Source organism: Rhinoraja longicauda, chromosome 1 (assembly GCF_053455715.1).
Source record: "Rhinoraja longicauda isolate Sanriku21f chromosome 1, sRhiLon1.1, whole genome shotgun sequence".
Lineage (NCBI taxonomy): Eukaryota > Metazoa > Chordata > Chondrichthyes > Rajiformes > Arhynchobatidae > Rhinoraja > Rhinoraja longicauda.
Genome location: NC_135953.1, coordinates 34,760,402 through 34,904,580, shown reverse-complemented (window position 1 = coordinate 34,904,580; position 144,179 = coordinate 34,760,402).

Below are 144,179 nucleotides of genomic sequence, written 5' to 3'. Positions count from 1 at the left end.
CCTACCTTTGTCATTCTAGATACTCCCAATGGGAATGGGTGTGAATGAAACCAGAGTTCAACAGTTAATTGATTAATCCCTTTGAAAGGCAAGATTGAAAAAAATATCAGTCAATAAGCTAGCTAAATGAGGGTATCCTTATGAAATAGTTTGCAGTTGAGGGATTGATGTGACAATATATTAACCAAGAATGTGTGGAAAAAATCAATAACAAACATATTCAATATGGTTTAAAATCAGAAGTTGTTGAAAATAGTTATCTGGCCCAGAAACAGTTGTCGATGGAAAAAGATGGAATAAATATTTTGGGTCAAAGATCTTTCAATGTGGTAAAAGCTGTAACATTTGTCAATAATGCTCTTCGCTTTAAGACAAGAACAGCAAGTTTTCTACAGGTGTAGGAAGGAACTGCAGATGCTGGTTAACTCAGCGGGACATGCAGCTTCTCTGTAGAGAAGGAATGGGTGACGTTTCGGGTCAAAACCCTTCTTCAGTGCTGTGAAGAAGGGTCTCGACCCGAAACGTCATTCATTTCTTCTCTGGAGAGAAGTTGCCTGTCCCGCTGAGTTACTCCAGCATTTTGAGTCAGTCTTCTACAGGAATTGTCTGAAACTGAATTTTCCTGTAGCATCTGGGGGTGAAGCCGAGTCTTATATATGTTAGCAGTATTATCAGGTTGAGAAAATAGGAAAAGTGAGGATACTGCGATTAAGAGATCTATGTGGATTTCAGATGCCTTTAATGAATTAGACCTGCTATTTACAGCATTGTTCATTCTTCCAGATTTATCAGCCACATCTTTGAAACAAAATTAATTCTTTGAGGAGAAACATCATTACAAAAGGCAAGTCAAATAAAGATTCATGAAAAAAGTCCAGTGGTCTATACAAATTAGTACTTAGAGAGTCATAGAGTCATATAGTAAAGAAACAGGCCCTTTGGCCCTAATTGTCCATGCCAAGTTCTGGAGTTCTTTGCACCTCACATCCTTCACAATCCAACCTACATACTAAAACGTCAACAGAATACTTCCTATAGTTTTGTGAAGCAAGATTCTTTTCTTTCTATGTAATTATTCTGCTCATTTATTTTATGATTGCCTCCTTGGTCATCACAATTATTGGAGCTGCTGCCTCACATCTTGAGTTATACAGATTCAATCCTGACTTTAAATGCTGTCTGCATGGAGTCATCTTGTGCTTGCACAGGTTTCCATCAGTCCCTCTGCTTTCATAAGGTCATAAGGTCATAGGTGATAGGAGCAGAATTAGGCCATTTGGCCCATCAGGTTTATCGGGCCCTGTGACTAGTGGTGTGCCTCAGGGATCGGTGCAGGGCCCGTTACTGTTTGTCATCTACATCAATGATTTGCATGACAACATACTGTACATGGCAAGATTAGCAAGTTTGCTGATGATATAAAAGTGGGTGGTTTTGCAGATAGTGAAGATAGCTGTGAAAAATTGCAGCAGGATCTTGATCGATTGGCCAGGTGGGTGGAGAAATGGTTGATGGAATTTAACACAGGAAAATGTGAGATGTTGCATTTTGGGAAGTCTAACATGGGCAAGACCTACACAGTGAATGGTAGGGCTCTGGGTCATGTTGTGGAGCAGAGGGATCTAGCAATACAGGCGCATGGTTTCTTAAAGGTCGAGTCACAGGTAGAAAAGGTGGTCAAAAAGGCTTTTGGCACATTGGCCTTCATCAATCAGAGCATTGAGTATAGAAGCTGGGAAGTCATGTTGCAGTCGTATAGGACGTTGGTGAGGCTGCATTTAGAGTATTTCGATTTTTTTTTAGATTTAGATTTAGAGATACAGCGCGGAAACAGGCCCTTTGGCTCACCGGGTCCGCGCCGCCCAGCGATCCCCACACACTAACACTATCCTACACACCCTAGGGACAATTTTTACATTTGCCCAGCCAATTAACCTACATACCTGTACATCTTTGGAGTGTGGGAGGAAACCGAAGATCTGGGAGAAAACCCACGCAGGTCACGGGGAGAACATACAAACTCCGTACAGACGGCACCCGTCAGGATCGATTCTGAGTCTCCGGCGCTGCATTTGCTGTAAGGCAGCAACTCTACCGCTGCGCCACCGTGCTGCCCTTTGCGCCACCATGCCGCCTATTGTGTTCAGTTCTACGCTATAGGAAAGATGTTGTCAAGCTGGAAGGGTGTACAGAGAAGATTTACGAGGATGTTGCCAGGACTAGAGGATCTGAGCAGTAGGGAGAGGTTGAGTAGGCTGGTACTCTATTCCTTGGAGCGCAAGAGGATGAGGGGTGATCTTATAGAGATGTATAAAATCATGAGAGGAATAGATCGGGTAGATGCACAGTGTCTCTTGCCCAGAATAGTTGAATCGAGAACTAGAGGTTACATCAGTAGATTTAAAGTGAAGGGAAAAAGATTTAATAGAAATCCGAGGGGTTACATTTTTCACACAAAGGATGGTGTGTGTATGGAACAAGCTGCCAGAGGAGGTAGTTGAGTCTGGGACTATCCCAATGTTTAAACATAGAAACATAGAAAAAAGGTGCAGGAGTAGGCCATTTGGCCCTTCGAGCCAGCCCCGCCATTCAATATGATTATGGCTGGTCATCAAAAATCAGTACCCCGTTCCTGCTTTTTCCCCATACCCTTTGATTCCATTAGCCCAAAGAGCTAAATCTAACTCTCTCTTGAAAACATCCAGTGAATTGGCTGCCACTGCCTTCTGTGGCAGAGAATTCCACAAATTCACAACTCTCTGGGTGAAAATGTTTTTACCTCATCTCAGTCCTAAATGGCCTACTCCTTATTCTTAAACTGCATTATGTGCTTTAGGTGCTTTACGTACCTAGATCACGTGTACCTTGACATTTCCACCCTTGGGAAAAGGTTCTGCCTGTTTATCCGATCAATGCCTCTCATTATTTTATATCTATCAGGTCTCCCCTCAGCTCCAGAGAAATGTATCCAAATTTGTCTAACCTCTCCTGGTAGCTAATACCGCCTAATCCAGGCATCGATCTGCTAAAGATAGACACAAAGTGCTGTAGTAACTCAGTGTGTCGGCAGCATCTGTGGAGAAAACGGATGGATCTTCAGACTGAAAGTAGGGAGCGGGGTGGGGTGAGGGGGTGGGGGGGGGGGGTAAAGAGTTGGACAGGTACATGGACAGGTTTGGAGGGATATGGACCAAACGCAGGCAGGTGGGACTAGTGTAGCTGTGACATGTTACAGGTCAGTGTGGGCAAATTGGGCCAATGGGCTTGTTTCCACACTGTATCACTCCATGACTCTAAGACTCTACTCTGCCATTCAATCATGGTTGATCTACCTCCCCCTCCTAACCCACCGCATGCGGACACCGACGTGGCACTGTCGACCCTACACGATGTGTTGTGTCAACACCAAAACAAGAACCCTGATGCGGCTGTGCTGGTGGCTGGAGACTTCAATAGGGGAAATCTCAAAAAGGTCATGCCCAACTTCTACCAACACATCATGTGTGTCACCAGGGGGAAATAACTTTGGACCACTGCTACACGCCGTTCAGGAAAGGCTACAAGGCCGTTTCTCTCCCTCCTTTTGGAAAATCTGACCACGCTGCCATTTTCCTGCTGCCGGAGTACAAACAACGGATAGTACGGGAAGCGACAGTGACGAGGGATGTAAAGCGGTGGGCTGACCATTCAGAGGCCATGCTGCAAGATGCACTGAGCGAAGTCGACTGGAATATGTTCCAAGCAAGTTCCAGAGACGTAAATGAGTTTGCGGAAGCGGTTACGGACTTCATTGCCACAATAGCCGATACCATCATCCCCACGGTAAGGGTCAGTATCTTCCCTAACCAAAAACCCTGGGTGGACAGGTCTATTCGCGTGGCCTTGAATGCTCGCACCGCTGCTTACAACTCCGGCCTGGCATCCGGCAACATGGACCACTACAAGGGAGAGTCCTACCGACTGCGAAGGGCAGTGAAGGATGCAAAAAGGAGGTACCGGGACAAGATGGAGTCACAGATGGAGCAGCAGGACACCAGGCGCCTTTGGCAGGGGCTACGGACTATAACTAGCTACAGGTCCAGCACCCCCTCAACCGGAAGTGCCGGCTCCTCCTTAGCTGATGACCTGAACTCTTTTTATGCACGGTTTGAGACGGGTAACACCACCAGCTCGCCGTCTAAAAACAGCACCGAAGGGGCGCTGGCTAGCGAGGCTGGAGGGGGATCCACCCCCGGGGATGTGCACACATTCTCGGTGTCCGAGCATGAGGTGAGGTGGGCTTTGACGCGTGTGAACACGAGGAAAGCTGGAGGCCCAGATGGTATATCTGGGCGAGTACTAAAGTCTTGTGCTACTCAGCTTGCTCCAGTTCTCACCACAATATTCAACCTCTCCTTGGCAAAGTCCGTGGTCCCTGCATGCTACAAAAGATCCATCATTGTACCGGTGCCAAAGAATGCCTCTCCAGCGTGTTTAAATGACTACCGACTGGTTGCCCTCACCTCGGTTGTCATGAAATGCTTTGAGAGGCTAGTCAAGAAGCACATCTGCGCCCTCCTTCCTCGCAACATGGACCCACTACAGTTCGCATACCGTCCGAACAGGTCCACGGATGATGCGGTCTCCCAGGTTCTACACACCGCTCTCTCTCATCTGGACAGCCAGGGGGGCTATGTGAGGATGCTGTTCATTGACTTTAGTTCAGCATTCAACACAATAGTCCCCAGCAGACTGGTTGAGAAGCTGCTGGAACTGGGGCTTAGCACCCCTCTATGTGCCTGGGTCCTGGACTTTCTCACTGCCAGGCCCCAAGTGGTCAGGATGGGGGAACACACATCTAGCTCCCTCACCCTGAACATAGGATCCCCCCAGGGCTGCGTCCTTAGCCCCCTACTGTACTCCCTGTACACACATGACTGTGGGGCCAGGTTCAGCTCAAACTCCATCATCAAGTTTGCTGATGACACTGTGGTGGTGAGCCGGATCTCCAACAACGATGAGAAGCCCTACCGGGAGGAGGTGGCTGATCTGGCACTCTGGTGTCAGGACAATAGCCTCCTCTTGAATGTCACTAAAACAAAGGAGCAGATTGTGGACTTCAGAAGGGCTAAACATCCAGGGACGTACACGCCACTGGAGATAAATGGGTCTACTGTGGACAGGGTGAGCAGTTTTAAATACTTGGGAGTCCGCATCACAGAGGATCTGACGTGGGCAACGCACATTGCCGCACTGGTGGGTAAGGCTAAGCAGCGCCTTTACCACCTTAGACAATTGAGGAAATTCAGAGTGTCTCTGAGGATCCTTCATTGCTTCTACTCTGGGGCTGTAGAGAGCATCCTGTCCGGCAACATTACAGTCTGGTTTGGGAACAGCTCTACCCAGGACAGGATGGCCCTGCAGAGAGTAGTGCGTTCGGCAGAACGCACCATGGGAACTACACTCATTCCCCTGCAGGACCTATACATCAGGAGGTGCAGATCCAGAGCAAGCAAGATCATGAGGGACCCCTGCCACCCCAGTAACGGACTGTTCCAGATGCTACGATCAGGCAAACGCCTCCGCTGTCACGCAGCGAAAACGGAGAGGATGAGACGGAGCTTCTTCCCACAGGCCATCAGGACTGTCAACTTTTATAACCCCAGAGACTAAATTTTTGTCGACACTAATAGTAACTTATTAACTTTATTTATATGCTGTAACTGTAATTCTTTTTTGTGCACAACCCGCAGGCATTGCCACTTTCATTTCACGGCACAGTATGTGTATGTGATAAATAAATTTGACTTGACTTGACTTGACTTCTCCCCATAACCCCATACCCAAACTAATCAAGAATCCATCTATCTCGGCCTTAAAAGTACCCATTGACTTGACCTCCACTGCCTTCTGTGGCAATGGATTCCACAGATTCACCACCCCCTGACTAAAGTAACATCCTTTAATTCCGAGACTATGACCTCTGGTCCTAGACACTCCCACTAGTGGAAACATCCTCTCCACATCCACTCTATCCAAGCCTTTCATTATTTGGTAAGTTTCAACGAGGTCCCCCCTCATCCTTCTAAACTCCAGCGAGTTTAGGCCCAGTGCTGTCAAATGCTTATCATGTTAAGCCACTCATTCCTGGGATCATTCTGGGATCATTTTGAGGATCACTACCTCAAACCGTCAGAGACTCCTCCACACTCACCACATTCAAAACATCACTGAAGTCTCACCTATTCAGTACTGCCTTCAACCACTGAAGGTCACCCCACCTTCTGTCTCCTATCTCTGTTCGTTTACTTATTTATCTATTTATTAACTTCCCTATGTTCTCTAAATCCCTGTAAAGCGTCTTTGAGTATATGAAAAGCGCTATATAAATATAATGTATTATTATTATTATTATTATTAAACCTCTTCTGGACCCTCCCCAGAGCCAGCACATCCTTCCTCAGATATGGGCCCAAAATTACTAATTGACCATTGTAAATTGTGTAGTCAAATGATGGAATCTGGGGTGAGGGGGATGGGGGTGGTTGGGAAGGGGGTAGATGTTGATAGGAATATGAGAGGAATTGAAAAGAAATGTGATTAGTGTAGGACTAGTGCAAAGGGGTACAGACATATAATGAAAGAATGGGTTGACTGGGCTTCTATTCGTTCACTGGAATTTAGATGGATGAGAGGGGATCTTATAGAAACATATTAAAATCTTAAGGAATTGGACAGGCTAGATGCAAGAAAAATGTTCCCAAATTTGGAGGAGTCCAGAATCAGGGGTCACAGTTTAAGAATAAGAGGTAAGCCACTTAGGACTGAGATGAGGAAAATCTTTTTCACCCAGAGAGTTGTGAATCTGTGGAATTCTCCGCCATAGAAGGCATTGGAGGCCAATTCACTGAATGTTTTCAAGCGAGAGGTAGATATAGCTCTTAGGACTAACGGAATCAAGGGATATGGGGGAAAAAGCAGGAACGGGTACTGATTTTGGATGATAAGCCATGATCATATTGAATGGCGGTGCTGGCTCGAAGGGCCGAAGGACCTACTCCTGCACCTATTTTCTATGTTTCTATGGGTTCTTGACTATCGACCCTGACTCTGGGCCAAAGAACCTACTTCAATGGTCTCCATATATAATAGCTCTGAATAATTGAACTTCAAAATACCGATTCAATTTATTTTAACCAGAATTGTAGGCTTTTCTTCAAAAACCATTTGGGATAATTTCCATCGTGTAATTTGTTTTTATAAGAATAATCTTTCCCTTTATTCTAATAATAATAATAATCCTGACTCAACGTCAATCTATAATCCTTTTCTAAACCTTGCTATTTCACTACGATACATTAATGTCCATAACTCAATTTTTACACGTTGGAGAGCCACCCAGGACAACATTTAGTACTTTCGGCTGTGCAATGTAAGTCCCCTTAGCAGGAAATATCAAACAGGTATCTTTAATATATGATTACTCTCATGATACATTGCACTCTTCACACTTTTCATGATCCCTCTGGCTTGAAATTTTATTCCATAGTGCAATTTTAAGTGTAATATAATCAATAAAAATGTTATGTGGAAGCTGATTACTAACTCTGTCTGGCACCTCCATGAATATATGCATGGCTCTCTTCAGGAAATAACATGACAGGCCTCCATGTGTATGGTAACCTTTTGCATCAAGGTCACTACCAAGTCACAATGACATAATTCTATGTGTATTGCATGACTGATATCACTATTGGACTACTTCAAGTTCCTAGGTGTGCATATCTCTGAGGAGCTGTCCTGGACCCAGCACATTGATGCAATCATGACGAAACCCCAACAACAACTCTACTTCCTCAGAAAATCTAGGAGAATTGATGTGTTGATGAATATTTCTTGTACTTCCATGGCTGTACCGTAGAGCGCATATTGAATGGTTGCATCACGGCCTACTTCGGCAACTCAAATGCCCAGGAACGAAGGAGGCTCCAAAAAGTGGTGAACCATGCGTATTGACCTCCCCACAATAGAAGGGATCTATAGGAGTCGCTGTCTCAAAAAGGCAGCCGGCATCATCAAGGACTCACACCACCCAGGCCACACTCTCATTTCAATCTTGCCATCAGGAAGAAGGTATAAGAGTTTGAAAACTGTGACATCGGGATCAGAAACAGCTTCATCCCAATGACTATCGGGCTATTGAACACTACAGATTCTAACTAAACTCCAAACTATGAACTATTTAGTTGCACTAGGGACTCGGGGCTTTGTTTTGTTTTTGCATAATATTGTTTATTTATTTAAGTAACTTTTCTTGTTTGTTCATTATATTATCTATTGAGTACTGTGTTTACAAATCTGTTGTGCTGCTGTAAGTAAGAATTTCATTGTTCTGTTTCAGTACATATGACAATAAAACACCCTTGACTCTTGACACAACAGCAAGAGAGGATATTCATATGATGAAATGATTGTTCATGTCAATCTGTTCTTGGGACTCTGGCAGCAAAGTTTTCACCGAATACTCTATTAAACCTCTATAGCATACAGTGGAGAGCATATAACAGGTTAAATCATTGTTACGGTAACTCAAACGCCCAAGAATGAAGGAGACTGCACAAAATAGTGGACATCGCCAGGTCTATCGTGTACATTGAACGGATCTATAGGAAGTGCTGCCACCCTCTGAAAGATACAAGATCCTAGGAAACGTTAAATCCAGGTCCAAGAACAGCTTATTTGCATCAACCATCAGGCTCTTGAATTGCACTACACAGCCGTAACTACATTCCTACCTCAACATTGAACTACTCTGGACTTTGTGTAGATTGCACTACAAACTTTCAGCTTGCACTATTACGCCGTTGTTACCGAGTATAACTGGTAACTTGTTCTATTATCTTTTTATTATATATTTATTTGGTGTGAATTGCATTAATAGATCTGCAAAGCTGCAGCAAGTAAGAATTTCATTCCTGGTGTGCATGGATTCCTGATGTGCATGGATTCCTGATGTGCATGTATTTCTGGTGTGCATGACAATTAAACACTCTTGACTCACTTGGTTCTAAAACTAACTAGCTGCTGTGGACCAGTTGGGTCTAAACCTCTCCTGCATTGGTGTAGCACCTGCCCCTCCCCTACTCCCCCCTCCCCCCTTTCCCCCCCCCCCACTCACCCACTCACCCACTCCATCCCCCCTCAACCCCCCCTTATCGCCCCCTCCTCCCCTCCCTCCCCCTCACCCACTCACTCACCCACTCCCACTCCATCCCCCCTCAACGCCCCTTATCCCCCCCCCCTCCCTTCACCCCCCCCTCCACTCTTAGGGGCTCTCCGGCAGCGACAGCATTCCCGCCCTGTGGTTCCTCTGTTCATTGGGGGGTGGGAACCTCCCCCTCCGCCTCCTTCTGGTCCCGCCTCTTCCACTCCCCCCCCACCCCTCATTGACCGCTGCTCCTGTAACTCGTGCAGGTCCCGTCCCCTCCCCCTCCTTCTGGTCCCGCCTCTTCTGCTCTCCTCACCACCCCCCCTCATTGTCCGCCACTCCCGTCAATCGGGCGGGTCCCGCCCTTCTCTGAGCTCCCATTGATCAGATCCCATCCTGCCCTCTACCAACATTGGCCGGGCAGCTGTTGTGCTCCCATTGTGATGTCAAAAACTGAGGTATTACTGAGGTACAGGTGTGGCTGACGGGCAGAGAAAGTGGAAAAGTGATCAAGTGATTTATTAAAGTTGTAAAAGCCAATAACTTTTAAAATATAACAACAATTTGAATGAAACGTCCTCCAGACACCACAGGCCAATGGTGAGTAAGGTGGGCCTAAAATTGTTGCGCTATCGTGTACTGTTTTGGCTGTATTTCGGGATCAAATATATTTACAAACAAACAAACAAACATACAAGATGAGTGTTTTAGTAATATATAGATTAACTGATTCCCTTCCATAGGGCAAGCTTTTTGTTCTTTATTGTTGAGAACTCTCAAACAAAATAAACCCTGGCCTGGGTTACCAATGACTACACTTAAATAGGAAAAGTCAATTCAGAAATTGTTGTAAATTTCTGCTGTGGCTTGTGGTTAAGGTTGTGAGAATGTTGGTGAAGGTGGTTGCCATTAATGTGGGAAGTGGAAATCAAAAGCACTCCTGATTCATTATTCTCTTAATTAGCAATAATACTGGCAAATAAGCATTATACCAATGCTCAATTCCAGCCCCTACTACCAATTGTAGGAAGTCTTACTTTAATCTATGAATTATGTTTCTTCACTTTAAAGGTACATAAAATGGCTGAGAATTAGAATGAACAGGAGAGCAGTAAGCTAAATTCAGCACAAACTGGTGCAACAATTTTGAATTTTCTGTTGATTAATGGCATCAGTTTTTCTCCTTTGATCGTCAGATTCAGTATCATCCAAGAAAGCTACAAAGTGCTGGAGTAACTCTGCAGGTCAGGGAGCATCTCTGGAAAAAAAGGACTAGGGGACACTTTGCGTTGAGACGTTTCTTCAGACAGAGAGTCAAGGGAGAGGGAAACTAGAGGTATGAAAAGGTGCAGAACAATCAGAGCTGCACCTATGACTCAGGAAAGGGGGAGCCCACAATAGTCCATTGTTGGCTGTGGACAAGGTTTATAACGATCCTTCCTACACACTCAGTAATCATCCGCTGTGGGGGAAAGAGCAGAAACACTGGAATTTAAAAATGTAAGCCTATTTGTAAGGGTTGCAAGGCATTACGTCAGTCTGGTTAACTTTGCAGCTCAGCAATGTTCCAATATTCTTCAAAATAATATTTTGTTCTTTTAAAGTTGAAGAGAAGATGGTGGTAAAACTCAGTGTAGGACAGCAACTCATCACTCCAGTCATCAATGAGGCTAGCTCTTCATCTAAATGTCATAACGCAACGTATCATGCACATGAGTAACTAGAAGCAGCGGAGAAAATTGAAGATCACTGGGATGAGTAATCCTTTCCACTCCAATGAAACAGATAACTTGTATGCACAGTCATGCTCTTCTCTTCATTAAATAATGCCTCATCGTGTCTTCAGCACATCCCAATACATTTTATTCAAAAGTGAACATTTTCCAAGTAGAGTCAGTGCTGTTGCATTAATTAGTATAGGTGTAAATTTGTGAGCTGCATGCTCTCACAAACTGGAAATTAATGAATGACTAGTTAATTTGCTTTGGTGGTGCTGGTCAAAAGTTTTTTTTCCCCCCTGGTACTTAAAAAATGGTGTGGTTTCAGAAACAGAAACTAAGAGCCAACAAGACACTTAAGTCTGGTTCAGTTCAGAAAAAAATGTTCCCAAAGTTGGGCGAGTCCTGAACCAGGGGCCACAGTCTTAGTGGCGGAAGTGGCGGCGCCTAACGGCAGCGGCACGCTAGCAGTCTGTTCGTCTTTTTTCCTTTTTTTTTGTTGTGTGTCGGTGTTGGGATGGTTTTTTTGTTGTTTTTTTTGTGTATGTGTGGAGGGTGGTGGTGGTGTGGGTGGGGGTGGGGGGGTGGGGGGGGGGGTGGGGGAAACCTTTCTCTTTTAGGTCTCTTCCTCACGGCGCGGGGTGCGGCTCGGCCGCGGGGCCTTCCATCGCCCGGTGCGGCTCGGCCGCTGGACTTAACATCGCCCGGCGTGGCTCGGCCGCTGGACTTAACAGTGCCCGGTGAGGCTTGGCCGCGGGGCCTTCCATCGCCCAGTGCGGCTCGGCTGCGGGGCCTAACATCGCTGGTGCGGCTCAGCCGCTGGACTTAACAGTGCCCGGTGCGGCTCGGCCGCGGGGCCTAACATCGCTGGTGCGGCTCGGCCGCTGGACTTAACAGTTCCCGGGCCGCGGGGCCTAACATCGCCCGGCGCGGCTCGGCCGCGGGAATTTTCATCGCTGGTGCGGCTCGGCCGCTGGACTTAACATCGCCCGGTGCGGCTTGGCCGCGGGGCCTTCCATCGCCCGGTGCGGCTCGGCCGCGGGGCCTAACATCGCCCGGTGCGGCTCGGCCGCGGGGCCTAACATCGCCCGGTGCGGCTCGGCCGCGGGACTTAGCTGCGCACGGCTCGGTCGCGGGGCCTTCCACCGCCCGGTTCGGCCGCGAGACGTCTCAGCGCCCGGTGCGACTCGGCCGCGGGGACTTCCATCCCCTTGCGGGAACTGTGCGGGTCGGTCGGGGACGAGCTGTTTGTCCGTGGGCGTGGGGAAGAGAGTGGAAGTTTTGTTGCCTCCATCACAGTGAGGGGTGTTTGGAGTCACTGTGGTGGATGTTTGTGTTGGGGTTATGTGTCTTCTGTTCTTTTTTGTGTGTGACTGCTATGTAGTTTCGTTCGGTACCTTGGTAAAGCTCTGTTGAACTGTTGAATTGTTGAATAAAGGGGAGGCCATTTAAAACTGAGGTGAGAAGGAACTTTTTCACCCAGAGAGTTGTGAATTTGTGGAATTCTCTGCCACAGAGGGCAGTGGAAGCCAAATCACTGGATGGAATTAAGAGAGAGCTAGATAGAGCTCTAGGGGCTAGTGGAATCAAGGGATATGGGGAGAAGGCAGGCACGGGTTATTGATTGTGGATGATCAGCCATGATCACAATGAATGTCGGTGCTGGCTTGAAGGATCGAATGGCCTCTTCCTGCACCTATTTTCTATGTTTCTAGTTTCTCTTCCAATCTTGTAACCCTTAATTTTTCCAATGCTTAAAATCTATCATCTTAGGTTTGAACACAATCTGACTTGAGCACTCACAATCTCTGACAATGAGTGATAATGCTCTTCAGCTCATTTTGGACATATGTGAAAGACATTTCTTCTGTTCATGAGCTTTCTCTTCAATTTGGTCCAAAATGACAAACCTCTTGTCCTGAGACTATAGAAACATAGAAACATAGAAAATAGGTGCAGGAGGAGGCCATTTGGTCCTTCGAGCCAGCACTGCCATTCATTATGATCATGGCTGATCATCCGCAATCGGTAACCCGTGCCTGCCTTCTCCCCATATCCCTTGATTCCTTCCTCATTCGGCACAAAAACCTAGAAAAACCTGGAGCAACACGGTGGCGCAGTATTAGAGTTGCTGCCTTACAGTGCTTTCAACGCCGGAGACCCAGGTTCGATCCCGACTACGGGTGCTGTCTGTATGGAGTTTGAACATTCTCCCGGTGACCGCGAGGGTTTTCTCCGAGATCTTCGGTTTCCTCCCTCACTCCAACGATGTACAGGTTTGTAGGTTCATTGGCTTGGTGTATGTATAAATTGTCCCTAGTGTATGTAGGATAGTAGTAGTGTGCGGGGATTACTGGTCGGCGTGGATTCGGTGGGCCGAAGGGCCTGTTTTCGCGCTGTATCTCTAAACTAAAAATAAACTAAACTTAAATCAGCAGGTCAGATTGCATCTCTGGAGAACAGGATAGGTGACATTTCAGGTCGAGACTCTTCTTCTGACTGAGAGTCAGGGCCTATCTTCGGTTTAAACCAGCATCGGCAGTTCCTTCTTACTCATTCTAGGTTAGTTTAGTTTATAGTCACGTGTACTGAGGTTCTAGATGCTCAAGCTAAAGAAATAGTATCTGAAATTGTCCTGTCAAACCTCTAGAGAGTATAGGCTAACTTTACTAAGCGGCTGCTTGTAGAAACTATTCCCATCCTCAGAATGAATCATGGAGTCATAGAGAAATATAGCATGGAAACAAACCCTTTAGCCCATTGAGTCCAAAATAAGCTCCCTTTTATATCAATTCCACGTTTTTTATTCTCCCCACATTTTCACTTCTTATCATGAGTGGCATTTTACAGGAGCCAATTAACCTCCAAACCTGCACGTCTTTGGGATATAGGAGGAAACCTGTGCATTGGGAGGAAACCCACACGGTCACAGAAATAACATGCAAATTCCACATGATCCTGTGAATCTTTGTTATACCCCTTCAAGTTCATTCTTCATAAGCAAAATATCACAAATACAATTTAGCAGAAAATTTAAGTTTGGCAGCAACAGCCGAGCGAAAAACAGTTTTCTCTTTTCACTCCATAGATGCAACCTATCACTACGAGTAGGTCTAAGCATCTTTTGATTATTTAATTTTTTGTGCCCTTGTTTACTTTATTGTCATGTGTACCGAGGTACAGTGACAAGCTTTCCTCATCTAAGGAAACCAAAATTATGCAAAGTTCTCGCAGTGTGGTGCCGCCAAAGTCTTATATAATTTTGTAAATACAGCTAAATTGTTTTCAATGCCCAACTGAAGAAAATAAGTAAAACTCGGTTAAATCAGAGATAATTTACATTGCAGAGCAGCTTCACAATACTTCAGATTTTATATTTCTGATTGGAAACAACACCTGAAAAATAAATGATTTATTTCACACCTTTACTCTTTTCTTAACATTTTCTGCACATGGACATGCATTGCACCAAAGCAATCTCTCAGGCAATTTTACACTTGGATTTACTGTAATAGTTTTTCAAGCTTAAGCCGCCACTTGATGATTTGCATTCCTATTGTTTTGAATGGAGCGTTATGCTTTGGTTGGTCTGTCTCCTGAAACTATTTTTCAGTCTGCAGTCACAATCAAAAGCAGGTTATTGAATCTTTGTAATAATAGACTTTTTTTTATTTTTAGAAATCTGCAACACAGTAATGAGGTATGATGTTAACATCATTTAAATTTTGACACTTATTGAACTACATCTTCAATAGACCAAGGGATCCTGCCTTATTAAAATCAGGAAGGGAAAGAAGAAAGCATTAAAATGAAAGATGAGAGAACTTGATTTATAGCCCGCTTGAAACTTCGAAACTTGGCACCCTGATGTGTTCATTTAATCTCATACAGATTTCTATTTTGTCTCTCCTTCTAATTTATTTCTATCTCTAGTGGCATACAAAATAACATCTTTTAAAAGTCATGGTTTAGTTGGTCTAAAACAAAGCTTTTTTTAATTGTTTAATGTATTTTAGGACCTTAAGGACAACATTGTTTCTTCCTTCTGGAGAAAGTGCATTTGTTCACTGGATAAAATGGAGAAACAATAGAGCTGGCCTATTCCTCTACATGTTCAGAGTAAAGTTGATCTTCTGCTGATTGTAAGTGTTGCTATGAACCACTACACAATGTTATAAAGGGCATGTGAACTGGCTTTGTGGTTTAGGAATTTTGCCCAACAAGTTTTTATTTGTGTCCTATTTGCTTTATCTGATTGAATATAATGTATTGAATATTATTTGCTTGTTTCCATTGGATGTAAATTACTCTACCATCTTGAGAACTGGATGTGCTTTCGGTTGGCTTGAGCCTTAACGTTCTTTCTTTACTCAAACTGCATCTTTCTTTCAATATTTTGTTCATTCAATCCATTCAAAGCTAACTTTTTGTTTGCTCTTTTGATCACTGTGGCTGTGACAAACATGAATACCTAATATTGGTTCTGCTCTTGCTCCACCCCTGCACTAAGCTGATTTTTTATTGTAACTCCATCCAATTGTAGGCGAACTAGAGCCATGCTGTACAACTTAAAAAAGGCACAAGAAAATAATGGGTAACAGCAAATTAGCAGACAAGTTATACTTTACCAGATTTTTCGGCCTACAGTTATATCCCAGTGTGTTTGGCTCACACCTCACATTTGGCATTTTCATCTCTGGGCTTTCACCAACAATCAGCCTTCCCTCGTGCCCACATTCACCTACAGTGAACATGGGCTCCTCACGCAAAAATTTCTAAACACCTGTTTTCGCTTTTTTATTATGGGGTACTGTGTAAAGATTGATGATTAAAAAAATGAATTTAATCCATTTTAAAATAAGGCTGTGGTGTAACTAAATGTGGAAAAAGTGAAGGGGTCTGAATACTTTCTGAATGCACTGTATTACTGACCATGATTTGTCCTGCCCCTCCTTCTTCCACCTTTCTTTCCCACCCCCTATCCCCTGCAAACAGCCTGAAGAAGGGTCCCAATCTGAAACGCCACCTATCCATGTTCTCCAAGATGCTGCTTGACCTTTTGAGTTAATCCAACATTTGAGTCTTTCTTTGAGGTTAATCAGAGCCCGATTATCCAATGAAAAGGGGCCTAGCTTCTGAAACAGTTAGTAACTATATTTTGCTGATGGTTTCTTTTTTTTAAACATATTTTTAACAATTGGTTGCAATTTCTGTTTTCATAAACAGGACATCTTAAGCACAAAACACATCTTTTTAGTGAGCCTTCAGAAAGCTTCAGCAACACAATAGATTACATTTTGCTCTTGCATGTTGCTGGCACAGACTCAATGGGCTGAATGATCTCCTTCTGTGTTGCAACCTGTGATTCCATCATTAATCATAATGGGATGAGCAGCACGGGGGATGGACCCTGATCATGGATTGATTGTGAATTGGTGGTACTTTTGATGTTTGCCTTTCTTTAATTAATTAATGGAAATGCTTCCAAGTGAAGACTGTACTCTGAAAGGGAAAGTAATTATTCAGGACAGACAATTTTGTTTTGACACGATTTTTCTCGTCAAAATCTCTGTCATGTTTTGATCGTTTTTTCTAGTCGGTGCAAAGGGACTGAAAGAGAGTCATAGAGTCATACAGCATGGAAACAGGCCCTTCAGCAGTACTTGTCCATGCCATCAAAGGTGTCCCTTTTACTTTAGTCCCACCTTCCTGCGTTTGGCCCATATCCCTTTAAACCTTTCCTATTCATGCACTTGTCCAAATGTCTTTTATAGTGTACAAGTTGGGAGGTCATGTTGCAGTTGTATAAGACGTTGGTGAGACCGCATTTAGAATATTGCTTTCAAGATGCTTTCAAGAGAGAGCTAAATAGAGCTCTTAAAGATAGCGGAGTCAGGGGGTATGGGGAGAAGGCAGGAACGGGGTACTGATTGTGAATGATCAGCCATGATCACAATGAATGGTGGTGCTGGCTTGAATGGCAGAGAATTCTGAAGAAGGGTCTCGACCCGAAACGTCACCCATTCCTTCTCTCCTGAGATGTTGCCTGATCCGCTGAGTTACTCCAGCATTTTGTGATACCTTCTACAAGATTACCCCTCATCGTCCTATGCTCCAAGGAATAAACAAGGAATAAACCCCTAGCCAGTCCAACCTCTACCTATAGCCGAGTCTCTTAAGTCCTGGCAACATCTTCTATTTCTTCTCTGCCTTCTTCATGGCTTAATAACACCATTCTTGTAGCAGAGGGGCCAAAACTGAGGGAAAAAAAACTCCAAATGCAATCTCATCAGTGTCTTGCACAAATGTAACATACCCAAAACTCAGACTGATGAAGGCCTATGTACCAAAACCTTCTTGACCACTCTATCTGCCGGTGATGCCATTGAGATAGCCACTGAACTCAAAGTTTACTAAAATTATTGGCCTCTATGGCATGATGTTCCCATTTCCAACATGAGTTACCGCTGGGTGTCTTCTATTGGGGATCCATGACATACTATCGACCAAACCAACTGTCTGAAGAATTGACAGAATTGACAGAATTGACAGATTAAAAATTTGAAGAAAACATATTTCTTTTTCAATGTCAAGAGACCAAGTTAACAGTTGGCAAATACACAAGAATTTTTAGAGTGTAAGATAGGAAATTATAAGGCCATACACTTCAACCTGAAACAATAATGTGATGCAATACATACAGATAATAAATAATAATTTAAAAAATACATTAATTACCCTAATATAAGGAACCTTAATGCAAGGAACAAAGTCTGTAGTGCAATCAGACATAGTCCATGAAAGATCATGTTTGTTGAGGTTAGTGTTGTTTTGTGTTCAAGAGCTTGATGGTAGTTGGAAAGAAGCTATTCTTGACCCTGGTGAGAATAAACAATAGACAATAGACAATAGGTGCAGGAGGAGGCCATTCGGCCCTTCAAGCCAGCACCGCCATTCAATGTGATCATGGCTGATCATTCTCAATCAGTACCCCGTTCCTGCCTTCTCCCCATACCCCCTGACTCCGCTATCCTTAAGAGCTCTATCTAGCTCTCTCTTGAATGCATTCAGAGAATTGACCTCAACTGCCTTCTGAGGCAGAGAATTCCACAGATTTACCACTCTCTGACTGAAAAAGTTTTTCCTCATCTCAGTTCTAAATGGCCTACCCTTTATTCTTAAACTGTGGCCCCTTGTTCTGGACTCCCCAACATTGGGAACATGTTTCCTGCCTCTAACGTGTCCAACCCCTTAATAATCTTATACGTTTGATAAGATCTCCTCTCATCCTTCTAAATTCCAGTGTATACAAGCCTAGTCGCTCCAGTCTTTCAACATATGACAGTCCCGCCATTCCGGGAATTAACCTAGTAAACCTACGCTGCACGCCCTCAATAGCAAGAACATCCTTCTTCAAATTTGGAGACCAAAACTGCACACAGTGGTCTGGTGGTCACAGTTTTCAGGCTCCCATTTGTTCTTCCCGATGGTAGTGGCAAAATGAGAGCGTGGCTAGGGTGGGGTGTGTCTTTGATGATAATGGCTGCCTTTTTGAAACGTGTAAGATCCTATTGGCGATACGAGAGAATAAATGTTTCCAATGGTAGGAGAGACTTGATGGAGCACACATGGCTACAACATAAGTGGGGTGGGCACATTTTTAATTGAGTTCCATAGGAATTTTTGGCCTCAATAGGAGATTAATTTCTAGAAATCTCTTCCCCAAAAGACTGGGTAGAGATCACTGGGGGTTTTTGAAGAGGAAATAGATCATTTTTGATAGGTCAAGTAATTGGGGGGTGGAAAATATGGAGAACTAGCAAAGAGGAGAGTCAGAGACCTAGGACATGCCAATTATGAAAACATTGAAGGGCGGGTTAGGCTTGAGGGACTATTCTTGCTCCAATTTTCTTACTCTCAGCGTAAAAGGTGAAAAACCAGTTGACCAATTTAAAAGAAAATCAATTGATATTTTATTAGATTAATCTAATTCCGAAACATTTATTCTGAAAGTGTGAGACTCCACAGGTACAAAATTAGATTTCTCAGGGCCAAAGCTTAGTATATTGTTGAATATACACACACAGCTATCATCCAGGAAATCACACCACCTTCTGTTGTTCAGAGAAGTTTGAAGGTCATATCAAATCTATAATGCATTCTGGTTACCCCAGTCCAGACAGCCACAGGGGAGCCCCCCAAAAGGTGGGGCGAGGGATTACTGACAGCAACTTGCACTTTTTCACATTTACTAGGATATGTGTGGGTGCCAGTCATTTACAAAGGATTATATTGGTAGGAAAATAACTGAAGATGCTGGTTCAACTCGAAGGTAGACACAAAATGCTAGAGTAACTCAGCGGGTCGGGCAGTATCTCAGGAGAGAAGGAATGGGTGACATTTCGGGTCGAGACCCTTCTTCAGACTGATGTCAGGGGAGGGGGCAGGACAAAGAAAGGATATAGTAGGAGACAGGAAGACAGTGGGAGAACTGAGAAGGGGGAGAGGAAAGAGGGGGACAGAGGAACTATCTGATGTTAGAGAAGTCAATGTTCATACCGCTGGGGTGTAAACTGCCCAAGCGAAATATGAGATGCTGTTCCTCCAACTTGCGCTGGGCCTCACTATGACAATGAAGGAGGCCCATGACAGAAAGGTCAGACTGGGAGTGGGAGGGGGAGTTGAAGTGCTGAGCCACCATGAGATCAGGTTGGTTAAGGCGGATTGAGCAAAGGTGTTGAGCGAAACGATCGCCGAGCCTGCGTTTGGTCTCGCCGATGTAGAGAAGTTGACATCTGGAACAGCGGATACAATAGATGAGGTTGGAGGAGGTGCAGGTGAACCTCTGCTTCACCTGGAAAGACTGTTTGGGTCCTTGGATGGAGTCGAGGGGGGAGGTAAAGGGGCAGGATTATATTGGAATAATTTCAACAAGGAATTATATAACACCATTTTTGCCTTATATTTTCATCTTAAATTTATAACCAAGATTATAAACAATAATTTACTTTGGCACAAGGAACTGCTGGTTAACAAAAAAATACACAAAGTGCTGGAGCAATTCAACAGGTATGGAAATGCGAAGGGGAATTGAAATGGTTCGCAACTGGGAGGTTTAGGTGGGCAGAGCACAAGTGTTCGGCAAAATGGTCGCCTAGTCTCACCGTTGTAAAGGAGGCCACATAGGTTAGCGGAGGTTACTGTGAGTCCTGTTCTCATTTAGAATGGCTGTTGGGGTCCCTGGATAGATGAGAAAGCATCTCAAAAGCAACACAAAAATGGCAGATATACTTGTGTCCAAAGTGATGTTGTACAGATTGATTAAATTGATTCCTGGGCAAAGTGGATTAAGTTCATAAATCATTGGAGCAGAATTAGGCCATTCGGCCCATCAAGTCTACTCCGCCATTCAACTATGGCTGATCTATCTTTCCCTCTTAACCTCATTCTCCTGCCTTCTCCTCACATCCTTGGACACCCTTATTAATCCAGAACTTGTCAATCTCCGCTTTAAAAATACCCAATGACTTAGCCTCCACATGCCTCCAGCATTCTGTGGCAATGAATTCCATAGGTTCACCACCATCTGACTAAATAAATCCTCCTCATCTCCTTTCTAAAGGTACGTCCCTTTATTCTGAGGCTGTGCTCTTGAGCCCTATGCTCTCCCACTAGTGGAAACATGCTCTCCACATCTACTCCATCCAGGCCTTACACTTTTCAGTAAGTTTTAATAAGGTCCTCTTCATCCTTCTAAACTCCAGTGAGACAGTTCCAATGCCATCAAGCGCTTATCATATGTTAACCCAGTCACCTCCAGGATCATTCTCGTATACCTCCTCTGGATCGCCAGCACATCCTTCCGAAGATATGGGGCCCAAAACTGCTGACTCCAAATGTGGTTGAACCAGTATCTTGCTGACAATACTCCAAATGTGATCTGACCAGTATCTTGCTGACAATACTCCAAATCTGATCTGACCAGTATCTTGCTGACAATACTCCAAATGTGGTCTGACCAGTATCTTGCTGACAATACTCCAAATGTGGCCTGACTGGTATCAAAGCCTCAGCATTGCAATCCTGTTTTTTATATTCTATTCTTCTCAAAATAAATGGTAACATTGCATTTAATCTCCTTACCACCGCTTCAACTTGCAAATTAACCTTTTGGGAATCGTGCACCAGCATTCCCAAGTCCCTTTGCACCTCCTATTTCTGAATTCTTTCCCCATTTGGAAAATAGTCCACACCTTTATTCCTACTACCAAAATACATGACTGCACACTTTGTTGTGCTGGATTCCATCTGCCACTTCTTTGCCCACTCTCCCAACCTGTTAATTACTACTGTCCGCATGCACGGGTGTTTTGAATAATGACAAATAATCTCATTGATACATAACAACATTGAAACGGATTAACAGATTAGATGCCAATAAAATGTTTGACCTAACTGGAGAATCCAGGACAAGGGAATGTGTCTTCTGGATAGTGGATTGCTCATGAAGGACTGAGGGGCAATTTCTTCACTAAGGCTTGTGAACCATTGGAATTTAGCCAGAGGACTGTGGATGCTCAAACATTGAGTATATTCAAGGTTGAGATCTGTGGAATTTAGGAGTATCAAAGAAAATGAGCATCAAAGGTGTCTGAAATATAGGACTGCTTAAATTTTCAAAATCATGGTATCTCAAGTTTCAAAGTTCTGTATTTCACTGATATTGGAAGGCTTGGGATGGCTTATTCTTAATATTAATGTGCTAAAACTGCATTGTACATTGTAACTTAATACTGCTACTAACAACAGTATACTAGAGCTTCAACCAAACATCATATAGTCGAATGCAACTGCATCCTTGGTAAATGAGTTAGGCAAAAGTAAATCTTTAAAAATTGTCTTTTTCCAAACACCTTGAATTTACCAAAATGTCACCTACTCCTTTTCTCCAGGGATGCTGCCTGACCCGCTGAGTTACTCAAGCATTTTGTGTCTACCTTGAATTAAAAATTCTCTTAATTGATTTCAAGCATTCCATGCTCACAGCATTGTTACTATCTCTTCCAGCTTCGTTGCCCTTTGAAATATTTGTATTCATTAATTTTGCATTCATGTTGACCTAGAAATTGAATCGTTCCAGTATTCCATTATTGCCATCTACACCATCAGAACCTATATTCTGGAATCTACTCCTTAAACATCTTCATGCCCGTATTTTTCCTATGTCTTTTAAGTTGCTCTCTAGTTGACTAATTGCTGCTATGTTCAAGCTTTAGGTCATCTGTAATTTATGCTTCATTATGAGCGTGAAATATTTTGGGATGATTTGATAATGAAACGTCCATGAATAGACATTTTCATAGGGGTTACAGCAGAGATGAGGCCATTGGTCCCATTTCGTTCTGCAATGGATCTCTATAAGGACAATTGACTTGGGCTGCACAGTGGCGCAGCGGTAGAGCTGCTGCCTGACAGCGCCAGAGACCCGAGTTTTGAATTCCCTCATATTCTTCCCACGACGTGATACCAGAATTGAACACCATACTGCAGTTGAGGATGGAATGGTGTTTTAAAAATAGTTCAACTAAATCTTCCTGCTTTTCGCTTCCTGCTTCCGCTATGCCGCTATTGATAGAGTCCGAAACTGTGTATGCCTTATCAACCGCTTTCTCAATCCTCACTGCTACTTTCAATGATTTACATAAAGTCCCAGATCTCTCTGCTTAAATATCACTTTTAGAACAGTATATTTAATTCTACATTGTATCTCTTTTTCTCATCCAAATGCATCATCTCATATATCTTCACATCAAACTTCATCTGCCAGGCATCTGCCCATTACTGTTATCTTGGTAACTGGCAAGAAATGTTTTGGCATTTATCTTTAAGTCATTCCCACTTCTGTTGTATAACTTATGTTGCATCATATTCCGAAGATGTATAGGTTTGTAGGTTAATTGGCTTGGAGGGCGTTACATAATTTCTGCTGCCTCTAATGCAAGAAGAAGAAGGCTTTGGTAAAGATTATAAATTGTCCCTAGTGTGTAGGACAGTGTTAGTGTTCGGGGATCGCTGGTCGGCGCGGACTTGGTGGGCCAAAGGGCCTGTTTCTGTGCTGTATCTCTAAACTAAACCAAACTAAACTTCATATTTCTTCATTGCTCCTACCTATTCTAGAAGTATGGTAGCACCAAAAGCCCCTTTGATATGATGTCAATTATTTTTTTGGAAACTAAGCAATCGACGAAGGAAACACAAATACAAAATCTTTCCAAATTCTAGTGGTCATCGATCAGGGTTATAATGGAATACTATAGTGGAACTGCAGCAATACTAAGGTTTAGTTTAGTTTATTGTCACATGTACTGAGTGAGGTACAGTGAAAAGGTTTTGTTGCTTGATAACCAGTCACGTTCCAAACCAGTCACATTCCAATTTTTGATTGCTACCCATCCAGCTAAACATTAATTTCCTTTACCACCAACACAAATGTAGATGCAATGTATATCATCTATAAAGTGCATTGCACATACTTACCGAGGCACTCCATCAGGACCTAAACCTGTTACCTTCCTCAACAAGAAGGGCAAGTACATCAGGTATATGGGAATCTGCAGGTTCGCCTACAAATCATGGGATATCATGGAAATATATATTGCCATTGCATCATAGTTATTAGATCCAATTCCTATAAATGTCATGGTTCTTTGGGTGTACCTTCACAAGAAAATAAATCATTACCTTCTTCTCAAAGGAAATTAGTGATGGTTAATGAGTGCTGGTTTTCCAAGTGAACACCAAAAATTGAATGGAGAAACCAAATGGGTACTGAGGCAGATAGAACACACGATTAAAGTGGTCTGCTTTGGGATGTACTAATAAACAAAGTCTTTCATCTTCCCTCTCAACTGGATATAACCTTTGCAACGTCATGAGTCAAAGAGTCATACAGCACAGAAACAGACCCTTCGGCCCAACTTGCCCATGCCAACCAAGATTCCCCATCTACTCTAGTCCCACCTGCCTGTATTTGGCCCATATCCCTCTAAACCTTTCCTATTCATGTACCTGTCCAAGAATCCTGAGGGGTGGCACAGCAGCGCGGTGGCAGAGTTGCAGCCTTACAGCATCAGAGACTCAGGTTCTATCCTGCCTATGGATGCTGTCTGTACAACTTTGTATGTTCTCCCTGTGACCACGTGGGTTTTCTCTGGGTGCTCCAGTTCTCTCCCACACTTAAAGACGTACAGGTTTGTTAGTTAATTGGCCTCGATAAAATTGTAAATTGCCCGTAGTGTGTAGGATAGTGCTAGTGTATGGGGATCGCTGGTCAGTGCAGACTCGGTAGGCCGAAGGGTCTGTTTCCACGCTGTATCTCTAAAGACCAAAAAACAAGAGCCAAATGTCATAGGTACTGAGAATGGTACAATTACATTCTTAGTTCCTGTAGCTTTACAAATCCATTAATACAATCACACACAAATAAATATACAATAATCACAAATACAATAAATTAATAATTAGTGACATTAGGTAACCAGACTATAATAGTGCAAAACCAAAGTACGAAATCCATAGTAGATCATTGTTGCTGAGGTACAGTTGTGGTTGAAGTCACAGTGTTCAAGAACTTAATGATTTCCAGGAAGAAGCTATTTTTGAAGCTGGAGGTCATGGTTCTCAGGCTTATGTACCATTTATTTGACAGTAGTAGCGAGATGTGAGCATGGTCATAGTGTGGTGTGTCTTTGATGATAATACCTGGCTTTCTGAGGTAGCGCCTCCTGTAGATCCCTTCAATGGGGAAAGGTCAATCAATGCCCATGATGGACTGGGCAATGTCTACCATTTTCTACATCCTCCTTTGTTCCAACGCGTTCAAGTTACTAATACATCTTTCCTGAGTATTAATGCTCAAAATCATTTGCAGTTTTGCCAAGGCATTGTACATCTTTTGCAAAATTTTAAGTTCCTGTTTTCAGCATTCCAAAAGTTTTTTAAACAATGACTCTTTGCTCCTCTGCACCTTAATGTAAAGAAGTTGGTAAATGACCATTTGTGTATCTTTGTTCCTTCAAAGTCATAGTTTCACTTCATTAAGAAAAATCCCATTTTATTATTCCCAGATTTTACAAGAATCTCGACCTGTCTGAGTTTGGCCAATTCCCGATATACTCTTTTGATTCCGATTTTCACCTGCTGCGTATGAGTTAAATAAAAACAAACGCAGTAAGATTACCCACATTATCATCTTAAAAATTAAATGGTTTTCATCAACCTGAATTGTGGAATGGATGTAGCAGAAATCAAAAAAATAAGTTCAGCTATATTATTTGTCAACATAAAAATAAAATCTCTTCACATTGATCTCTGCTGTTCAAAAGATATTCAGTTGATTAATTCTCTGTTTTACAATAATGAGATAGGGATCTGTAATTAATAATAAAAAGAGAGATTTCACCATATTTTGAGAGTCAAGCTGGTCATCCTTTACAGATATATAATAATAATAATAATAATAATATTCATTTATTGTCATTGCAACGAGTACAACGAAATTAAAAAATAGCCAATCCTGACGGTGCGTACAAACATATATGCAATAAATGCAAAACAAATAAATACAATTATATTAAGTACAAAGATTTATATCTTTTATACACCAATTTATTTCAATTTATGTCTTCAACATCAAGCTATCCATAATGTTCAAAACAATTAAGCAAAGCCACAAATGCTTCCTCTGCCTCCTGCGGTGGGATTGGCAGGAAGATGGGATTTATCATAATCCTGCAAGCTGTCATCTTTTTTCATTGGCAAAATCTGCTGGTGTTTTACTGACAGTCCTGAGATTTCTATATGCATTTGATTATCTGAAGCCATCTCCTCAGTCCCTCGGTTTTCAAATATCTCAGAGCTGCGAGCAGCAGTATTTGGAACCTGGAGGTTCATTTGGCTTTTTGGTTTATGCAGTTCTATTGTCCCTGTTTGATTCCACGCAATAGGGGGAGACGATTCTGACATATTGTTAATGGTTGTGTATAGTTGTGTTTGTTACAGCATTCCAGGCAGCCAGTACAAAATAAATTGCTTTCTTCGGAATGATACACTCCAAATCTTTACTCTTGCCAATCATCTCAAGGCATTGTTGAACAAGCTGGCTGAGCTGTTTCAATGTGGTTCTTAGAGGGCATTGCTTGCATTAAAAATGTCCCTATTTTAGTTCCAATTTAAAGTTTTTCTCAGGCACATTTCACAATAAATTTTATCCAAAGAATATCCTTGTGTGAGACCATGAAAAACTGTCATGCCAGAATCTACACATATATTAATGACAAATTATTTTGATCTCTTCGATGACTCTCATTTGCTTGTCTTGGAAACATTGTTTCATAGGTCTAAATTTCCTCCAGTCAGATTTTAGGAAGACCAACACCACAGTCTTAAATCTGACTACGACAAACTACATTTTTTTGTCGTTAATTTTAATTTATCTCTAGCCAATAACTGAGGATGAACTGCCTTTAACATTATGTTAAGTGCAGAGTTTGGCTTCTGACCCTGTTTTCTCTCCATCGCCATTTAGTTCCAGCTCCATCACATCACAGCTTGGTTTGAGAACAGTCCAACCCAAGACTGCAAGAAATTGCAGCGAATTGTGGACGCAGCCCAGACCATCACACAAACCAACCTCCCTTCCATTGACTCCATCTATACCTCACGCTGCCTCGACAAGGCTAGCAGCATCATCAAGAACGTGTCACACCCTGGCCGCTCCCTCTTCTCCCCTCTCCCATCGGGTAAAAGGCTTTGGGGAAGAGCAGGGGCCAGGCTTGGCAGCTTCCCTCTCGAGGACGAGCTTCCCGGTTCCGCGGCGGGTGAGCCAAGCTTGCTGCCGGCGGTGCAGCTCCTGAAGGGACGTGTGGTGGAGTTGGAGAGGCAGTTGGATGACCTCAGGGCCATCCGGGAATGCGAGAGTTTCCTCGACAGGACCTATTGTGAGGCTGTCACGCCAAGGGTCCAGGTCGAGCGAAGGTGGGAGACTGTTTCCGGGGGGAGTGGACGTGGACTACAGGACACCCCAGTGGCTGTGCCTATTGCAAATAGGTATACCCTCTTGGGAACTGTCGGGGCAGAAGACGTTTCCAGTCCGAGTGGCGGACCTGTTGGCAAGGATACACGACAGGGGAGACCGAAGTCTGGAAGAGCCGTAGTGGTCGGTGACTCCATAGTCCGAGGGACGGACAGAAGATTCTGTGGCAGCAGGAGGGACTTGAGGATGGTCTGTTGCCTCCCTGGTGCCAGGGTTCAACACATCACAGACCGGCTTCAGAAAATCCTAGTGAGGGAAGGCGATCAACCTGAAGTCGTTGTGCACGTGGGCACGAATGACGTCGGGCGGAAGAGGAAGGAGGTGCTACAGCGGGAGTTTAGAGAGTTGGGAAAAGCGCTGAGAAGTAGGACGTCGAAGGTGGTTATCTCTGGACTGCTACCGGTACCTCGTGCTGGTGAGGCCAGGAACAGAGAGATAGAGGGTATGAATTTATGGCTGAGGGGCTGGTGCAGAGAGCAGGGATTTAGATTTCTGGACCACTGGGATCTCTTCTGGGCTAGGGGTGACTTGTACAAAAGGGACGGGTTGCATCTTAACAGCAGGGGGACAAACATTCTGGCAGGCAGGTTTGCTAGTGTGACACCTGTGGCTTTAAACTAAGTAGTGGGGGGGAGGGGTTAACAAATTGTGAATATGAAGATGAGGTCAAAGGGAATACAGGAGATATTGCAAAAGACTCTCGGAAGAATGGGAACAGAAGTTCTAGAGCGGAAAAGAAATTAAGGGCAGGGCCAATTGTGAACGATGTGAGAGAGGAGGTAAATACAGAAGTTAAAGTGTTGTACTTAAATGCGCGTAGTATAAAAAATAAAGTGGATGAGCTTGAGGCTCAGTTAGTCATGGGCAAGTATGATGTTGTAGGGATCACTGAGACATGGTTACAAGAGGACCAGGGCTGGGAACTGAATATTCAGGGGTACACAACGTATAGAAAAGACAGACAGGTGGGCAGAGGGGGTGGGGTTGCTCTGATGGTAAGGAATGATATTCATTCCCTTGCAAGGAGTGACATAGAATCAGGAGATGTTGAATCAGTATGGATAGAAATGAGAAATTGTAAGGGTAAAAAGACCCTAATGGGAGTTATCTATAGGCCCCCAAACAGTAGCCTCGACATAGGGTGCAAGTTGAATCAGGAGATAAAATTGGCGTGTCAAAAATGTAATGCTACGGTGGTTATGGGAGATTTCAACATGCAGGTAGACTGGGAAAATCAGGTTGGAAATGGACCCCAGGAAAGAGAGTTTGTAGAGTGCCTTCGAGATGGATTCTTAGAACAGCTTGTACTGGAGCCTACCAGGGAGAAGGCAATTCTGGATTTAGTGTTGTGTAATGATCCTGATCTGATAAGGGGACTAGAGGTAAAAGAGCCATTAGGAGGCAGTGATCACAACATGATAAGTTTTACTCTGCAAATGGAAAGACAGAAGGGAAAATCGGAAGTGTCGGTATTACAGTATAGCAAAGGGGATTACAGAGGCATGAGGCAGGAGCTGGCCAAAATTGATTGGAAGGAGGCCCTAGCAGGGAAGACGGTAGAACAGCAATGGCAGGTATTCCTGGGAATAATGCAGAGGTTGCAGGATCAATTTATTCCAAAGAGGTGGAAAGACTCTAAGGGGAGTAAGAGACACCTGTGGCTGACGAGGGAAGTCAGGGACAGCATAAAAATTAAGGAGAGGAAGTATAACATAGCAAAGAAGAGTGGGAAGACAGAGGATTGGGACTCTTTTAAAGAGCAACAAAAGTTAACTAAAAAGGCAATACGGGGAGAAAAGATGAGGTACGAGGGTAAACTAGCCAATAATATAAAGGAGGATAGCAAAAGTTTTTTTAGGTACGTGAAGAGGAAAAAAATAGTCAAGGCAAATGTGGGTCCCTTGAAGACAGAAGCAGGGGAATTTATTATGGGGAACAAAGAAATGGCAGACGAGTTAAACCGTTACTTTGGATCTGTCTTCACTGAGGAAGATACACACAATCTCCCAAATGTTCTAGGGGCCGGAGAACCTAGGGTGATGGAGGAACTGAAGGAAATCCACATTAGGCAGGAAATGGTTTTGGGTAGACTGATGGGACTGAAGGCTGATAAATCCCCAGGGCCTGATGGTCTGCATCCCAGAGTACTTAAGGAGGTGGCTCTAGAAATAGTGGAAGCATTGGAGATCATTTTTCAATGTTCTATAGATTCAGGATCAGTTCCTGTGGATTGGAGGATAGCAAATGTTATCCCACTTTTTAAGAAAGGAGGGAGAGAGAAAACGGGTAATTATAGACCAGTTAGTCTGACATCAGTGGTGGGGAAGATGCTGGAGTCAATTATAAAAGACGAAATTGCTGAGCATTTGGATAGCAGTAACGGGATCATTCCGAGTCAGCATGGATTTACGAAGGGGAAATCATGCTTGACAAATCTACTGGAATTTTTTGAGGATGTAACTAGGAAAATTGACAAGGGAGAGTCAGTGGATGTGGTGTACCTCGACTTTCAGAAAGCCTTCGACAAGGTCCCACATAGGAGATTAGTGGGCAAAATTAGGGCACATGGTATTGGGGGTAGGGTACTGACATGGATAGAAAATTGGTTGACAGACAGAAAGCAAAGAGTGGGGATAAATGGGTCCCTTTCGGAATGGCAGGCAGTGACCAGTGGGGTACCGCAAGGTTCGGTGCTGGGACCCCAGCTATTTACGATATACATTAATGACTTAGACGAAGGGATTAAAAGTACCATTAGCAAATTTGCAGATGATACTAAGTTGGGGGGTAGTGTGAATTGTGAGGAAGATGCAATAACGCTGCAGGGTGACTTGGACAGGTTGTGTGAGTGGGCGGATACATGGCAGATGCAGTTTAATGTAGGTAAGTGTGAGGTTATTCACTTTGGAAGTAAGAATAGAAAGGCAGATTATTATCTGAATGGTGTCAAGTTAGGAGGAGGGGGAGTTCAACGAGATCTGGGTGTCCTAGTGCATCAGTCAATGAAAGGAAGCATGCAGGTTCAGCAGGCAGTGAAGAAAGCCAATGGAATGTTGGCCTTCGTAACAAGAGGAGTTGAGTATAGGAGCAAAGAGGTCCTTCTACAGTTGTACCGGGCCCTGGTGAGACCGCACCTGGAGTACTGTGTGCAGTTTTGGTCTCCAAATTTGAGGAAGGATATTCTTGCTATGGAGGGCGTGCAGCGTAGGTTCACTAGGTTAATTCCCGGAATGGCGGGACTGTCGTATGTTGAAAGGCTGGAGCGATTGGGCTTGTATACACTGGAATTTAGAAGGATGAGGGGGGATCTTATTGAAACATATAAGATAATTAGGGGATTGGACACATTAGAGGCAGATAACATGTTCCCAATGTTGGGGGAGTCCAGAACAAGGGGCCACAGTTTGAGAATAAGGGGTAGGCCATTTAGAACGGAGATGAGGAAGAACTTTTTCAGTCAGAGGGTGGTGAAGGTGTGGAATTCTCTGCCTCAGAAGGCAGTGGAGGCCAGTTCGTTGGATGCTTTCAAGAGAGAGCTGGATAGAGCTCTTAAGGATAGCGGAGTGAGGGGGTATGGGGAGAAGGCAGGAACGGGGTACTGATTGAGAGTGATCAGCCATGATCGCATTGAATGGCGGTGCTGGCTCGAAGGGCTGAATGGCCTACTCCTGCACCTATTGTCTATTGTCTATTGTCTATAGGCACAGCACCTCGGTGGGCAAGGTGTTCCTGAACCTGAAGGTACTGGTTCTCAGGTCCAACATAGGCTGGAGAAACACCACCTCATCTTTCATCTGGGTATATACTAGCCTGTCAAACATAATATAGAATCTTAGGTAGTTTATTCTTGCTTCCTGACTAGCTTGGATAGCACATAAAGCAAAGCTTTTCAATGTACCTTTTGGTACACTGACAATAATAAACCTAAATGTAAAATTAGACTTAAAGCCTAACCTTGAATATCTCCACCTTTAAACATTCCAAAGATGATGCATCTGACCAACTAAGTCCCAAATCAATGATGTTCCCTTCGTACACCCTCCTGCCCATCTGTCACACTTTCCTATTTAATGATATTTCCTAGACCAAATGTTAATCTCTAATGGGCTGACACATGCTGATGACTAGCTGGATGATCACAAAAAATGATATCCCCAACTGCAGCTGTCAGAAAGGGTGTTCTTGAATACCACACCAGCACATAAACAGTGTAGAAGTTGGGAATGCCCCTGGTGCTAGATGTGTCTGTACTAACCTCCTGCCTGCCTCTCTAGATTAATTCTGCTTTCATTTCTAGATTCATTCTTTCATCTCTAGATTCATACTGCCTGCATGTCCCTCTAAACCTATCCGATCCATGCACCTGTCCAAATGTTTCTTAAACATTGTGACAATACCTGCCACAACTACCTCCTCCGGCAGCTTGTTTCATATACCTACCAACCGTTGTGTAAAAAAAGTTGCCCCTCAGTTTCCCATTAAATTATTCCCCCCCTCACCTTAAACCTATAAAGAAATGTCTTTTCTCAGACCATCTTTATAATAATTATTATTGTTTCAACGGTTTCTGAAAAGTGATACCTGGAAACATGGATAAGGCCTTTCGACGGCATTAACTGGGCATGTAGCTAATTGTTGTGGTGTGGTCTCTGCTTATTGACTGCATGTTCCACACTGTATTCAGCAGGTGAGGCTCGGTATTAATCCAGGGTATGAAACTTAAAACATCACGGTGTTTATTTGTTGTAAATTGACTTGGCTTCAGATTCCTTGAAGAAGCCAGAAAGATTGTTAGAAGGGGATCTTCCCTGTTTAAATGCATGGCAATTGCTGCCATCTGATTGCTGCTGCAGAGATAATCCTGATTAGAAATTGCATTACTTAAATGGAATCAAAGTGATGGCTGGAGTTACCAGTGTTTATTCCATTATTCTTTTTCAATGAATATCTGGTGTGCTGCAGATAATGTTGCTGCCTCACATCACTGGTGACTGCTGTAGAAAGGAACTGCAGATGCTGGTATATACTGAAAATATACACAAAGAGCTGGAGTAATTTCAGGGAGGTCAGGGAGCACCTCTGGAGAAACATAGAAACATAGAAAATAGGTGTAGGAGTAGGCCATTCGGCCCTTCGAGCCTGCACCGCCATTCAATATGATCATGGCTGATCATCCAGCTCAGTAACCTGTACCTGCCTTCTCTCCATACCCCCTGATCCCTTTAGCCACAAGGGCCACATCTAACTCTCTCTTAAATATAGGCAATGAACTGGCCTCAACTACCTTCTGTGGCAGAGAATTCCACAGACTCACCACTCTCTGTGTGAAGAAATGTTTTCTCATCTCGTTCCTAAAAGACTTCCCCCTTATCCTTAAGCTGTGACCCCTGGTTCTGGACTTCCCCAACATCGGGAACAATCTTCCCACATCTAGCCTCTCCAACCCCTTATGAATTTTATATGTTTCTATAAGATCCCCCCTCAGTCTTCTAAATTCCAGCGAGTATAAGCCTAGTCTATCCAGTCTTTCTTCATATGAAAGTCCTGCCATCCCAGGGATCAGTCTGAAGAAGGGTCCCAACCCTAAATGTCACCCATCCTTTTTCTCCAGAGGTGCTGCCTGACTGATCTGCTGAGTTACTCCAGCACTTTGTGTCTATCTCTGATGACTGATGTTTGATTCTAACCCCTGGTGCCAATTGTATGTATATGCACGCTCTCCCAAGGGCCACTGTTGAGTTTCCCCCAGGTGTTCTGTTTTCCTTCCACAACTGGAAAATATTCCTAATTTGAGGAAGGACATCCTTGCTATTGAGGGAGTGCAGCATAGGTTCACGAGGTTAATTCCCGGGAAGGCGGAACTCTCATATGAGGAAAGATTGGAAAGACTGGGCTTGTATTCACTGGAATTTAGAAGGATGAGGGGGGGGGGGGGGGTCTTATAGAAACATATAAAATTATAAAAGGACTGGACAAGCTAGATGTAGGAAAAATGTTTCCAATGTTGGGAGTCCAGAATCAGGGGCCGTAGTCTAAGAATAAAGGGGAGGCCATTTAAAACTGAGGTGAGAAAAAAACTTTTTCACCCAGAGTTGTGAATTTGTGGAATTCTCTGCCACAGAAGGTAGTGGAGACCAATTAACTGAATGAATTTAAAAGAGAGTTAGATAGAGCTCTAGGGGCTAGTGGAATCAAGGGGTATGTATGGGGAGAAGGCAGGCACGGGTTACTGATTGTGGATGATCAGCCATGATGCGGTGCTGGCTCAAAAGGCCAAATGGCCTCCTCCTGCACAGGGCCGTCTTAACGCATGGGCCTGATGGGCACTTGCCCGGGGGCCCACTAGCATAGGGGCCCCATGCTGATCTGTGTATGTTAAGTGACTTGCAATAAATAAATACTACTTTAAAAATGTAGGTTCAATAAGTGCTTTTTTCGCAACATTTTCGGTCACTAAGTGCTTCTCACAGCGATCTGTGTGTTTTTCGCAACAATGTAGCACCCTAAGTCCATCGCTAAGTGCTTTTCGGTAAGTGCTTATCGCCGGCACGACAGGGGGGGGGGCTGGTAGGGAAAGGGGGGTGGGGGAGAGTAACGATAGGGGCCCCAGTACACTGCTTTGCCCGGGGGCCCATAATGCTGTAAAAACGGCCCTGCTCCTGCACCAATTGTCTATGTTTCTATAATGGTGAATTAGCTGCTGTAAAGCATTCCTAGTGTTGGTGAAGTGTGGGAGAATTGATTGAGGGAGTCATGAGAAATATACATTTCATGGACCTGCGAGAGTGGATAAATGACAGGAAAAATAAATTGGTAATGGAATTGATAGGTTTGCTTCGAGAGTTGGCTGAGAGAATGGAAACATACGAAACAATGTGAGCATTTCTCTCAGGGCTTTTTCTAGTGCTTTGACTCCATCATGGTGATCTTTCATGAGCCACAGTTTAAGAATAAGGGGTAGGCCATTTATCAAATATATCGCTTTTTATTGTAAGATCTGAAAGACTTTTTGTTTTATATTTAGTCTTGAAGCTTACATTTTGCCAGATCTCCGCTGACTTCTCTGATCAGCTTGTTTTTTTTTGGTTATTTTTATTTTCATTTTCATCTTTCATTCATCATTGTTATTTTCATCCTGGCGATCCACTTCCCCTTTCTCCCCCTGGGATGTGGAGGTTGTGTTCCTCTCTTTGTTAATCCACTTAGGTTTGTGCTGGTGCAGGCTGAGTTTGTTGATTTTCTGTACGTGCTCTTCCTGCCTGCTCAGCATTATGCCTCCGAGAATCTGTAGAAAGGCAGCCGGCAACTTGCAGGTAGATCAATTTAATGAATTCTTCAGTGCAACAAGCCTTCTCTACATGAGGAATGCCAATTTACCTGCTGTTTCTGACATCAGCCACAAGCATAAAATGAAACTTCCACATTGTGTTTCCTCTGGCCTTTAAGGAGTCTTGGAATAAAAGAGTTTTGCATTTCTTATTCAAACAATGAGTCCATGAGTCCATTAAATCAGAAAAACTCAGGAAAAAAACACGCACAGTTGGATAACAAATTGAGCATCTAATCTCCCCCTCCTCTACTGGCTCCATCCATCCACCTGTTCCCCCTCATCTGGCTCTATTAGAGTCATAGAGTCACAGAGTGATACAGTGTGGAAACAGGCCCATCGGCCCAACTTCCCCACACCGGCCAACAATGTCCCAGCTACACTCGTCCCACTTGCCTGCGGTGGGTCCATATCCCTCCAAACCTGTCCTATCCGTGTACCTGTCTAACTGTTTCTTAAATGTTGGGATAGTCCCAGCCTCAACTACCTCCTCCGGCAGCTTGTTCCATACACCCACCACCCTTTGTGTAAAAAAAGTTACCCCTCGGATTCCTATTAAGTCTTTTCCCCTTCACCTTGAACCTATGTCCTCTGGTCCTCGATTCCCCTACTCTGGGCAAGAGGCTCTGTGCATCTACCTGACCTATTCCTCTCATGATTTTGTTCACCTCTATAAGATCTACCCTCATCCTCCAGCGCTCCATGGAAAAGAGACCCAGCCTACTCAACCTCTCCCTGTAGCCCTCACCCTCTAGTCCTGGCAACATCCTCGTAAATCGTTTCTGAACCCTTTCAAGCTTGACAATATCTTTCCTATAACATGGTGCCCAGAACTGAACACAACATTCTAAATATGGTCTCACCAACGTCTTATGCAACTGCAACATGACCTCCCAACTTCTATACTCAATACTTTGATTGATGAAGGCCAAAGTGCCAAAAACCTTTTTGACCACCTTATCTACCTGCGACTTGACTTTCAAGGAACCATGCACCTGTACTCCTAGATCCCTCTATTCTACAATACTACCCAGAGGACTACAATTTACTGTGTAGGTCCTGCCCTTGTTCGACATCCCAAAATGCAACACCTCACACTTCTCCTTATTAAATTCCATCAATCATTCCTCCACCCACTTGGCCAATTGATCCAGATCCTGCTGCAATCTTTCGCAACCATCTTCACTATCTGCAAAACCACTCACTTTTGTATCAACAAACTTGCTAATCTTGCCCTGTATGTTCTCATCCAAATCATTGATGTAGATGACAAACAGTAACGGGCCCAGCACCAAACCCTGAGTCGCAGGCCTCCAGTCCGAGAAGCAGCCTACCACCATCACCCTCTGCTTCCTTCCACGGAGCCAATTTACTAACCATTCAGCTATCTCTCCTTGGATCCCATGCGATTAATCAAATTTGTTCATCATAATCATGATCATACTTTATTAGCCAAGTATGTTTTGCAACATATGGGGAATTTTATTTAACATACAGCCATAACAATAAAAAAGCAACTGAACACACAAAATACATTCTAACATCCAACACAGTGACTCCTCCGCATTCCTCACTGTGATGGAAGGCGAAAAAAAGTTAAATCTCTTCCCTTCTTTGTCCTCCAGCAGTCGGGGGTCTCTAACTAGGGTTGCCAATTTTCTAACTCCCAAATACGGGACAGGTTGAAGTCACTGCCCCGTGCCCCACGTGGCCGCACCCAGCCAGCGGCCAAATGCTCCCACTCCACCAATGGCGGTGCCCTGGGCGGAAGGTGGGTTACTATGCAACCTCCGTTAGGCGAACACACTCGGCCCCGCTTCCCGAACACACTCTGCTAGCTTACACAGTCCGGGCCTACAGCGGCCCCTGGGCTTACACTGACGGGGCTTACAGCATCCCCCGGACCAAATACGAGACAAGGGCGGTCCTGTATGGGACAAACAAATTTAGCTAAAATAAGGGATGTCCCAGCTAATACGGGACAGTTGGCAACCCTACCTCTAACCTTCCGTTGACGGGACGATCTTACTCCCTTAGCGATCGGGCCTTCCTCATTGTGGTGATCAAGCTACTGCATCGGGGGGGACTCAGCTCCCCCGCTCCGTGCAATCAGACCCCAGATCGGGGCTTGTCGAACTTCGTGCGGCTTTGGAGGTTCCCGACATCGGTTTCAACCCGAGACTGCGAGCTCCTTGATGTTAATGTCCACAGGCCGTGGTTGGAGGGCCAATTCCAAGCAAGGAATCGCACGTTCTGATTGTACGTCCATACCCCGCGGGGGCTCAAAGTCAGCCCGGGCAAGGCCTCCAGCTCCACGATGTTAGGCCTCAGAACGACCGGAGATACGATGCGGGAACAATCGCATCTCCGGCAAAGTAAGAGATTGAAAAAAGCTTCCCCCGACACCCCTGCCCCTGCCCCCCCCCCCCCCCCCCCGCCCCCCCCGCCCCCCCACCCACATAAAACAAACCAGGGAACGTTAACACATACTTTTAAAACTCTTTAAAAATAACAAAAAAAAACGAAAAGGACAGACAGACTGTAGGCGAGGTTGCCATCGAAGTGCCACACGGTGGAATATATGTTATTAATCAAATACCAGCCTTTGTCTCACTCCTCCATCTCACTAGATACTGGCTATTTTCCCTCTACACTCCGAATCCTGATGCAGAATCGGAACTGAAAAATCGGCCAAAACTTTACCTTTGTGGAATCTGCTTAAAGTGCTGAATTCTTCGAGTGGTTTTCTTTTTGCTCCGTGTTTAAGCATCTGCAGACCATCTTGTATCTAATGGCCATCTAATTACATTTGGGGCCAACAGAGAAGGAAGATGGACACAAAGTGCTGGAGTAACTCAGCGGGTCAGGCAGCATTACTGGAGAACATGGATAGGAAAGGATTTGGGTCTGTACTCTTCTTCAGACTGGGTCCCGACCCAAAGGAAGGAAGAAATATTGATCCTGTTAGACTAGACATCGCAACTCATAGTGATGTACCTGCACACGGCGATCATAATCAGGATAAAGATTTATTGCAAGATTTTCCTCTCTCATTTTTCTGCATGCTTATTTAAACAGAATGAAGATTCCTTTCTGCATGGGGTAGCGACATAACGTGAATGCTACTGTCACACTAACAGCATTTAGACATACATGCAATTTCTCAGTATGCATTTATGCTAAATGCTAAATAATTTATCTGCTTGTATAAAATAGACACGGAAATTGGCCAGGGATAAAATTGTACACAGACATTTAATAATTCCAGCAAAAATACAGATGTATTTCCTAATTTTACAGCAATTTAAAATCAAACAGCAGGGAAAACAGTCAACGCATCCACACTGACTAAAGTGACTATCTAAGCTTGTCTCATTTGCTTGCATTTATCCCGTATCCCTCTAAACTTAAAATATCATTTTAACATAGTAACAATATCCACCTCTAACACCTCTTCCAGTAGCTTGTTCTATATACCCACCACTCTGTGTGAAAAAGTTGTTCCTCAGATCCCCTTTAAATCGACCCCTCTTACTTTGAACCATTGCCCTCTAGTTTTAGACTAGCCTGTCCTGGCAAAAGGAGTGTGGCCATTCATCTTATCTATGGCCCTCATGAAGTTATAAACCTATATAAGGTTACCCTTCTTCACTTCAGGGAAGGAGGAGCTCTCCAGAGAACAGCCCAAGCCGATCTATTCTTCCCTTATAACTCAAGCCTTTCAATCCCAGCACAATCCTTGTGATTATTTTTTGCACCCCATCTAGTTTACTCACATTCTTCCGAAAGCCTAGTGTGCAGAACTGCACACAACAGTCCAAGTGCGGTCTCATGTGTGCAGCTGCATTAGTAGTCTTGTTTATTTTCTTTTCTCTTGTGTTACATAGATTTTAGGGAAATTTAATAATTATTTCCCTATGTCCTTCTTAACCGTTGCAGTGGTAATGTCACAACAAATCTCACTCACTCTGGCCATTCCCTCTTCCGTGATCCTAGGAGCGAGTGTTGCTGTGATCCGATGAATTCAATGTTTTGAAATCTGTGACCCCAGACAACTCTCAAGAGCCATTCCTCAAAAGAAATGACAAATGCTGGAATCATTCAAATGCAGTAAAATGTTTCAACAAGAAATACGGAGCAGATTATTGCAACACCAAAAGTAATCTCTGCTCATTCAACAATGAACCATTAGGCAGGGGGTACGCATAACTCCTTTTGTTAAAAGGAATTGCACTGTCAGAAGTTTTACTGACAGGAGCTCTACCATATTCTCCGCACTGAGCTTTAGCCAAATTCCTCTGCAGGCATAGCTTAGCCAGCAATTGTCATGATCATAAGTGTCCTTTTAAGTTTTGTTATCGCCCAAGACCGGCAATCTCAGCAAAATAAAATCTGTCGCAAATATATTTTGCTCCACCAGCAAAAAAGTAATTCCACCACTTACTCATAAACTATTAACAGGTTTTCTCTGTTCCAAAATGATAGGATTTCTGAAGGCTTATTTGTGGCATTTCAATGTCTGACAAGCTCACTATAGAACACTGCATCTATGTAAATGGAAAGGTATTCCATGACTTTTTTTTAATAACCACATACACCGGTTTATCCAGACTAAAGCACACTTTCCAAGCAGTGGGCATTGTGCTCTAATTTTAAGTCAGTCCTGTTCTCCCATCAATATTTAACTTTGAAAGATAAACGCCAACCTGTCAAGGTTGTTTACTATAGTCATGGTTCATGATACCTCTTGGTAGTACAGGGCACCGGTTGAACGTACAGTTAGTGTAATGAGGTACACGAGTCTACTTAAGTATTTATTATGAGCATCCTTTCAATGCAGATGAACATTATAAATAACTGGATCAAACTGCATGATGTCTACAGTACAGCAATATTAACGCTTCAAGTTGCTGTCAGATGGTCTCCTTTAAAGCAGGCATTATCAGAGACTTTTCACATGCCATGAATATGTAAAAAGGGTAGTAAAAGGGTCTTCAGTCTGAAGAAGGGTCTCGACCCAAAACGTCACCCATTCCTTCTCTCCCGAGATGCTGCCTGACCTGCTGAGTTACTCCAGCATTTTGTGAATAAATACCTTCGATTTGAACCAGCATCTGCAGTTATTTTCTTATACATAAGTAAAAAGGGTACCTGGTGGTATTGAGGGACAAGTACCAACACGAGCCATAAGAGGGGTTTTCTTAACTGATAAGTGTGTGTGCCTGTTGCATTGTGACCAATCTAAATATATCCACATTCTCCACAAATGCAATTTCACTTGCAATATATGAAACCTTCCAGGCAAGTCATGATTCCTGATGGAATGTGATGTTAAGCCTTAGCAAAAATATTCTGTATGCATTTTCTTTCAATTTTAAACCACCACAGAGAAAGTTTCATATTTTTGCTTTCAGTATTTGATGAATAAGCTGCAAATAATATTTTATTCAGGCACTTCATCAATGGCAGAATAAAATAGTGGGGTACCTGGCTTTTGTGATTGCACAGGGGTGTCTCGTGAGTGACGTAGATACTTCTGCCCAGCAGCAGAGACTTGAGATTAGCTGTAATTTTAATCAACCTGATCTGAAATTATATACACTGGGAGTCAAGGCTCAAGTCAAGAGTGTTTCCATGTTATATGCATCAAATATGAACCAGAAAAATGAAATTCTTACTTGCTGCAGTTTTGTAGGCTGCAGTTTTATATTTAGATGCAACAACAATAAATATACAATAATTATAATTTTTTCCAAATAAACTTGAGCATGATTGTGCAAATAAATGCACAGAAAACTGCAAAAATACATATAGTACTGCAAAGTTTGTATTGGTCCAGCACTATGGTTGGGAGTTGTGATGGGTAGTTCAAGAATGATCATTGATGTGAAGAAACTGTTCTTGAACCTGACGGTAATGGTTCTCACGCTTCCCACATTGGTAGCAATGTGAAGAGAGTATGGCAAGGATGAAGTGGGTCTTTTGGAGGCAGCGCTTCCCACAGACCCTGTTGATGATGTTGCCAGTTACACGTCATTTGCCTAATGAGGGTGGTATCATCAGCATCACTATCTGACCAACATGCTAAATTGTGCCCATACCTTACTTAGTCATTCCCTTTTTTCTTCGTTCATTCACAGACTGTAAGCATCATTGCTGAGGCCAGCATCAGTTGCCCATCCCTCAGAATACAGTCCCTCTCTCAATACTTCCCAAGCAAAATGTACAACTGCAAATTGAATAATAATGATAATCAAAACAAAACTAAAGTTAAGAGAAATGAAACTGTATAGCTCCTGAAAATGGACACAAGGATGAGAATGAATGATAAGCTTGTGTTTATTGACTGGTATCAGGGCAACATGCCAATGTCAGCCTGCTTGCTCATTTACATGATTCCAGCATGTGCTGTTCAACAGCTGGGTACAAACAGTAGGGGGCTATTTTTTGTGAATAGTTGATAGCCATTAGCAACAGCCAGCTCTACTTAAAGCTGGCCTGTAGCTTTTAAAGGGGAGATATATTGTATGGAAAGCACATTCTGACAAGTGAGTCAGCCATGAGAGAGACAGAGTAAGGGATTGGCTATTGTAGGTGGAAAAGTGAAGAGTAGCGTAACATAGAAGCAAGAGTGATTCATCGATTTCAAAAGATAAATTGGATGGCTTGGTGGAGGTGGAGGAAAGCAAAAGAAGCATTCTAAAGTTTACTTTAGTTTAGTTTGAGATACAGCATGGACACAGGGCCTTCAGCCCACTGAGTCCACACCGACCGTTAATAACCCATACACTACATCTATGTTATCTCACTTTCGCATCCTACACACTCGGGGCAATTTACAGAAGCCAATTAACCTTCAAACCTGCACGTCCTTGGAATGTGGAAGGAAACCGGAACACCTGGAAGAGACCCATGTGTGCACAGGGAGAATGTACAAACTCTGCACTGACAGAGTCGAACCCGAGACTGTGGCATTGTAAGGCAGCAACTTTACCACTGCGCCACTATGCTGCCCGGTTGTGGTCCAGTGGATGCTGTGATGAACAGTCACAAAGGAAAGGCAAATTGCAGGTTGTTAGTGCTTTGGTTATGATTACTAGAATTGAACTCAATAAACATTTTCACTGACCACCCAGGGTTTTATAAGAGCCTCTTTTATTCAAGTAGAACATGGCTATCGCAGTTATGAAATCATAATCGTAGGTGACCCACAGATTGAACTAAAGCTTGTATTCTCTTTATTACTGAAATCATACACAAACAGGTGGCATGCTTATTGGATCAGGTGATCTTAACCAATGCAATATTCTCATTTGAAATAATCAAGCCTAGAATTTCTACCAAACTTCGCCTCACCGAAAACAAAAATCCATTTTCAGCGAGATTGAAGGAGAATTTATAAGAGTTCTTGAAAAGCAGATCGCAAGGGAATTTCATTATTGCCCACCTCGTTTCAATTACTACACAATAAATTTAGGGCAGTAGGATTCGACTTCTACGAAAAGTAATTGCTTTTACTGCTGAAGGGAACAATTAACAATATTGAGCCCAGAAGAAAGCTATAATTGTAGCAGACATGTACCAAAACATTATGACCCGATGAGCCAGAACATTATGACCACCTGCCTAATATGCTGTTGGTCCTTCGTGTGCAGCCCCATACGCAGCAGGGTGCGATGCACTGCGACACATTCCTCCCGTGACCATCATTCAAATTTTCTGTGACTTGTTCCACAGTAGACCTTCTGTTGGTTTGGACCAGACGGGAGAGCCTTCGTTGCCCTCGCGCATAGATGAGCCTTGGGCGCCCAACACCCTGCATCCTCCTCCATCGGAAGGTACTCACCACTGCTGACCGGGAGCATCCTACAAGCCTTGCTGTTTCAGAGATGCTCTGACCCAGTCGTCTTGCCATAACAATTTGGGCCTTGTCAAAGTCGCTCAGGTCTTTACTCCTGCCCATTTCTCCTGCAACCAACACATCATCGTCAAGAACTGACTGTTCACTTGCTGCCTAATATATCTCACCCCTTGACAGGTGCCATTGTAACAAGATAATCAATGTTATTCACTTCGCCTATCAGTGGTCATAATGTTTTGGCTGATCGGTGTATAAATTCCACAGTTAAAATCCAACAACTGCATATGCAACCAAAGTTATCAGTGTAGAAATCCATAAAGAATATTTTCTGTCTATGTTGAAGATTTGTCCATTGTTGATGGACAAATATCTGGCCTTGATATTCATGAACTTTATGAATCATTGTTTCCATTTTTTTCTATTACATGTTGTGCTTGAAATTTCTATACATTGTGCACCTAAACATCAATTTGCCACTAATCTTTGATCTTAGAATAATTGCACCATGCATTCCACCATTTTCTTGTGGAATACATTTTTCTGTTGCCTGAGGGCACTCAGTATCGTTGCACCAGGTGTCCTGACTCAGGTGCTGACAAATGATTCCTCACCAATTAGCCATTTCAAAAGCCATTTCCAAATTGTCTGAAACTGTTAAGTGATGAACTCAATTCCTTCCCTTCCAATGCAACCATATCTGACAACCCAAAACATGAATCCATAAACTTTGCAGTTTTGCATTCCCCTTCACTCCTTACTTCATGTAGTAATGTGTATCGACAAAATGATTTATATTCTCTTCCTGCAGTTGACAATTTATGTTGTTCTTGAGAAATGTACTTGTCATTCAGATGCTAAGGACAGACTTCATTTTAAAACTGATTCCGCACTGTTGTTACTTCTCCCAAGACAAAAGCCAGCACTAATGTGTTCTGAGGTAAGGCAGAAGCTAGTCATAAAATGCATTCCAAGCTGAAAAAAAATTCATCTGAACTTTAAGAGTTTTCTTTTGCCACACCTGATATGTTTGTTTTTTCATGTGATTTTATGTCCAGCGTTTAGTTTAGTAAGGGTCACAGAATTCCTGGAGACATTTTGAGTTTATTTAATCCTGAATGACATTATGAAGCATTTGATCTGTGCAGATTTGCTCAGAGGGCGGTGGGTATATGGAACATGTTGACAGAGGAAGTAGTTACAGCTGCTAATACAAGAGTATTTAAAAGATATTTAGACAGATACATGAATAGGTAAGGTTTTGAGGGATGCATCTGTAGAAATTGCGGAGAGTTGTAGGGGATATGACAAACTTCCTAAACCTTCTAAGGAAGTTGGTGTGTCTTCTTGGCCATTGCTTCAATATGGGTGGTCCAGGAGAAGTTGTTGGTGACATTGATTCTGAGGAATTTGAAGTTTTCGACCATCTCTACTTTGGCACCATCAATGCAAACTGGGGTGTGTGGACCGCATTGCTTCCTGAAGTCAATCACTATCTCCTTTGTCTTGCTGACATTGAGAAAAAGGTTGTTGTCTCGACACCAGGACATGAGGTTCTCAATCTCCTTCCTGTACTCCGTCTCATCATTATTTGATGTCCGGCCCACGATGGTGGTGTCATCTGCGGTTTTGAAAATGGAATTAGATTTGTATATGGCTACACACTGGTGGGTGTACAAGGAGTAAAGAAGGGAGCTGAGAACACATTCTTGCAGAACACCAGATTGAGGATTATGTATTTGATCAAGCTGAAACTTTAGACAACTTTATGTCTATCATACTACCTATTTTTTGTCATCAATTTACTTCTTACATTCTCATCCAGATCGTTGATATAAATAACAACTATGGGCCCATTCTGATCACTGTGGCACAGCACTGGTCACAGGCCATTAGTTTCCACCATCACCCTCTATTTCCAATCATCAAGCCAATTATATATCCAATTAGACACAAAATGCTGGAGTAACTCAGCGGGACAGGCATCATCTCTGGAGCGAAGGAATGGGTGATGTTCCGGGTGGAGACACTTCTTCAGACTGATGTCAGGGGAGTGGACGGGATAAAGGTAGAATGCAGTTGGAGACTACACTTTAACTCCCCCTCCCATTCTCAATCTGAGGCCTGGGCCTCCATTGCCAGAGTGAGGCCCAGCGCAAATTGAAGGAACAGCACCTCATATTTGGCTTGTGCAGTTTACACCCAAGCGGTATGAACATTGACTTCTCTAACTTCAAATAACCCTTGCTTTCCCTCTCTCTCCATCCCCTCCCCCTTCCCAGTTCTCCCACCAATCTTACCATCTCTGACCACATTCTATCTCTGTCCCACCCACTCCCCTGACATCAGTCTGTTGAAGGGTCTCGACCCAAAACATCGCCCATTCCTTCTCTCCAGAGCTGCTGCTTGTCCCGCTGAGTTACTCCAGAATTTTGTGTCCATCTTTGATTTAAACCAGCATCTGCAGTTCTTTCCTACACTCTCTATCCAATTAGGTAGCTATCCCTGAATCCTACATAATTTAATATTCCAGACCAGCCTACAATGCAGTACTTTTCAGAGGCCTTATTAAAGTCTACATAGACAACATACACCACTCTGCCTTCATCAGTCTTCTTGGTTACCTCTTCAAAGAGCTCTAACAGATTTGTGAGACACAATTTACCACACGCAACACTGTGCTGACTATACCTCATCATCCTTGTGTATCCGAATGCTAGTAGATTCTGTTCCTCAGAATCCCCTCCAATAATGTACCCACCACTGATGTTAAGCTCTCCATCCTGTAGTTCCTTGGCTTGTCCTTGCTGCTCTTCTTAAATAATGGTATAACATTAGACGTTCTCTGGTATTCCATATCGTCTCCGATGGCTGAAGGAATCTGCATCTAAATCCTGCAACTCCCTGCACAATTAGCAGCATTCAAAGGCACTGCAGCAGGTCAAAGTAGCAGTTCACCATTTCCAAGGCAATAAGGATGTGGAATGGAATGGAATACTTTATTGTCACGTGTGACAAGGCACAGTGAAATTCTTTGCTGCAGACCCAATGTATACAAATAGCGGCCACGTCCGGCGCTGACAAAGTTACAAAGCACACCGGTTCCTCCTTTGCTCTCGTCCCCCCCCCCCCCCCCCCCCCAACCACCATAGCGGTTTCCCCCACGCCAGGTCCTGCATTGTCTATTGTTCTTCCCCCTCCCTCACGGCAGTCACATGTGTACTGAATACTGGCCTTGCCACCAATGTCAAAAAAAGAATAACATTTTAAAAATGAGCTTCAAGTGCTGCATTTGTCCTCAAAACATTTGTCTGCAATGAGCTACATTAATCTACAGTTTTAACCAAGACCACGGGAAGAATGACCAAAATAAAATCATTGAAATGATTGAAAGCATTAAACTCTCTTGAGATAATAGTTTTCTTTAAATATTTTTCATGGTCATTGGCACAGTTGTGCAGCCACCTAAACTGTCTTATAATCTTACACGATTTTTTGGGATAAAGATTTTTTTTTTCCCCTCCAAAGCTTCACGTTTCATAAGTGTTTTTAACTGGTTTCTTCTGCTGGAAATTGTTTTTGTCAAATTTCTGATGATGGTAAACTTGATCACAATAAAACATCAGCCAAATTGTTTTGAACTATCTGTCTCTCCTGTCCACTTGAAACATTCTTATTCTGATGGCCTCTGTGTTTCACTCCATGATTACTCCTCTGTGCCTGGAAGACTCTGCTGAAGTACTAGACCTGAACAACCTGGCCTGAGAACAGATATAAAAATTGCATAGTGTAACAGATTGTCCTCATAAAAAATAGCACCTGCTTACCATTTCCCCCTAAAAAAACACTAAGAAAATACATTTTCAACATTCCATTTGTTTCCGACCTAAATGTTGATGGAGAACTCTCTGTTGTCCTTCAAAGTAATGTCATGTTTTATATCCACCTGTGAAGCCAGATGTTTGACCTATGATGTTCTAATGAAATGTTGTTTAATATCCTTGCAAGTGTAATGATCCTATGACCCCCGAGGACTGAATGCCATTACTTACTGTAACTTGGGCCGACCCGATCAACAACGCCAACTCTGACTGGCAAAGCCTATGTCCTAATCGTGTCTCCTGAAGCCTTGGCGTCGTGTAGCTGCTGACCCGACCAGACTGAGCCCTGATGCGGAGGAACTGCTGACGCCGACTGAGTGCAGGTCCCAACATTGAGGAGCTGCAGAAACGACCAGATCACCGGTTCTGACCGAGAGCGTGCCCTGTCGTCGTGGAGGACCCGAGGCTGTTTCCCGACATCGAGGCCTGACCTACCAGAGGCCTGATGATACTACCTGGCGTCTGGACGGGCTGAGTGCATCCACTGACCTATTGGTACAGCCGGCTCACAATATGGTTCACCCCTCACTCACCTGACTGCGACATTCAACCTGATGGCATCTCGTTACACCGCATGGACGACAGGGTGACCTTGGACAAGGTTACTGTAAGTAAGGAGGGATCTGTTTTTAAATGAACTCCGCATGGTGCTCAGACTATCGGTGTCGAAAAAAAAGCAAGTTAGTGTGCTTTAATGACAACCGTCCAGTGGCTCTGACATCCACCTTCGTGAAGTGCTTTGAGAGACTGGTGATGGTACACGTTAACTCCAGCCTCCCAGCCAGCATCAATCACTGCAGTTTGCAACAACTCCATAGCAGACACCATCGCCCTAAGCTCAACTCCGGAACACCGAGATATCAAGGACTCCTACGTTACACTCCTACATATTGACTATCGCTGGAGGTGAAGTTGTCCCCAACTTGAAAAAGCTGGCTTGATAGATTCTACTTGTACCATATATCTTTCTATTCGAGATTTCAATAATTGAAGGCAGGATCATTAAGGTACTATAGAACATAGGATAATGCAGCACCTGAACCCACAATGTCTGTGCCAAATATGATGCCATGTTAAACTAATTTCATTTGCCTGCATGTAATCTATATCCCTCCATTCTCTGCATATTCACGTACCTATCTAAAAACCTCTTGAAAACCACTATCGTATCTGCCTCAATGACCACCTCTGGCAACTTGTTCCAGGCACCACCATGTTCTGTGTAAAAAAAAAATGCCCTGCAAATTTTGCCTCTCTCACCTTAAAGCTATACCTTTCATGTTTTAGTTTTTTTTGTTTTAGAGATACACGCGGAAACAGGCCCTTCGGCCCACCGAGTCTGCACCAACCAGCGATCCCTGCACAATAAAACTATTCTACACCCACTAAGGACAATTTCCATTTATATCAAACCAATTAACCTACAAACTTGTACATCTTTCGAGTGTGGGAGGAAACCGAAGATCTCGGAGAAAACCCATGCAGGTCATGGGGAGAACGTACAAACTCTGTACAGACAGCATCCGTAGTCAGGATCGAACCCGGGTCTCCGGCGCTGCATTCACTGTAAGGCAGCAACTCTATTGCTGTGCGGCCGTGCCGCCCTTAACTCAAAGACACCAAGAGAAAAGTTCTGAGCCTCTACCCCATCTATGCCTCTTATAATTTTATATACTTAATCAGGTCACTCCTCAGTTGCCGATGCTCTAGAGAAAACCTCACAAGTTTGTCCAACCTCTCTTTAGTTAATGTCTTCTAATCCAGGCAGGATTCTGGTGTAATTCCACATCCTTCCTGTAATGGACTGGCCAGAACTACCTGGAATACAGAAATACAGCCTGACCAAAGTCCTATAAAACTGCAAGATGACTTTCTAACTCGGATACTCAATGCCCCAACTCATGATAGCAAAGCATACCATAAGCCTTCTTTACCACTCAAGCTACTTTGTTACCACTATCAGGGAGCTGTGGTTTTGAATCCCAGGATTCCTCTGTACAACAATGATGTGAAGGGTGTCTCCATTAACTGTATACTTTCCCTGAACATTCAAATATTTCCTCTTTACATTTAAATACTTTCCCATTACATTCAATTTCATGTATTAGATTTTAAGTGGTTATTGCTTTACTCCAAACAGCAACAATTAAAAAAATGCTGCACAATAACTATCAGAGGGGCAGTGCTTTACTGGTCTAATATAACGATGCATAAGTAGCCATTCCTCTCAAATTAAAGTGGCGGCACGGTGGCGCAGCGGTAGAGTTGCTGCCTTACAGCGAATGCAGCGCCGGAGACTCAGGTTCGATCCTGACAACGGGTGCCGTCTGTATGGAGTTTGTACGTTCTCCCCGTGACCAGCATGGGTTTTCTCTGAGATCTTCGGTTTCCTCCCACACTCCAAGGACGCACAGGTATGTAGGTTAATTGGCTGGGCAAATGTAAAAATTGTCCCATGGGTGTGTAGGATAGTGTTAATGTGCGGGGATCGCTGGGCGGCGCGGACCCGGTGGGCCGAAGGGCCTGTTTGCGCGCTGTAACTATAAAAATCTGAAAAAAATGCATATTGATACTCCTAATAGTTCATGAATGCACTGAAATTTGGAAAGGACCACATCCCATACATTGTGATGCTGCCAATGATCCTCAGGCATGGAGAAATCTGGGATTGGCACCAACCTACATCCATATTCTTGCTTTCCATAAGAAATGTGATGACAAATAAGACATCACTCCTTCATTTAATAGAACCTTGTAATATAGACTGGCAGACGTTCCTGCTGATCCCTGTTGCAGCCTGGAAGGAGCCTAAGGCAAAGCAAAGTGATTTTGCCTGCGACAATCTGTGGTCTTCTAAATATAACAGGTCCTCTTACAGACTGTGACACAACCTGGTCACTGCCTCCCTGGGAAAGTAGTTTCCTTATACATTGTAGCTCAGATGATTCCAGGAATGTTCCTCTGATCCTCTAAACATTGTTGGGAAGAAGAAATGGCACACTATCCTTCTCTTTGCTCCCTGACTGGCTGTAACTCATTGTAAGAAAAATATACAACATTTTGGAGTAACTCAGCGGATCAGGCAGCATCCCTGGAGAACCTCGTCAGGTGGCGTTTTGGGACCCTTCTTCAGACTTAGTAAGTTGCCTTTTACTATGTGGTCATGAAAAAAGCTAGAAAGAAATGCAATATCAAAAGTTTCAAAATCAAATAATTCAAGTCAAATCAAATGGAGTTTATGGTCAAATGCACAAATACGAAGAGGTACAAGTGCAATGAAGTTATTGCGTGAAGCAGCTTAACAGGCACATAGACTACACAGAAGAATATAAATTAGAGTCATAGAGTGATACAGTGTGGAAACAGGCCCTTCGGCCCAACTCGCCCACACCGGCCAACAATGTCCCAGCTACACTAGTCCCACTTGTCTGCACTTCGTACAAATTCCTCCAAACCTATCCTATCCATGTAGCTGCCTAACTGTTTCTTAAACGATGGGATTGTCCCAGCCTCAACCACCTCCTCTGGCAACTTATTCCATATGCCCACCGCCCTTTGTGCGAAAAAGTAACCCCTGGGATTCCTATTAAATCTTTCCCCTTCACCTTGAACCTATGTCCTCTGGTGCATAAATTCTGCATAAGAGGACATAAATTCCACATATATTTACCCCTACCCCCACACAAGATATTAAGAAGGTGCCAATTATAGTAAAGATTGTAATATCAAGTCCTATAAGCTCAGCTCAACTCAAGACAGTGAAAAAAAAGTGCAAAACACAATTAGAAAACAAGTCAGTGGTAGTGCAATCAGTGGTCCATGGTGCTTCATTGCCAGGCATGAAAATGGGGTTGTGAGGGAAAAATAGATCAGTTATGATTGAATGGCAGAGTGAATTTGATGGGTCAAATGGCCTAATTGTGCTCCTATGTCTAATAGTCTTATAGGATTATAATAGGATTAGGGATGTGCAGGTTGGTACAAGAACTTGAAGGATGTAGGAAGGTAGCTGTTTCTGAACAGAAAGGTGTGTTGCTTTCGGCTTTTGTACCTCCTGCCGAACAGTAACAGAGGTAAGAGGACTTGGCCCGGTGGGTGGGGACCCTTTATGACAGATGTCCTCTTGAGGTGTATTTGAGTGCTCTGGACAACTTTGCATGGCAATCGCAAGAGCTCTTAGAAACTCTATTTGCAGACGCCACCCAAAAACATTTTCATATAGGTGGGAGTAAGGAGTGGCATTCATCAAACTATAGCAGGAATTTTTATCTTGTAACAAATTTTGGCAGCACTGTGGCTGAAAGTGGTCTGATACTCAGATACTCATATGTTAGCAAGATTTTAACCCTTTGGGCCTAATTTAAATGGTCTGCTTCCCAATTGGTCTGCGCTGGAAAAAAGACACAGTGAAACAGGTTGCACAGAAAATGCTGTGATCCTTGCGTGCCCCTATGTTGTGGCAGAGATAATATTTTTTCATCCAACACCCTCCAGAGAAAAGAAGACACATTAAACTATAGTGATACAATTGGAGATAGACATAAATCGACCACTAAATCCACCTACCACATCTCAAATGATCTCTCACTCCCTTTGCTGATTTCCATTAAATTTATTTCTCTCAGTGTTAGACCCACCAAATCATCTAACCACAAAATGTATGCATTCAGTGGACCTCCCTACCTTTCTCGTGGAAGCACCACTGTTGAAATTCCACTGTTAGAGCAAAATCTGGTGGGTTTTGCACCTCAAATAAAATAGCATAAAATGGCATTCCATTTTTCACCATTATTTTCTCATTTCCAAGTGTAAATTCACTCCAAGTTCACTCACTCCAAAAATGCATCCACTTGAAATAAGATTTCAAGTGGATGCATTTTCCAATATTTTCCAAAGCCAGTTTTTCCACTTTAAGAATGTATCCCTTGATTTTTGAACCAGATGCTGGTGTGCGCTCAGCATTGGCAATTGACTTTGTAATTTTGAAAAAAGCAAAAGTGAACAATTGTATTGTTTCTTTTCTAATGAAGGTAAGCAGTTTTCTTAACACTGCAAAAAGTAGTCCCCATACTTAACAAATAATAAAAAAAGACAAATACATTTACAAAATTTGACCTTCAGGATATTTGCATATACGGCGTATGCTGGATTTTCATGCAATTAAATTTATTGATTTATTTGATGACTGTGAATTATCGGTCATGACAAACATGAAGTGTCTGAGTTTGAGAATCATCTGCTTCATTTTCCTCTGTGTTGTCTCAAGGGTATTGATCTCCTTGATGTCTGTATTAGTTCGCACTGCCAGGTTAAGATGATGCTTAGGATAGGCCCAGTATATCATTATCCTAATCATCAGTGTGTTGTGCTGAACATGTCCCCATGATGTAAATATGGAGGTGTTACTGCTCATGTGTCTGGCCAACTGATCAGACATTCAACCCACAGACATAATGGCAAAATTCAGAAATCAAGATTGGGACTTCATTTTTAGTTGTTTTCTTTCCAAATACACCATGTATTGCATTGTGTAAATCTGCTCGCACTGGCAGTTTTCCATCTTTGATCATGTGTATGAATTGGGATTGCCAGATCTGACTTCAAGGTCAAATCAAAAATGTTCCACAACATAGCCTGTTCAAATTCAAATCTGTGCATCGGTTTTAAAGAGGAAAGTGCACAGACGGCCAACACGCTCAGATGACTTTGTACGACAGCGTGCAATGCCATTTTGTAATTTACAGCATGACTGCTATTAAGAAGTGGAAAATCTCCAATGTTATATTATGTCATTGATTGTTTTGACTGGGGTGAGGGACTCATAAACCTGAGCCTCGGTGCTTATTTTCCAGAGTAGCCTTGATGCCTTCGTTAGTAAGGATTATAATGTCACATATTTTTTATGTTTCTTACACCAAATATAGTTGCCTCCTGATGTTTTGAAGGACATCACTTATTAGATCTGTGGCAATGTATATACCTGTCTTGCCTGACTGAGCCCAGACTCATGTTTACGTATGATCACTTAACTGGGACTAAGTGTTCAAAGAACAAAGACTGCAGAATTTACTAATATTGCCTAATAGCAGAATCTATTGATGTAGCATAAGTTTAATTCATCATTCCTTTCTCTATGTGCATATTTTATTCTCCAGCAGATCAATAGATTTACCAAGCAATGTTGCGCTTGCATCAATTATGCTTAAAGTAGCATTTATTTGCATTACAGTTCAAAAAAGAACTCACTGTGTGCATAGATGAGTTGTGTCCATTTTACAGTTCTAACTCTAATTCAAAAATATTGTGCTCATGATATTCAACCCAGACCAAGATCCTTTAAAGAAATTCTGCCTGCCAATAAAGATTTGGTATTTTTTACTAATTATATTCATGTTCAGGTTCTTGCACTGACCTCTGGGCAGATGTGAAAGTTACAGGACCAAGTAAAGAATAAATTACTTTCAAGTAACAGTAATGCTTCCTTCACCACCCTCCCCCACCGCCTGTCCCTCCCCCACCAACCAGCGCCTTGTGTGCAGATAACCTTGCATCTTATTTCAATTCAGACATCAGAACACATTTCCATTATTCTAATGCGCACATTAAACCTTGGATGTGTCTATAGTTGTGGAAAATCCTGTGAAGTCAAGACTAAATGAGATGGCTTTATGAAAAAGGAATAAAGTTCCTTTGGAAATGCTTCAAAGGGTGCGAGTGCCAGCAATCAGATTAATGGCACTCCGCTTGCCCAGCCAGATGTCACTTCAAAAATCATTTAATGAGGCATAAAGCGTAATGGTGGGCAAATTGGTAGGGTGAGCAACTGAGGGGGAGATAAAAAAGGAAGTACGTGTCTTTTGTTCACAATAAATTGCTTACATTAAATTAAGTGACATAGCATTTAAGACACTTTTTTTAGTTGCTGTGGGGAAGAACAACTTTGATTCAAAAGGCAGTGATTACCATCAGTTAAATCAAGTATATCATACGATACCAAGACTTATCTTCAAAAATAATAATTATATAAATAGTGTATTGCACTGGGATTTCAAATACAATGCTGTTGTTTCCAATAGCTCAGATTAACTGAAAGACTTCAACAAAGTGCTGTGAATGCATATTCGAGACCATGCTGTTAATGTGTCCTAGTAATACTCTTTTATCTGTTTCACATTCCACAGTCAATGCTGTAGGACAACCTAAAGACTGAAATTGTAAGTGGTTGAGTGGCAGTGAGCATGATTTTAAGGAGCATGTTATTAGAAAAAGGAATTAAAATGTGATAATGTCTAATACATCTAAATAAATATGCTGTCCATCTTTATTTGCCATGAGAAGGTGGTAAATGGCGATCATACCGAATTGCAGCATTTATTATGTTGATAACATTCCAATGATGATGTTAGGGGAAAATTTCCAGGATTTTGATGCACGTGCAAAAAAAAAGGTGATACATGTCCAAGATGAATAGTTCGCTAATCCTTTACACAAGGTGCTAATTACAGAATAAATTTCCACTTTTGTAGCAACAAAGTATGTTCTATTAATGCTATTTATTGCAAGCTAAATGAAAGGCTATAGCACTCCCAGTTCTCGACTGACTACTCCTGGACTTCACTGGACTTAATGATATCCAGGAACTGGATTCCTCGACTTAATGATACTTCTTGAAGCTGACTGAAAGGCTTCATCACTCTAGCTCTTGACCTACAATTCCTGGACTTCCATCTTTCTCTAGAGAATCAACTTTGAAATATGTGATTGTGATTATTCTTAATAGTGCACAGGAATGCCGAGAGAAACTCCCATGGTGCTATGCAGAGTGGCAAGTTTCATCAGGGTTGTTTTCAAAGTCACAAAATCAGTAGAAATATTCCAATGAAAATAATGTCCAATTGAGCAAAGCCTCCTGATGACTTGCCAGTTACAGATCATAGTTCAATTAGGTTTAAAATAGTTATGGACGGGGAGAGGACCGGTCCACAAGCTGATGTTCTAAGTTGGAGCATGGTGAACTTTGACAGTATTAAACAAGAGCTTGTGAAAGTTGCTTGGAGTTGGGGTTTTCTAGGCAAAGGTACATCCGGCAAGTGGGAGGCTTTTAAAAGTGAGATCATGAGACTTCACGGTCTGAATGTTGCTGTTATAGTGAAGACTGGCAGGAGTAGGGAAGCCTGGGTGGAGAGATTTTGTGGCTCTGGTCAGAACAAAAGTAGGCACAGTTCAGGTACAGATAGATGGAACAGTATAGGGAATGTAGGAGTATGCTTAGGAAGGAACTAAGAAGGGAAAAAAGGGGGGCATGAGATAATTTTAGCAGAGAAGATTAAATGGAACCCAAAGAGATTTAATGAATATTAAAAATATAAGATTACCAATGGAGAGAATAGGGCCCCTTAAAAATCAAAGTGTATATCTGTATATGGAGCCGCAGGAGGTGGCCAAAGTTATCAATGAATAATTCTTCACGGTTCTTACCATGGAGAAAGACATGAAGACCAGGGATATTGGGAAAATTAATGGGGGTGTCTTGCGCATAGTCCACATTGCATTAAAGGTGATGCTGGACGTCTTAAAACGTATGAAGGCAGTTGAATCTCCAAGTATTCCTCGAACACTGTGGGAAGTTAGGAAGGATATTATGGGAGCCCTAGCTGAAATATGTACTGTGCATCATTACGAGCCACAAGTGATGTGCTGGAGGACTGGGACTTTTGTTCTGCCTTTATTTAAGAACGGCTGCAAAGAAAAGCCTGGGAATTATAGATCAGTAAGCCTAACATCTGTGCTCGGATGTATTACTGGAGAGGATTCTGAGGGATAAGATATACATGTATTTAGAAAACACGGGTTGATTCAGGATAGTAAGCATGGCTTTATGCATGGGATATCATGTCTCGTGAAAGTAATTGAGCTTATTGAAGAAGTAACCAAGATGGGCGATGAGGGAGGACAGGAGGTGTGGTCGAATGGACTTCATCTAGGCCTTTGACAAGGTTCTGCATTGTAGGCTACTCTGGAAGATAAGATCACATGAGATCTAGGGAGAGCTAACTTAATGAATAAATAATGGATTCAATGGTAGGAAGCATAATGTGGTGACAGGAGGTTGTTTATCAGAGTGGAAGCCCTTTACTATTGCTGTCAGTGCTATGCCCATTGCTGTTTGCCATCTACATCAACGATTTGGATGAAAATGTACAAGGCAGGGTTACTAAGTTTGCAGATGACACTAAAATCAGTGGTATTATAGAAAATGCAGATGGTTATCAAGAATTGTAATGGAATCTTAAGCAGCTGGGCAAGTTGGCTAAGCAATGGCAAATGGAGTTTAATTTAGATAAGTGAGAGGTGTTGCATCTTGGGGCAAGACCTTTACAGTGAGTGGCAGGGCCCTGGGGGATGCTTTAGAGTAGTACAGCTACAAAGTTCCCTGGAAATGGTGTCATAGGTAGATGTGGCGACAAAGAAGGCATTTGGTATATTGGTCTTTATCAGTCAGCGTACTGAGTATTGATGTTGGGATGTTGGGATGTTATGTTACAGCATACAAGTCATCGGTGAAATCGCTCTTGAAGTATGAGTTCTGTTATGGGTGTCCTGTTATAGAAAATATGCCATTTACCTGTAAAAAAATGCTGAAAAGATTTACAACAATGTTGCCAGGACTTGAAGGACTGGGTTATCGGGAGAGTTTGAGCCAGTTGGGACTTTATTTCTTGGAATGTCGTAGTCTGAGAAGTGATCTTATAGAGGCATGTGAAATCATAAAGGGTATAGATAGGATGAATGCGCCATCCTTTCCCCAGGGGTTTCAAATGAATTAGAGGGCAAAGGTCAAAGTTGAGAGGGAAAAGATTTAAAAGAGATGCAAGATGGGTATATAGTACAAGCTCTCGGAGAAAGTGACATAAAGTTCCAAAGTAACTCAGGCCAGGTCAACCAGCATCTCTCGAGAACATTGAAAGATAATGTTTTGGGTTGGGACCCTTCTTCAGACTGATTATTAGTTTAAGGTTGGGGGGAGGGGGGGAGGGGGCGAGGAGAAAGGTGGAAGAGAGGGGGGGCAGGACAATGCCTGGTGAGTGATAGGTAGACACTGGTGAGGGGTGTTTTTAATAGGCGGATGGTTGGAAAAAGGCCAGAGATGAAAAGACAAAAGGTGTTAGATAGGGACAGAAAAAGTGTGAATTGTAAAGCCAAAGTGAGAATATACTGGTAGGTGAAAGGGGAGCGGGGAGGGGCGAAATGGGTACGAGGTCAGGTAGGGCACAGGGAAGAAAGGGTGAGGGGAGAAAAGGAGGAAGAAGGGGGTGTTATTTGTAAGTTAGTTACCTACAATTGGAGAATTCAATGTTCATACCATTAGATTGTAAGCTACTCAAGCGGAATGTGACATGCTGTTTCTCCAGTTTGTGTGTGGCCTCACTCTGGCAATGGAACTAGGGCGAGGGGGGGGACCTCCGACAGATTCCTATAGAGTAACTCTCTGCATGAGCAATTGTCAAGATCAGGTGTATCCTTGGAGGCTTGCAAGCCTCCTAGTGTGTAGGAACATCATAAACAGAAGCAGGATAAGATCAAGAGTGTTTAATTGTCATATGCACGAAATTGAAAAATGAAATTCTCACTTGCCGGAGCACAACAGATTTATAAACACAGTACTCTAAGATAACATAAAAAGCATTTTTTTTAAATGTCCACTAAATTATTAAAAGAAACAATATACTGCAAATCAAAACATGAGGCCAAAGTCCCTAATGCAACTTAGATAGTTCGTAGTTAGAAGTTCAGTTGGAGTATTGTGTTCAATAGCCTAATGATTGTTGGGAACAACCTGTTCCTAAACCTGGTCATCATGGTTTTCAACTCCCATACCTTCTCCCCGATGGCAGGAGTACAATGGAAGTGTGGCCAGGGTCATTTGGGTCCTTAATGATGGTGGGTGCCTTTTTGAGTCAGTGCTTCGATGGCAGGAGAGCGAAGTACCCATTTTGGGCTGGGCAGTATCCATCACGTTTAGTAATCTCCATTGTTCCTAGGTGTTCAAATTACCGAACCAGGCTGTGATGCAACCAGTCAATAAGCTCTTTACCATACACCTGTAGAAGTTCAAGATAGTATTCGTCAACATACTAAATTTACTTAATCTTCTAAAGAAGTAGAGGTGTTGATGGGCTTTCTTTATGATTGTATCAATGTGCCGGGTCCAGGACAGATCTTCAGAGATCTGCACGCCCAAGAACTTGAAGTTGTTTTCTATCTCTACCACTGACCTGCAATGAATACAGATTTGTGGATTCTCGGCCTTCCTCTTCAGCAGACAATCCCTTGATTTTAATAAGATCATGATAGATCTTTCAACTTATCTACCTTCCTAGCCTATTCCCTACTGAGTGAGTTATAATCCTAGATGGGCATAAATGAACTCTCCTGTGCTGCAAGGAAATCATTAACATCAAATATACCAGTCAGCATAGAAAAGAAAGAAGACCAACAGAATCCTTCCAGCTCTCCAGAGGACAGGTTCAAGGTGAAGGGGAAAAGATTTAATAGGAATCTGAAGGGTAACCTATTCACACTAAGGTTGGTGGATGTATGGAACAAGCTGCCAGAGGAGGTAGTTGAGGCAGAGACTATCCCAACATTTAAGAAGCAGCTAGACAGGTACATGGATAGGACAGGTTTGGAGGAATCTGGACCATACGCAGGCAGGTGGGACTAGTGTAGCTGGGACATGTTGGCCGGTGTGGGAAAGTTGTGCCGAAAGGCCTGTTTCCACACTATATCACTCTATGACTCCCCTATCCACTAGGTATAACAAAAGCTGGAGTAACTCAGCGGGTCAGGCAGCATCTCAGGAGAGAAGGAATGGGTGACGTTTCGGGTCGAGACCCTTCTTTAGGCTGATTTCAGGGGAGGGGGCAGGACAAAGAAAGGATGTAGTTGGAGACAGGAAGACAGTGGGAGAACTGGGAAGGGGAGGGGAAGAGAGGGACAGAGGAGCTATCTAAAGTTAGATAAGTCAATGTTCATACCGCTGGGGTGTAAGGTGCCCAAGCAAAATATGAGGTGCTGTTCCTCCAATTTGCGGTGGGCCTCACTCTGACAATGGAGGAGGCCCATGACAGAAAGGTCAGACTGGGAGTGGGAGGGGGAGTTGAAGTGCTGAGCCACCAGGAGATCAGGTTGGTTAAGGCGGACTGAGCGAAGGTGATGAGCGAAATGATCGCCGAGCCTGCGTTTGGTCTCGCCGATGTAGAGAAGTTGACGTCTGGAACAGCGGATACAATAGATGAGGTTGGAGGAGGTGCAGGTGAACCTCTGCCTCACCTGGAAAGACTGTTTGGGTCCTATAGGTTACTGTGCTAAAAATACCATTAAAATCCCACTTAAATATCCAAAATAAAATGTCTATCGATTCATCTTTAAAATCTTTAAAGTAATTGCAATATGCATAAGATAACAATGTGTTTAATCGATAGTGAGATGCTTTTCGCATTGCGATTATGGATATGGGCGCAATAACATGACAGCTACTGGTTGGAGATAGTTGCTGGTAGGAGATAGTTCGACATCAGGTACATCTCATTTACTTTGCTTGGCTGTTGCTGGGTCTGTAAAAATACTTGCTCAAGGGAGAACAGTCTGCATGGTTGGTTGAACATAATGGGCCAAATTGAGTTGGCCGAGGCTGGTGGTTCTAATGGGAACTGCCAATGTACTGCCGTTAAGTATCTGGCTCCACTGTAAGTCTGCGATGAATTGGGTAACAGATCCTGTTGCTAAAGGGTATGTGGGAACCTAATGTACAATCAGAATTTCCCATTCACTGGAATTCTAGACATTTGGATTTGGAAGAAGCAATATGTTTATTACTTTAGTTTTCTTTTTACTTACATTACTCATTATAATGTTTTAATTCTGTAATAATGCTTGAACATATTTTGATAAATAGTATTTTTCTAACAGTTTGAATAATGTACTTATTTACTTATGTAAAGCACTTTTAAACATTGTTTAAATAACTCTGGGGCACTTATAAAATGCTGATAATACGTTGAGAACTAGGTCTGAAGATGAGGATTTGGTAGGAAGGAACTGCAGAGGCTGGTTTACACTGAAGAAAGTGACAAAATGTTGGTGTAACTCAGCGGGTCTCAACGTCTCGAACCGAAATGTCACCTATTCCTTTTCTCCAGAGATAGACAATAGACAATAGACAATAGGTGCAGGAGTAGGCCATTCAGCCCTTCGAGCCAGCACCGCCATTCAATGCGATCATGGCTGATCACTCTCAATCAGTACCCCGTTCCTGCCTTCTCCCCATACCCCCTCACTCCGCTATCCTTAAGAGCTCTATCCAGCTCTCTCTTGAAAGCATCCAACGAACTGGCCTCCACTGCCTTCTGAGGCAGAGAATTCCACACCTTCACCACCCTCTGACTGAAAAAGTTCTTCCTCATCTCCGTTCTAAATGGCCTACCCCTTATTCTCAAACTGTGGCCCCTTGTTCTGGACTCCCCCAACATTGGGAACATGTTATCTGCCTCTAATGTGTCCAATCCCCTAATTATCTTATATGTTTCAATAAGATCCCCCCTCATCCTTCTAAATTCCAGTGTATACAAGCCCAATCGCTCCAGCCTTTCAACATACGACAGTCCCGCCATTCCGGGAATTAACCTAGTGAACCTACGCTGCACGCCCTCCATAGCAAGAACATCCTTCCTCAAATTTGGAGACCAAAACTGCACACAGTACTCCAGGTGCGGTCTCACCAGGGCCCGGTACAACTGTAGAAGGACCTCTTTGCTCCTATACTCAACTCCTCTTGTTACGAAGGCCAACATTCCATTGGCTTTCTTCACTGCCTGCTGTACCTGCATGCTTCCTTTCATTGACTGATGCACTAGGACACCCAGATCTCGTTGAACTCCCCCTCCTCCTAACTTGACACCATTCAGATAATAATCTGCCTTTCTATTCTTACTTCCAAAGTGAATAACCTCACACTTATCTACATTAAACTGCATCTGCCATGTATCCGCCCACTCACACAACCTGTCCAAGTCACCCTGCAGCCTTATTGCATCTTCCTCACAATTCACACTACCCCCCAGCTTAGTATCATCTGCAAATTTGCTAATGGTACTTTTAATCCCTTCGTCTAAGTCATTATGCTGCCTGACACACTGAGTTAATCCAGCATTTTGTGTCTATCTTCGATGAGATGCCTTCAGTAGACATAGCCTGGGGGCCTAGTCGCACCTGAGGTCTTGCAATTGTTTGTCGTAATACTTTGTTGCATGATCCTGAGGGGTGGAGAGTCAGCATCCTACATCCTCCATGGTCAGTAGCATGGACAGGATTGTAAAGTATAAACTGGAGCAACTCAATGGGTTAAGCTGCATCTGTCGAGGGAAATGGATGGTGGATGGGTTGGGTCAATTCCATTCCGCTGAACTGAAAGATTAGAGGGGAGATAGCTGATGTAAGGAGGTGAGGGTTGGTTAAGAGGTGCATCCCAGTGTGGAAGGGCAGGTTTGTGGATGGAGCCAGGTGGGGAGAGAAGGGTAGAGATAACAACAGAGGCTGGGATGTGATTTGTGATTGTAATCATGGGGGCAGACATGGATTCTGATGGGGAAGGAAGGTGGAGTACAGGACTAAATAGGTAAATAAGTAACAGCACCTCTTATTCCACCTAAGCAGTTTACTAATCAACGGCATGAACATTGAAGAAGGAGGAATTTTATTGAAACCGACTGGATAATGAAGGGCCAGGATAGAGTGGACATGGAAAGGATGTTTCCAGTAATGGGGAGGGTCCAGAACCAGAGGGCACAGCTTCAGAATAAAAGGATGTACCTTCAGATTGGAGATGAGGATTTTTTTTAGCCAGACAGTGATGAGTTTATGGAATTCATTGCCAGAGACAGCTGTGGAGGCCAAGACATTGGATATTTTTAAAGCCGAGATTGATAGATTCCTCATTTTGTCAAAGGTTACGGGGAGAGTGCAGAAGTATGGGGTTGAGAGGGAAAAATAGATCAGTGTCGATTGAATGGTGGAGTCAAGTTGATGGGCCAAATGGCCTAATTCTGCTCCTAAGTCTTATGGTCTGTAGACAGTAGACTTTTACTTTAGACTTTAGAGAAACAGCGTGTAAACAGGCTCTTCGGCCCACCGTCCATGCCGACCAGCGATCACCCCATACACTAGCACAATCCTGCATACAAGGGATAATATACAACTTTACCAAAGCTACAAACCTGTACGTCTTTGGAGTGTGGGAGGAAACCGGAGTACCCAGAGAAAACCCATGCAGTCGCATGGAGAATGTACAAACTCCGTACAGACAGTATCCATAGTCAGGATTGAACCCGGGTCTCTGGCGCTGCAACTCTACTGCTGTGCCACTGCTCCGCCCCTGATGGTCTTATGGAATTTTCTAATTTCAGGTAACCTGCTCTCCCTTGGTCCCACTATCTATCCAAATCACACCTTACCACCCATTCACACCTTACTTTCCCATAACAACACACCCCTCTCAGCCAGCTTTTTCCACTGCCACTCCAACTGCCCATCACCCACGCACTACTACTGTCAGTCCCCTCCCCCAGTGTGGCCATTTTCCCACCTAACCTCCTCTATTGAGTGCCATATTTCACTTTCCTTTCCCTATCAGATTCCATCATCGGCAACCCCTGGTTACTTCCACCAATTGCGTGAATCTGGATTCAAAGTTAGCGACACAGTGTTGGAAAGGGTGAGGGGTGTTGCTGAAACATTTTTTATTCGAGTGAATAGCATTGGTGAAGCACCTCTCATGGATGCTCTTAAGAATCTGACTCAATGTTGAGTAATGAACACAAGAGTTCTTCCGCCCTGTCAAGTCCTCTCCTCTCTCCTCTCTCCTCTCTCCGCTACTTCACTAACATTGAAGGTACTATTGTACCTTTGTAGTAAAAAACAGTCATTTGATCTGTCACAGAGGTTTTTAAGGAGTTAACTTCATTGGGGAAATCATCCTTTGTCCCCCAATGTCTTTAGCAGAAGTCACAACAGGAGAATTTTCACAGATTTTTTTTTTCCGATATTCCCACTATTAGCAATCCATACAATTTTAACAATAGCCCTTATGAAGAGATGTAAACATTATCAATGTCAAACCAGGGAACCTAATTCCATTATCCTGGAGTTGGGAATTCAGAGGCACTTAATAAAAAATATATGGAAATAAACTTCCACTGACTAGAGGCAAACAACTTCAGGGATGTAATATTTATTGTGAAACAATGAAATTTCAGTGGCTGCAGAATGAAAATAACATATGTCTTATTCTGAGAGACCATAATAATTCCTCAGCTGGGTTTTAAAATGAATTTTGAATTAATTTAATCTGCATAAAAATGGAACCATTTGCAATGTAAGGTGAAGAGGTGATTTAATTGATTGATGGGCAGAGGAGGTGGAGAGCATTTGCAACTGTATTTTGCTCTCCCATTTGAAACAGGTTGAGCATGACTGAACGTGTGAAAGTCATTTTGACTTAGACCAGATGCATTTTTACTGCTCTCTCAAACCTTGCGGTCCATGTGCATCTACACATCTACAGTTCATAAGTTGTAGGAGCAGAATTAGGCTATTTGACCCATCCAGTCTCCTTTGCCATTCATTCATTGTGGATCTATCTTTCCCTCTTAACCCCATTCACCTGACTTCTCCTCATAACCCCTGACACCTGTACTAATCAAGAATTTATCTATCTCTGCCTTAAAAATATCCATTGACTTGGCCTCCACAGCCTTCTGTAGCAATGAATTCCACAGATTCACCACCCTCAGACTTCATCGCCGTCGCCTTCCTAAAGGAACGTCCCTTTTACTCTGAGGCTATGTAAGATTTGAGAAGTTTTCCCTCATTTGGAAAGCAACACAATACCAAAAAGCTGCAGTTTGGACATTTTAAACGGGAGACTGGGGCTGATAGCGGAGAAAGGCTGCGGTCAGATTAACAAAGGATGTCACAATCCGTGGGTCCTAAAATGGCCGCAGGACCTCGTGACCAGCCACAAAAAGTAAAAACCTTACAACCCAGTCTCTAGGTTTCTGCAAAGCTACGGCCAGAACAAAGGATGGGTATTGGCCATGCAGAAACCTACGAAACCAGGTCGGAGTCCAGACACTGGGGCGCTGACATCAGCATACTCACAATGCCCCAAGCCGACCTAAACAGTTCATCTCAGTGAGGGGGCACAATAGCCCATAGAAAACTACCTGGTAGGTGATGGGAAACCAGTTAACACCCATCACCTCACAATGAAATCCCAATTTACACCGTCTGGCCATCCCCGGTATCCCCGAACATAAGGCAGATCAGAAGAAAACCTCATACATATCTTTTTGAACAAAGAGATTCCAAGATCTGGCGGGAGATAGGACGGGTCAGAAACAGTATAACTGGCCACTACTTTTGGGTTTTGAACTCAAGAAGAAATAAGTCAAGTTAAGTCAACTCGAGAAGAAAACCTGCAAGGAACGCAAGCAGGCAAGTCAGAAGGAAGTCAAACGAATGCAGGAGGAAGAAACGACAGGCAAGAAGAACGGATGCAAGAGAGGGGAACAGGCACGCAACTCGAGAAGAAATACTGCAAAACGAACAGCCAGTAACCCCAGTAATAGCCCCATGGTGAGCATGCACTCCAAATTCTACATATCCTGGACATAGTTTAGTGTAGAGGGGAGGGTGGTTGTGAATAAACGTTGGGTGTGTACTAAAATATGTGTTGGTCAAGGTTGCGATGCGTCGTACGTTCCCCATCTTACAGTCGTGTATGTGTCTTGCAGAACTGTGTTTAAGAATTCATAAGTAAAAGGGTATTCGTGTATCTGTCCTGTGGAACTGTGTGTGTTTAATGATTCATAGTTATAAGTATTCGTGTGATTCGGTATGTGTTTCATAGACGTGTATTATAGAACTGTATAAGTATTCATGGACAATAGTCCCAAGTGCTGAATAAAAGCCTTTTCATTTAAACCCTGGTTTTGAAATCTGGTCTGGTTGAATTTTTTCTGCACTATAAGAGCTCCTGCATCTAAGCCCAGTGTCTAGAACCGTAAGGGGTGAGTGGGTCGAACCACTCACGGGGAACCAGTGTGCACGGCCTGGTCAAGGGATCAGAGCAAGGCACGGGGACCTTAGGTCGGGCGAAAGCTCGGCGCAGAAACCCCTTACAGCTATGACCTCTGGTTCCTAGACTCTCCCACTAATGGAAACTTCCTCGCCACATCCACTCTATACAGTGGTTATGACTTTAGTTCACTTAATGGAAATATTGCTATTCACCAGAAATAGTTAGACTCAGGGGGGATGGAGTGGGTGAGTGTGTGGAGGGGGGGGAGAGGAGGAGGGAGGTTCAGGGGAGATGGAGTGTGTGAGTTAGCAGCAGCTCGTCGGCCCACAGCCCCCCCCCCTCATTGGCCGCCACTCCCGTCACTCTGGCCGGTCCCACCCCCGACGGTCATTGTGCCCCCCTCCCTCTTTGGCCGCCACTCCCGTCCCATTGTGACGTCATATGCTGAACATGGCCATCATCAGTTTAATAAGGTAATTTTTAAACTTTAAAATCTCTAACTTTAAAAATATAAGAGCAATTTGAATGAAACTTGGATTAAGGTGTCCCCAGGACAAAGGTGAGTAAGGTGGTCCAAAAATTGTCATGCTATCATGTGAGGGGGGCTCAAAAATAAGCCACCATCACAGGCATGATCAAATAAACAAATAATCAAACAAACAGAGAGTTTTAGTAATATTTAGATTAGTCAGCATTGATAGAATATTCAATATGGCATAAATATTGTAACTATGCTCTGATTATTTCCTGTAATTAGCTACTTTCACTAATTCATGGATACCATGAAGAAACTGACGGAATGACTCAAAGTTGAGTAATGAACACAACATCCTTCACTCCAAGGATAAAAGCCCAGCTTATCCATGCTCTGCTTGTAACTCATACTCTCTAGTCCTTGGAGTATCAGAAATGTGGCAACTCTTTGTGCACTGCCTCAGAAAAAAACTACTTTATTTATACTACAATCGTCACACTCTTTCACCTGTGTATGTATGATTGTGCTTCTGTGCAGTCTGATTTTACTGGATGGTGTGTAAAACAAAGCATTTTTCTGTATTTAACAACATGTGACAATAAAGTAGCTATTGAATTGTTGGACTATTGTCTGTGCGAACAAGGACTAAACTGGTCCTTGTGGACAAAATCATGCACTGGGAAAGCTCACATGATGTTTCCATGCTGGATGACTCCCTGGCGCTATGTCTTTATGACAATGAGTTTCCCTGAAGTATTCTCCCGAGAGGATCTTTCCCATATTTCTCATGTTTTCTTATGACAAAGAATGGGACCAGTCAGTCAGCCCATTGAGAGTATCCCAGCTATCAAAGCATTCCCAATAGTCCCATTCCCCACTTATTTCCCTGTGATTTTTTTTCTCTCTCCCACGCCCATCAACTTCCATTGATTCTTTTTCCACCCACCTATATTAGTAAGAATCTTCCAGTATACTACCGACTTTAGGATACGAGATGATACCTCAGCACCCAAGGAGAACTCTCAAGGGGGCAAGATACAAATGGCACACACAGCACCTGAGATCAAAATTAAATCTGGATCAACGGAGTTGTGCAGCAGAAGCAGTAACTGCAACACGATCTGGCAATCATTCGGGCAAAGCCCTTTGTAAAAGATTAATAAAATCCATCTGGCTCAGGAAAGGATATCTGACAATCTCAGCTGGCCATTCCTATGTGTAACTCTTGATGCATTTGAAATGGAATTGAATAAAGATTTGAAGGCTTTTGAAGTTGTGGGGAATGAGTAGAGGAGTGAGATTAATTGGAAAGCTCTACCTAAGAGCTGACCCATGCACAATCAGCTGATCACCCTCCTTCTGTGCTTATTGCTAATGATTTTCCTCAGCATGGATCAGGGATTGAAACAGGTTGTTTCTTGATTTGTACCTGGTGGAGCTTTATTGCACTTCATCGACTGAGTACTTACCTCCTGCAGTGGGAAGCTACCGACTGTGCCAAGTTATCACCTGAATGAATAATTATTATTGCTAACTGTTGGAGGGATTTGCTATCTACATCTTTTGAGATCCATCCAATGCAAAATGCTTTACACAGTTCAGAAACTTTAATATAATTTAACAATTATTGACAAATTTGATAAGTATCCTTGAGTCTTTTTCCAGATATATTATTGTTCTCAAAATAGTATGTTTTAAAATAGTTTTTCATTGTTAGAACGGCACTTAATACTTACCTGTCAAAATCTATATTGTTCACTGGCAAATTCCTGATGTACTTTCCTCCTTGTAAAATATGATAAAAACATTTAAAAGAATTGTTACTGAACTGACAGTAAATTAGAAGTTGATTCTTTTCATGAGATTTACTTTCATTGTCTGTGTCTTGCAAATAATTAATATATTGTGTGATCTTTGTTTTGAAGTATGGAATTGTTTGCAAAATAAATGTTCCCCTTATTTATTCATGAATTGGGAATTTGGGATATTGCTCTCTAACCAATCTAACCCAAGATCAGACATTTATTTTCGCATATAAACAGAAAACAGAATATATAAACAGAAATACTCAGCAGGTTAGGCAGTAACTGTGGAAAAAGAAACAGCGCTCACATTTCAGGGGTTAAACACCCTTCTTTATTCTGACCATTTTGTGTACTTGTTTTCATTTAAAATTTTTAGTAGCTGCAGTTTAAAAAAAATTCTTTCTTGACAAAAGAGTAGAATAATTCAGTGCATTCAAAAGAAGAAGATAACAGTGTGGTGTTTCATGGGTGTAGTTTGACTTATCATTGCAAAGGGAGACCCATGTGAATTAAAATGATTTCTCATATACTCACGGAAATTTTCTACTTTACTTTACTTTTCAGTGTAGTACTGAGACTATTCTTCTTGATTTCTTGGTCACTTTCTGCAGACTTCTTTTTACTAAATAAGCCATGATTTTGTCAGCCAGTAATTCCACGGAAACACAACCTAATTGGAAATTTTGAAATCTCGTGAATACCTTTGAAGAGTCTAAGACATGAAACCCTTACAACGTTTCTCCTCCCACAGAGGCTGCCTAACCTGTTGATTGTTTCCAGCATCTTCAGTTTTTATTCCTAATTGAAACTTTGCAGATCAGAATCACATGAGGTTGTTTGTACCACAATGTTATTATGTTGCAGGAAAGGATGGTGTCTCTTGAGTGCAAGACAAGTTTAGTTTAGTTTAGTTTAGTTTAGTTTAGTTTAGTTTAGTGTCATGTGCACTGAGGAACAAGTGAAAAACTTTTTGTTGCATGCTAACCAGTCATCCGAAAGACGATATATGATTACACACAATCTCCCAAATGTTCTAGGGGCCGGAGAACCTAGGGTGATGGAGGAACTGAAGGAAATCCACATTAGGCAGGAAATGGTTTTGGGTAGACTGATGGGACTGAAGGCTGATAAATCCCCAGGGCCTGATGGTCTGCATCCCAGGGTACTTAAGGAGGTGGCTCTAGAAATAGTGGAAGCATTGGAGATCATTTTTCAATGTTCTATAGATTCAGGATCAGTTCCTGTGGATTGGAGGATAGCAAATGTTATCCCACTTTTTAAGAAAGGAGGGAGAGAGAAAACGGGTAATTATAGACCAGTTAGTCTGACATCAGTGGTGGGGAAGATGCTGGAGTCAATTATAAAAGACGAAATTGCTGAGCATTTGGATAGCAGTAACGGGATCATTCCGAGTCAGCATGGATTTACGAAGGGGAAATCATGCTTGACAAATCTACAGGAATTTTTTGAGGATGTAACTAGGAAAATTGACAGGGGAGAGTCAGTGGATGTGGTGTACCTCGACTTTCAGAAAGCTTTCGACAAGGTCCCACATAGGAGATTAGTGGGCAAAATTAGGGCACATGGTATTGGGGGTAGGGTACTGACATGGATAGAAAATTGGTTGACGGACAGAAAGCAAAGTGGGGATAAATGGGTCCCTTTCGGAATGGGAGGCAGTGACCAGTGGGGTACCGCAAGGTTCGGTGCTGGGACCCCAGCTATTTACGATATGCATAATGACTTAGACGAAGGGATTAAAAGTACCATTAGCAAATTTGCAGATGATACTAAGCTGGGGGGTAGTGTGAATTGTGAGGAAGATGCAATAAGACTGCAGGGTGACTTGGACAGGTTGTGTGAGTGGGCGGATACATGGCAGATGCAGTTTAATGTAGATAAGTGTGAGGTTATTCACTTTGGAAGTAAGAATAGAAAGGCAGATTATTATCTGAATGGTGTCAAGTTAGGAGGAGGGGGAGTTCAACGAGATCTGGGTGTCCTAGTGCATCAGTCAATGAAAGGAAGCATGCAGGTACAGCAGGCAGTGAAGAAAGCCAATGGAATGTTGGCCTTCGTAACAAGAGGATTTGAGTATAGGAGCAAAGAGGTCCTTCTACAGTTGTACCAGGCCCTGGTGAGACCGCACCTGGAGTACTGTGTGCAGTTTTGGTCTCCGAATTTGAGGAAGGATATTCTTGCTATGGAGGGCGTGCAGCGTAGGTTCACTAGGTTAATTCCCGGAATGGCGGGACTGTCGTATGTTGAAAGGCTGGAGCGATTGGGCTTGTATACACTGGAATTTAGAAGGATGAGGGGGGATCTTATTGAAACATATAAGATAATTAGGGGATTGGACACATTAGAGGCAGGAAACATATGTTCCCAATGTTGGGGGAGTCCAGAACAAGGGGCCACAGTTTAAGAATAAGGGGTAAGCCATTTAGAACGGAGATGAGGAAGAACTTTTTCAGTCAGAGTGGTGAAGGTGTGGAATTCTCTGCCTCAGAAGGCAGTGGAGGCCAGTTCGTTGGATGCTTTCAAGAGAGCTGGATAGAGCTCTTAAGGATAGCGGAGTGAGGGGGTATGGGGAGAAGGCAGGAACGGGGTACTGATTGAGAGTGATCAGCCATGATCGCATTGAATGGCGGTGCTGGCTCGAAGGGCTGAATGGCCTACTCCTGCACCTATTGTCTATTGTCTATTGTCTAAATGAGCTGTCCACAGTGTACAGATACATGTTAAAGGAAATAAAGTTTAGCGCAAGATAAGGTTCAGTAACTGGGAAATTGCAAGGTGCCTTGACCATTAAAGGCATCACTAGGACTAAATATAGGAAGATTAAAAATAAAAATCTGTTATATTTTTTCTGACTGCAGGAGAAACAATAGTTTTCCTATTCATTCATTTGCTCTATTGCTATCAATATCCACAGCACATATTCCCACCCCCCACATCAGCTTGCTCTGTGAATGGTTCATGAAATATCAAGTACCCTCCGTTAGGAAAGTGAAATGTCAATCCATGCCTACAGCAAGCACCAGCAGCTAACTGAGAAAGAGCCTCTGCCATCGTCTCCAGATAACGATCCTGGCTTGGAATGCTAATTAATCCACATACCACATTACAACAGTAAATCCAACCACGATATTTCTATAAACCAAGATCTTTGCACACTTACTATCAGAGGTGTGCTGATTTAGCCCTTCTAAGTCATGGGAGTTTGGCCCCCATAAATAGTTTCCATCCCTTGACGAAGGGCCTTGTTTAATCTTTTTTTTAGATTTGCTGTGTGTGCTTTTGCAAGTTCTATTTTAATTTCAGAATACCATCATCTGCAGCTTTTTTGTCCTGCAGTCCATAGGACTGGGTGGCAATGTGTGTGTGGGGGGGGGGGGGCAGAAGTATCAGAAGGCAGTTGTAATCCAGCACATACAAAAACTTGAGTAAAGGGCCTGTCCCAATTAGGCAATTTTTTAGGCGACTACAGGTGACTAGACTGTCGCCACATGGCTTTTCGGCGACCTGCTACGACTATGCAGGCAGTCGACTAAACAATCGTCCAAGTAGGACAGGCCCTTTTAACTCAGCGGGACAGGCAGCATCTCTGGAGAGAAGGAATGGGTGATGTTTTGGGTCGATGGGTCTTGACCCGAAACGTCACCCAATCCCTCTCTCCAGAGATGCTGCCTGTCCCGCTGAGTTACTGCAGCATTTTGTGTATATATCTTTGGATTAAACCAGCGTCTGCAGTTCCTTCATACACATGCAAAAACTTTACTGGGTCAAAACCACCAAGTGAAGATTCCTAAAAGTGTTTAAAGAAAAATATCAAGTACTTCCTACCGACCAGCGGATGCCAGAGAACTCTGTTTTTCATCATTCAGGCAAGGTCAACCACAACCTGCTGAAACTCCATCAAAGTGGTTACTGGGTATGGAGCTGACAAAGAAGACACTGAACATACATTACCATAAGAAGAATGTCGTGTGCAATAACACACCTTTAGATTTCTGGTGAATTGATAAATTGTGATGGCCTCATTCTCAATTGATGACATTTTCAATATGCTGCTAGGCAGCAGTACTGTCTCACTCTTCTTTTATGTAAACATCTGATTTGTACATTAATGTAAACATCTTATTAATGAAAATACTGTGTAATTCGTTAGTTCTATTGGGGATTTCTAGTAAAAATATTAATTGCTTTACAGAAATATGTTATGATGCATTTACTTTGATGAAATACATTGCACTCCAAGTATTGATATTAATTCATACGTCGTTGATGATTTGCACTGATCCGCAACACAGGCTGACTATTTTTATTCTTGGTGTGTGAGGTGCGCAGGTCAGACAAGCTGACAGGTAAAATCCAACACCAGGCAATAATAGCACTCACATCAGCAAGCTTTTGGAGTTCATTTACCATAAATGTGTAAAGAGCAAATGGAATTTTATAGAGCAGTGCCACAGCAAACATTATTATTAATTCATTGTCATGACATTATGACTCATAAGATTGAAACCCATTGACTACGTGGCCCATTTTTTTTTGGTTGCAAAACATGTAATTATAAATGAAGTGCCCTTTCTAGGACAAAGATCCACCTACTTTCTGTCCTCGAGGGGAAAACTAACGTGGAAGTGCTGACCTCTTTCGCTGATAGAAAATGAGACATTTTGTAACAGTGGTGTAGCATCGTCCCAAAGGTGTTTCACACATATCATGGAAATATTGGTCCAGGGGAAGTGCTCAAGCCCAGTACCCCTAGCACTAGTTGGAGCCATTGGAGCCAGTAACTTTCATACTTTGCTTCTGCTCGTCTCAGTGGGTAATGTTCTTGTCTATGGTGTAGAAGGTTGTGGGTTGAAGTCCTCCTCTAGAGTTTCAAACATAAAACTCGACTTTGATGGTCTAGTTTAGTTTAGAGATATAGGGCAGAAACAAGCCCTTTGGCCCACCGGGTCTGCGCTGATCAGCGATACACACACACGCACGCGCACGCACGCACGCACGCACGCACGCACACACACACACACACACACACACACACACACACACACACGACAATTTACAAATTCACCAAAGCCAATTAACCTTCAAACCAGTATGTCTTTGGAGTGTGGGAGGAAACCGGAGCACCCGGAGAAAACCCACGCAGGTCACAGGGAGAACGTACAAACTCCTTACAGACAGCACCCGTAGTCAGGATCGAACCCAGGTCTCTGGCGCTGTAAGGCAGCAACTCTGCCATTGCACCACAGCACCTCTAGTACAGAGAGTGTGTCATGATTATGGATAAGAAAATCTCAAGACATTTTTTTGAAGGTGATTAGGGATCTCATTCCTGAGGTTCCAGTCAATCAACGTCATCCAAACAATTTATTGATCATTATTATTTTGCAGCATGCAAATTGCCTGACATATCACTTACCTGATGAGCAACACTTCATAGACTGCAAAGCAGTGTGAAACCTCCCAGTGTCACGAATATCATGAGAGAAGTGTATTTTTTTTCTTCTGTGAGCTTCTTGAATACTTTATATTTTTTGTATGTTTACTTTTCTAACTCCCTTCTTAAAATCTTGTTTGTCTCCATCTCTAATATACAGGGAGTGAGATCCAGATCATTGGCAGTTTCACTAAAAGAATGCTTCTCGCATCTTGCTATAATGTTTACTATTGCTTGAAATCTGTCCCCTCAGTCTTGAACCATCCAATAATGGGAATAACCTTTTCCCATCAAAATCAGTCATGATCTTGGACACCTCTGTCAATTATCCTCATAAATCTTCATTGAATCAAGGAAAACAACCACAGCTTTCCAACTTTAATCTTATCGTTGAAATCCCTTCCCTCTGAAGCTATTCCAGTTCTCCTAAGGCCAACTCTTAGGTCCTCTTTTGTTTTCCCCTGATCAGCTTCTATTAGAGAAAACAATTTCTTCTTGCTGCAGGTGATCATTACTAGAACAACTTTACTTGCCCTCCAAATGCAACCTTATATACATAGTGGAGAAAAATCCATGAGCTGGAGTAAGACTCAATAACCAATTAATTTCTTACTTGGCAGTGTTGCTCAAGATAATAAAGCTGACCAAGAGACCAATAGACTTGTGCACTCTTTAAAAAAATCCATAGATCATCTATCTTTGAGCTAAGCAGAAAGTAATATGTTACTCTTCACAGGTCTGGCAATGTTCGATAACCACAGACATCAAAGATGAAATGGCAGTGGATACTTGTTGTGCCAAGTCGCTGTCTGACAATGCTACCTTGGGATTTCTGGAGCATCTCTTAAGAAAGCTAACTCTTTCAAATTTTAGGTCATTATATAATGATGTAACTGGGTGATACCACATTAATGCCACAGTCGAGCAGGCATGCTAATGCCTCTTTTTCCTGAGGAGATTAAGAAAATTTGGCATATCTCCAGTGACTCTTACAATCTTCTACAGATACACCATAGAAAGCATATTGTTGTGTTGCATCAAAACTTGTTTTGGGTACAGCTCAGAAAAGGCACCTACCTAATCAAAGATTTGTCCCATCTGGTCGTTGTTCTTCTCCCTGCTCCTGTCCATGGAAGAAGAAAGCCCGCATCACCACACTCAGGAACAGCTTCTTATCCTCTGTTATCAGGCTTCTGAAAGGAACTTCTGAAAGGACCTTTCAAAAGCCAGGTTTCTATCTCATTTCCCACTGCTCCATAGGACCTTGTCTGTGGAAATGATCCACTACAATGCTGAGGACAAAATTTTGCTTTCGGTGTCTTGTCCTTTGCTCTATCAATTATACTTGAGTTTGACTTGATTGTATTTATGTATGTTAGATGTGATCTGTTTGGATAGCATGCAAAACAAAACTTTTCACTGTACCTCAGTGCATGAGACAATAATAATAAATCAATGAAATCAATGATACTTACTGTTAACAAATTAAAATATTTTAGTCCACCTTATAGAAATACATAAAAAGTAATGAAAAACTTTGTCAAAGAGCATACCAAAGGAGGAAATTAGGACAGAGAGGGGAAACCAACTTTACGGAGAGTATTTTGAAACTATTGGCTTTGGCAGCTTGACATCTGACTTTGCTTTCGTGATTACACTGGGGAATTGTCAAAAGACAATTTGACAAAACAATCCTACCAACAACTAGAGAGCAGTCCTGAGCTACCATCTACCTCATTGGAAACCCTCAGACTATCTTTAATCAGATTTTATTGGACTTTATCTTGCATTAAAAGTTATTCCCTTTATCATGTATCTGTACACTGTGGATGGCTCAATTGTAATCATGTATTGTCTTTCCACTGACTGGTTAGCTCACAACAAAAGCATGAGAACAGGCCCTTCTGCCCACTGAGTCCATGCCGACCATCAATCACCGGTACACCAGTTCTATGTTATTCCAGTTTCATATCCTACACACTGGGGGCAATTTATAGCAGCCAATCAACCGACAACCCTGCATGTCATTGGACGTGGGAGCAAACTGGAGCACCGGGAGAAAACCCATGCGGTCACAGGGAGAACGTACAAACTCTGCACAGACAGCACCCGTGGTCAGGATCGAACCCGAGTCTCTGGAGCTGTGAGGCAGCAGCTCTACCATTGTGCCAATCTGGCTTGGACTGACTCTGGTATTATGATGAAAAATTTTAGGATTCTCTATCAGCTGAAATCAGAGGACAATCTGTTTTCAAGTCCTGGAATAAGTCTTCTGAATCAGAGGTGAGGTTTCTATAAATTGAACAAATTGGTGTACTTGCACTCTCAACAGAAAGTCAGGGGATAAAAAACGCTTCCATGGCTAAATTATGCTAATATATTTTGCAAGAACTGTGAATACAATATTTATTCAGTCGGGGTGTTCTTACAGTTCCTAAGTGAGGTTGACTGAAATAAGTTTATCATTCATACAATCCTAAAATCATTTAAAGTTCAGTGTCAATCAATCATCTTTGAGTAATTCAATTTAAAAATTATGGAGATTCACTTTCATAAAATACATAGAACTATTTATTAATTTTAATAATTAATTTCAAGTGAAGAATGTATTCCGTAAAGAGTAATGAATAGATCTTATAATTTTAATATTATTAAGTCAAATAAGCATTTAGAGCAATCTTATGCTTGGTTCCTTCAACGTGTCTCTACAAAGGCAACATTTTTGAAATAAGATTACAAATTTGCCTTATGGGAATTCAGGGGCAGATGTCAACAGGCTCCACAGAACTTACATCCATTACAATTTTGATTAATGTTTAGCAACTTCTGAAGGGTCTACTGATGCTGAAATTTTCAGAATGCATCGCAATGTGCAAATACTTGTGAAACCCATGCTGGGCACACAATTTACCCTGCTATATTTTTAACTTGACATTGAAACTGGAAATAAGTGAAATCAATTTAAGAAATATGTTGATACAAGAAACTGCAGATGTTGGAATATTGAGCGGCTGGAAGAGCTTAGCAGGTCAGATGACATTTTGGATCCTTTCTCAGATTAATCATTCTGTCCATTCCCTCCACAGATGCTGCCTGACCCCCTAAGTTCCTCCAGCAGTTTTTTTTTCTACTGAGAAATGTGTTGCAGTCATTGTAATGAAACTTCTAATGCTCAAGATTTGAGATGACACAGGAGAGGTTAATCTTATAATTCCTTCTTCCTTCCTTCAGATGTTGTTGATGTTATATATATATATATATATATTCCTTTATTCGTTCCACACCGGGGAAATTTACAGTGTTACAGCAGCAAAGTGGATAGCAAGAGAGCAAGAGATCATTCATTATAAATAAAAGATACATAAATTGTCATCAGTTTTCTGTGTGTTCTTAGCTGTTATTGTTGACTCGTCTGCTGGGAGCAGTGCTGGTTGTGCAGTCTCACAGCAGCGGGAAGGAAAGACCTCCTATATCTCTCCTTCACGCACTTGGGGCGAAGGAGTCTGTCACTGAAGGAGCTACTCAGTGCAGTGACAGTGTCCTGCATGGGGTGGGAGTCGTTGTCCAGCAGCGATGTTAACTTTGCCATCATCCTCATCTCTCCCACGACCTGCACTGAGTCGAGGGGGCAACCCAGGACAGAGCTGGCCTTCCTGACCAGCTTGTCGAGTCTCTTCCCTTCCGCCGCTGAGATGCTGCTGCTCCATGTTAATCTACTGGCCTTATTTATTAATGGATGAATAGAGTTTGGGGTTGGAAGGTTTAGTACATATTGATAATCAGGCCAGTCGATTTGCTAAATGGTAGATTTACCAGGGTGAGCAGTTTAGGGCTTATTTGATGTGCTGCTAAAATTCTTTGTTTTAGCCAGTCAAAATCCTCTGAACATACTTGAGACAACTGCATTCTAACTGGATCCAAAACCACTGAAATAATTGTCAGGGTCCATGGATGGTGTCAAAGGTATAAGGACAGGTGTTGCATCTCCTGCGGTTGCAGGAGATCTATATGCGAGAGCCATAAATAATAGGCTAAATCTTTTACCCATGAGAGGTTTTCGAAAGCAAAATGGCAGAATTAAAGAGAGAGAAAAGAGTTTTTACGAAAATCTGAAGGAAAGGTTTTGTTGTTTAGGGAGAGGTGCTGATATCCTGATCCTACTGCTTGAAGAGGTGTTGGAATCAGATCCAATTACTACATTTAAGAGGCAGCTAGGCAGACAGTTAAATAGGCAAGGCATAGAAGGAAAATAACCTAATACATGCGTGTGGGATTAGTGCATCTGGGTAAAAAGGTTGGCATGAACAGGATGGGCTGAAGGGTCCATTTCTGTGCTGTATGACTCCAAGATACCATGACAATCTTAACAGTTCTTAAACAGATTGGGAGAAAACTTTCATCCGCCTTCTCTGCTGTCATGATTTTGGCAGAAGATTTGCTGCTATGCTGGAACATAATCTCTGGCATTTTACTGATTTTCAACCAAAAACATAGATGGTGTTTTGGAAGTGTTCTTTAGAAACTAGATCTCCTCTTCTTATGCATGTTTTGGTTATTAATCTTCAAGTATAGTTGGGATGGGAGTGGGGATGAGGGGGCGGGGGAGTTGGGGTGGGGGGGGGGGGGGTGGGGGGGGTGGGGGGGGGGGGTGGGGGGGGGAGAAGGAAGGATGCTACGATCCAGCAAGAAAATAATAGAAAGATCTATTGTGCATTCACATCTCTTTCATCTCACTTATTTTTTCATCACACAACCTTGGGTATGTATTGAATAACTGACTAGTGCACAAAACCACACTTTTTAGCTGAAAAGATTATTTTTGTAATAAAACTGGTTTCTTTAAAAGCAGAAGCTAAATCCATCAGCGAGTCTTCAGGTGGCAATTATGGTCTTCTCATTGTTTAATGTCCTGCCAGACGTAATATTTGTGCTAATCATCACGCCTTGGTGGTAAGGTTGAATTAAGAGTTTTGGCAAATCAGAAATAACACTGACACTGTTAACCTTGGGGAGAAATTTGCACCTCATATCCCACAGTTGAATCAACAGCATCGATGCACACAGTGCCATTGAACCATACTATTGTCAGTGACAATGACTAATGACACCATCCCTTTTAAGCATTAATGGAATTCTGGAGCAGCAGTAGTTCGAGCAGATATACTCTGTGTCCACAAAAGGAATAAGAAACAACACCATATAAAGTTTATGGTGTGTGTGTGTGTGTGTATGCCACATGCACTCTTAACCTTTTAGTATTCACTTACTGTCTTTGCCCTCTACGTCCTTTTTAGTTGAACTTGTTTAAAGATTTTGTATTCAGTGTTAATTTGAATTGAAATCATGCAGAATAAAGCCTCTTGTGCTGTTTCATTAAAAGTGCTTAATTCGATTATTCAGATTCTTCTCATGCAGAAACAATTTAGAACTATCAGTAGACAGTGCTCATAGCCCACTCAAATGAATTTTCAATAACTTTTTCTTAACAAATATTGCTGCAAGTTTCGTTTCCTGCAAACCATTGACCTTGCAAGTCGTTTATTCTCGGATACTCTTTAGATGTCACTGTATTTATTTAATTAATTCATCTGATATAGTATATAGTTACATTGGAAGCCACGAAAAGTGAAATACCTTGTACTGGAAGGTTAAATTTTTTTTTTAAACAATCATGTTATAAGCTTCTTGAGTAACTAGAAATTCCTCAGAAGTGAAGTGTATTTTATTGATTATCAAAAGAGTGGGAAAATCTGCTTGAGGACTTTTTTCAATGTTGGGTGGCATAGTGGCGCAGCAGTAGAGTTGCTGCCTTACAGCTCTAGCAGCGCTGGAGACGCGGGTTCGATCCCGACTACGGGTACTGTCTGTACAGAGTTTGTGCGTTCTCCCCGTGACCACATGGGTTTTCTCCAAGATCTTTGGATTCCCCCCACACTCCAAAGACGTACAAGTTTGTAGGTTAATTTATTAATTAAGTGCAAATTGTCCCTAGTGTGTTGAGGATAGTGTTAATATGTGGGGATCGCTGGTCTGTGTGGACCTGGCGGGCCATGGGCCTGTTTCTGTGTTGTATCTCTAAACTAAACTAGTCTTTTTTGATAACAACTCATTCATTACATTAGGTATATACACAACGTGCTGTGTTAAATAAAAATAAGCTGTTCCAGGAAAAAAATACAGCTTTTAAAACTGAAGTTCTAAAAAGGTTCATTGGTTAATTGGCAAGGTGTGGTGTGGTGGGAAGGGAGGGAGGGTGGGAAGGTGGGGATGAGGGAGCTGGGGATCAGGGACTGTGGATAGGATGTGCAACTGGGCGATTGCTGTGTATTACCAAAAGAAAATCCACAATTTTATTCTCTACTTGATCTGAAGTACATGTGCAAGGTAACAGCTTCAGTCTATTCAATCTGCCAAGCAAGAGACTAGATCTGTGTTAATGGAATGTTAATGCATTCTTACAAGGCAGCTAGCACTTGCTTAGAAAAACATAAGCCCTACATAGTGTAAGGTTATGGCAGCCCTCAGGGAAAAATACACAGTGACGATGCAGCACTTACTCTTTATCATGCAAGCAATTACTTGCAATTTGTTCTGGCCAGTAAAACTTCTGATATGATCTTGGTTGCTAAGCAATTCATTTTGAAATGATGGTATTTTCAAAGCAGGTGATTGGTTAATCACCAATACTACACCAGAAATAGAATCACTATTATTATGCCTGAGGACAGGATTTTTCTGGCAATTTATTTAACTGCCAAAAGGGCCTTCTCCACATCACCTCACATTTAAAATCTTCATAAAATATTCATAAAATGTTTGAAATAAAAATTGAAGAAATAACGAGGACCAGGTTTATTTGAATTGCAAGCTACAGCATCAATGTTAGTTATTTGAATAAAAGGGATTAAAAGTTTCCGGAATAAAAGACTGAAAAAAACGTAAAGTTCTGTCAACATCACTCTCAAAATAAATCTTTGATCTTTAAGGTAGAGTCAGTAAACAAAAATATGAAAAACAAAGACATCTTGTACAGGGCATTGGTGAGACCACACCTGGAGTATTGCGTACAGGTTTGGTCTCCTAATCTGAGGAAAGACATTCTTGCCATAGAGGGAATACAGAGAAGGTTCACCAGATTGATTCCTGGGATGGCAGGACTTTCATATGAAGAAAGACTGGATAGACTCGGCTTGTACCCGCTGGAATTTAGAAGATTGAGGGGGGATCTTATAGAAACGTACAAAATTCTTAAGGGGTTGGACAGGCTAGATGCAGGAAGATTGTTCCCAATTTTGGGGATGTCCAAAACAAGGGGTCACAGTTTAAGGATAAGGGGGAAGTCTTTTAGGACCGAGATGAGAAAGTTTTTTTTCACACAGAGAGTGGTGAATCTGTGGAATTCTCTGCCACAGAAGGTAGTTGAGGCCAGTTCATTGGCTATATTTAAGAGGGAGTTAGATGTGGCCCTGTGGCTAAAGGGATCAGGGGGTATGGAGAGAAGGCAGGTACGGGATACTGAGTTGGATGATCAGCCATGATCATATTGAATGGCGGTGCAGGCTCGAAGGGCTGAATGGCCTACTCCTGCACCTATTTTCTATGTTTCTATGTTTCTATGTTTCTATCAATATGCTGGGCAGATTGAGAAATAGGGTGGGAAATTTAAGTTAGTTAAGCAACTTTAGATGGAAGCTAATAGTTACCACCATTTGAAGAAGTTATTTCAATCAATGATACAAAAGACTTGAAACCTTTCCCCCATTTCATAGACTATAGCTTCAAAACATTGACCAAGACATTGTACCTCCCATGAAAATGCGAACTAAAAGGCACTACATGGGAGACTCTGCAAAGTGTCTTGCCTGCAAATCAAACTATTTCTGACACTTTAGTGCGGTTATGTAGATTAATTGCACAATATTTCAAGGATTGCATGGGAAGCACCAAATAACTTGCATGATGGTCCTTCATAAAACAGAATGTATCAACTGTAACTTTATTATATGAGTTGTGGACCAAATATTAATGGTCTGAGCACATAGATTTGTGTGCTCTGCTTCTTCCGATACCTAATTGGATACATAGTGGCAAATGTGGATACCAAGTGAGAGGAGTAAAAGGAGGTTAAAAGGAGTAAAAGGAACAAAAAAGTGGAGTCTTTACTCCACCTATTACCATTTTGATGTAAAACGACTAACTTGAAAACTGCAAGAAACATCATCTGTTTTTGTGCGTTGGAAACTGAATCTATGTCTTTTTATAAAAAGTATCCCAACGGTGGTTCAGACAGAATCTGTAGATTTCAGCAGTGCTCAAATTACCCTACTTCTTCCACAAAATGCTGGAGTAACTCAGCAGGTCAGGCAGCATCTCAGGAGAGAAGGAACGGGTGACGTTTCGGGTCGAGACCCTTCTTCAGTCTGAAGAAGGGTCTCGACCCGAAACGTCACCCATTCCTTCTCTCCTGAGATGCTACCAGACCTGCTGATTTACTCCAGCATTTTGTGAATAAATACCTTCGATTTGTTCCAGCATCTGCAATTATTTTCCTTACACTACTTCTTCCATTTATGTTGCTTTCCCGCTGAAGCCCCATACATTGGTTTGAAAAGGAATATTGGCCTCATGGATGTAACAGAAGAGACATCACAACTACACTACCAGTCTGAAGAAAGGTAAAACCTAAAATATTGCCTGTCCATCAACCCCCCACCCCCCCCCCCCCCTCCCCCTCCTCCCTTCCAGATGTGTTCCTTCATCACTTTGTGTTTTGCTGCATAGTTGCTGCACTGTAGCCAATATTCTTTGTGCATAGAATAACTCAATTCATAGTGTTTTGGTTCCTATCTATGCGAAGAAATACCAATTGCATCTCATAATTGATTTCGCATTTGAAATCAATTGTGATTAAATATCCAGACTATTAGAGTCTTTGCCTTAATTTTAATGTCAGTTTACATTTTTAAATACTTTTACAATAATTTTCATGAATTGTGTTTTAAGAATTTAATATTATTGTAGCACAGCCATGATCCATCTTTCATCCCCTGCGTCTCTGTTTCATTCACGTTTCCATTAAAATATGCGCTAAGAATTGAATTGAGAAATTGTACAATCACGGATTAAATGAGGTAGACTTGTGTAATGTATTCATCTCTATCATATTTTAAATAGTGGTGATGAAAACATATGCAAAATAATATTGCGAGAATGATGGTCACCATACCTTTAATTCATTATTAATATGAATACAATTGGAGCGCTGGTATTTTGTTGATGAAGGTAGACACATTTTGTTGAAGAATATCTCTGAAGATCTGTCCTAGGCCCAGCACATTGATTCAATCACAAAAGAAAGCTTAACAATGCCTCTACTTCCTTAGTAGATTGAGGAGATTGGGTATATAGAAAAATATTCAATGGAACTTCTCCAGGTGTATGATAGAGAACATCTGACTGATTGCATCATGGCCTGGTTCGACAACTCTGCAGAGAATGGTAGATTCTGCCCACGGGTGCTGACCTCCCCACTACGAAGGAATTTATAGAGATTTCTGTCTCAAATAGGCAGCCAATATCAAAGACCTACACAACCCTGGCCACGCTCACATCTGAGACTACCATTGGGGAGAAGGTACAGGAGCCTGAAAATAGTGATCAAGAACAGCTTCTTCCTAGCAACCATCACCACTTGTTCTTGAACACTGAAATACACTAGCCACTACTTCAGCAATTATGATCTTTTGTTGACTCTGTTTTGGGTGGCACTGCATACTTTGTTTCTGAAATATTATGATTACATAATACATTATATTATATTATTGGTTACATTATATAATTACATTATATTATTAGTTATTAGCATTATATTATGGTTATTGTACGTTTATTTGTGTGTATTATATTAATGGACCTGTTAAGCTGTAGCAAGTAAGAATTTTACCGTTCTGTTTACAGTACATATGACAATCATATACTCTTGACACTTGAAAATTGATGTTAGAGGTTGTGGGTGGAGAGTTCCAAAATATAACAACAAATGCAATTAACTGAGGGAGAGTCTCATCTTGATTTGGTTGGCAATAATCTTGCTTCTAAGTGAAACAGATTTTACTCATCTTCTACTCGAGGACTAAATAAAGCTGTCACGTCAATATCAAGCTGTATATTTCTCTATGAGGTGTCCTCTTTGAATTAATTGTTGGATTAAGAGTGTGCTAATTTGGATAATTTGTGCATGTTAAAGAGTCAATGGCAATGTCTGAATTGCAGAAAACAGTGTTTACGGTGCGGCTGACCAACATTTAGACAATAGGTGCAGGAGTAGACCATTCGGCCCTTCAAGCCAGCACCACCATTCAATGTAGTATAAGAAAATAACTGCAGATGCTGGTACAAATCAAAGGTATTTATCCACAAAATGCTGGAGTAACTCAGCAGGTCAGGCAGCATTTCAGGAGAGAAGGAATGGGTGATCATGGCTGATCATTCTCAATCAGTACCCCGTTTCTGCCTTCTCCCCATTCCCCCCTGACTCCGCTATCCTTAAGAGCTCTATCTAGCTCTCTCTTGAATGCATTCAGAGAATTGGCCTCCACTGCCTTCTGAGGCAGAGAATTCCACAGATTTACAACTCTCTGACTGAAAACGTTTTTCCTCATCTCCGTTCTAAATGGCCTACCCCTTATTCTTAAACTGTGGCCCTGGTTCTGGACTCCCCCAACATTGGGAACATGTTTCCTGCCTCTAACGTGTCCAACCCCTTAATAATCTTATATGTTTCGATAAGATCCCCTCTCATCCTTCTAATTTCCAGTGTATACAAGCCTAGTCGCTCCAGTCTTTCAACATATGTCGCTCCAGTCTTTCAACAGCATTCCGGGAATTAACCTAGTAAACCTACGCTGCACGCCCTCAATAGCAAGAATATCCTTCCTCAAATTTGGAGACCAAAACTGCACACAGTACTCCAGGTGCGGTCTCACTAGGGCCCTGTACAACTGCAGAAGTACCTCTTTGCTCCTATACTCAACTCCTCTTGTTATGAAGGCTAACATTCCATTGGCTTTCTTCACTGCCTGCTGTACCTGCATGCTTCCTTTCAGTGACTGATGCACTGTACGTCCCCTTTTCCTAACTAGACAACATTCAGATAATAAACTGCCTTCCTATTCCTACCACCAAAGTGGATAAACTCACACTAATCCACATTAAACCGCATCTGCCATGCATCCGCCCACTCACACAACCTGTCCAAGTCACCCTGCAACCTCATAGCATCTTCCTCGCAGTTCACACGACCACCCAGCTTTGTATCATCTGCAAATTTGCTAATGGTGCTTTTAATCCCTTCATCTAAGTCATTAATGCATATTGTAAATAGCTGCGGTCCCAGCACCGTGCCTTGCGGTACCCCACTAGTCACTGCCTGCCATTCTGAAAGGGACCCATTTATCCCCACTCTTTGCTTTCTGTCTGTCAACCAATTTTCTATCCATGTCAGTACCCTACCTCAGACAACTAACAATTGGGATCTTGATTGATTAAAATTAGTTTCTGCACCTTGATTAAATTTAGCTTCAATTCTGCAACCCCTCACCTCTTGGTCAAGGTACAAGATTCTTTGGTGCAGAATTAATTATTTTTCCCAGACATCTTTTCTTTTGCTTGCAGAGTGACCAATATAATTGCAGCATTGTTGAATTTAACTGTGTGACAATTATCCTGTGTTATTTCAGTGAGTGATAAAATGGACTATTGTTTCTTACTGACTTTTGTGCTAAAATTATCATTGGGAGAAATTTCACCTTCTTTGTGGTTTGGAGATAATGGAAGTTATGTTGGAGTTGGATAAACTAAGTCTATTATGTTATACCAATGTTATTAGACAAAATATTACTATGCTAATTCTGCCATCATTCTTTATTGACCCAGGACAGCTAAAGAGACAGTTATTGCTAATTTAAAAAATATTGTCAGTTGATCCTTCTTTTGCATAAGCTAATTATCACTTCTTCTCAGACTTTTCCTATTTTAACATTCGCCAACACTGAAAGTTTATGACTACTCATTTCATTGCCAACACTTACACACATTTCCTGGGGGAAAATAAACTGGAAGATAGAAATGAAGAAAAATAAGTTATTAGGTAACTTGTATTTCTGCGGGTGGATAATTAAATTTGGTTGGAGGGCAGTTAAACATCTTCTTAAGTATGAAAGAACAAAGTATAATCCAAAATAATGAGATTCTGAATTGTAAAAAAAGTACATGTTTTTAAACTGTAGAAAGGACGATACATATCATTACAGAGTATTAGGTCACAAATAGAGATGATATCCATGGCGAGGTGCTAGAACACTGGAAGGAGGCTAATATTGTGTTTCTATTTAAGAAGGGGTGCAAAGAAAAACCTGGGAACTATAGACCAGGAAGCCTAACATCTGCAGGAATGTTATTGGAGAGGATTCTGATGGATAAGATATATTATATTTTCATTTGGATAAACAAAGGCCGATTAGGTATAGTCCACTTGATTTTGCACATGGGAGAACGTGTCTCACGGATTTGAATAAGATTTTAATGAAAATAACCAGGAAGGTCAATGAGGTCAGAGCAACTGATGTTGTCTGTCTGGACACCAGCAAGGTCTTTGATAAAGGTCTGCACGGTAGGCTGCTCTGGAAAGTCAGATTGCATGAGATCCAGAGCGATCTCGATAAATGGATACAGAAGCAGATTCAAGGTAGGAAGCAGAAGGTGGTGGTGGTTGAAGGTTGCAGTGCTGGGCTCATTGCTGCTTGTAATCTATAGCTGATCATGGGGCTATACTTTTACCACCTGCTTACAAGCAGAAACTGAAGCAGGACGATTCATTACAAAGGGCCATTCATCTGGTCCGAGGACCAGACAGATGAGATGATTCAATGGCTTATTATCACCTATACCAGGATTCAATGAAAGACTTTTTTCGCATACAGATTAGCAGGACCATCATCATACATAAACACAATCCCTGAGTGAGTACAGAATAAACAGAACAACCCACTGAGTCTCGATGCAGCACTTTACAGTCTCAGCTGCAGCTGGTCACAAAGGCCCATTGCAGCCGTGACCTCCCTTTGGGCCATCCCGCGAGATGTCGTCCCTCTCTTTTCACGGCCCTCTTCAGACCTTGTTCCCCACGGGGGTGCCTCCCGCAGTCGGCCTTGAGGGCACGGAAGGTTGGGATATGGCCGCGGCTCACCGGGAGACCTTCAAACTGCGCAAGGCTCACCAGGATCCTTTGTGGCTTTCTGATATTTAGTTAAGTTTAGAGATACAGCATGGACTCAGATCTTTCAGCCCACCGAGTCTGCACCGACCAGCGATCCCCGCAAATTAACACTAATCTACACACAATAGGGACCAAAGCCAATTAACCTACAAATCAGTATGCCTTTGGAGTGTGGGAGGAAACCAAAGATCTCAGAGAAAGTTCACGCAGCTTACGGGGAGAACGTACAAACTCCGTACAGACAGCACCTGTAGTCGGGATTGAACCCGGGTCTCTGCCGCTGTAAGGCAGCAACTCTACCGCTGCGCCATTGTACCGCTCTTCTATGGTGATGACTTGAGGACAGTCTATTTTACAGTTGAGGAAGTGCTGAATGATGAAGGTAGATAAATCTCCTGGGCCTGATCAGTGGTATCGAAGGACACTGAGAAGCCAGAGAAGTACTTGCATAAGTTCTAGCTGATTCAATGTTATACACAGTTGAGGTGCTAGAAAACTGGAAGTTATATATTTATATAACTGTAATTCCCACAACGTCATACTTGCCAATGGCTCTTGTGCAAATGTTGAATGAAACAACCGTTAAGTCCATGCTTGGTCTTGCCAATGTAAAAGAGGCCACTTTGGGACCACTAGAAGTGGTCGATGAGGTTAGAGGAAGTGCACCTGGACTTCTCTCTTACCTTATAGACTACTGGGGTCACTGGGTGCCTCTGTGGCTTCTCTGCATTCCGAAGTTCTCCTCTTGGTCCAACTCCCCCCAAATAGAACAACCCCACCAACCTCCGCATCAACACATCATTCTCCGACATTTCTGTCACCTCCAACATGATCCCACATATTCCCATCTCGAGCATTTTCCACCTTCCGCAGAGCCACTCCCTCTGCAACTCCTTGCTTCACTTATCCCTTCCCACCCTAACTACCCCTTCCCCAGGTACTTTACCCTACAACCGCATGAGCTGTAACACCTGTCCCTATAGATTCCCTCCCCACCCCCTTGTTTCTCCTCGCTTCCCTGTGCCCTGCATGATGCACACAAGCTTCCCCCTTCCCCCTTCCCCCTCCCCCTCCCCCTTCCCCCTCCCCCTTCCCCTTCCCCTTCCCCCTTCCCCCTTCCCCCTTCCCCCTTCCCCCTTCCCCCTTCCCCCTTCCCCCTTCCCCTTCCCCCTTCCCCCTTCCCCCTCCCCCTTCCCCTTCCCCTTCCCCTTCCCCTTCCCCTTCCCCTTCCCCTTCCCCTTCCCCTTCCCCTTCCCCTTCCCCTTCCCCTTCCCCTTCCCCTTCCCCTTCCCCTTCCCCTTCCCCTTCCCCTTCCCCTTCCCCTTCCCCCTACCCCCTTCCCCCTTCCCCCTTCCACGTACATTCCTTTCTCTGGGCTTTGCAATTCACACGTCGTCTACCCTTATCTTATACTTTTCATCTCTTTAATGATGTAGATTTCCATTCAGTGTTGCTTTGATCTATAGACGGGTCAGGTTTCTCCTTCATTTTCTCAGATGTTCCCAGCCTCCATCAAGAGAGAATGCCATCTGCTCTGAGATCAAGTTGATGCTCAACGCTGCCGGAATTGACAGGTCTAGTCTCAACCCATATTCTATCAAGGGGACAGCTGTCACTAATCTACAAAATAGGAATTGGTCTTTAACCCATCTTCTTTGCTGCCAGGTAGTGAGAGACTCTCATGTATCACAGATTTAATAGCATTCATCCATCAAAAATATATGCAGAAGTTTGTCAAACTGGCAATGATGTACATTTAGAAACATAGAAACACAGAAACATAAGTGCAGAAAAAGGCCATTTGGCCCTTTGAGCCAACACTGCCATTCAATATGATCATGGCTGATCATCTAAAATCAGTACCCCGTTCCTGCTTTCTCCCCATATCCCTTGATGCCTTTAGCCCTAAGAGCTAAATCAACTCTCTCTTTGATTAGTTGTTTTGACCCTACTAGTATTCCAATATTTTTTTTAATATATTGATCAATTTCCCAGCATGGCAAATATTGCAAATTCTTATTTTGAATTCACCATGGTAGTATTTTCACTTCGGAACCTGGCAAGAAAAATTCCCATGATCTTTCACATAATTATTTTGTCTATATATATTAAAGTATTGGATAGAGAAGGTAAAGCAAAACAGTTAAAGGAGCATAAAGTCAGAGTATGTATGAAAGAACTGCAATGCTGGTTCAAATCAAAGATAGGTACAAAATGCTGGAGTAACTTTGCATAATCTCTGGAGGGAAGGAATGGGTGACATTTTGGGTCGAGTGATCAATTATTGATCAAAGTAGAGTAAATGCCAGAGTGGATGATTTATCCTTTTGAACCTTAAGATCCATGGGATTCATAGTGACTTGGTTGTACGTTAAGATGCATGGGATAAATCATGATTTGGTGTACAGATTCTCAGAACTGGCTTATTAATAGAAGACAGATGGTTGTGGTGGAAGGTCATTATTCAGGCTGGATGACCAGTGGAGTTCCGCAGGTTTCTGTGCCGAGACCTCTGTTGTATATAAACGACTTGGATATAAATGTAGATGGGTTGGTTTGTAAATTTGCAAATTACACCAAGACTGCTGGAGTTGTGGACTATGGGCAAGGCAGTCAGAGCATGCAGTGGGATACAGATCAGCTATATAAAAATTGCCAGAGAAATGGCAGGTGGAGTTTAATCCAAGCAAATGTGAGGTTCTGCACTGTGGAAGGTTGAATCTCTGAGTAAAGCAGGCTGTTAACGGCAATACCCTTAATAGCATTAATATGCAGCTAGTAATCTTGGAGTTCAAGTCCAGTGCTTCCTGAAAGTGCCCACACAGGTAGATAGAGAGGAAGAGAAGGAGTATGGTATGTTTGCCTTCATTAGGTGTGGCATTGTGTATAAAAGTCAAAAAGTCATGATGCAGCTTTGTAGCACTTTAGTTAGGCTGTATTTGGAGCATTGTGTGCATTCCTGGTCACCCAATTACAAGGAGGATGTGAAGGCTTTGCAGAGGTTTTTACCGGAATGCTGCCTGGATTCGAGGGCATTCGCTATAATGGGATGTTTTTCTCTGAAACACCAGGGGTTGAGGGGAGATGTGATAGAAGTATATCAAATTATGAGAGGCATGGATAGGGTAGATAGTCAGCACCTTTTTCCCATGGTGGAAATGTCAAAGGCTAGAGGGCATAGGTTTAAGATGAAAGAGGCAAACATTTAAAAGAGATTTGCCAGGTAAGTTTAGTTACTCAGTGCGTGATGGGTACCTGGAATGCGCTGCTATGGAGGTGATGGAGGCTGATACAACTGTGGCATTTGAGGCTTTTAGATAGGCATTTGGATATGCAGGGACAGAGATGGATCATGTGCAGGCAGATGAGATTATGTTACTTTGGCATCATATTTAGCACAGACATTGTGGGCCGGAGGGCCTGAACCTATGCTGTTTCTATATTCTATGTTCTTAACCCATTTCATCATTCTGTGAAGGTAGACAAAAAAATGCTGGGGTGACTCAACAGGTCAGGCAGCATCTCTGGAGAGGAGGAATGGGTGACGTTTCAGGTCAAGACCCTTCTTCAGACCTTCATCATTCTGTGAGATTATGACTGATCTAGAACCAAACTCTATATATTCATCTTTTCCCTTGATCACTAAACTCCTTAAATGAATGAAAATCTACCCATCTCTTCATCAGTTATATATATCCACCAGTTGCTGGTTATGGGAGTTCCAATTGTCCATATATTCTGTTTGCAGGAATCTTCTCCGACCTCACTCCGAAAAGGCTAATCTTAAAATGTTAGACAATTTAGTTCTAGCCTCTGCAACTCAATAGTCAATAGTCAATAGTCGTTTATTTGTCACATACACATAAATGTGTAGTGAAATGAAACATTACCCGCAGTTGAAACACTAAGACCAATAAGAATAATCAATAAAAATGCAATAACACATACAATCATACACTAACACCAAACAAAATAAACATCCATCACAGTGAGTCTCCTCCAGTCCCTTCTCACTGTGATGGAAGGCCAAAATGTATTTTCTCTTCCCTGCCGTCTTCTCCCGAGGTCAGGCTGTTGAACTTGCCACGTCGGGGCTCCCGACATAGGAGTGCCGCGCCAGACGGTGAAAGGTCCACGGCCTATTCCAGGCCGCGCCGGACGGTGAAAAGTCCGCGGCGGGCCGACCCAAGCCCCGCGATTCGGGGCGGGCGAACACGCTGTCTCTGCCGCTGCCGGAGCTCCCGATGTCAGCCCCCACCCAGGGGCCTGTGGGCTTCTGACGTCCACGCGGCCTACGCCGGAGCTTCCGGAGACGAGTCGCAGCCGCTCCCGCAGCATCCGCAGGCAGCCAGCGCTGCAGGTGGTGAGTCCGGGCCGTGGGCTCTGCGAACCAGAGCCCCAGGTGGTCCCAGGTACATGGCCGGTGGTAGGCCGCAACGGGAACGGAGACACGACACAGAACAAAGGTCGTGTCTCCGTTCGGGAGAGAGAATTTTTTACAGTTCCCGTTCCCTCCCACCCCCTCCCCCCCACATAACATATAAACACCACCATATTAAAACTACAATTCATACAAAAACAACAAAAAACACAAAAGACAGACGGACTGCAGGCAAGCCGCAGCTGCGACGGCAGCGCTGGCTCCTCCTTTAATCACAGTGAGGAATGTGGAACTCACAACAATATTGCTTTTATCACTACTTCATATCTTGTAAATATCATGAAACCATCCAATAACTTCCTAAATTCCAGTTTCTGTGGAATGTTACATTCTCCTCAGAATGTAACCACCCATCAGTCGCCCCTGTACTTCCTCCCAAGCTGAAAGATGGAGTCTTTTGTGCTGTCAGCAATGCTGCAGGGGTTGGTCTAACCAGGGCTTTGTTTATAGACACTAAACGCTGGGCCTCAGTGCAAATTGGAGGAACAGCACCTCATATTTCACTTCAGTAGCTTACACCCCAGCGGTATGAATATTAACTTCTCTAACTACAAGTGACCCTTGGTTTCCCTCACTCTCCATCCCTCCCCCTTCCTAGTTCTGAGTTTGACTGTCCTCCTGATTAGATTTTATCTCTGTATGCTTCGTTGTCACCTTCTCCTAGCTAACAATGAACTATTCTACATTTTCCTTGCGCTGCATTCCCTTTGATGTCTCATTTTTCTTAAGGGGTCGAAGAGGCTAGATGCGGGAAGATTGTTCCCGATGTTGGGGAAGTCCAGAACCAGGGGTCACAGCTTAAGGATAAGGGGGAAGTCATTTAGGACCGAGATGAGAAAACATTTCTTCACACAGAGAGTGGTGAGTCTGTGGAATTCTCTGCCACAGAAGGTAGTTGAGGCCAGTTCATTGGCTATATTTAAGAGGGAGTTAGATGTGGCCCTTTTTGCTAAAGGGTTCAGGGGGTATGGAGAGAAGGCAGGTACAGGCTACTGAGCTGAATGATCAGCCATGATCATATTGAATGGTGGTGCAGGCTCGAAGGGCCGAATGGCCTACTCCTGCACCTATTTTCTATGTTTCTATGTTTCTATGTTTTCACACCTTACACTTCCTTATCTCTGTGTCTCCCTCTCCCCTGGCTCTCAGTCTGAAGATGGGTCTCCCATCCAAAATGTCATCCATTCCTTCTATGCAGAGATGCTGTCTGCCCCACTGAGTTACTCCAGCAATTCGTGTCTATCTTCGGTGTAAACCAGCATCTGCAGTTCCTTCCTACACAAGGCTTTGTTAAATTGTATCATAAATATTCACTCTCCTACATCAGTATGCAGCAAGACCTAGTCATTTTTGAAGCATGAGCCGATACATGACAAATACATTTACACTCCACATCCTAAGCAAGCCCAGGGCAATGAATGTTTCCAAAAAGAGAGTCGAGACGCCCATCCCTGACATTCAGTGACATAATCAAATTTCCTCAAACTCAATTGCAACAAATCTGAAAACATCATCATTGGTCCAAAAACGCTCACCAAATCCACCCAAAACTTCATCCTCAACATTGATGGTCTCCCAGTATCCACCTCCCCTCACATCCGGAATCTTGGAATCATCTTTGATCAAACCCTCTCCTTCGACAAACACATCAAACACATCACAAAGACAGCCTTCCACCTCAAAAACATTGCCCGTCTCCGTCCATCCCTCTCCTCCACAGCTGCAGAAACCCTCATCCACGCCTTCATTACCTCCCGTCTGGACTACTGCAACAGCCTCCTCTATGGCGCACCCTAAAAAATCATCAGTAAACTTCAATACATTCAAAACTCCGCTGCCCGTCTACTCACCCACACCCCGATCCGTGACCATATCACCCCCATCCTTTACAAACTCCACTGGCTCCCCATCCCCCAGAGAATCCAGTACAAAATCCTCCTCATAACCTACAAAGCCCTCCATAACCTGGCCCCATCCTACCTGACCGACCTCCTCCACAGGCACACTCCCTCCTGCACCCTCCGCTCTGCTGCTGCCAATCTCCTATCCCCCCACATCCGGACCAAACTCAGATCCTGGGGGGACAGGGCTTTCTCCATCGCTGCTCCCACCCTATGGAACTCACTACCCCAAACCGTTAGAGACTCCTCCACACTCACCACATTCAAAACATCGCTGAAGTCTCACCTGTTCAGTACTGCCTTCAACCACTGAAGGTCACCTCACCTTCTGTCTCCTTTCTCTGTTCGTTTACTTATTTACTTATTTATCTATTTATTCATTTCCCTATGTTCTCTAAATCTCTGTAAAGCGTCTTTGAGTATATGAAAAGCGCTATATAAATGTAATGCATTATTATTATTATTATTATTATTATTATTATTATTATTATTATTATTATTATTATTATTATTATTATTATTATTATTATTATTATTATTATTATTATTATTATTATTATTATTATTATAATCATAGCTGAATCCCTCACCATCAATATTCAGGGGATCACCGCTGACCAGAAACTCTATTGGAGCAGTTTAGTTTATTTTAGTTTAGTTTAGAGATACAGCGAGGAAACAGGCCCTTCTGTCCCTATATACACTAGGACCAATTTACACTTTACAATTTACACTTTAACCAAGCCAATTAACCTACAAACCTGTACGTCTTTGGAGTGTGGGAGGAAATAGAAGAACTTGGAGAAAACCCATGTGGTCATGGGGATAATGTACAAACTCCGTACTGACAGCACCCGTAGACAGGATCGAACCCGGGTCTCTCACACTGCAGGCGCTGTAAAGGGCCTGTCCCATTTAGGCGATTTTTTAGGCGACTGCCGGTGACTGTCATAATTGTAGCAGGTCGCAGAAAAAACGGCGACTGGACCCCCCTACGATAATGTCTACGACAAGCTACAACAACATACCCCCTAGTCGACGTCAAGCTACGGCAAGCTACCGACAACCAGCGACCCAATCGTCGTGAGTAGGACGTCCAACTAAGACCGTACCTAAGGCAACCTATGACCACACAGGCGACAACCTACGACCACCGAAGTCAACCTACGTCTACCCGTGACAAGCTACGACAAGCTACAACTGAAGACAACAACTTAAGACAATTCACGTCATTTTGGCCTCCGGATTTGACGCCGGTACCTGTCACCGGATGACATAGGTAGTCGCCAATGGAATTCACCCAAGCCTATGTCACCTGGCGACAACCTATGACATCACCTACATTAGGAGATGACAAGTTACGCTCATTGGCATCAAACCCATTGTCAATGAAAAAAGTTCAACATACTGAAAATCCAACAACGACCAGAAAGATGCTACGACTCTTTGGAGACTACTCACGAGCATACAGGCAACACCCTGGCAACCAGGTGACGACAGCCTAGTTGCCTATTGTCGCCTAAAAGATCGCCTAAGTGGGACAGCGGTTTAAGGCAGCAACTCTGCCATTGCACCACAGTGCCGCACATAAATACATTGGCTAAAGATGTCATACATAGGCTGTGTCAAGTGATTCACCTCTTGCCTCTCCAAAGCCTGTTCACCATTTTCACAGCACGTCAGTAATTTGATACAATTCACTCCATTGGCTAGATCTTGAGGGTAGCCTTACATCATCTAAGACAATGCAGCTCACCTGAAAGACACTATATCCAGCATGCTAAATATTTACTCCCTTCATTACTGGCAGTCCACGACTACAGAGTGCACATTTGCAAAATACACTGCAAGTACTCACCAGACATATTACAATTGCGCCCACTCCAATGAATGAACTTTATGATCATGAAGGACAATAGTAGCACATGCATGCGAATGCCAACAGTAGATTCCTCCTCTAACCAAGGAACATTTTAACTTGTAAAAATATTACCATTCATTTATTCATGCTAGGTCTTGATCCTCTAATCCTGCTCAACTGGGAGTTCAACTTAGTTCAGTTTAGTTCAGTTTAGTTTATAGTCACGTGTACCGAGGTACAGTGAAAAGCTTTTGTTACATGCTAACCAGTCAGCAGAAAGACAATACATGATTACAGTTGTTCAATTTACTGTGTATAGATGCATGATTAGGGAATAACGTTTCGTGCAAGGTAAAGCCAGCAAAGTCTGATCAAGGATAGTCCGAGGGTCATCAAAGAGGTAGATAGTAGTTCAGCACGGCTCTCTGGTTATGGTAGGATGAAAACAGTTGCAGTTCATTAATAAATATACTCACCTCCCAACCATATCTCTCAAACCTTTTTTTTGTTCAGTGTTCCAACCTATTTATCTTGAGGAGTGAGTTAGATTGAATTTTGACATTAGACAATAGTGCATAGCCAGCAATAGTAAGCTGTGAGTTTATTTTATTTCTCTTTTATTTAAAGTCCAATGATAAGTTGAGATAAATTATCAAGCTTTCTACAGCCCCAGGAAATTAAAGTCATTGTACTCCTTTCAAAATAGTGAAGACCTACAGTAAGTCAGCAAAAGACAGAAACCATCTTTTCCAAAAGAAAAATTACTACTTCTTTTTTCAATAAGGAAATACAAAGAGCAGAGTGTCAAGTTAGATGGGAAGTTGCTTAGGATGTAAATGGGTCATAATGTACCTGATTGACTGTGTTAGGACTAAGGATCCAATTAAAGATCCATTAATGGTGACACTGCAGTGTCTAAGAATTGTAGACTGCATATTCATTAAACATTGAGTTCCCCTCTTAGAGAAGAGTCTTTGTGGGACAACTCACCTTGACACACCAATCTTTATATAATTTGTTTGCATCGTACCCCAATTGTTATCATTCAAATCCAACTGGAAAAAAATATAGCCTATTTTAGATATGATTGAACTAATTCTCAATATCTGTCTCTGTATGTTACCTGATATTGCGACCAACTTCAGCAATATGTGTCTCCATAAGAGGCTAATTACCTGTCAGTACCTTGAAATGTTAGTTCACAAAGCAGAAATGTTTATTTGATTTAAATTGCCACAATCAGCAAATGTAGTATGGCGCCTCTTGAAACAGCCTTAATTATGTGCATCATCAATTTTTTTTGCCAGCATAGCACATGGCTTAATCTCCACATCCATACTAAATTGATATGGGTTTATCTGGCCATCCAGCACTCTGTCTGAACTTGTTAATGAAGACAAAAGATGAGTTATATCGAAAAATAATCCAATATCAAATCCGGGGTTGTTATATTAACCCTCACAGTTCATAATATCTTCCCGTGTAGAGGCAAATAACTTGGAAATAAATGTCAGCTTAAACATATAGACTTTAGACTTCAGACTTTAGACTTCAGAGGTGCAGTGTGGAAACAGGCCCTTCGGCCCACTGAGTCTGCACAGACCTGTGATCACCCCGGAAACTGACAATATTCTGCACACCAGGGACAATTTTCTTTACAATTTCACCGGTCAATTAACTTGTATGTCTTTGCAGTGTGCCCACCGTCATGGAGACTGGCACCATTACTACCTTGGCTGGAGGAGTGGTCCTTACAGATTGAACAAGGTAACAAATGTTTAGAAGTAGGGTCACGGAGCAAAAGTGGCTATTCCAAGGATAAATTCACATTTAGTTTTGGGAAGAACTGCAGATGCTGGATTAAATCGAAATGTAGACACAAAATGCTGGAGTAACTCAGCGGGACAGGCAGCATCTCAGGAGAGGAGTAATGGGTGACGTTTCGGGTCGAGACCCTTCTTCAGACTAATGTCAGTGGAGTGGGTGGGACAGAGATATAACATAGTTGGCCAGAGATGCTGCCTGTCTCATTGAGTTACTCCAGCATTTCAGAATCAGAATCACAATGACCTTTATTGTCATCCCAAAAAAAACAAGTCTTTTGGACGAGATTTCGTCACCCACAGTCCAACAGTAAGAGCAATAAAATAAGCAATTGCACAACCACAAACCAACACAAAACAATAAAAAAAGAAACATCCATCACATCCAAAATGTGTCTACTTCACATATAGTTTAATTCACTTTAGGGTGGAAACAGGCCATTCTATCTAGCCCATCCGGAATTGCTATTGAGGGCGTGCAGCGTAGGTTCACTATGTTAATTCCCGGAATGGCGGGACTGTCGTATGTTGAAAGGCTGGAGCAATTAGGCTTGTATACACTGGAATTTAGAAGGATGAGGGGGGATCTTATTGAAACATATAAGATAATTAGGGGATTGGACACACTAGAGGCAGGAAACATGTTCCCAATGTTGGGGGAGTCCAGAACAAGGGGCCACAGTTTAAGAATAAGGGGTAGGCCATTTAGAACGGAGATGAGGAAGAACTTTTTCAGTCAGAGAGTGGTGAAGGTGTGGAATTCTCTGCCTCAGAAGGCAGTGGAGGCCAGTTCGTTGGATGCTTTCAAGAGAGAGCTGGATAGAGCTCTTAAGGATAGCGGAGTGAGGGGGTATGGGGAGAAGGCAGGAATGGGGTACTGATTGAGAGTGATCAGCCATGATCGCATTGAATGGCGGTGCTGGCTCGAAGGGCTGAATGGCCTACTCCTGCACCTATTGTCTATTGTCTATTGTCTATTGAAACAGGTGCACTTTTAGAAAGTAAGCGAGGAGAAACTTCTTTAGTCAGAGGGTAGTTAATCTGTGGAACTCATTGCCACAGACAAATTCTTGATTAGAACGAGGCAGAGAGTAGCCATGATTGAATGGCGGAGTAGACTCCATGGGTCGAATGGCCTAATTCTACTCCTATAACTTAATTTGTGAACAGGCTATTTGGCTCACAGAGTCCACATCAACCAGCGATCACCTTTACACAAGTTCTATCTTACACAATAGGGACAATTTAAAGAAACCGATTAACCTACAAGCATGCAAATCTTTGAAATGTGGGAGGAAACGGAAGCACACAGGGAAAACCCACGCGGTCTCAGGGGGACGTACAAACTCCGTACAGACAGCAGCCATAGTCAGGATCGAACCCGTGTCTCTGGCACTGTCTTTGTTCTGCCTCTGCATTAGAGGCAGAAAATCTACCGCTGCGCCACTGTGTCACCCCATGTAAGATTATTCCAAATCAGGAGATTAGATATTATTTGAAAAACTAGAATCTAACTGGGATAGGGGAACAAAGAGCTCTGGGAGTACAATTGCACAATTCCTCAATTTTTTTGCCCTTTAGGTAATTAATCGAATCCTTTTTCCTTTCGAGGACTCAAATTTCATCCACTTTTTTACTACACAGTGTCGCCTCTGGCACCTTGTCATTCATTGCAAGTAGCTGCTCAATTTAATTAAATTATGCAGATGGATAGAACTGAAAACCTTGCCAAGTTCATATCATCTCGTAGTTCATCCATACATTGTTTAAGAGTAGTTTTCTGATAGACTTATTATAAAATGAATGTCATGAAGAGAGAGCGAGAAAAAAATTGAGCATGATTCTAGAAATGTGAAGTTACATACATCAAGAAAGAACAGTATTGTTTAATTCTGAAAAGTGGGTGACGTAATAAAAATCTTAACATTTATGAGAAGTTTAGATGTGGGGAATGGCAGAGCTGGAGGTCATCAATATGAGACATCAGAGCAGAATCGAATTAAGATTTTAAGGAAAAGCTATTTTTCCAGAGGGTGACGGGAATGTGCTGTGGGAAATTGCATTGATGCATTTCAGTCAGATGTCGGTGAGCATTTGAGAGGATGTGAATATCCGATCTCCCGGTGGCTGAGCACTTCAACTACCCCTCCCATTCCCAGTCTGACCTTTCTGTCATGGGCCTCCTCCAGTGTCAGAGTGAGGCCCACCGGAAATTGGAGGAACAGCACCTCATATTTCGCCTGGGCAGCTTGCAGCCCAGTGATATGAACATTGACTTCTCCAACTTTAGATAGTTCCTCTGTCCTTCTCTTCCCCTCCCCCTTCCCAGATCTCCCTCTATCTTCCTGTCTCCACCTATATCCTTCCTTTGTCCCGCCCCCCTGACATCAGTCTGAAGAAGGGTCTCGACCCGAAACGTCGCCCATTCCTTCTCTCCTGAGATGCTGCCTGACCTGCTGAGTTACTCCAGCATTTTGTGAATAAATACCTTTGATTTGTACCAGCATCTGCAGTTATTTTCTTATACTACCTGAATAAAAGATACAATTGATGAAATTAGGTGGTAAAGATGTGAGAAGATCCACATGCATGACAAACACCAACAGAAATCAACTGGCACAAAGCCTCAAGAGAGTCGAGTATTTTATTCACAAAATGCTGGAGTAACTCAGCAGGTCAGGCAGCATCTCAGGAGAGAAGGAATGGGTGACGTTTCGGGTCGAGACCTTTCTTCACACTGATGTCAGGGGGGGCGGGACAAAGAAAGGATATAGGTGGAGACAGGAAGACAGAGGGAGAACTGGGAAGGGGGAGGGGAAGAGAGGGACAGAGGAACGATCTAAAGTTGGAGAAGTCGATGTTCATACCGCTGGGCTGCAAGCTGCCCAAGCGAAATATGAGGTGCTGTTCCTCCAATGGAAGAGGGGAAGCCCCGTTTCCTGAAGAATGAGGACATCTCTGATGCCCTAGTGTGAAACACCTCATCCCGGGCGCAGATGCAGCGTAGACGGATGAATTGGGAGTAGGGGATAGACTTTTTGCAGGAGACAGGATGGGAAGAAGTGTAGTCCAGATAGCTGTGCGAGTCAGTGGGTTTATAGTAGATGTCTGTCTCCTGTGATGGAGATGGTGAGGTCCAGAAATGGGAGGAAGATGTCGGAGATAGTCCAAGTATATTTAAGGGCAGGATGGAAATTGGAAGTGAAGTGTATGAAGTCAGTGAGTTCTGCATGGGTACAAGTGGTAGCACCAATGCAGTCGTCGATATAGCGGAGGTAGTTCGGGGATGGGGCCAGTGTACGTCCGGAACAGGGATTGTTCGACGTACTCGACAAAGAGGCAGGCGTAGCTAGGGCCCATGCGAGTGCACATAGCTACGCCTCTGGTTTGGAGGAAGTGGGAGGAGTCAAAGGAGAAGTTGTTAAGGGTAAGAACCAGCTCTGCGAGGCGGAGGAGAGTGTTAATAGGTGGGGATTGGCTGGTTCTACGGTCGAGGGACAAACGGAGGGCTTCGAGACCATCCTTGTGGGGGATGGAAGTGTAGAGTGACTGGACATCCATGGTAACGATGAGGGAATGGGGGCCTGGGAACCAGAAGTTATCTTGGAGATGGAGAGTGTGTGAGGTGTCTTGGACGTAGGTGGGGAGGGATTTAACCAGGGGGGATACGATGGAGTTGAGGTAGATGGAAATAAGTTTGGTGGGACATGAGCAGGTAGAGACAATGCCGGGACAGTTCTGTTTATGGATTTTAGGTAGGAGGTAAAATCGGGCCGTGCGGGGCTGGGGAACGATAAGTTTGGAGGCATTAGAAGGTAGATCGCCGGAAATGGTGAGGTCTGTGATGGTGCTGATGATAAAGGTCTGGTGTTTGTCGGTGGGGTCATGGTTTAAGGATAAGTAGGAAGAGGTGTCTGAGAGTTGTCGTCTGGCCTAGGTCCGGTAGAGGTCAGCACGCCAGACTACCACAGCACTTCCCTTGTCGGCGGGTTTGATGAGTAAGTTAGGGTTGTTGCAGAGTGAGTGGAGGGCTGCACGTTCAGGAGGGGAGAGGTTAGAGTTAGTCAGGGGAGTGGACAATTTGAGGCGGTTAATGTCACGCCAGCAGTTGGAGATGAAAAGTTATAGCGAGGGTAGTTGGCCAACCGGGGGAGTCCAAGACGAGGGGGTCTGCTGGAGAGGGGAGAATGGGTCATCACTGGGGGGTGAGCTTCCCATGGAAAAAGGCTCGGAGGCAGAGGGGACGGAAGAAGAGCTCCATGTCATGGCGGATGCGGAACCCGTTGATGTGGGGGCAGAGGGGAACAAAGGTGAGGCCTCTGCTGAGGACAGACCGTTTGGTGTCTGAAAGGGGGAGGTCAGGGGGATGACCAAGTGGACCCTTTGGGCCCAAACCTCCCCTGCTTTGGTGCAGCACCCTCTCCTCCCCCCTCTCCCTCCCCTCACCCTCTCCTCCCCCTCCCCCCCCTCTCCCCATCCCCTTTGCCCCCTCCCCTACCCTCCCCTCCCTCCTTCCCTTGCTACTCCCCTCTACCTCCTCCTCCCTCCACCCCTCTCCCCCTCCTCTCCCTCTCCCTCTCTCCTCCCCTCCCCTCCACCTCCACCAATAACCAAAAGTCTAGTCTCTATTTGCTCTGGTTTATTTTACTCACATGTTTACTCACATGTTTAAACCGTAATGTTGTATTCTTAATATTTTAATGTTTTATGCTTTATTCTTAATTGTTTACTGTATGTTTGTGTTGTTACTTACGAGAGGAGCACCAAGGCACATCCCTTTTATGTGTACATACTTGGCCAATAAACTTATTCATTCATTCATAAACTTATTCATTCATTCATTCATTCATTCATACATTCATTCATTCATTGATATAATCAGTGATTGGTTCCACCCCAGTCATCCCTTCTTCTCCCTGCTCCTAGGTACAGAAGCTTGAAAGTGCACGCCACCAGGCCAAGGAACAGCTTTTCCCCCTCTGTTATCAGGGTTTTGAAAGCTCCTTCCATGAGCTAGGGTACTGTCAGATTCACATCTCCCCCATTGAGGACATTGGACTTTGTGTAGGAACTAATACACTACATTGCTGGGAGCATATTCTGAATCTCTATTTCCCCTTTTGCTCTTTCTATTTTACTTAAATTTGACTTGATTGTATTCATGTATGGTATTTGCCCAAGCCGACCAAAGATTCCTCATCTACAGTAGTCCCACGAGTTACGTCTGGAACCATAAACAAATGAGATCTAACTGAGATCCACTAGGGATGCCTCCATTGTGTTTGGAGATTTGGTGGAAAGAGGTTGGATTCATCCATTACAATACATTCATCCACTCATCCATTACAATAAATACTGTTGTAAAGGACTTTGACTAGATTGTTTAGATGGTGTTTCCATGTTGTTTTGGTTTCAGTGACTGACAGCAGTAAACAAAATAAAGTAATTGCATTCCCTACTCAATAAGAGTAGATATTTTTTTCTAATTTTGTTCACAACATTGAACAAGAACCTAATGTACCAGGTGAACTTTCAGTTTAGTTTTGTTTATTTGGAGATGCTGTCTAATTTTGTCCTCCTTCTTTTTTACATGACCCACTTCTATTCCTTTCAGTTAAAACTTCAAAGATGGATGTAGTCTGGCTTGGAACACAGGGTTTTGTGCCAAATGACCGAATGGGGAAATAATGAAAGAGAAGAGACAACTAAAGCCACAAGTAATTTCCCTTCTATGTTTTCTTCTCACCCTTACAATGACTCTCTTGCCATCGGCTTTGAACGTATTGGAGCAAAAATAGAATACAGCCAATTAAGGAAAATGGAAAACAATTTAATCTATAACGACAGATATTATCTTTTTTTGCAGAAAAGGGTTAAACAGCTCTTGTGATGATTGTGATGATTGTCTACTTAAAATTATGGCAGGGAACAATTTTCCTGCAGGTGATTTTGTGAAACTCAAATCTCTTTGTGGAATAAAATAAAACTAGCTAATAATAATGCACCTTTCACACTTTTCTAGTCACTTTTCTATTCAGAATTGTCAGATTTGTCAGATAAGAAAAATTGGATGATGCTCTTAAATCCAGCTGCAGTTTTGCAAACTTTCTCTGCAATGATTGTTAGAGTGCAATCAAGCTCAAGGTCTAAACTTTCCTCAAGTTTTCAGAACTGCAGTATCCCAGAGCAAGAAGGAACTACAGATGCTGGTTTGAACCGAAGGTAGACACAAAACGCTGGAGTAACTCGATGGGTCAGATAGCATCTCTGGGTCAGAGAGCATCTTCTTCATTCTGAAAAAAGGTCTCAACCCGAAAAGTCACCTATTCCTTTTCTCCATAGACGGTGAGTTACTCCAGCTTCTTGTGTGTATCCCAGAGTAATTGTATTGAATTCAGTGAAACCCATGAATGCTAGATTTTTGATGCCCAATCCATTTTTTTGTTTTCCATCCTAGACATCACAGTCATAGATATATCTATTCTATTCCTTTCTATTCTATTCCTTTCTGCAGCAAGCTCGTCTTTTGGGGTCTTTGTTGGTTTAATGCTTTTTGCCTTCAAGCTCTTGCAGAATCCTCTTGATCAACACGCAGATCTATTCTCTCTCCATTGCAGTCCACCAAAAACAGTCTTGGAGAATGAGACTCCAATAAAAATCTCAAATAAAAAGGGAGATCACACTGCAAGTAAACATTGTCTGCATAAGTGCAGACCAGGTGAATGTCAGTGTTATTTGATTGTAAATGCCCATTTATCTACCTCTTGAATATCGCTAACTTTTCATTGTGTGATTAAAAATGGGATACATTATGTTTTAGGATTGTTACATTTGCAACTAGTTTACATCCTTTGATTAACCCTATAGCTCCTTCTCAGATATCAGTTTCAGTTTCATGATCTTTAATGGGTTAGGCAACAGGCTAAACTTGTGGCTTGGGCTGCAGAAAAACAAGATTACATGTAATAACGTTAACTTCCCTCCCCATTCCTTTAATGACCTTTCTGTCGTAGGCCTCCTCCATTGCCAGATTGAGGTCACACGCAAAATAGAGGAACAGTACCTTATGTTTTGCTTGGGTAGCTTGCAACCCAAAGGTATGAACACCGAATTATCCAATTACACCTCCCTCGCCCCTCCTTCCACTAAAAGCCCGTTAACCAGTTTCACAGTTCACAACTATGTATCCCTCATGGGCTCACATGTGTCTCTATCCAAAAACTGGCCTAACAGGGCCTATCCTTGCCCTGGTCATTGGTTGCAAGCACTCATTTGTCCCTTTTTTCACTTAGAGTTTTCTCCCCACTCTCCCTATTAGAACCAGTATGAAGAAGGGTCCCAGCCTGAAACTTCACCTATCCATTTTCTCCAGAGGTGCTGCCTGACCTGATGAGTTGCTCCAGATATTTTGTGTCTATCTTTAGAAAAGAAGAGATTATTCTTGCTGTTATGTAAGTGGCATTTGTTTTTGTGTTCCTACTGAATGGCAATGCATTAAAAAAAGCCCTCCCCTAAAGCGGGGTGTCACCATGTACAATCACTTTAAAGGCAAAATTAACTGTGGTGCACATAGATGAGCAGGAAGCAATAGTGAGGTAGGACGTTTTAGCCCATTAACATTGAAATATTTCTATCTACACAGCATAACTATACAACTATTCCATAGTGCATTGGAAAATCTATGTGTCATTTAAAATATCTGTCATGTCTGTCATGCATTAATCTAACAGCCTAGGGGAGACATTTCCAGATTTAATTTTTCTTCATGGTCTGACTGTTAATTTGTGTCTCTGTCTCTAACAGGTGGTTTGACAGTGGGATTGTACATGTTGTGGTACACAATGGCTCGCAATTTTGTGAATGACATGCAATAGATAGTGGTCTCACTCATTATTGGTCATTTGCTCAAAATATTCTATTCATAAAAAAACTATCAGAACGACACAAAGTGGTGGAATCCTGGAGTCAGAAGGGTCCTGACCCGAAACATCACCAATCATTTTCCTCCAGGGATGCTGCCTGATCTTCTGAGTTACGCCACCATTTTTTGTCTATCTTTGGTATGAACCAGCTTCTGCAGTTCTTTGTTTCTATCATAACAAGGTCATTGTTAATTAAATAATGACTAATTCTGCATATGTGATTTGATTGGTATGCAAACCACCAATAAAAGACAGCAAGTGCCAAGTTACCTTCTAATGGATAACATAATCTCAAGAAATGGAATTGAAAAACTCCCCAATAAAATAATTTGGCATTTGAATGTTTGGCATATCAAACAACGAGCGGCATGGTGGCGCAGCAGTAGATTTGCTGCCTTGCAGCGCCAGGGACCCGGGTTAGATCCTGACTACAGCTGCTGTCTGTACGGAATCTGTATGTTCTCCCCGTGACCTGTGTGGGTTTTCTCCAGCAGTTCCGGTTTCCTCCCACACTCGAAAAACAGGCTTGTAGGTTAATTGGTGGACTCAGTGGGCCAAAGGGCCCGTTTCCTCTAAGCTATACTACACTAAACTGATAAATGGGAGCAAAAATCATTCATCAAACATTCATAATTTTTCACATTTTTGTCTGAGGAAGGGTCTCAATGAAGGGTCTCAACCTGAAACGTCATCTGGCCATTCCCTCCACAGAAGCTGTGTGACCCACTGACTTCATCCAGCACTTTGAATTTTGCTCGCATTTTTTTAAATTGAATTAATTTAAATTGAAAGGTACAGCATGGAAATGTGTTATGTTTGGAATATCTACAATAATCTTGAACAAGAAGATAAAATATAAAATTTTGAACTGGAGCTTGAGCTGGTTAAAATGGAAATGTTGAGATTGAGATCAATCTTAAGGATAGCGGAGTCAGGGGGTATGGGAAGAAGGCAGGAACGGGGTACTGATTGAGAATGATCAGCCATGATCACATTGAATGGCGGTGCTGGCTCGATGGGCTGAATGGCCTACTCCTGCACTTATTGTCTATTGTCTATTAATAGACATTGTGCAAGGGAACATGTCGATACCGAGGAGCCACGGCCCTGAGACCGAGGACCCGTATCGCAAACCTGACCCCGCCCGGAAGGCCCAGCTCGCCTGCTGCTAATTGAGGACCCGTGCTGCGGACTTGGAACCCACCTGGAAGACCTGGCTCGTCCGCCCAGAGTGGAAGGAGTTGTACACAGGGCTGGGAAGCAGACCGGCTGCGGGAGGCAGTGCAGTGCCTCGATGGTGGTGTGGCCGCTGTCGGCCCTGCAGCAGGCTGGGGCTCGGCTGGACCGGGTGCTGATGCAAGATGCCAAGCGCGGGGACTGGATGTGCTCCAGCGGTGGAGCAGCGGCAGAGAACATCACGGAAACGCTTGGTCAGGCTGGAACTGTGAACTTGATGAAATGGCGCTAAAAATAAAATATATTATAAAAATAAATATATTATTATTATTATTAAATATGGCGGCACCAGCAAAATGAATTTCACTATGTAATGTTTAATTAGCATATGCGACAATAAATATCCATTGAACCATTGAGGGCATCTAATATCCATTATATAAGATATAATTAATTCCCACCCTCTGAGTTAGAATTGGAATAAAGGTATTGAGTAACCTGCATTAATCTGTACCTTACCTAGAGTTCAAATAGATTGTTGTAAAAAGACTGCAGAGCTATACAAGCCAAAGACTCATGTAGTTTTGTGTAATTATTAATAAGTATTGTTACCATTTCCTCATTTTGTTGCTTTAAAAGTAAATGGTCAGCGTGAGTCAACTCTCTAAAAGTAGGATGGTCACATAGTATAAAGGAGGAAATAAAGCCACTGAATCCATGAAAGTATTTATGGGAGACTTGAATTTCAGACAAAGACATTCATCAATTTGGTATTTGGTATTGGTATTGGTAATGGCTTGTTATTGTCACATGTACCAAGATGCAGTGAAAAGTTTTTGCTTGTGAACTATTCAGTCAAATCATATCGTACAAGAATACAATCAAGTCATGCACAAGTACGATAAAAAATGCAAACACAAAAAATACCAGTCTGTATAATATAGTGTCACAGCAATATAGCATTGCAGCTACAGAGATGTCCAAGGTCCATGATAAGGCAGATTGGAAGATCAGATCGGGACTACACCCTCACCTATGGGTGAACCATTAGGTAGACCAATAACAACAGGAAAGAAGCTGTTCCTGAACCTCAAGCCAATTTATCTTTTGGTTAATGGGAGAGGGGTGAAGTGGGAACAGATGGAGTGAAAATGGTCCTAGATCATATTGGCACCTTTCCCAAGGCAGCATGAAGTGTAGATGGAATCGATGATGGGGAGTTGGTTTGTTTAGATGAGTTTATTTTATTGTCAAGTGTATCAAGGTACAGTGAAAAGCTTTTGTTGCGTGCTAACCAGTTAGTGGAAAGACAATACATGATTACAATCAAGCCATCCACAGTGTATAGATATAAGAGAAAGGGAATAATGTGTATAACGATTAATGCACGATTAAGCCAGTAAAGTCTGATCAAAGATAGTCGGTGTGATGGACTGGGCTATATCCACAACTCTCTGCAATTTCTTGTGGTCTTGTGCAGAGCTGTTGCCAAACTCAATAGATTTTTCCACAGCGCATCTGTAGAAGTTGGAAAAAGTTGTTAAAGATTTACTGAACTTTCTTAGTGTTCTGAGAAAGTAGAGTGTTGGTGAGCATTCTTGGTGGTTCGTCCAAAGCCTATGGTTGGCCATATTTATATCTAGGAACTTGAAACTCTTGGTCACCCCCACTCTGGCACCATTGATGCTGATATATTCCACCTCATTTCCTGAAGTCAATTATTAGATCCCTCATGTAGATCATGTATTTGGTGAGACTGAATTTAGAATATTGTATTCAGTTCTGGGCACCATGTTATAGGAAAGATATTGTCAAGCTTGAAAGGGTCCAGAAAAGACATATGAGGATGTTGCCAGGACTAGAGGGTACGAACTATAGGGAGAGATTGAGTAGGCTGGGTCTCTATTCCATGGAGCACAGGAGGATGAGGAATGAACTTATAGAGGTGTACATAATCATGAGAGGAATAGATCGGGTAGATGCACAGCGTCTCTTGCCCAGAGTAGGGGAATCGAGGACCAGAGGACATAGGTTCAACGTAAAGGGGAAAAGAATTAATAGGAATCTGAGGGGTAACTTTTTCACACAAAGGGTGGTGGGTGTATGGAACAAGCTGCCAGAGGAGGTAGTTGAGGCTGGGAGTATCCCATTGTTTAAGAAACAGTTAGACAGGTACATGGATAGGACAGGTTTGGAGCGATATGGACCAAGCGCAGGCAGGTGGGACTAGTGTAGCTGGGACATTGTTGGCCGGTGTGAGCAAGTTGGGCCAAAGAGCCTGTTTCCACACTGTATCACTCTATGACTCTGACTCGATGTACCTGATGAAACAACGCACGTTTAGTTAAATTAATGAGAGATGCAGGGATTGAGAGACAGGTAGGATTTAGGATGAGAGCAATAGTGTTTTGAATAGATTTAAATTAAAGATATTTGAACCAAATTATCTAGGCAAATTAAGACTGCAGGTTTTGTTGATTTTTTGCAATAGATTTTCATGTACTTTGTTTGCAAATATACTCTCTCATTTTAGTGTCAACAATAGATTTTGGAGATTAGTCTACATATGTAAGATGAAAACCAAATGTTTCAATAGGATTCAGAGGGCATGACAGTCACCTATTCTTCCATTGAATGAAGTTTGATGCATGATTCTACTGTTTCCTTTCATGCTGTAAAATATGCACCTTCTTCAATATCTGTCTGTTGTGGTGTTCAATTTTATTGGCCAATCTTCAACAGTTGGTCTCTCTAAAATCTCACCATGGTATCAAAAGCCTTTTTGAAATCTACATACATAACATCTAAGTGATGCTCCGTACTATGGTCCTAAACCTACATAGAACGATATATAGAAAGGAACTGTAGAATCAAAAGTAAACACAAAGTGCTAGAGTAACTCAGTGGTTCAGGCAGCATCCCTGGAGACAAAGGATGGGTGACATTTCAGCTGAAGAATGGTCCTGACCTGAAACGTTACCCATCGTTGTTTTCCAGAGACCCTGACCCGCTGAATTACTACAGCACGCTGTGTCTATCTTCCTACATAGAACCATCCTGACTTGCTAATTTCTAACTCTTTCACAGTGCTTTTCTTTGAGATATGTTTTCTGCTGTTTTACACTGCTTTCAGCATTTCAAAAATCCCCCTATCAATAAAAGTTTTTGTCCTGTTAGATCTCTTCTAATTTCCAAGAATTTGAACTGTTACCTTACGAAAAATGGCAGTGCATCCTCTATAATCTTCAATTTAACCAGCTCATTGCTACCTCGAACATTGTGATCCGTGACTTTAAACACCTTACATCATATCTTTGTGCCTACAGAATCTTTTGGTGGTTAATAGGTATTGGATTCTGTCTGCCACTCAACTGTACTCTCGTCTCTAGTCCCCTAGTGTGCTCCATTTTCTAACCGCATGATCGGTTTGCTTCTCCAGATAACTCTCCCACAGTGCAATCTCCCTGGCTGTCAGATATTGCATGGTTGTTAGCACTTCTTGTCTCCAAGTTTCGTTTCTAGTTTCAATTTACTCCTCTGAGACCGCAGTACGTAAGCCTGGGGTACGGTCATTGTTTCGTTCATAGAATCATACAGAATGTATGACAGAAATGGGGGTCATTTGTACCATTATATTCCTGCTGGTTGAAGAAGCCAAATCCAAGCTTCAAGCACTTGGTTTATAGTGTTGAATGTCATGCCTCTTGCAAGTGCTAATTCAAATAATGTTTAAATGGCTTTCTGCCTCTCACAGAGCTTCAGGGAAGAAATTCCAAATGCCAACCACCCTTTGGTGAGCAGAGGTAGGTGTGGTTTCTGTTCAAGAACCAATTCAGACTTATTGTAGGGGGGCAGGAAAGAAAGCTAAGAAAAAGGAGTCCTGATGGAAATGTCACCTATGTTTCTTAATGTTCTCCAGAAATGCTACCTGGCCTACTGAGTTACTCCATCACTTTATGTCCTTGTCCCCCTCACTTATAGCCATCTGTCACTTGCCAGGCTTTGTCCTGCAACCACCTCTCTTTTCCAACTTTCTCCCCTCCATTACAATCAACATGAAGAAGAGTCCCAACCTAAAACGTTGTCCATCCATTCCTTCTACAGATGGCCCATTGAGTTACTTGAACATGTTAGATATGCTAAAGATTCCAGCATCTGCAGTTCCTTGAGTCTTTATTTTCCAAGGTCCCTATTATACAACAACACTCCAACACCTCCCATTAATCAGATATTCCATTGTCTTGTTGTATTGTCCTTATTTCTCCACAGATTCCAATCATTTGATTATTAATAAAGATAAATTAACTGGCTTATAATAATTTAGAAACATAGCAAATAGATGCAGGAGTAGGCCATTTGGTCCTTTGAGCCAGCACCTCCATTCATTATGATTATGGCTGATCATCCAAAATCAGTACCCCGTTCCTGCATTTTCCCCATATTTCATGATTCTGTTAGCCCGAAGAACTAAATCTATCGCTCTTGAAAACGTTCAGTGAATTGGCCTCCACTGCCTTCTATGGCAGAGAATTCCACAGATTCACAACTCTCTGGGTGAAAAAGTTTTTCCTCATCACAGTCCTAAATGACTTACCCCTTATTCTTAAACTGTGACCCCTGGATCTGGACTCCCCCAACATGGGGAACATTTTTCCTGCATCTAGCCTGTCCAATCCCATAAGAATTTTATATGTCTTGGACCCTGGCACCAGGGAAACAACACACCTCGAGTCTCGCCCGTTGCCACAGAATCTCCTGTCCATACCTCTTACTATTGAGTCACCTACCACTATGGTATTACCTGACATAGGTCTCTCCGGTTGAGCCTCAGCACCAGGATTTGACTGAAAGACATGTCCGCCGCTTGGAGTGGAAGTGTTGTCCGTCCCGACAGCTTCCAAGAGGGTGTACCTGTTTTCAATAGGTATTCCCTCCGGGGTCTCCTGCACTCCATGCTTACTTCACTTCCTCATCGTCACCCACATTCGCTCTTCTTGCATCCTTGGTGTAACAAACTCATTGTAGGTCCTGTCCAGGAAGCTCTTGTTTTCCCGGATGGTCCTGAGATTATCCAGCTGCTGCTCCAGTTCCCTCAGGTCCTTCAGGAGCTGCACCTGGACATAATTTCCACAGGTGTAGTTGTCAAAGGCACCAGCAGTGTCCCTGACTTCCCACATCCTGCAAGAGTCACACTGCAACAACATGCCTGCCATTTTTTCAGTAGACAAATCCCAATTGGTTGTGTCTCTCACCTTCTCTACCTTTGAGCGTAGTCTCCTCGCCGAAGACTCGAGCCAATGACTCGCACTTTAGTCACCAAGGCACGTCACCTCAACAAGGCCGCTCCACTACAGCTGCACTCAATGAGGATAAGGGCAAATCATCCTCTGTGATAATCCTCAATATGGGGCTCCGCAAGGATGCGTTCTCAGCCCCCTTCTTTATTACCTGTACACCCACGACTGTGCAGCCATGTACAAATCTAATTCAATTTTCAAATTCACAGACGCCACCACCATTGTGGGCCGGACATCAAATAATGATGAGACGGAGTATATGAAAGAGATTGAGAACCTCGTGCCCTGATGTCGAGACAACAACTTTTCTCTCAATGTCAGCAAGGCAAAGGAGATAGTGATCGACTTCAGGAAGCTTTGTGTAAAATAGTTACCCCTCGGATTCCTATTAAATCATTTCCCCTTCACCTTGAACCTATGTCCTCTGGTCCTCGATTCCCCTACTCTGAGCAAAAGACGCTGTGCACCTCCCCGATCTATTCCTCTCATGATTTTGTATACCCATATAAGATCGCCCCTCATCCTCCTGCGCTCCATGGAATAGAGACCCAGCCTCCTCAACCTCTCCCTATAACTAATACCCTCTAGTCCTAGCAACATCCTCGTACATATTTTCTGAATCCTTTCAAGCTTGACAATATCTTTCCTATAACATGGTGCCCAGAACTGAACACAATATTCTAAATGCAGTCTCGCCAATGTCTTATCATCATGACCTCTCAACTTCAATACTCAATACTCTGACTGATGAAGGCCAAAGTGCCAAAAACCTTTATTACCACCTTATCTATCTGCGACTCGACCTTCAAGGAAACATGCACCTGTACTCCTAGATTCCTCTGCACTACAACACCACCCAGAGGCCTATCATTTACTGTATACATCCTGCCCTTGTTCGACGTCCCAAAATGCAACACCTCATACTTCTCCTTATTAAATTCCATCAACCATTCCTCTGCCCACCTGGCCAATCGATCCAGATCCCGCTGCAATCATTCACAACCATCTTCACTATCTGTAAAACCACTAACTTTTGTATCATCAGTAAACTTGCTAATCTTACCCTGTATGTTCTCATCCAAATCATTGATGTAGATGAGATTTGTCTACCTTCAAACCCGACAGCACCTTCAGTAGTTCTTCGACAGTAAACTTGACTGCTCTCAAGACACTTCCAGTGACTGCTCCAATTTCCTCAGTCCTAATGTCCTTCTCCTCGGTAAATACAGAGGAGAACTACTCATTTAGGACCTTGCCCATCTCCTGTGGCTCCACACAGAGGTGACCGCTTTGATTGCTGAGAGGTCCCACTCTCTCTCTAGTTACCCTTTTCCCCCTTATGTATTTATAAAATCTTTTGGGATAGTCCTTAATGCTACCCGCCAGAACTATCTCCTGGCCCCTTTTTGCCCTTCTGATTTCCCTTTTTAGTTTACTCCTTAGTTCCTGAAACTCCTCCAGGGATGCACTTGATCCCACAGGGATGAACTTGATCATCCTACCACAACCAGAGAGCAGTGCTGAACAACTATCTACCTCTATGGTGACCCTCGGTCTATCCTTGTTCGGACTTTGCTGGCTTTATCGTGCACTAAACGTTATTCCCTTATTATGTATCTATACACTGTAAATAGCTCGATTGTAATCGTGTATTGTCTTTAAGCTGACTGGATAGCATGCAACAAAAGCTTTTCCCTGTATCTCGGTACAAGTGACAATAAACTAAACTGAACTGAAATGAACTGATTTAAGCCTATTTTCCCTGGGTATACCTGGGAATATTGTGAGCAAATTTGGGCACCATGTCTGAGGAATGATGTGCTGGCTCTGGAGAAGGTCCAGAGGAGGTTTACAAAATAATTCCCAGAAATAAGTAGGTTAACCTATGATGAGCATTTGATGGGACTGGGCCTATACTCACTGGAATTTAGAAGAATGAGAGGGGCACCTCATTGAAATGTACAGAATAGTGAAAGGCTTGAATAGAGTGGATGTGGAGAGGACGTTTTCACTGGTAGGAGAGTCTAGGACTAGAGGTCATAGACTCAGAATTAAAGGACGTTCTTTTAGGAAGATGAGGAGGAATTTATTTAGTCAGAGGGTCGTGACGCTGTAGAATTCTTTGCCACAGAAGGCTGTGGAGACTAAATTAATGGATATATTTAAGGCAGAAATAGATAGATTCTTGATTAGTATGGGTGTCAGAGGTTATGGGGAGAAGGCAGGAGAATTTGGTTAAGAGGGAGATATACTGTAGATCAGTCACGATTGAATGGCGGAGTGGACTTGATGGGCCAAATGGCATAATTCTGGTCCTATGTCTTATGATCTTATGATACCCATGTTGTGAATAATCGTGGCCATTTGCCCATTGAGTTGCCTTGAAATGATTGTCATCTGAGAAGCTTGTCATCTTTATCTTCAGCTTCATGACTTCATGCTCCCAATAGTTAGTCACGCAAGGAACATGGTTAGAAAATCATTGTTGCAATGTTGTGACTGGGCTTGTATTCACTGGAATTTACAAGGTTGCGAGGGGATCTTATAGAAACATATAAAATTCTTAAGGAATTGGACACGCTAGATGCATAAAAAATGTTCCCGATGTTGGGGGAGTCCAGAACCAGGGGTCACAGTTTAAGAATAAGTGGTAGGCCATTTAGGACTGAGATGAGGAAAAACTTTTTCACCCAGAGAGTTGTGAATCTGTTGAATTCTCTGCCACAGAAGGCAGTGCAGGCCAATTCACTGTATGTTTTCATGAGAGAATTAGATTTAGCTCTTTGGGCTAACGGAATCAAGGGATATGGGGAAGAGGTAGGAACAGGGTACTGATTTTGGATGATCAGCCATGATCATATTGAATGGTGGTGCTGGCTCGAAGGGTAATCCTGCACCTATTTTCTATGTTTCTCTGTTGAAGCCCAGTTTGGAAACCCAGGAGAGGTGAATCATGGAATGATTTTCTGCTATCCACATTACTGAGCACCACGCCATTCTCCCCAATCATTACCTTGACGACAGTTATGTAAAGTACAGCATTTAACACAATTTCTCCCACGAGCTAAGGTTATAAATAATCATATTTTGATTTTTTAAAATATTTCTCAAAAAATGTTGCATTCGAAATCAATTTCCATGTCATTGAACTTGCAACAATCTCAGAGGAAATCACAACAGTTTAATAATATAAATGAAATTACAAAGTCCAGGGAAGTCACTTAACAAATATGTACCATGCCAGCACCTGGGAGGTACTCTGGCTCAGTTCCTGATGCAAGCCGACCACTGAGTTTGAACAGCACCCTATATGTGGGAAGTATTGCAGGACATTCACACCTAGAATTGGATGGGCTCTCTGTTGAAAAATGGCAGAGAACCACAAGAACCATTAAAGATTCTTCCAATATGATCTTGCAAGAGACTGCTTAATTATAGATATAATTGCTTAATTATAGCAAAAGTATCCAATTTAAGTTTCAAGAGTGCTCCGCAGGCTTCCTGGAATTCATTGTAAAAGTGGGTTACTTGAACACTAAGCGGTTTTTGAGGGGCAATCTATTACATAGACATTTGGAACTACACACTCCACGCTATATCATCAGTGCTCACAGCTGTTTCCTCGCATGCTGTTTGGAAATGGCGTGCATGGTTCCCTTTCTGACATATAATTCCACAATCTTTCAAGGCTTGAACTATTTGATCATAATGAATGCACTTATGTCACCATAGGATGCAAACCTCTCTACAGTCTAACTCTCTGCTACATCCCTCTTTAATGTCTCCCCTCCACTGTTTCAGTCTCTGCTCTCTCTCACCCAGCTACTCTCTCTCCGCTACCTCCCTCCCCACTGCTCTCTCACCTTTGCTGCCTGCCTATCTGCTTCCTCCCTCCTGCCTGATGCCTCCTTATCTGCTATCTCCCTCTCCCTCTACCTTTCTGCTGCCTCTGTCTCTGATACCTGCCTCTCTAGTGCCTCCCCTTGCAGTTTTCCTTTCCACTACCTCTATCCCTGCCACCTTGTTCTCCACTGCTCCCTTTCCACCACTCCCTCCCCACTGTTTCCTCTTCACTACTCACTGTCTACTGCCTTCTCTCTGAAACCTTCCACATCTCTCTCTCCTTCTTAGCAACCTCTTTCCCAGTAGCAACAAGTTCGGGCATAGTGGTTTGCCTCTTCTGCAGCTGCTGCCTCTGTTTCTTATGTTTCTGCATTCAATTCATCTGTTCTTCAACTTTTCATAAGTTCTAGGCGCAGAATTAGGGCATTTGTCCCATCAAGTCTACTCCGCCATTCAATCATGACTGATCTATCATTCCCTCTCAACCCCATTCTCCTGCCTTCTCCCCATAACCCCTGGCACCTTTACTAATCAATAATCTGTCAATCTGGGCCTTAAAAATATCCATTGACCTGGATTCCACAGCGGCTGTGGAATTTATTGCCACCTTAAAAATATCCATTGACTTGGCCTCCACGATCTTCTGTGGCAATGAATTCCACAGATTCACCACCCTCTGACTAAAGAAATTGCTCCAAATCTCCTTGCTAAAGGTACATCCTTCTGTTCTGAGACTATGGCCTCTGGACCTAGACTCTCCCACTTGTGGAAACATCCTGTCCATATTCACTATCCAGGCCTTTCAATATTTGGTCATTTTTGCCCTGTCCAAGCATTACAGCACCAGGGACCCGTGTTCGATCCTGACTACGGGTGCTGTCTGTAAGGAGTTTGTACATTCTCCCTGTGACTGCTGTTTGTCCATTTCTCTTCACAGATGCGACCTGAACTCCAGAGTTGCTTCAGCAATTAGTTTTAATTTTTGGCTCAGGATTCCAGCATCTGCAGTCGCTTGTGTCTCCATGTCATAATATGGGGCAGGCTGCGTAGACCATTTATTATAGAGTCATTGACTCAGAGAGGTATAGTAGAAAAACTGATACTCTGGTCCACTATGCCATTTACCAACACTTGGTTATTAGCATACTGCCCTTACAATTCAATTGCTCATCTAGAAGCTACTTAAATGTTTTAAGTGTTTCTGCCTCCAACCCTGTCTGAAGTTGCACATTTAAGATTGCAACCACCTCTGGGTGAATAGAATTCTTCCCCAGACACCCTCTTACTCTGCACCTGAAACCCATGCCCTCAGTTCTTACACATCTCTGCCATGGGAAAATGTGTCTTAATATCCACCCTATTTATGGCTTTCATAATTTTGTACACATCGATCAGGCCCCTTTTTCAGGGTAAAAAAATAAAGAGGAGCAGTTGGAGGCACTCAATGTGTCAGGTAGCATCTGTGGAGGGAAACTAATAGTCGACGTTCTGCCTCGAGACCGGTCAACTAGACGTCATCCTCCCAGAGATGCCGCCTCACCCGTTGAGTTCCGCAATCTGCTCTAAACACAGACATAGAAACATAGAAAATAGATGCAGGAGGAGGCCATTTGGCCCTTCGAGCCAGCACCGCCATTCATTGTGATCATTGTTGATCATCCACAATCAGTAACCTGTGCCTGCCTTCTCCCCATATCCCTTGATTCCACTAGCCCCTAGAGCTCTATCTAACTCTCTTTTAAATTCATCCAGTGATTTGGCCTCCACTGCCTTCTGTGGCAGAGAATTCCACAAATTCACAACTCTCTCACCTCAGTTTTAAATGGCCTCCCCTTTATTCTTAGACTGTGGCCCCTGGTTCTGGATTCCCTCAACATTGGGAATATTTTTCCTGCATCTAGCTTGTTCAGTCCTTTTATAATTTTATACGTCTCTATAAGGTCCTCCCTCATCCTTCTAAACTCCAGTGAATACAGGCCCAAACTTTCCAATCTTTCCTCATATGACAATCCTGCCATCCCTGGGATTAACCTCGTGAGCTTACGCTGCACTGCCTCAATAGCAAGAACGTCCTTCCTCAAATTAGGAGACCAAAACTGCACACGATACTCCAGATGTGGTCTCACCAGGGCCCTATACAACTGCAGAAGGACCTCTTTGCTCCTATAATCAAATCCTCTCGTTGTGAAGGCCAATATGTCATTAGGTTTCTTCACTGCCTGCTGTACCTGCACACTTACTTTCAGTGACTGGTGTATAAGGACACCCAGGTATCGTTGTACTTACCCTTTACCTAAACTTACACCATTGAGATAATAATCTGCCTCCTTGTTCTTGCCACCAAAGTAGATAACCTCGCATTTATCTACATTGTACTGCATCCGTCATGCATCTGCCCACTCACTCAACCTGTCCATGTCACCCTGCAACCTCCTAACATCCTCTTCGCAGTTCACACTGCCACCCAGCTTTGTGTCATCTGCAAACTTGCTAGTGTTACTTCTAATTCCAGGATCCAAATCATTAATATATATTGTAAATAGTTGCGGCCCCAGCACTGAGCCTTGCGGCACTCCACTCGCCATTGCTTGCCATTCTGAAAAGGACCGTTTATCCCTACTCTTTGCTTCCTGTCTGCCAACCAATTCCCCATCCATGTCAATACCTTACCACCAATACCATGTGCTCTAATTTTATTATGGTATTGGGGGTAGGGTGCTGACATGGATAGAAAATTGGTTGGCAGACAGGAAACAAAGAGTAGGGATTAACGGGTCCCCTTCAGAATGGCAGGCAGTGACTAGTGGGGTACCGCAAGGATCGGTGATGGGATGGCAGCTATTTACAATATACATTAACGACTTAGATGAAGGGATTAAAAGTAACATTAGCAAATTTGCAGATGACACAAAGTGGGTGGCAGTGTGAACTGTGAGTAGGATGCTATGAGGATGCAGGGTGACTTGGACAGGTTGTGTGAGTGGGCAGTAGCATGGCAGATGCAGTTTAATGTGGATAAATGTGAGGTTATCCACTTTGATGGTAAGAACAGGAAGGGCAAATTATTATCTGAATGGTGTCAAGTTAGGAAATGGGGAAGTACAAAGAGACCTGGGTGTCCTTGTTCATCAGTCACTTAAAGTTAGCATGCAGGTACAGGAGGCAGTGAAGAAAGCTAATAGCATGTTGGCCTTTATCACAAGAGGAGTTGAGTATAGGAGCAGAGGTCCTGTGGAGTACTGTGGGGAGTTTTGGTCTCCAAATTTGAGGAAGGACATTCTTGCTATTGAGGGCGTGCAGTGTAGGTTCACTAGGTTAATTTCAGGAATGGCGGGACTGTCGTATGTTAAAAGACTGTAGCGACTAGGCTTGTATACGCTGGAATTTAGAAGGATGAGAGGGGATCTTATTGAAACATATAAGTTTATTAAACGATTGGACATGTTAGAGGGAGGAAACATGTTCCCAATGTTGGGGGAGTCCAGAACCAGGGGCCACACTTTATGAATAAGGGGTAAGCCATTTAGAATGGAGATGAGGAAAAACTTTTTCAGTCAGAGAGTTGTAAATTTGTGGAATTCTCTGCCTCAGAAGGCCATGAAGGCCAATTATCTGGATGCTTTCAAGAGAGAGCTAGATAGAGCTCTTAAAGATAGTGGAGTCAGGGGGTATGGGGAGAAGGCAGGAATGGGGTACTGATTGTGAATGATCAGCCATGATCACATTGAATGGCAGTGCTGGCTCAAAGGGCCGAATGGCCAACTCCTGCATCTATTGTCCATTGCCTATTGTCTATTAATCCTTTTACTGCTATCCAAATGCGCCATTATTACCTCTTTAACAATTGACTCCTGCATCTTCCCCACCACGGGTGTCAGGCTAACTGGTCTATAATTCCCCATTTTCTCTCTCGCTCCTTTCTTGAAAAGTGGGATAACATTAGCTACCCTCCAATCCACAGGAACTGATCCTGAATATATTGAACATTGGAAAATGATCACGAATGTGTCCACTTTTTCTAGAACCACCTCCTTGAGTACCCGGGGATGCAAACCATCAGGCCCTGGGAATTTATCAGCCTTCAATCCCATCAGCCTACCCAATACTATTTCTCGTCTAATGCAAATTTATTTCAGATCCTCTATCTCCCTAGATCCTCTGTCCTCTAGTACATCTGGGAGATTGTTTTTGTCTTCCTTCGTGAAGACGGATCCGAAGTACCTGTTCAACTCTTCTGCCATTTCCTTGTTACCCATAATAATTTCACCTGCTTCTGTCTTCAAGGGACCCGCATTTGTTTTAACTATTTTTTTCCTCTTCACATACCTAAAGAGTATGTCCAAGTTAGCATGGATTTATAAACGGGACATCCTGCTTGACTAATCTTCTGGAATTTTTTGAGGATGTGACAAGTAAAACGGGACCCACATTTGTCTTTACTAATCTTTTTCTCTTAACATACCTAAAGAAGCTTTTGCTGTCCTTCTTTATATTCTTGGCCAGCTTACCCTCGTACTTCATATTTTCACCCCATATTGCCCTTTTTGTTACTTTCTGTTGGCCTTTGGAAGAGTTCCAATCCTCTGGCTTCCCGCTACCCATTGCTGTGTTATACATTTTTTCTTTTAGTTTTATTCCATCCCTAACTTCCCTTGTCAGCCACAGTTGCCTCTTACTCCCCTTAGAATCTTTCTTCCTCTTTGGAATGAAATGATCCTGCATTTTCTGGATAATTTCTGTCCAGAAATTCCTGCCATTGCTGTTCCACCGTCATTCCTGCTAGGATACTTTTCCAGTCGACCTTTGCCAGCTCCTCTCTCATGCCTTCATAGTCCCCTTTGTTCAACTGCAACACTGACACTTCTGATTTAACCTTCTCCCTCTCAAATTGCTGATTATAACTAATCATATTATGGTCACTACCTCCAAGCGTTTCCTTTATCTTGAGTTCCCTTTATTAAATCTGGTTCATTGGACAACACTAAATCCAGAATTGCCTTCTCTCTGGTAGGCTCCAGTACAAACTGCTCTAAGAATCCATCTGGGAGGCACTCAACCTGATTTCCCAGTCTACCTGCAAATTGAAATCCCCATAACCACCGTGGCATTACCTTTGTTACATGCCAATTTTAACTCCTGCTGCAAATTACACCCTATATCTAGGCTACTGTTTGGGGGTCTGTAGATAACTCCCATTTGGTGTCTTCTTACCTTTACAAATCCTCAACTCTATCCACAGTGACTCTACATCGTCAGTCCCTATGTCACCCCTCGCACGGGACTGAATTTCATCCCTCACCAGCAGAGCTACCCCACCTCCTCTGCCCACCTGCCTGTCCTTTCTATAGGATGTATTACCCTGAAAGTTCATTCCCAGTCCCGATCCTCCTGCAGCCACGTCTCTGTAATCCCCACAATGTCATATCTACCAATCTCTACCTGAGCCTGAAGCTCATCCACTTTACTTCTTATACTTTGTGCATATATATTACTTTTAATCCCTTATTCACCTCACCTTTCACATCGATTCCTATTGCACTTGGTCATACTCTCCTATCCCTTCATGAGCTTTCTGTCCTGTTATTTCTGGGGTCTTTCTTAACTTTTCCTATACTCTCTTTTCCTTTAACTCCATCCTTGTCTATCCCATTTGCCTCCCCCTCCCACAACACTTTAAAACCACCCGTGTAGCAGCGGCAAACCTGCCTGCCAGAATGCTGGTCCCCCACCTGTTGAGGTGCAACCCGTTCTTTTTGTACAATTCACCTTTACCCCAAAACAGATCCCAGTGGTCGAAGAATCTAAATCCCTGCCCCCTGCAACAGCTCCTCAGCCACACATTCAGTTCCCCTATCTCCCTGTTCCTGGCCTCACCAGCATGAGGAACGAAGCAAACCGGAGATAACCACCCTGGAGGTCCTGCTTTTCAGCCGTCTTCCGAGCTCTCTAAAGTCACGCTGCAGAATATCTTTCTTCTTCTTCCTGGCGTCGTTTGTGCCGATATGAACTACCACTTCCGGCTGTTCACCTTCACCCTTGAGGATGCTCTGCACTCGGTCTGTGACGTCCTGGATCCTGGCACAAGGGAGGCAACACACCGGCAACCTGCTTGTTGCCGCAGAAACCCCTGTTTGTACCTCTCACGATGGAGTCGCCTTCTACAGCGGCTCTGCCTGACGTCGGTCTCTTCGGCTTTGCCTCAGCACCACGTTTTACCTCGCAGACTTGTCCGCTGCTCAGACTGGCAGTGTCCTCTGTCCCGACAGCTTCCAAGAGGGTGAACCTGTTTTCAAGAGGTACAACCCCTGGGGTCTCTTGCACTCCAAGCTTCCTCACCGTCACCCACCTTCTCTCTTCCGGTACCTTCGTTGTAACAATCTCGCTGTAGGTCTTGTCCAGGAACGTCTCATTTTCTCGGATGATCCTTAGGTCATCCAGTTGCCTCTCCTGTTCCCCAACACGGTCCTTCAGGAGCTGAACCTGGACACACTTTCCACATTTGTAGCAGCCAGAGGTAGCTACTTGTGTTTCCCCCCCCCAAAATGTATTCTCTTGTGCCCCCCTCTGGCTCCTCAGCTCCAAGAAAAAAACCCAGCACCTTTCGTACCCCTCAAAATAACCCACCGTTTCCTATCGGGATTGTAGAGAGAAGCACATCAACTGAGAATTATTTAGATTTGTGGAGTCCAGAAGAAGTAGCATTTGGAGACATTGAACTAAGCCATATGCTTGTAGGAAAATACTAATACATTGACCCTTTCAGCCTGCTTTGAACGTTTAACAAAATTATTCTGAGGAAAGAGTTGCAGCAGCAAAAAAAAATTGGTCTTCGAGCGTTAATTTGGTATTAGAAGGAAATTTAGCCTATGTGCATTGCCAATTCATTGCTATTTTCAAAAATCGTACTGGTAGTATTTCCTATCCAGTCTTTGCTAACTAGATTTCATATATTCTTTTCTGTGATCTGATTGAGTATAAATCTTTCTTCATAAGTAGTTTTACAATGTAATGATACTTAGCTTTGCACACAGGGCATGATTAATTAATTCACTTAGTATGTACCCAAACCTGCACAAAGTTGATAAAGTGATTTCCTGTGCTTTTATTAAATTCAGCAAAACTGCTCTACCTTGTCATTGATTTGTAATTTGCATAACTTATCTGATCAAGGAATCGTGGAATAAAATCATTAGAGCACCAAAGAAGACAATGTGGTTCATTAAGTCTGTGCCATCTCCTCATGAACAACAAAGACAATCTTCCATTACCTATCTATTGTCTATCAATCCTCCATTACCTCACCGTGGGCCTGCATATCATTTTCCCTTCATGTAACTCTCTAAATCATGTTACCTAATCAGTTAACCAGAGGCCTGGACGAATAATCCAGAAACTTGAGCTCAAAACTATTCCTGCAGTTGTGGAATTTAAATTCAGTTAATTATCAGCAACCTGGAACGAAACTCCAACAAGTAGACTTTGTAATGAATGTCGCAGAAACTAGCACAGTGCTGTAAATCTGGTCAACTTATGTCTTCCTGGGGAGGTAATCTGCCATCTCCCATATCAGTCTGACGAAGGGTCCTGACCCAAAACATTGCCTAACCGTGTCCTCCAGAGATGCTACCTGACCTGCTGAGTTACTCCAGCTCTTTGTGATCCATGTAAGATTCCAACACCTACAGCTCCTTGTGTCTCTAATCTGCCATCTTTATCTGATGAGACCTTTGAAATATATTGTGAAATGATGTAACAATCTACTCGGTTGTCACCACCATCTTCTCAAAGGGTGATTACGGATGGACAATAAATTCTAGCCTTGAAAGCAATGCCCGGATCCTCAAAAATGTATCAAATACAATTTGGAGAACCCTGACTGATTAGTTCTTTCAAATCTCCATTTGCAATCTGCATCCTATTTCTGTCACACTATGTTCCACATTCTGCTTCTTTTTCGCTCTTGTACTATCCTGATGTACTTATATACGGTATGATTTGCCTGGACACTATGCAAACAAAGTGTTTCACTGTATCTCGGTGCATGTGACAATTGTAATAAACAAAACCAAAAATCTTTTGCTCAGGACATTAAACCTTTGTTTATTCACCCATCTACCGATGCAAATAAGTACTGTTTATTTATCCTAACTCAGCCCATCCTAATTTCATAACCCTCATTCCAGCACTGTCCGAGTGAGTACTAATGTTCACCATACTGCAGATTTTATAACAGTCATTAACCATGACAATTCACATTCCATTATGAAGCCACGTTTATAACCTTTATTCCCATAGGTCCCAATGTTTCTGATAATCCTTTCACAAGTGAGTCGGCATGGTGGTGCAGTGGTAGAGTTGCTGCCTTACAGCGCCTGCAGCGCCGGAGACCTGGGTTCGATCCTGACTACGGATGTTGCCTGCACGGAGTTTGTACTTTTTCCCCGTGACTGCGTGGGTTTTCTCTGAGATCTTCGTTTTCCTCCAACACTCCAAAGATGTACAGGTTGTAGGTTAATTGTCCCTTGTGTGTGTAGGATATTGTTAAAGTGTGGGGATCACTGGTGGGTGTGGACTCGGTGGGCCGCAGGGCCTGTTTCCTCACTGTATCTCGAAAACTATTCTTGCTATTGAGGGCGTGCAGTGAAGGTTCAATAGGTTAATTCCCAGAATGGCGGGACTGTCGTATGTTGAAAGACTGGAGTGACTAGGCTTGTATACACTGGAATTTAGAAGGATGAGAGGGGATCTTATCGAAACATATAAGATTATTAAAGGGTTGGACACGTTAGATGCAGGAAACATGTTCCCAATGTTGGGGGAGTCCAGAACCAGGGGCCACAGTTTAAGAATAAGGGGTAGGCCATTTAGAACGGAGATGAGGAAAAACCTTTTCAGTCAGAGAGTTGTAAATCTGTGGAATTCTCTGCCTCAGAAGGCAGTGGAGGCCAATTCTCTGAATGCAATCAAGAGAGAGCCAGATAGAGCTCTTAAGGATAGCAGAGTCAGGGGGTATGGGGAGAAGGCAGGAACGGGGTACTGATTGAGAATGATCAGCCATGATCACATTGAATAGTGGTGCTGGTTCGAAGGGCCGAATGGCCTACTCCTGCACCTATTGTCTATTGTCTATTGTCTAAAACTAAATTTACTTAAAAAAAATGGTGTAGTCATCATCTATGGCTTTAGCTTGCTGACTCTCTGTGTACCATATGTGGAAAGGATCCTTCTCTTGAGGAAAAAGCTAGATACAGGAGTCACTGTTTTAAAATAATGGGTCACCCAGTCAAATCGGAAATGAGCCAAAACACCTACTCTCAAAGGGTCATGAATCCTTAGAAATTACTATGACCTATTTAAAGCAGTTAGACAGATTCTTGCAAGAAGGTCAAAGGTTACCAGGAAATGCAAGAATGTGGAGCTGAAGTTGTAATCAAATCATCTTCAACTTTGGAGAATAGGAAAACAAGTCCATGAGGCCAGGTGGCCCATTCCTGCTCTTAATTTTGTATATTTATTGACATATTAAAAAATATAACATATTTGCCAAACACAAAATTTGCTTTGATCAAACCTGCTGGTTGTCCTTCTTGAGACATCATTTATAAATAAAGGATTGGATTATATTCCCAAGTTAACAGTGAGTTACTCAGAAGAGATCTTTTATGTAGTGCCTCCTGTCCTGTTTCAGGTAATTAGATGATACTTGTTCTAGCTTCAGGAATTTGTAGACATGCAGTGCGAATTTCATCTCACTGTGTTTCTTCTGTGTTATTATCAATTGTGCATTCGTCAAATCATGTACCTCACTTATTTAGGATAAATTCCAAGTGTCAAGTCAAGTATTTACCGATATGTCTGTATGAAACTTTGCGAGTCTTCAAGGTACAACAGAAGTCTTTATTACATTAACTCAATGCTGGCAGCAAGACAACTAAAATGGCTGCAACCCCCATGATCTGACTGCACACTCCACACTGTGTACAACCAAGATAACTATGTACAAAACATCTCCCTTTGTCCTGTGCAGCACCACCTGCAGCACGGGAGGAGCAATGGGTCCTCCCACCCCACACGGTCCATCAAACATCACACTCCCCCTTTCCAGTTTGAACATCTCTATTCTTGAATGAGTTGCCTTGGGGAGTACCACGATTGCAACGTGTCGATCAACGAAGGACCACAGGCAGATCGGCGGGGAGTTCGTCTGGTGGAACTTCGTCGAGCCAGGGGAGGGGCAAATCAGGCACTCCAGTGTCCACACGATTCGGCACCGGTGTGTCCGACTGCTTGGTTCTGGTCAGGCTCTGCACAGTCTTCGCTGGAGGAATGCGGCTTCTTAATTGGTCATCATGCCGTTGGCACTGTCCTTGTCCTTGGACGGTGTACATTTTGGTTCCAATGTGAGCCATGATCCTGCCAGAGCACCATTTGTTTTGTTTGGTCATATAATTGCGGTAATATACGTAGTCGCCAATGTTGAATTTGGACTTGTTCGACTTCGTTGGCTGAGTGCGTGCCATGTAAGAGTTATGGGTCGGGTTCAAAACTGATAGGGGAGAGCGCACTTGACATCCGAGCATCATCTCCGCTGGCGTTTGACCGGTAGTGCAGTTTGGAACGGTTCGATACTGCTGTAAGAAATCGCGCCATGCCAATTGTTTCGATTTCTTTTCAATTTCTACAGCACGTTTCATGGCTTGCTTGAAAACACCGCCGAGCCGGTCTGCCTCACCATTTGTGGATGGATGAAAAGGTGCTGATGTCAGATGCACGATTGAGTGATGTTTGCACCAGTCACTGAACATTTGCGAGGCAAATTGGGATCCTTTGTCGCTTATCCCCAAATGGCGAACAAATCGTCGAGCGCAGAAGTGGTTGTTTCGGTGGTTGGATATTTATTAATTTGGATAACATGTGGCCATTTCGAATGGGCGTTCATGACGACCAGCCACATGTCCTCCAGGAACGAGCCAGCATAATCTATGTGGATTCGCTGCCATGGTTGGTCAGGGACGAGCCATGCGGAGGTCTTTTCCGGTGGTGTTTCGGCACATGGTGTGCAGTCCTTGCAGTGGTCGGCTACATCAGCCTCGATATTTGGCCACCACAAAATGCATGCGGGCGAGCGCCTTCATTCGCACAATTCCAATGTGTGTCTTGTGCAACATTTTCAGAATTGGCGACCGCAGTTCCGTCAGAATGATCACTCGACAGTCGTGGAGCATTGAGTTTTAAAATCACATGCCTTTGCCTTGGTGCGAAATTCGGCAAGAAATTCGGTGATAGATTGCCCTTCCTTTTGCACCGTCCGGTAGAAATCGGGGGGAGCTGCGAGGAAATTTCGACTTTCTTAGTAATGCAGCCGCAAAGCTGTTGTGATTTCAGCATATGAAACCTCAGTTACTTCTTCTGTACGTAAATTTTGAAGTAGTGCAAAAGTTTCTGGAGACATTGATGAACATAAGACAGCCTTCTTCCTCAGGTCAGTCATAATTCCCATACTTTCAAAATAAAACTCAATGCGCATTAAATACGACGACCACCTTTCTCGCTTGGGATCGAAACGATCAAATTGCCGAGACATGTTTAAAAGAAAATCGAAAAATAGGCTCTTATCTGGGTCTTTGGACACAATCTGAAGTATCCCACTTCTGACACCACTTTCGTGTTCTTGTTCTAAGTCTGCGAGTTCTAAGTCTTGTTCTAAGTCTGAAACTTTGCGAGTCTTCAAAGTACAACAGAAGTCTTTATCACATTAACTCAATGCTGGCAGCAAAACAACTAAAATGGCAGCAACCCCCAAGATAATTATGTACAAAACATCTCCCTTTGTCCTGTGCAGCGCCACCTGCTGCACGGGAGGAGCAACGGGTCCTCCCACCCCACAAGGTCCATCAAACATCACAGTCATATGCTTAAGCACGGTGAGGAGCAGGATTATAGGCACATGGACTCATTAAACACACAAAAATATAAATTATGCGTACATTATCCAAGATAGCAAAAGAAAAAATGCTTTGTTAAAAAATATATATAATAGTGTAAAGACACAGTTAGAAAACAAGTCCATGATAGTGCAGGAGATGGTCCATAGTTTTCCTATGTTGAGGTAGGATTAGTGTTGTGCATCAGTCTGAAGAGGGTCTTGAACCAAAACATCACCCATTCTTTCTCTCTAGAGATGCTGCCTGTGCCACTGAGTTACTCCAGCATTTTGTGTCTATCTTCGATTTAAGTGCTTACGGCTCGTTATAAGGATGATTCTACACAATTGGATGAAGTACAGTTGGTTTGCAAGCCACGCAAACAGATGCATGCAACAAAATCATCATGAGAAACAGATGTAAACAACTAAACTATCATGAGAAACATATCCCTGCTACAAAACCATCATAACAAATGAATGTGTCTCACTAAATCATCAGAGAAGCAGCTGCTTACCAGTAAACCATCAGCTAAATGGATGTGTACCAATGAATCATCTTTATTAAATGCTCACTTGTCACTAAACCACCAGGAAAATTGCATACCAAGGCATTGGATGACCACAGGATAAAAATGACCTACTTTTAAAGGACTCTCCAATGGTAAGAATGTTTGAACGAAGGAACAAAATGACATGATTCAATGATACTTTATTGTCACATGTACCTCGGTACAGTGAAATGCTTTATTTTGCATATAACCCGGTAAAATCATGCAGCAGACCTCACCTAGGCAGTACACAGGTGTTGCCATGTTTTAGAGCCAACAAAGTTGCAAAAGGTCACTGAACATTCCTATCTACTGGCTGCTGTTACACATGGCAGCAGGTCTCCCCCCAACCCCTCACCGCCACCGGTTCACCCCTTCGTTCTCAACGGTCCCCTCCGCTGGGTCCCCCCTTCAATCTCGGCCCCCCCTCCAGATCTCCTCTTCGTTCTCGGAGGCCTTCCTTGTTCTTTGATGGCCTTCCTCAGCCCTCCTCACTCTCTGATGATCCCCTCACTCTCCAATGGTCCTCAGACAACATTCTCCACTCGCCGACGACCCTCCTCGCTCTTGACATTTGCTCGTGGCGTCCTCGTCACTCTCGCGGCACGGGTCCCATCCACGCCCATAGGGTTAGGCTCCGCTCGCCGGGAATGCTCCCGGCCGCGCTGGGGCCCGATCTTCTACCTTGCAGCTGTGCTGAACCTTTCCCTATAGCACAGGCTCTCAGCATTATACATACACAGAGTAAGGTAAACAGGGAAAACATACCACAAGCTGGTTTTCAAGAAACATATACATATGGGCTCTAAGTCTAAAATATACCCCTGAGAGTTGTGAGTACAAATCACCACTTTACTGGACTTCCACTGGTTCATTTTCCTTTTACTGAGCACATTTTATTTTGGGCTATCACATGGAACAATAATAAGGAGCTAATTTCAAAATAGAACACAATCTGCCAACTCCGATCACCAAAATACTGCACACAATTATTTTTAATTTCCAATACTGAATGAGAACCTCTGACCCAAATAGCTAATGCTACTGTTACAGCCCATACCACGCACCATTATCTGTGCGCATTAGGTGTTTCCTTAATGCATCATCTATTTCAGTCACAAGCACATGAGATCCAGGCATTGTAAATAGAAGCACAGCATACAAAAGCATGAACGTGATGCTAAACCTTAATAAATTTTGTGTTCGTCCTCAGCTCGAATATTGCCCTGAATATTATTGACCTGGATTGGTGTCCGGTTAAAGGTCCGATTTACCTTGAGTTCATTACACAACATTAAATCTAGAATTGCCTTCTCCCTGGTTGTCTCCAGTCCAAGCTGCTCTAAGAATCCATCTCGGAGGGACTATAAACTCCCTTTCTTAGGTTCAAAATGTAAATTCATGATTTTCATTCATGTTTAAATTTCAATGATTGGAAAGGGACCCGAGCAATTCTGGATTTAGTGTTGTGTAATGAACCGGATTTGATTTTTCAAAATGAAAAATCTGAAACAGGAAACATAAATGCTTCAAAATATCCACTTCCAGTTTTACCGAAGGAAGGATGTTGGACTGAAGTTAATCTTTTAAATATTATGATGAATCTGATTGCCTGTGTTTTGTCCCAAAATTAGAGTGCTGAGCTGTAGAGTCATACACCATAGAAACAGGCCTTTCAGCCCAACTTGCCCATGCTGACCAACATGCCCCATCTGTGCTCGTCCCATCTGCCCGCATTTGGTCCATATCCCTCTAAATCTTTCCTATCCATGTACTTAACCGAACGCCTCTTAAGTGTTGTTATAGCACCTGCCTCATCTACTCTTCTGACAACATATTCCATATACTCACCACCATCTCTGTGAAAAAGTTGCCCTTCGGTTTCCAAATTCCCTCTCAAATTAAATTTATGTCCCCTGGTTCTTGATTCATCTACTCTGGTTAAAATACTCTGTGCAAGCACCCTACCTTCCTGCCTCGTGGTTTTTTATGCATTTACAAGAACACCCCTCAGCCTCCTGCACTCTAAGGTATGAAGTCCTAGCCTGCCCAACCTCTCCCTATTGCTCAGGCCCTCAAGTCCTGGCAATATCCTTGTATATCTTCTCTGCACTCTTTCCAGCTTAACAATGTACTTCCCATAGCAGGGTGACCATAACTGAACACAATACTTCAAATACAACAAAAGCTTTCTTGACCACCATGGCTCTGTTTCACAGGACTATGTACCTGCACATCTGGATCCCGGATGCTCTGGGTGCTCCAGTTTCCTCCCACACTCCAAAGACGTACAGGTTTGTAGGTTAATTGGCTTCAAGAAAATTGTAAATAGTCTCCAGTATGTAAGATAGTGCAAGTGAATGGGGTGATCACTGGTTGACATGGACTCAGTGGGCTGAAGGATGTGTTTCCACACTGTATCTTTAAAGTCTAAAGGCTAAGGAAATAGGCCATTCTTGTTACCCTTTCGTGGCTCAATCTCCCCACAAATCTCTGCTCAGTCTCCTTGTTCATAAGAAAACAACCCCTGCTTAACAGTATTTCGTATATGCAGTATATTTTCATAAATATCTTCATAAACCTTCTGCATACTCTTGTTCCATATTTACTTAGGCAATCTGCCTAATGATCCAATCAGGAGTCATATTCATTATTGACTATATTCATTGGAGATCCTATTTTCATCTGCAGTGATCATAAACCTGGAGGATGACTAGTTTATTGTCGCAAGGACATGCTAAACCTTGGCCTCAGCTTTTTCCAACTAGAATTTATTCAGTGCAACGAATTTCAATGCTAATGGCCTTGGCTGGCAATGAGTAGCACATATGGAATTCAAACCTCTGGCATGAATTCATGAAAAAGTACTTGATTTCTGTCAAAGCAGGCAGAGGTGGATGCTAATGCAAGCTATTCTCCGACATGTAAGATATTAAGAGAGATCATGTATTCGTCAGGCCATGTTTTGGACAAATGGGAACAGAAATATTATGATATCTAGTGCAATGTTGCTTTTTTCCCCCATGATGTTTATACCTCACAACAGTGTTTCATTTTTAAAGCTCCAAATAACAGATGGTGCATCTTAACAATGTAGATTTCAAGTACAGTCAGCACATTATATGTTACTGGGGAGTATACAATTGCCTAATACATGTGCATGAAAAACAGTTAGACAACAACTGTAAGTGAACCATAAATAGTTAAGAACCACGAGTTTTGCATTCATGAATGGTAATTTATTGCTGATGGTAACATTAGTTAGTCACTTGAAAGTTTGATGAAATCATGCAAATTTCACAGCTTAACAGCTAGAAATGAACCACTTAATCCTTGTCAACAAGAGTGGTTTATCACTAACAATTCTAAATCTATTCAACACCACATTTCAGGCAACAATATATCTCTTTATTGGTCTATTACAAATTATCACCCTATCCTTTCTCTCAAAGGATCTCATCGTCACAGAGTCATATAACATGCAAAAAGGCCCTTCTGCCCAGCATGTCCACATCAACACTAGTCCTGCCACTCACATTTGTCTCCAATCCCTCTAAATCTTCCCTATTCATGAATGTGTCCTCAGTGAAATAGAATGCACAGCCAAAGTCCTGTTATTCTGAGTCTTTCTTTGCTGGGATATGATATAATATGAAGATGAAAATGGTAGCTTTATGATATTGTAAGGATCACCTATGAACCATGTACTGTTCTACATTTTGGGAAGTCAAACTGGAGCAGTACGAACTTCAGGGTAAACTATAGGGCCCTGGGAAGTATTGTAGAGCAGAAGAATCCAGGAGTACAAGTACATCGTTTCCTGAATGTGGTGCTACAGGCAGTTAGGGTGGTAAAGAAGGCTTTTGGCACAATGCCCTTCATCAGTCAGGAAACTGAATATAGAGGTGGGGATAGACAAAAAATGCTGGAGGAACTCAGCAGGTCAGGCAGCATCTCTGGATAAAATGGATAGGCGATGTTTTGGGCCTGAAGAAGGGTTCCGACCAAAAAGAACACTCGAACAGGCTAAAACGTAGAAGAGTACGAGGTAGCTTGATTGAAATATTTATGATCTTGATGGGGTGAATAGGGAGGATATTCCTTTGATGGGAGAATCGAGAATTAGGGCTCATTATTTAAAAATAAGCGATCACCCACTTCAGACAGTGATCAGACAAATGTTATTCTCTCATGATTCTTTGGAACTATCTTCCTCAAAAAGGTAGTAGAAGCAAAGTCTTTGAATATGTTTTAATTAAAAACAAGATGGAATCTTTCAAACCACCGGTGAAAAGCTTCTGTGGGTACTTGGGAATGCAGAGTTGAAGTTCAATTCAGATCAGCCATGATTTTATTAAATTGTGGGGCAAAGGCTGTGGCCTCCTTTTGTGTTTTTACATCTGTATAGTATGTTAATTGCGAGACTGATTTCCACCTCATCCTTATCAGTGGAGGTAGAATGAAGGTCACTCCTAGTGCAAGTGGCTGGCTGTGCTGACTGCTCGGGACAGTTGATATCGCTGTATTCAATGCTCAGGAAAATGAAAAATCACTGGGAACGTGGAAAATTGCACGCCTGCCCCCAATCACAAATAGCCCAATCAGAAATGATCTTCTGACAGTTCTGTTCATATCTCAACAGATGATTAGCCACAATGTTATTGGTACAAAGGACAAGTTTTCCTCTCTGTCTCTTTGGTCAGATTCAAGAAAAACATATCTCTCTCTATTCAATATTCTGTTGATAATTATTAATGCTGTGTCTTTTACGAAACCAAAGTAAATGATTTATTAATGTTGCCGTGTTTAATTTTCTAAACCAGGGCAAGACATCTAGTTGCAGATTACCTTTCATTGCAATGTAACTCATGTTAATTTATGATCTTTCATACCCAGATTTGGAATTATTGTTAACGTAATAAACTAAAAAACAATGGGTCAAGTTATCAAAGCAAACTTTTCTTTGTGTTGCAATATATTTATATTTGCAGCTTTCACAATCCCTTTGGAACCTGAAGGTAACTTTTTTGACAAGCTAAGGGTGGTTAAACTTTATTCTGAACTATTTATGCTGGGTAGGATCTTTTAACGATATCCAAGTCCATGCTCTCTTTACTTATTTATTGGTTATTAATATTTTAAATTGTGTCTGTTCATCCCTAAAACAAATTTGAAATAAGCAAACTATGACATGCATGTTAATTATTTAAATACTGCAAAAAAATACTTGAAGGAAACCAAAGAACTTTGACCAGACATATCACATAAAGCTGCAGCTTTCCATTTATTTGCAACACTGCAAAAAATCGACATTTTGGATGTCAATGATATTTTTCCCCAGTTTCAACCTAGCCTCGACTCTGATAAAGTAAATGGATAATATCTGTTTCATTCAGTGGCTGATCAATGAAAGGTGAATAAAAATGGCATGTGGTTTGAAGCATGGAGCATGGGGCTTTTTACTGTGTTAGACTGGCGTATGAATGTTGTGACACAGATTGATTGCAAATTTCATTCCAATCCATTGAAATCAATAGAAATGAAAATCAGCAGTTTCGCAATCCTAGTTTTACACTTGGATGCAATCTGAATGTTTAACACCTAGACTCTCCCTGCCATCCTGTCCCCTGCTTCTGCCACACATTTATGCACTGTTGCCATTGCCACAGTTTCTAATGTGCCTTCTTGACTGATGCACGAAAGGAAAGGAATGAGTGAAGTCACACACATCGGGCTGATTGTTTAACTTCTGTCTTCAATATTGTCAGGCTTGTCTTGCCATTGCAAAGAATAAGTCCAAAAGGGAAATAGTAATAAGCTATTTAATATTGATCCGTCAGCCTGATATGAGAAGGAGATAAACTTACCAAGGATAGACCCAAAAATACTATCAACAAATTACATTTTGGGGACTCAAGGAAGTCATGTCTGACAAAATCATGGGAGTTTTTTGAAAGCATTACCATATCATACCATATCATACACATACAGCCGGAAACAGGCCTTTTCGGCCCACCAAGTCCGTGCCGCCCAGCGATCCCCGTACATTAACACTATCCTACACACACTAGGGACAATTTTTACATTTACCCAGCCAATTAACCTACATACCTGTAAGCCTTTGGAGTGTGGGAGGAAACCGAAGATCTCGAAGAAAACCCACACAGGTCACGGGGAGAATGTACAAACTCCTTACAGTGCAGCACCCGTAGTCAGGATCGAACCTGAGTCTCCGGCGCTGCATTCGCTGTAAAGCAGCAACTCTACCGCTGCGCCACCGTGCCGAACCAAAATAGGAAATTCCGTGAAAATTGTGAATTTGGATTTATTTAAAAATACTTTTAATATGATGCTACAAATCTGTAATAGGTAAAGTTATTGAGGGGAGTGTGTTTACATGGATAAAAATACAAATAATACAGAACAGAAGGCTGCAGATGCATTTTGACCAGGAAATAATGTCACTCAAGGATGGCACAGAGGCGCAGCAGGAGAGTTTCTACAGTGTCAGAGACCCGGGTTCGATCCTGACTACGGGAACTGTCTGTACAGAGTTTGTGTGTTCGCCCCATGACCTGTGTGAGTATTCTCCGGGAGCTACGGTTTCTAAAGACGTTCAGGTTTGTAGGATAATTTGCTTGGTAAAGATTGTAAATTGTCCCTAGTGTGAAATTCAGTACCGTGCGAGGGGTGACATAGGGACTGACGATGTAGAGTCACTGTGGATATAGTTGAGGATTTGTAAAGGTAAGAAGACACCAAATGGGAGTTATCTACAGGCCCTCAAACAGTAGCCCGGATATAGGGTGTAAGTTGCAGCAGCAGTTAAAACAGGCATTCCACGGTGGTTATGGGGGATTTCAATATGCAGGTAGACTGGGAAAATCAGGTTGGTTCTGGACCCCAGGTAAGGGAGTTTGTAATGTGCCTCCGAGATGGATTCTTAGGGAGAAGGTAAATCAGAAGTGTCAGTGTCGCAGTTAAACAACGGGGACTATGAAGGCATGGGAGAGGAGCTGGCCAAGGTCGACTGGAAAAGGATCCTAGCAGGAATGATGATGGAACAGCAATGGCAGGAATTTCTGGGCATAATCCATAAAATGCAGGATCATTTCATTCCAAAGAGGAAGAAAGATACTAAGGGGAGTAAGAGGCAACCGTGGCTGACAGGGGAATTTAGCGATGAAATAAAACTAAAAGAAAAGATGTATAACATAGCAAAGAGTAGCAGGAAGCCAGAGGATTGGGCAATGTTCAAAGGATAACAGAATGTAACAAAAAAGGTAATACAGGCTGATAAGATGAAGTACGAGGGGAAGCTGGTCAAGAATATAAAGAAGGAAAGTAAAAGCTTCTTTAGGTATGTTAAGAGAAAAAGATTAGTAAAAACAAATGTGGGTCCCTTGAAAGCAGAAACAGGTGAAATTATTATGGGTTACAAGGAAATGGCAGAGGAGTTGAACAGGTACTTCGGAACTGTCTTCACTAAGGAAGACACAAACAATCTCCCAGATGTACTAGAGGACAGAGGATGTAGGGAGACAGAAGAACTGAAAGAAATTTGCATTAGGCGAGAAGTAGTATTGGGTAGACTGATGGGACTGAAGGCTGATAAATCCCCAGGGCCTGATGGTCTGCATCCCAGGGTACTCAAGGAGGTGGCTCTAGAAATCATGGACGCATTGGTGATCATTTTCCAATGTTCTGTAGGAAAATAACTGCAGATGCTGGTACAAATCGAAGGTATCACAAAGTGCTGGAGTAACTCAGTGGGTCAGGCAGCATCTCTGGAGAGAAGGAATGGGTGACGTTTCGGGTCAAGTATCCAAAGTTCAATAGATTCAGGATCAGTTCCTGTGGATTGGAGGGTAGCTAATGTTAGCCCACTTTTCAAGAAAGGAGCGAGAGAGAAAACGGGGAATTATAGACCAGTTAGCCTGACATCGGTGGTGGGGATAATGCTGGAGTCAATTATTAAAGAGGTAATAACGGCGCATTTGGATAGCAGTTAAAGGATTGGTCCAAGTCAGCATGGATTTATGAAAGGGAAATCCTGCTTGACTAATCTTCTGGAATTTTTTTGAGGATGTGGCAAGTAAAATGGATGAAGGAGAGCCAATGGATGTAGTGTATCTAGACTTTCAGAAAGCCTTTGATAAGGTCCCACATGGGAGATTGGTGAGCAAAATTAGAGCACATGGTATTAGGGGTAGGGTATTGACATGGATAGAGAATTGGTTGGCAGACAGGAAGCAAAGAGTAGGGATAAACGGGCCATTTTCAGAATGGCAAGCAGTGGCGAGTGGAGTGCCGCAAGGCTCGGTAATGGGGCCGCAACTGTTTACAATATATATTAATGATTTGGATGATGGAATTAGAAGTAACACTAGCAAGTTTGCAGATGACACAAAGCTGGGTGGCAGTGTAAAATGCGAAGAGGATGTTAGGAGGTTGCAGGGTGACTTGGACAGGATGAGTGAGTGGGCAGATGCATGGCGAATGCAATGTAATGTAGATAAATGTGAGATTATCCACTTTGGCAGCAAAAACATGGAGGCAGATTATTATCTCAATGATGTCAGATTAGGTAAAGGGGAAGAGCAACGAGACCTGGGTGTCCTTGTACACCAATCACTGAAAGTAAGCGTGCAGGTACAGCAGGCAGTGAAGAAAGCTAATGGCATGTTGGCCTTCATAACGAGAGGATTTGAGTATAGGAGCAAAGAGGTCCTTCTACAGTTGTATAGGGCCCTGGTAAGACCACATCTGGTGTATTGTGTGCAGTTTTGGTCTCCTAATTTGAGCAAGGATGTCCTTGCTATTGAGGCAGTGCAGCGTAGGTCTACGAGGTTAATATATGAGGAAAGATTGGAAAGACTGGGGGTGTATTCACTGGAGTTAGAAGGATGAGAGGGGATTTTATAGAGAAGTATAAAATTATAAGAGGACTTGACAAACGAGATGCAGGAAAAATGTTCCCAATGTTGGGGAGTCCAGAACCAAAGGCCACAATTTAAGGATAAAGGGGAGGCCATTTAAAACTGAGGTCAGAGAGTTGTGAATTTGTGGAATTCTCTGCCACAGAAGGCAGTACAGGCCAATTCACTGGATGAATTGAAAGGAGAGTTAGATAGAGCTCTAAGGGCTTGTGGAATCAAGGGATATGGGGAAAGGCAGGCACAGGTTACTGATTGTGGATGATCAGCCATGATCACAATGAATGGTGGTGCTGGCTCGAAGGGCCAAATGGCCTCCTCCTGCACCTATTTTCTATGTTTCTATGTTTGACCCACTGGCACTCAGCACACCAGGATGAGGTGTTTCACACTAGGGCATCGGAGATGTCCTCATTCTTTAGGAAACTGGGGTTCCCCTCTACCATTATAGATGAGACTCTCACTAAGGTCTCCTCTATATCAGACTCTCAGCAGAGGAGCACCGCGAGGCTGCATATGCTCCCCTCTCCTTTACTCTCTCTACACCAACGACTGCACCTCCAAGATACCTCTGTCAAGCTTTGCAAGTTTGCGGATGACACAACCCTGATTGGACTGATCCACGATGGGGAGGAATCTGCCTACAGACGGGAAGTGACACAGCTGGCGTCCTGGCGCCATAGCAACAACCTGGAGCTCAATGCTGTTAAGACAGTGGAACTAATTGTGGACTTTAGGAGAGCTCCCCCTCTCCTCCCCCCACTCGCCTCAAAACACCACAGTCAAATCTGTGGAGTCATTTAAGTTCCTTGGAACCATCATTTCCATGGACCTAAAATGGGGGGCCACCATCGACTCCACAGTCAAAAAGGCCAAACAGAGGATGTACTTCCTGCGGCAGCTGTGGAAACACAATCTGCCCCAGGCAATGATGATCCAGTTTTATACTGCCATCATAGGGTTTGGCTCAGCCACCAAGCATGACATCCGGAGGTTCAGCCAAGAAGGTTGTTGGCTGCAACCTTCCTCCCATCGACGAACTGTACACTGCAAGGGCCAGGAAGTGAGTGGGCAAGATCATCTCTGACCCCTCTCACCCTGGCCACAACTCTTTGAAGTACTTCCCTCTGGGAGGCAACTCCAGACTGTCAAAGCCGTCACAGCCAGACATAAAAACAGCCACAGCCAGATATTCCACGAGCAGTAGCTCTACTCAACAACCAAAAGTCTGTAGCCTGCTTTTGCTCTGGTATTTTATTTTATTCTTCACATGTTTAAATTGTAATGTTTTATTTTTATTTGTCTACTGTATATCGTGTTGTTATCCTTGTGAGCAAAGCAGCAAGGTAAATTCCTTGTATTTATACATACTTGGCTAATAAAATGTATTCAATTCAATTCTATTCAATTCAGATTGTTGAACCTTCCAGTGAACACAGAGTGAGTGGGTTTGAGAATGGCAAGTTTAGACACTTCTTCGCCTTTTCTGCTCTAATCCACATTAATTCTAGCTAAAACTTTCTGCTTTGTTCCAGTTTTGAATACCTTGCTTTAGTAAAACTGTAATGTAACTTAGGATGAACTGTTTTTGATTGGAACTAACAGAAAATCAGATGGAAAGGATCAAAATCATTAAACAGGGACACTGGGAAATAATTGTCTGATGTTGCTAATTCAGTAACAAAACAAAGGATTTCGGCGAAAAACAATGTCTTTCAGACGTGAACCTGGTAATAATGATATGCTGGCCAATAACTCAACGTATCTTGTTTAGTTCAAACAGCATGGAAACAGCCACCTGGGCTACTGGGTTCATCCTGACTATTGGTTACTTGTACACAGCGATTCTTTGTTATCCTCTTTTTTGACACTGTACGCGTAGTGTGGCACTGTGACGCAGCGGTAAAGTTGCTGCCTTACAAAGCCAGAGAACTGGGTTCGAGCCTGTCTAAGGATGCTGTCTGTACGGAGTTTGTATATTCTCCCCGTGACCACATGGGTTCTCCCTGGGCACTCCAGTTTCCTCCCACACTCCAAAGACATACAGGTTTGTAGGTTAATTGGCTTTGGTAAAAATTGTAAATTGTCCCTAGTGTGTACGATAGGGCTAGTGTGTGTGGATTGCTGGTTGGCATGGATTCGGTGGGCCGAATGGCCTATTTCCACGCAGTATCTCTAAACTAAACTAAACTAAACTAAACTAAACTAAACTAAACAGTAATGGTAATTTGCAGCCACCAATTAACCTACAATCCCGCATGTCTTTGGGATATGCCCTGCCCTGCTTAGACTTCCTAAAATGCAACACCTTATATTTATCTGCATTAAACTCCATTAACCAGTCCTCTGCCCACTTGCCCACTAGTTCAATATTATTCCACTTTCATTTCCATTCCCTACACATGAGAGGCAATTTACAGCGACCAATTAACCTACAAACCCGCACAACTTTGCGATGTGGGAGGAGACCAGAGCACCTAGAGGAAACCCACGCGGTCACAAGGAGAACGTGCAAACTCCATACAGACAACAACTGAGGTCAGGATCGAACCGAGATCTCTGGCATTGTGAGGCAGCAGCTCCACTAGCTGTACCACTAAGCTGCATTACAGCACTTGATGAGATAGAGACAGAGTTTACATTTCAGGTCGAACACCTTTCATCAAAACAGACCTGGCTGAAAGCGTAAATCAGCATACAGTTTGAGTCAACTTTTATAAAAAGAAAACCCTGATTTTTTAGTACAATAAATAGGCTATGCATATCTTGAAAACCATGTGTGAGTTTATTATGAGCAGCCTAGTATTATTGATTCGGCATGTTAGATGAGCTGTCAGTAGATATTGTATTGTTGATTTTGACTTTCATAGCAGACATGCTTCCTTTAATTGCAGCTTTGTTTGTGAATAGGGGGAGGATACCTGTGTTGAACTGACTCTGATGGATTAGCATCATTTAATGTTTGTCAATATTTGGTAAACCCATGGGCACCCAACAGTTCTGCCATGCTTCATCTTAAAGCTGTCACATAAGCCTAGTGTGGGATTTTAATACATGGACATCTAATACATAATTCAGCCAAGAGGAAAAATTATTAAATTATGTTGTTTTTTTCCCAAGCTGTTTTATGATGAAGGACATGCACACAGTCCCATCATTTCTTGTTAATGCAGACTTCTTTGCAAACAAAATGATTTCTTTAATGGATGGGGAAAATTTGCATTCGATAGCAAACAGGGGTGAGGACATGACTGGTAAACATATAAAAAATGCATTAGTTCCCACTCGCTGTCCATCATCTTATATCAGAGCAGTTTTAATCACTGCAAAAGCACAAATGCATAGATGAAGCAGTACATTTGTATTGTTGGCATCCAAATGCACTTACATAAAGACCTTAACTGCACAAACACTCTCATCGTTTTTATACATCAGCCCCAGTGAAAATCTGTTTTCTTCTCACCAAGCATGATGTTAATATTCACACCCTCATCAATATTCTTCTTTCTTCTTTCCGTCAAGGTTTCCCCATCCTTTTTTATCTGCATAGACCTGGTGCTGGGTTATGCTGCAGTCTCCACCAGACCTGATGCCTCAGTTTTATTGCTGAAGTGTGACTACAGACGATTAATGAGTCCAGCTATTCGACAACAGCAATATCATTTTGCACTTATATTGCAATTTGTGCACAGAAAAATGTTCAAAGCCAATCAAATGTGTGGCAAGAAAGCGATATCAAGACGCATGATAAAGTTTAGATAAAATTCTAATTTTAACGGAGTCTGAAAGCAGGTGGAGAGTGGTTTTCAGAGTAAGGACCTGGGTGACTGAAGACCTGACAACAAATAAGGACACAAAGTGCTGGAGTAACTCAGCGGGTCAGACAGCATCTCTGGAGAACATGGATTGGTGAAGTTTCGGGTCGGGACCTTTTTACAGACTGATCCTGAAAACAAATAGCAAGTTGAAAGAAATTAGAGGAAGGAAGATAATTATCAGAGTTGTATGTGACCAGATTAATTTAAACTGATAAGTAAAAGTTAGGAAATGCAGGGATTTGATCAGGAGACTAGAGTTTTAGGTGCAAATCACCGATGACAGGAGATGATGGAGAGGCATCACCGAGCCCTGTTTTGTGCTCACTCTATGACCAATGCTGCAAACCTTCCACTGAAAGCCATTCACTAGCATTCATATTAATGATTTGGACGAGGGAATTGAATGCAACATCTCTAAGTTTGCGGATGACACGAAGCTGGGTGGCAGTGTTAGCTGCGAGGAGGATGCTAGGAGGCTGCAGAGTGACTTGGATAGATTAGGCGAGTGGGCAAATGCATGGCAGAAGCAATATAATGTGGATAAATGTGAGGTTATCCACTTTGGCGGCAAGAACAGGAAAGCAGAGTATTACCTGAATGGTGACCGTTATTGGGAGAAGGGGAGATGCAACGTGACCTGGGTGTCATGGTGCACCAGTCATTGAAAGCAAGCATGCAGGTGCAGCAGGCAGTGAAGAAAGCGAATGGTATGTTGGCATTCATAGCAAGAGGATTTGAGTTTAGGAGCAGGGAGGTTCTGCTGCAGTTGTACAGGGCCTTGGTGAGACCGCACCTGGAGTATTGTGTGCAGTTTTGGTCTCCTAACCTGAGGAAAGACGTTCTTGCCTTAGAGGGAGTACAGAGAAGGTTCACCAGATTGATCCCTGGGATGGCGGGACTTTCATATGAGGAAAGACTGGATAGACTGGGCTTGTACTCGCTGGAATTTAGAAGACTGAGGGGGGATCTTAAAGAAACATATAAAATTCTTAAGGGGTTGGAGAGGCTAGATGCGGGAAGATTGTTCCCGATGTTGGGGGAGTCCAGAACCAGGGGTCACAGCTTAAGGATAAGGGGGAAGTCTTTTAGGACCGAGATGAGAAAACATTTCTTCACACAGAGAGTGGTGAGTCTGTGGAACTCTCTGCCACAGAAGGTAGTTGAGGCCAGTTCATTGGCTATATTTAAGAGGGAGTTAGATGTGGCCCTTTTTGCTAAAGGGATCAGGGGGTATGGAGAGAAGGCAGGTACAGGCTACTGAGCTGGATGATCAGCCATGATCATATTGAATGGCGGTGCAGGCTCGAAGGGCCGAATGGCCTACTCCTGCACCTATTTTCAATGTTTCTATGTTTCTGTCCCTATTCATTCTCTCAATTAGTGTAGTCTCATTGAAGCTAACTGTAATATCCCAATGCCATGATATCAATGATAACAAAATGAGCAGGAATAGGACCACAGAACACAGTCTATTAGGTTATTTTGTCTCTGGTTATTTTTTGGTTATTTTGTTCTTTCTTTATTCCCCAACACAGGGGTATGTGTTGTTGCCTTACAGCACCAGAGACCCGGATTTGATCCTGACCCTGCTGTCTGTATGGAGTTTGTATGTCCGCCCTTTTAATGCGTGGGTTTTCCCTGGGTGCTCTGGTTTCCTCCCATACTCCAAAGATGTACAGGTTTGCAGGATCATTGGCTTCGCTGAAATTGTAATTTGTCCCTAGAGTGTGTAGGATTGTGTGTGGGGATCGCTGGTCGGTGCGGACTCGGTGGGCCACAGGGCCTGTTTCCACGCTGTATCTATAAACATCAGTGATATGAAAATATACTTATGAACGTTTTACTTCAACACCTTATATAACTTAAAACAAAAAATACCAGCAACAAAATAAAACTGAAAGAATCCAATGACAAAGAGGAAAAATACTTTGGGTTAGTGATATATGTGTTAGATGTAGCCAGTAAACCATGCTGAATTGATTAAAGCTAGAACTGAATGATTGGTCCAGATGTTCGCTCCTGTTAAAAAATTAGACAATGGTGAACATGAAATTGTGCAGTTATTATGGATTCCGTTATAATGAGCTGCACATATTGGAGCATTTTGTTGCCACAAGATTATAGACATTGCCAATTATTTGAATTGCATTTCAGAAATATGGAAAATTCTGAAAGTGGAGCACATTTTGCATTGATTTTGAGCTTTGGACATGTTCTGGATGATATTAATTTTCTATTGTGATGTTAATTCTTTTCTCTTGGATTCATCTGGGTGAAGGATGTCAGTGCTGGGAATTAAATGTTTTCTCAGTTTTATACTTGTTGCCTGAGTTGAACACTTCCAAGCCAGGATGGAACAAATTGCAAGTAAACAAGGAATGGTTCAACCCAGCACCAAAAATGCTTCAGCCCAATCTCAGCTGAATTGTTTAGGTTTAGGTTTATTATTGCCACATGTACTGAGGCAGAGTGAAAAGCTTTTTGTTTGCATGCTATTCAATCAAATCAAATAATATGTGTAGGAAAGAACTGCAGATGCTGGTAATAATAATAATAATAATAATAATAATAATAATAATAATAATAATAATAATAATAATAATAATAATAATAATAATAATAATAATAATAATAATAATAATAATAATAATAATAATAATAATAATAATAATAATAATAATAATAATAATAATAATAATAATAATAATAATAATACCATAGGTGAATACAATCAAACCAAATGCAAGCACACGAGGTAAAGTGAAGAGAAAGATACAGAGTGAAGAATATAGCTCTCAAGGAAGGAAGCAGAGGATAATGATTCACATGGTGTTTCTCGACTGTGGTGTGCCTCAGGGATAAATGCTGGGCCCTTTGATGTTTGTGGCTTATATCAACTACTTGGATGAAAATGTAAAAGACACAATAAGTAAGGTTGCAGATGCCATTAATGTGGCTATTATTAAGGAGAAGGTGCTTGGGAAGCTGAAAGGGCTGAAGGTGGATAAGTCACCTTGACCGGATGGGCAGCACCCTAGGGTTCTGAGAGAGGTGATACACAGTGAAGAATATCGCTCTCAGCATTGTAGCATAGCAGTTTTAGTTTAGTTTAGTTTAGAGATACAGCGCGGAAACAAGCCCTTTGGCCCACCGGGCCCTTGCGATCCCCACACATTAACACTACCCTACACACATTTACATTTATACCAAGCCAATTTACCTATATACCTGTACGTCTTTGGAGTGTGGGAGGAAACCGAAGATCTCGGGGAAAACCCCGCATTCACGGGGAGAACGTACAAACTCCGTACAGACAGCGCCCGTAGTCAGGATCGAACCCAGGTCTCCGGCGCTGCAAGCGCTGTCAGGCAGCAACTCTCCTACTACTAAAATGCATGACTCCACACTTTGCTACACTATATTCCGTCTGCCACTTATCTGCCCACTCTCCCAACCTATTCAAGTCCTTCTGCAGAGTGCCGGCTTTCTCTACACCACCTGCCCCTCTTCCTATTTTCGTATCATCTGCAAACTTGGCCACAAAGCCTTCATCCCCTCATCCAAATCATTAATGTACAAAGTGAAGAGTGGGGGCCCCGGCACCGATCCCTGCGGAACTCCGCTGGTCACTGGCAGCCAACCCAAAAAAAGCCCCCTCTATTGCCACTCTTTGTCTTCTGCCATCCAGCCAACCTGCTATCCATGCTAGCACCTGCCCTTTGCCACCATGGGCTCTCATCTTAGCAGCCTCACGTGGGCCACCTTATCAAAGGCTTTTTGAAAATCTAGGCAAACAATGTCCACTGACTCTCCTTTGTCTGTCCTACTATTTACTTTTTCAAAGAATTCCAGCAGATTTGTCAGGCAAAACCCCTTCACAAAACCATGCTGATTTCAGCCTATTTTATCATGAACTTCTAAGTACTCTGTAACCTCATCCTTTATAATGGACTCTAAAATCTTGCAATCACTGAAGTCAGACTATCTGGCCTACAGTTACCACTATTCTCCTTTGCTCTCTTCTTGTTCAGCAGGGTAATATTGGCAATTTTCCAATCATCTGGAGCCACTCCTGGCAACAGTGATTCTTGAAATATCACTATTATGCCTCCACAATCTCTAAAGCCACCTCTCTCAGAACCCTAGGGTGCAGTCCATCTAGTCAAGGTGACTTATCCACCTTCAGCCCTTTCAGCTTTCCAAGCACCTTCTCCTTAGTAATAGCCACATTAATGGCATCTGCCGCCTTACTTATTGTGTCTTTTACATTTTCATCCAAATATTTGATATAAGCCACAAACATCAAAGGGCCCAGCATTAATCCCTGAGGCACACCACAGTCGAGGAACACCGTGTGAATCATCATCCTCTGCCTCCTTCCTTGAAGCCAATTTTCTATCCAATCGGCTAGTTCTTCCTGGATCCCATGCAATCTAACCCTCTACAGCAGCCTACCATGCGTCAATCTTCTTTAAAAATGTATTACAGTGAACTCAGTAAATTTAAAGGGATTGTAGAAAATGGGATCCTGGGCACCAATGAGTTGGAGGAGATTGTGGGGTCTGGAGACCCTGTGAGTCAGATAGGAGACAAGGAAATGGAACCGCAGTTAGTTGATAGCGAGCAAGGAAAGCAGGGTCCAGTGAGTTGGAAGGGATTGGGGTTCAAATTAGTTGATTGAGGGCACGGGAACTAGGGCTGCTATAAATGCAAGGGAGTGTGGCAACATTACCTTGCGAGCCAAATAGCAAACCATCAGGATTTCTAAATAGTCAAAGAGAAATCCAGTAGCCACATGGTTTAGCCAGAAAGCGGATTATCTGAATTTTACTGCATTGGATTTCTCAACATTGAATGAAGATTAGGAAGGAACTCTGCTTTAGAACAACTTTTGTGCTGATAAAATGGATGAAAGCCTCAAATAAAGCAATGTCCTGTATTTTACAAGAAGGCTACCCCAAGAATAAGGAAACAAAAGCTCAACCTCATTTCAAGCAGGACACAGGAGCTGTATTTCACTTGATTTTAATCTGAGAGATGATGGCAATGGATGCAGTTTCGATTTTTTTGAACAAAATTCAAAATCATCAAAAAAGCTGCAAAGGTAAAGTTGTGCGTTACAACTCAGTCAAAAATATTGGTCCTGTGCTTGAGAATGAGGACATTGAAACAAAAAGTACATTATGGGCACAGGAAAAAACATTCCTATAAATTCACAATGTTTCGTGTGTTTTACATTTTTGAGGTGTTTGGATCCTGTCTTTGGATTGCCACAGATCATTTATGAAGGTGTTGATAATTCTCAACTTGCTTGATGTAAATAATATTTCAATCTCTTGTGGGCACTGTTAGTTCCCACAGAGACCATTCAGTTTCATGTGCAGTAGCTAAATCTTAAATTGAGGCACTGCCTATTCCTTCTTCCCATTACCATCTTTTACTGAGGCACATATTTTACTATTTCTTTCTGACT